Source organism: Daldinia loculata (assembly GCF_022478755.1).
Source record: "Daldinia loculata strain CBS 113971 unplaced genomic scaffold F4817scaffold_9, whole genome shotgun sequence".
Taxonomy (NCBI): Eukaryota; Fungi; Ascomycota; class Sordariomycetes; order Xylariales; family Hypoxylaceae; genus Daldinia; species Daldinia loculata.
This window is the reverse complement of record NW_026054863.1, coordinates 504,217-635,872: the sequence shown is the minus strand read 5'-3', so window position 1 is coordinate 635,872 and position 131,656 is coordinate 504,217. Positions and strand designations below refer to the sequence as shown.

General features: G+C 47.5%; 33 protein-coding genes and 3 non-coding genes across 36 annotated transcripts in view; 19 read left to right on the top strand and 17 right to left on the bottom strand.

Moving 5' to 3' along the window:
* F4817DRAFT_329550 (PIN domain-like protein) overlaps positions 1–3,614 on the bottom strand; it is a 4,153-nt gene extending 539 nt beyond the window's left edge. Inside the window, exon 1 of the mRNA XM_049302286.1 lies at positions 1–3,614. This exon is cut by the window's left edge and continues 539 nt beyond it. Coding sequence (XP_049161775.1) covers positions 1–3,369 — 3,369 coding nt within the window. The 5' untranslated portion in view covers positions 3,370–3,614.
* Positions 3,615–3,755: 141 nt separating this feature from the next.
* Positions 3,756–4,802, top strand: F4817DRAFT_329547 (uncharacterized protein). The gene is made up of 2 exons (XM_049302285.1): positions 3,756–3,987; positions 4,061–4,802. The coding sequence occupies exons 1-2, from the start codon at positions 3,865–3,867 to the stop codon at positions 4,304–4,306; spliced, it is 369 nt and encodes a 122-aa protein (XP_049161774.1). The 5' UTR covers positions 3,756–3,864; the 3' UTR covers positions 4,307–4,802.
* A 935-nt stretch (positions 4,803–5,737) lies between these two features.
* F4817DRAFT_329546 (aldehyde dehydrogenase) lies at positions 5,738–7,676 on the top strand. The gene is made up of 2 exons (XM_049302284.1): positions 5,738–6,450; positions 6,500–7,676. The coding sequence occupies exons 1-2, from the start codon at positions 6,008–6,010 to the stop codon at positions 7,479–7,481; spliced, it is 1,425 nt and encodes a 474-aa protein (XP_049161773.1). The 5' UTR covers positions 5,738–6,007; the 3' UTR covers positions 7,482–7,676.
* A 223-nt stretch (positions 7,677–7,899) lies between these two features.
* On the top strand, positions 7,900–8,538 carry F4817DRAFT_313345 (uncharacterized protein; the record flags this gene model as incomplete). Its single annotated transcript, XM_049300233.1, has 2 exons — positions 7,900–8,050; positions 8,123–8,538. 2 exons carry the CDS (start codon positions 7,900–7,902, stop codon positions 8,536–8,538), a joined length of 567 nt encoding a protein of 188 aa, XP_049161772.1.
* Positions 8,539–8,694: 156 nt separating this feature from the next.
* F4817DRAFT_302961 (NAD(P)-binding protein) lies at positions 8,695–10,250 on the bottom strand. Its single transcript, XM_049299814.1, has 3 exons — positions 9,698–10,250; positions 9,241–9,631; positions 8,695–9,149 (listed from the first exon to the last, which is right to left on the bottom strand). Exons 1-3 carry the CDS (start codon positions 10,020–10,022, stop codon positions 8,852–8,854), a joined length of 1,014 nt encoding a protein of 337 aa, XP_049161771.1. The 5' UTR covers positions 10,023–10,250; the 3' UTR covers positions 8,695–8,851.
* Positions 10,251–14,727: 4,477 nt separating this feature from the next.
* F4817DRAFT_329535 (glycosyltransferase family 90 protein) lies at positions 14,728–18,091 on the top strand. The gene is made up of 5 exons (XM_049302283.1): positions 14,728–14,904; positions 14,974–15,029; positions 15,096–15,200; positions 15,254–15,405; positions 15,462–18,091. Exons 1-5 carry the CDS (start codon positions 14,867–14,869, stop codon positions 17,946–17,948), a joined length of 2,838 nt encoding a protein of 945 aa, XP_049161770.1. The 5' UTR covers positions 14,728–14,866; the 3' UTR covers positions 17,949–18,091.
* Positions 18,092–18,360: 269 nt separating this feature from the next.
* F4817DRAFT_302928 (uncharacterized protein) lies at positions 18,361–20,347 on the top strand. Its single transcript, XM_049299813.1, has 2 exons — positions 18,361–18,747; positions 18,811–20,347. Exons 1-2 carry the CDS (start codon positions 18,487–18,489, stop codon positions 19,969–19,971), a joined length of 1,422 nt encoding a protein of 473 aa, XP_049161769.1. The 5' UTR covers positions 18,361–18,486; the 3' UTR covers positions 19,972–20,347.
* A 472-nt stretch (positions 20,348–20,819) lies between these two features.
* F4817DRAFT_t44 lies at positions 20,820–20,901 on the bottom strand. Its single transcript has one exon. It is a non-coding gene; the product is annotated as a tRNA-Ser (tRNA).
* Positions 20,902–21,016: 115 nt separating this feature from the next.
* On the bottom strand, positions 21,017–24,329 carry F4817DRAFT_329531 (peptidase S8/S53 domain-containing protein). Its single transcript, XM_049302282.1, has 2 exons — positions 22,081–24,329; positions 21,017–22,029 (listed from the first exon to the last, which is right to left on the bottom strand). The coding sequence occupies exons 1-2, from the start codon at positions 23,802–23,804 to the stop codon at positions 21,252–21,254; spliced, it is 2,502 nt and encodes an 833-aa protein (XP_049161768.1). The 5' UTR covers positions 23,805–24,329; the 3' UTR covers positions 21,017–21,251.
* Positions 24,330–26,124: 1,795 nt separating this feature from the next.
* Positions 26,125–31,349, top strand: F4817DRAFT_313340 (uncharacterized protein; the record flags this gene model as incomplete). Its single annotated transcript, XM_049300232.1, has 2 exons — positions 26,125–29,666; positions 29,717–31,349. 2 exons carry the CDS (start codon positions 26,125–26,127, stop codon positions 31,347–31,349), a joined length of 5,175 nt encoding a protein of 1,724 aa, XP_049161767.1.
* A 1,538-nt stretch (positions 31,350–32,887) lies between these two features.
* On the bottom strand, positions 32,888–32,976 carry F4817DRAFT_t43. Its single transcript has one exon. It is a non-coding gene; the product is annotated as a tRNA-Tyr (tRNA).
* Positions 32,977–34,466: 1,490 nt separating this feature from the next.
* F4817DRAFT_302891 (uncharacterized protein) lies at positions 34,467–35,388 on the bottom strand. The gene is made up of 3 exons (XM_049299812.1): positions 35,208–35,388; positions 34,703–35,156; positions 34,467–34,638 (listed from the first exon to the last, which is right to left on the bottom strand). Exons 2-3 carry the CDS (start codon positions 34,850–34,852, stop codon positions 34,591–34,593), a joined length of 198 nt encoding a protein of 65 aa, XP_049161766.1. The 5' UTR covers positions 34,853–35,156; positions 35,208–35,388; the 3' UTR covers positions 34,467–34,590.
* Positions 35,389–35,639: 251 nt separating this feature from the next.
* F4817DRAFT_329522 (uncharacterized protein) lies at positions 35,640–39,250 on the top strand. The gene is made up of 3 exons (XM_049302281.1): positions 35,640–36,554; positions 36,681–38,371; positions 38,453–39,250. The coding sequence occupies exons 1-3, from the start codon at positions 36,352–36,354 to the stop codon at positions 38,743–38,745; spliced, it is 2,187 nt and encodes a 728-aa protein (XP_049161765.1). The 5' UTR covers positions 35,640–36,351; the 3' UTR covers positions 38,746–39,250.
* Positions 39,251–50,549: 11,299 nt separating this feature from the next.
* F4817DRAFT_369443 (uncharacterized protein) lies at positions 50,550–52,696 on the top strand (the record flags this gene model as incomplete). The annotated part of the gene is made up of 3 exons (XM_049307349.1): positions 50,550–50,627; positions 50,695–51,621; positions 51,701–52,696. The coding sequence occupies 3 exons, from the start codon at positions 50,550–50,552 to the stop codon at positions 52,229–52,231; spliced, it is 1,536 nt and encodes a 511-aa protein (XP_049161764.1). The 3' UTR covers positions 52,232–52,696.
* Positions 52,697–58,921: 6,225 nt separating this feature from the next.
* Positions 58,922–62,195, top strand: F4817DRAFT_357081 (glycoside hydrolase family 47 protein; the record flags this gene model as incomplete). The annotated part of the gene is made up of 2 exons (XM_049305875.1): positions 58,922–59,140; positions 59,217–62,195. 2 exons carry the CDS (start codon positions 58,922–58,924, stop codon positions 62,193–62,195), a joined length of 3,198 nt encoding a protein of 1,065 aa, XP_049161763.1.
* Positions 62,196–62,846: 651 nt separating this feature from the next.
* Positions 62,847–62,918, bottom strand: F4817DRAFT_t42. The gene has a single exon. It is a non-coding gene; the product is annotated as a tRNA-Ala (tRNA).
* Positions 62,919–65,011: 2,093 nt separating this feature from the next.
* Positions 65,012–65,297, bottom strand: F4817DRAFT_313334 (uncharacterized protein; the record flags this gene model as incomplete). The annotated part of the gene is made up of 2 exons (XM_049300231.1): positions 65,012–65,155; positions 65,211–65,297. 2 exons carry the CDS (start codon positions 65,295–65,297, stop codon positions 65,012–65,014), a joined length of 231 nt encoding a protein of 76 aa, XP_049161762.1.
* A 2,980-nt stretch (positions 65,298–68,277) lies between these two features.
* F4817DRAFT_369431 (uncharacterized protein) lies at positions 68,278–69,811 on the top strand (the record flags this gene model as incomplete). The annotated part of the gene is made up of 3 exons (XM_049307348.1): positions 68,278–68,885; positions 68,942–69,058; positions 69,128–69,811. The coding sequence occupies exons 1-3, from the start codon at positions 68,649–68,651 to the stop codon at positions 69,809–69,811; spliced, it is 1,038 nt and encodes a 345-aa protein (XP_049161761.1). The 5' UTR covers positions 68,278–68,648.
* Positions 69,812–72,437: 2,626 nt separating this feature from the next.
* On the top strand, positions 72,438–74,427 carry F4817DRAFT_302618 (permease for cytosine/purines, uracil, thiamine, allantoin-domain-containing protein). Its single transcript, XM_049299809.1, has 3 exons — positions 72,438–72,868; positions 72,918–73,134; positions 73,214–74,427. Exons 1-3 carry the CDS (start codon positions 72,617–72,619, stop codon positions 74,314–74,316), a joined length of 1,572 nt encoding a protein of 523 aa, XP_049161760.1. The 5' UTR covers positions 72,438–72,616; the 3' UTR covers positions 74,317–74,427.
* Positions 74,428–75,761: 1,334 nt separating this feature from the next.
* F4817DRAFT_302592 (Peroxin 13, N-terminal region-domain-containing protein) lies at positions 75,762–77,350 on the bottom strand. Its single transcript, XM_049299808.1, has 3 exons — positions 77,133–77,350; positions 76,600–77,061; positions 75,762–76,544 (listed from the first exon to the last, which is right to left on the bottom strand). Exons 1-3 carry the CDS (start codon positions 77,179–77,181, stop codon positions 75,838–75,840), a joined length of 1,218 nt encoding a protein of 405 aa, XP_049161759.1. The 5' UTR covers positions 77,182–77,350; the 3' UTR covers positions 75,762–75,837.
* Positions 77,351–77,568: 218 nt separating this feature from the next.
* Positions 77,569–78,579, bottom strand: F4817DRAFT_302494 (aquaporin-like protein). Its single transcript, XM_049299806.1, has one exon. The coding sequence runs from the start codon at positions 78,512–78,514 to the stop codon at positions 77,954–77,956; it is 561 nt and encodes a 186-aa protein (XP_049161758.1). The 5' UTR covers positions 78,515–78,579; the 3' UTR covers positions 77,569–77,953.
* Positions 78,580–81,050: 2,471 nt separating this feature from the next.
* F4817DRAFT_329489 (putative TOS1-like glycosyl hydrolase-domain-containing protein) lies at positions 81,051–83,692 on the bottom strand. Its single transcript, XM_049302280.1, has 4 exons — positions 83,037–83,692; positions 82,505–82,980; positions 82,283–82,452; positions 81,051–82,226 (listed from the first exon to the last, which is right to left on the bottom strand). Exons 1-4 carry the CDS (start codon positions 83,271–83,273, stop codon positions 81,757–81,759), a joined length of 1,353 nt encoding a protein of 450 aa, XP_049161757.1. The 5' UTR covers positions 83,274–83,692; the 3' UTR covers positions 81,051–81,756.
* Positions 83,693–88,099: 4,407 nt separating this feature from the next.
* On the top strand, positions 88,100–90,176 carry F4817DRAFT_329486 (uncharacterized protein). Its single transcript, XM_049302279.1, has 3 exons — positions 88,100–88,365; positions 88,455–89,660; positions 89,773–90,176. The coding sequence occupies exons 1-2, from the start codon at positions 88,342–88,344 to the stop codon at positions 89,484–89,486; spliced, it is 1,056 nt and encodes a 351-aa protein (XP_049161756.1). The 5' UTR covers positions 88,100–88,341; the 3' UTR covers positions 89,487–89,660; positions 89,773–90,176.
* Positions 90,177–90,262: 86 nt separating this feature from the next.
* F4817DRAFT_302461 (MFS general substrate transporter) lies at positions 90,263–92,558 on the top strand. The gene is made up of 6 exons (XM_049299805.1): positions 90,263–91,353; positions 91,411–91,509; positions 91,580–91,667; positions 91,726–91,811; positions 91,923–91,958; positions 92,020–92,558. The coding sequence occupies exons 1-6, from the start codon at positions 90,667–90,669 to the stop codon at positions 92,542–92,544; spliced, it is 1,521 nt and encodes a 506-aa protein (XP_049161755.1). The 5' UTR covers positions 90,263–90,666; the 3' UTR covers positions 92,545–92,558.
* A 314-nt stretch (positions 92,559–92,872) lies between these two features.
* F4817DRAFT_313327 (uncharacterized protein) lies at positions 92,873–93,457 on the bottom strand (the record flags this gene model as incomplete). The annotated part of the gene is made up of 1 exon (XM_049300230.1): positions 92,873–93,457. One exon carries the CDS (start codon positions 93,455–93,457, stop codon positions 92,873–92,875), a length of 585 nt encoding a protein of 194 aa, XP_049161754.1.
* Positions 93,458–93,700: 243 nt separating this feature from the next.
* Positions 93,701–95,241, bottom strand: F4817DRAFT_302460 (uncharacterized protein). The gene is made up of 3 exons (XM_049299804.1): positions 95,006–95,241; positions 94,709–94,887; positions 93,701–94,653 (listed from the first exon to the last, which is right to left on the bottom strand). The coding sequence occupies exons 1-3, from the start codon at positions 95,146–95,148 to the stop codon at positions 93,995–93,997; spliced, it is 981 nt and encodes a 326-aa protein (XP_049161753.1). The 5' UTR covers positions 95,149–95,241; the 3' UTR covers positions 93,701–93,994.
* A 1,563-nt stretch (positions 95,242–96,804) lies between these two features.
* Positions 96,805–98,488, top strand: F4817DRAFT_302427 (uncharacterized protein). The gene has a single exon (XM_049299801.1). The coding sequence runs from the start codon at positions 96,920–96,922 to the stop codon at positions 98,258–98,260; it is 1,341 nt and encodes a 446-aa protein (XP_049161752.1). The 5' UTR covers positions 96,805–96,919; the 3' UTR covers positions 98,261–98,488.
* On the top strand, positions 98,489–99,407 carry F4817DRAFT_302428 (uncharacterized protein). Its single transcript, XM_049299802.1, has 3 exons — positions 98,489–98,551; positions 98,602–99,154; positions 99,240–99,407. The coding sequence occupies exons 2-3, from the start codon at positions 98,767–98,769 to the stop codon at positions 99,272–99,274; spliced, it is 423 nt and encodes a 140-aa protein (XP_049161751.1). The 5' UTR covers positions 98,489–98,551; positions 98,602–98,766; the 3' UTR covers positions 99,275–99,407.
* A 182-nt stretch (positions 99,408–99,589) lies between these two features.
* F4817DRAFT_302434 (ARM repeat-containing protein) lies at positions 99,590–103,373 on the bottom strand. The gene is made up of 2 exons (XM_049299803.1): positions 103,033–103,373; positions 99,590–102,972 (listed from the first exon to the last, which is right to left on the bottom strand). The coding sequence occupies exons 1-2, from the start codon at positions 103,198–103,200 to the stop codon at positions 99,994–99,996; spliced, it is 3,147 nt and encodes a 1,048-aa protein (XP_049161750.1). The 5' UTR covers positions 103,201–103,373; the 3' UTR covers positions 99,590–99,993.
* A 759-nt stretch (positions 103,374–104,132) lies between these two features.
* Positions 104,133–106,126, bottom strand: F4817DRAFT_313322 (uncharacterized protein; the record flags this gene model as incomplete). The annotated part of the gene is made up of 3 exons (XM_049300229.1): positions 104,133–104,721; positions 104,783–105,066; positions 105,185–106,126. The coding sequence occupies 3 exons, from the start codon at positions 106,124–106,126 to the stop codon at positions 104,133–104,135; spliced, it is 1,815 nt and encodes a 604-aa protein (XP_049161749.1).
* Positions 106,127–108,068: 1,942 nt separating this feature from the next.
* On the top strand, positions 108,069–109,819 carry F4817DRAFT_302332 (Pex12 amino terminal region-domain-containing protein). The gene has a single exon (XM_049299800.1). It carries the CDS (start codon positions 108,293–108,295, stop codon positions 109,718–109,720), a length of 1,428 nt encoding a protein of 475 aa, XP_049161748.1. The 5' UTR covers positions 108,069–108,292; the 3' UTR covers positions 109,721–109,819.
* A 3,240-nt stretch (positions 109,820–113,059) lies between these two features.
* Positions 113,060–115,631, top strand: F4817DRAFT_302032 (uncharacterized protein). Its single transcript, XM_049299799.1, has 3 exons — positions 113,060–113,801; positions 113,955–114,853; positions 114,915–115,631. The coding sequence occupies exons 1-3, from the start codon at positions 113,376–113,378 to the stop codon at positions 115,477–115,479; spliced, it is 1,890 nt and encodes a 629-aa protein (XP_049161747.1). The 5' UTR covers positions 113,060–113,375; the 3' UTR covers positions 115,480–115,631.
* Positions 115,632–120,902: 5,271 nt separating this feature from the next.
* On the top strand, positions 120,903–122,151 carry F4817DRAFT_313319 (adenine phosphoribosyltransferase; the record flags this gene model as incomplete). Its single annotated transcript, XM_049300228.1, has 2 exons — positions 120,903–121,482; positions 121,997–122,151. 2 exons carry the CDS (start codon positions 120,903–120,905, stop codon positions 122,149–122,151), a joined length of 735 nt encoding a protein of 244 aa, XP_049161746.1.
* A 2,592-nt stretch (positions 122,152–124,743) lies between these two features.
* On the top strand, positions 124,744–126,167 carry F4817DRAFT_301927 (uncharacterized protein). Its single transcript, XM_049299797.1, has one exon. It carries the CDS (start codon positions 125,040–125,042, stop codon positions 125,844–125,846), a length of 807 nt encoding a protein of 268 aa, XP_049161745.1. The 5' UTR covers positions 124,744–125,039; the 3' UTR covers positions 125,847–126,167.
* A 141-nt stretch (positions 126,168–126,308) lies between these two features.
* F4817DRAFT_329458 (uncharacterized protein) lies at positions 126,309–127,539 on the bottom strand. Its single transcript, XM_049302278.1, has one exon. The coding sequence runs from the start codon at positions 127,451–127,453 to the stop codon at positions 126,338–126,340; it is 1,116 nt and encodes a 371-aa protein (XP_049161744.1). The 5' UTR covers positions 127,454–127,539; the 3' UTR covers positions 126,309–126,337.
* Positions 127,540–128,769: 1,230 nt separating this feature from the next.
* Positions 128,770–131,437, bottom strand: F4817DRAFT_329455 (Pleckstrin homology domain-containing protein). Its single transcript, XM_049302277.1, has 4 exons — positions 130,908–131,437; positions 130,654–130,852; positions 130,039–130,598; positions 128,770–129,988 (listed from the first exon to the last, which is right to left on the bottom strand). The coding sequence occupies exons 1-4, from the start codon at positions 131,162–131,164 to the stop codon at positions 129,448–129,450; spliced, it is 1,557 nt and encodes a 518-aa protein (XP_049161743.1). The 5' UTR covers positions 131,165–131,437; the 3' UTR covers positions 128,770–129,447.
* Between the last annotated feature and the right edge of the window lie 219 nt (positions 131,438–131,656).

Genomic DNA, 131,656 nt, shown 5'->3' with positions numbered 1-131,656 from the left:
TGGGACGAGGACTTCGTCTGTTCGTTCCTCGCTCCATCCGATTGTGCTCATTAGAAATTGTCGTAGGCCCGCTACGTCAGGTACGCCCCATTGGAACTGGTCTGGGGTGCTGTCAACCTCGGGGTGTAAGTAAGCGTCGTAGACGGCTAGATTAGGGAAGCCGGGAGGTAGGAACAGCTTCGTTGCCTGAGATTTGCGGAATTTCCTTCGGAAAATTGATGATTGATCTGCTTCCTTTGGGCGGTTGTTGATCTGGACGTCCTGCCACCACTCTCGGAACTTCGTGAGCCCGTCTTTACCAGGAAACTCGGAAAGTATCTCGACGGCGGTCACAGGTCCAACCCCTGGAAGACCCTCAGTATAATCAGAGCCGAGTAATTGGGCTAAGGATATTAGTTGTTCGCGGGAGAGCGATAGTTCCTTCTCAAGATCGGATCCAAGATAGCATTCGACGAACTTGTTGCTATTGAACATGTTCTTATACACTCGCGTACCGCCAAATAAAAAGGTATCCGAATCGTCCGTCACTATACCATCGACCAGGCCAAGATTAACCAGCTCGGCACATTGAGCTTCTGCTTCCATTGGCGCGGTGATGTAAGGAATACCAAAAAATCGCAATAAAGCTTGACATTCGGTAATCATGATCTGAGTAACTTCGTCCGCATCTCTTCGGTCCTTCTTCTGTTGTGTTCGTAGCGCTTTGAGTTCTCGCTCATAGGCTTCTTGGTTCTCCTTCTCGGACTTGTGATTTAGCTGACTAGCAAAACGTGCATGTTCTTCGGCTTCTTCAGCCATCTGGGCAAGTAGCTCCTCTTCCTCAGGATCGCTAAATTCGTTGTCATCAAACTCGGCATCGCCAAAAATCTCGTCGTTAGTAGCCTCGGCTACAGGTTCCGATCTATCAGGTGAGTCAAAAGCTTCCGGCGCAGGCGCATCAACATCCTCGAAAGCAGGCTCGGGAGATGCTGGCTCAGGAGCAACATCATTGCTAATTGGTTCTTCTGGCGGCTGTAAAATCTCAACTTCTCCAAAATCCAGTTCCGGTGAAGTTGATTTGGAGGCCGACTTAGGACTAGATACTGTATCGTCAATTGCCTCGACTTGGGAAGCAGCTTGCTCTTGTACGATATCTGCGCGGCGCGTGTCCTCAAATTGGTCTTCCTCGTCGGCAACTGGAAGATTGACTCTTGTAAAAGTAGCAGGAGATAGCCGTGGTGTGCCTCGATTCTCTTCCACGTGTACAGGGCTCTTCTGATGCGGTAACGGGGGTGCCCCAATGACTTGAATATCACTTTCGTCGTCCGATGACTCGATCTCGATAATTGCATCCTTGCGCCACCGTCTTTCTTCTTCGAGTGCAGCTTCTCGATCCTGCTCATTAATTTCATGCTCGATGGCTCGTCGCGCCTTTAGAGATTCGCGGATATCCGATTCGTCTTGCATCATCCATGGTGGCAGAGGACGCGCTGCTTCACTTTCTTGTACCTTGTCATCAGCATCAGCATCAGAATCATCACCGCCATCCCGTATGAAGCCACCTGCGAGCTCATCAGACGCAAGTTCTTCTTCAGCCTCCTTCTCGGTTACTTTTGCGAGCGCCTTTTCTTTATTTGCAAAAATACTAGACTTCCAGTCCAGTTTCTCGAACGGCAAAGGCCCATCAAATGGATTCTTTACATTTCGAACTACTGGCGCAGGTTGGGGTTTAAAGACTGGTGCCTTCTTTTTCCTTTTTGATAGAGCAGCTCGTAGATCGACTTCACTATCACTACTCCCGTTGCTATCCCGTCGTACTGGCATAGGCTTAGATATCGCTGCATTCGCTCTATTGTTCACAATGTGCGCGATCATATTCCCGCTTGTGGAGGCGATCGGCTTTGGCCCTTCTGTAGCTTTTTGGGTCCACTCGGGAGCAGGAACATCTTCAAATTCTTCTTCCTCTTCTTCCCCCTCTCCCGATGAGGTCACTCTATGCTGGTTCTTCAGAGACAAGGCGATAGCTCGGCTAAGGTCCTCTTCCTCATCGTTAATAAGGATATCCTCCCCATTTCGAGACTCAAAGAGATCATTGACGCTATCTCCAGCGTCCCCTCCAACGAATAGAGACTCATCCTCGTCATCAGCGGGAATGTCTCCCTGTCCATTTTGTAATCTAGTTTCGTATATTTGTCGTCTTCGCACCTCGGCATCATAAGCAGCTCTAGCTTCGGGCTCAACTCTTGGTAAACGATTTATACCTTCGATAGGTACATCTTCGAAATCGTCGTCGTCCTCCCAATCGTCATCATCTTCCTTAGCCTGGTACTGAAAATCTAGGGCATCAACGTCGATAGGTTTGTGTATCTCGCCACGATCTTTCTCTTTGCTAACAACACCAAGAGCCCATCCACCCTCGGCCCCTTCGTTCTTGACCAGGATATATTCGCGATCTTTCTCGCCTGCTATACGCGCATTTTTTGCTAGGGTAAGATCAGTACCGGTCATTCCGGCTTCCTGCATAAGTCGTTGCGTTAAATGATTTCTCTCCCGCACCCTCTCGATCTGAAATCGGGAAAATGCCATTCTATCAGGGAACATGCCATCCAATTGCTCTTTGCTTAAACCCATCCTCAATCGACTTCGTATTCTGGCTGCGTTAAGGATATTATATCTATCAACGGGTGGTAGACTCTTGAAGAACTCGCCTTCGAAGTCGATCTTGCTGAAGTCGTAGACGTTGATATCCTCGCCACTGTTGAATTGCCTTGCATACTCCTCCAACTCCTCTATACTCATAATGCGAGGATCTTCCGGTCGACCCATACCCTCAATACCTCCGTCTAATTCTGGTAGGTGATAGGCATCTTGCTTGTAGAACTTCCTACTCTTCTGCCGTTCGGCTTGGCTCATTCCCAGCTCATCCACATAAACTAGCTGCTCTGCATCGGGAAGCTCTTCAGCAGGCTCATCTACGTCCGGTCTTCCCTCCGCTTCACGCTCTACTCTCCTCCGGCGCTTCTCGTCCTCTTCCTCTGCTATTCGGTGCATCTGCACGGCTAACAGCTTACCAGCCGTACGGACCGCATCCTCCCTTCGGCCCTCCCGTCTCCGTTTTCGGTTTGTGATAGTCTGGCGCTTCAGGGCGGGAGCACCACCATCAAACACGAAGACAGGTTGAATGCCGAACCATAGTAGTTTGCATATGCGGCGGAAGAAGCCTACAACATGCGAGTTGCGCAGAGCATTTCCTTCTTTATCGCGAACGGCCTTGAGGAACTGATATATCCAGATAGATGCATCGACAGCGAGACGTTTACGATTTAGGGTGGCGAGATTCGTTGGACGGGCACAGGGCTGCACCACGGTCCAGAGCCCGTTCACACCCATGTTGGCGTGGGACTCACACGATCAGTGAAGGTAATTTATTTGATGCTATAGAATTAAAGTGAAGCCCTCTTATACAATGGAATTGTGACCGCATGGTTAGCGGTATCCATCTAAGCGGTGTAGATCGAGTTCAAATGGATAAGATAAAAGAGGTTGCTGTTGCCTGAAGTTATCATTAGAAGATAGAAATGATGGATGACGATGACTCGACGCCGCACCGTGACAATAGGTACCTGGTAATCGCGTCTAGAGCTCGACTTACAGGGGACCCCTGTTAGGTTTAAAGTGGTGGCAGCTACAAGTTGCAAGGGTCAAAGGTGCAGCTCCCTATCGATAAGCCCTATAGTAGGTATCTTGCCCCTCTCCGCAACTCTTCTCTTTAGCACAAAGACACGCTTTCGTCGCGTATAATGAGAAGCCGAATAACATTTAATGCAATACCGCCTTAGAATATCCTAGGACTACATGTTTTAGGGATATATATACCATAAGAGCATGGAAAACGATATGGAACCGGCAGAAGCCGAAACATTCCTCAAGTCGCTGCTCAACAAGAACTTGCGCATCTACACAACAGACGGGCGCATCTTCATAGGGAATTTTAAATGCACAGACACGGTTCGTCACCTTCCTTACACAATACATAACCGCACCTCGACCATGCCATGCTAAGACATATATATCTCCCTAGCATAGCAACATAGTCCTATCGCTCACCTACGAATACCGCGAGCCGTCGCAGCAAAAACTAGCCGAAGCCAAAGCCTCAAGCTCCGCACCCGGCGCGGATAAGGTAGCGCTGGACATGACGTCGCGGTACCTAGGCCTCGTCGTCGTCCCCGGGGAGCACATCGTCAAGATGGAGGTTGAGGAGTTTTCGAGCCAGGCTAAGAGCCGGTCGATATTCGAGCGGAGGGATATATACGGTACTCGGTGATACAGGGTTGCGGACGACGGAAAAAAGATCTTATGGAGACTTGTTTGTCCAATCATCGCGCGGTCCGTAGAGGACCGCTAGATTCGAAGTCAGCCTGGAGGTCAGATGCACCGGGGCCAATCAGTTAGGCTTCCGACATTGGTTCGGGGCGGCGTTCCACAGAGATACCCGAGGGTATGGTTTGTTATAGATTAGCATTCGGGGCGCATCCGAGCGTTTGGATTATAACGTAGGCGCGAGGCGACGCTCGGTCGCTATATAGGTACGAATAAGAAGGACAGGGAGAGTTGCGACGGTCTAATTTGCCAGCGAAGCATAAGGCATGACTTCACATAGACGACACCCCTAGACAGAAGGAAGATTAGAGGTCTAGTACTTTTTGATACTACCAACGATTATTAACTAATTGAGTATGTCTCTACTCGATATTGCTCAACAAGATTTTCCAGCGATGTCGCTATACGAGTAGTTCACCTCTTGTAGTGAAATCTTCAAGCTATTTTCTGCCTATTCTTGGTCAATCTCGTAATTCAAGAAGCTGGCATTATATATTTGAGTTGGTATAACATTATCACCGAGTCTTATGGTTAGAGGCCCATCTACCATAAACGGTTGTTTTCAATGTAACTCTAGGGGCATCAATTCGTTGGCTGAGCTATTCTGAAGTTGAGCACGAAATGAAACTAATTGAGAGGTGCTCCTGAATAAGGGCTGCGCTATGAGCTAAAGCATACTAATAGGTAGACATTAACTAGGTACTGATCAATTTTATGACTTATTGCGTCTGTGAATGATGATTATGTGGCGGATTTTATTGAGGTATTTGACCATATAGTAGAAACATAGCACTTGAATAAGATGCACGTCATCAAAGCCTTATATTATAGAAATAGTAGTTAACAGCTACTAGTGTTCTTATTATAGTTTATAAAATGTTGTTTCGCTAATGACGTGGAATTCGTTAAGAGATGCCTCAATCACAATGGCAACAGAACACAACTAATGAAAACACGACAATCTAGTCCACACTATCATCCCAATTCTACAAGTTTTCAACTACGACGGCAATAGAAGCCGGCTTCTGTTATAATTGCGTAAGGCCCAGAAATACTACAAATCTACTAGTACAAGCCTACGGACTTAAATAGTGTGTGACCTGGGTGCGTAAGCTATGATTCAAAATTGGTGCTGTACCTATAAAGAGTCCAGAATATTCCTGGTTACCTAGGTAGGTACCGAAAAAGTGTATGTGATCTATTATCATCTCCCGGCTGGAGATACTAACCTGGTGTAACAAATTACGAAGGACTTACACTATGTAGGAACGATATATGCGACCAAGGTGGGGTTAGCTGGAAGCGAATTCAAGTATCAGGTAGCCAAGTATTACTAGGGTGTCGGGGAAATGAGGGGCATGAATTTCGGTATTAGAGGTGAGTTTCGTATATTAAGACCGATCTTCAAGAGTCTAAGTTGTCGGAGATGATGCACTGCCGTTACGTATACAACGTCTCAGCCATCTCGTGCTCCACAGGTCTCCCCGGTTTCGAGTAATCTCATATTCGATGCGCTCCTAGAGCCACTTATCTCATCACTAGTGTCATAGTATAGCCGAAAGGGCATTGCTGGTGATTTAGAGTTAATAAATCGACCCAACGCCGCCTACATCTCCAGTTGGATATCCACCAAGTCTCCGCAAATATGTCAACGTACACGGTACCGTTCGTTATTGATGGCGAGGAACGCCTCGTCGAGAAGACCTTCGACGTGACATCACCTAGCACCGGCAAGGTCTTGCATAAATGTAGTATAGCAACAGAGGCAGAAGCTATCACAGCTGTCGAGGCCGCCGCAGCTGCTGGTCATCAATGGCGAAATACGCCCGTAGCCGAGCGCCGAGATATTTTCCTCAGAGCGGCTGAGATCATGAGCAATAGAAAAGAGGAACTAGCCACGTATATGATCGACGAAGTTGGGGCGGCAAGCAGCTGGGCCGACTTCAATATCAACCTCACCATTGATATGTTCAAGGATGTGGCGGGACGGGTGGCTGCTGTGGAAGGCACCATTCCTCCGTGTGCGCCGGGTATCACAGCTCTGGTCGTGAAGGAACCGTACGGTGTTGTGTTAGCAATGGCGCCTTGGTAAATATCCCTCAGTCAACTAGGAGAACCTAGGCTCACCATTGCAAAGGAACGCACCGTATATCTTGGGCACCCGCTCGGTGCTCTTCCCGATTGCGGCTGGTTGTACAGTTGTTTTCAAGGGATCTGAGTTGGCGCCACGTATTCATCACGCTATCCTGTCCATTCTCAACGAGGCCGGCCTACCTAAAGGAGTAGTGAACTACATAGTAACCGATCTGGCCCACGCGCCATCCGTTACGGAGTCTCTGATTGCAAACCCACATGTCAAAAAGATCAACTTCACCGGAAGCACGGCGGTGGGGAAGATCATCGCAAAGATTGCGGGTCAGCACCTAAAACCTCTCGTTCTAGAACTTGGCGGCAAGGCACCAGCTATCGTATGGGAAGATGCCAACTTAGACATTGCTGCAGAGCAATGCACTCTAGGCGCATTCTTCTTCTCCGGGCAAGTCTGTATGAGCACGGAGAGAATAATCGTGCATAAGAAGATCAGCGGAGCATTCAAAGAGAAGTTGGTTGCAACCATAGAGAACATCTTCCCATCGAAAAGTGATGCCTTGGTCTTGATCAACGCTCGAAGTGTTGATAAGAATAAGAATCTCTTAAAAGATGCGATTAGTAAGGGTGCCGTTCTCCTCAACGGAGATGTGGACGCCGCAGAGAGCTCAAAGACTAGATTGAGACCAATAGTCGCCAGCAAGGTGACACCAGGCATGGACTTGTACAAGCAAGAATCATTTGGCCCAACGGTAAGTCTTATTGAAGTTGAGACCGAAGAAGAGGCGCTGCAAATAGCCAACGATACTGAGTATGGCCTCACATCCGCCGTCTTCACCGAGGATCTCAAGGTTGGCCTGCGGTTTGCACGAGGCATAGAGACCGGGGCAGTTCATATCAATAATATGACCATTCACGACGAGACGGCATTGCCGCATGGAGGAAGTAAGGAGAGCGGATACGGGCGATTCAACGCCCTGACTGGGGTGGAAGAATGGGTTAGAACGAAGACAATCACCTGGAGAAACTAGCAACTTTACAAGTGTATAGAGAACGTAACTATCGCAAATTTATAAGAACGAAGTACTAGATAAGAAACAGAAAATAATATTCCGGCGTTCGAATCTTCGAAGGTCGTTAGCGATAGTTCTCTAAAGACCTAAAATAAATGATGTAAGGGAGAAATCATGCTATATTGAGTTCAACGTCTAACAAGACCAATATCGTATCATGTACCTAGGTACATGTCAAATATAGATTATTGGCCTAAGCGATGTCCCTTAAGCTACATGTACCCAGGTACCTCCGGGTGTAACCAACAGAAGCTCCGACAGCGGGGACGTAATCGCAATCGCAACGTCATCTCGAAATTTTACCAAACCCTCAAGGTTGTCACAGTGTCGTCCCCGTCCAAACACCAAATTACACAGGGGGATACAAATAGCTACAATGGGAGCAAAGGCATCAAAACCCGCCCAATCGGTGACGCGTAAATTCCCCACGAGAGCACCCGGCAGTGCCGCTCCTCCACCACACGCTCGCCCGCGGCCGGCAGCGCAACGGACCCCCGAGCCGCGAGCGTCGTTTACGAAAGATGACGGTGAGCACTTACACGATACCATCTCAACACTTTTCTCCCGCACTTCTAAGCTAACATGCCTCCCGCGCTCAGCAATCAAAGCAGATAGCATAGACCCGGACCCGAACCCATTTACAAACGCAGCCTTCTCGCAACGGTTAAAGCAGATGGGCGTCGCAACGCCCAACCCGACGCTCTCGAACTCGTCCACAGCGTCGCCCTACCCCGGCGCGCCGGACCAAGGACCGCGGAGCCATATATTCCCCTCGCCGGCGCAGAACCCGACGCTAAGCGCGCTGGAAGCACGGCAACGGTTCGAGGAGCGCGCGACGCTTGAGTTTGAGGACGTTCGCCAGGGACGGGAGTTTTTAGACGTGGGGACGTTGAAGCAGGCGCTGGTGCTACAAGCGCGAGGAACACCGGCTGCTGATATTGAAAGGAGGTTGCGGCTTAAGAGCGGTGTTGTGGATAGGTTGGGGCCTAGGGGGGTTACTTTGCCTTTGACTTAAATACAACTAACTAGAAAAAAATGGAAAAGGATCAAAAGGATTGTATAGCAACTTTACTCTTTACTAGAGCACACGGGTGGATTATTGTTTGGTGTATATTATGCATTCGAGGTATGTAAAAGCGCCGTCTATCGCATCGCCTTGTACATTCGATAATACACCCCATGCCAAGTCGTTATCATCAAGCTCTTCTAGCACAGGGACCGTCGTCCCTAGCAGACAGCCATCCCACCTTGCCAATCTAGGTAGCTACAGAGGCTATATATATACCTATATATATATCCCACCAGCCAGTCTACCCCGTACCCATGCTCTACCAAGCAGCATGTCCACCATCAATACGCAGATCCGCACCAGTCATGAAGCGGCTAGCGTCGCTGAGCAGGAAGACGGCCGCGCCGCGGTAGTCCTCGGGCTTGCTGAGCTTGTTCAGCATGTTCTGCTTGGGCCACTCGATGGCGCGGTCGGGGAACTTCTCGAACAGCTTCTGCACCATCTCCGTCACGATGTAGCCCGGCGAGATGGTGTTCACGCGGATGTTCTTGACGCCCCATTCCATCGCTAGGTTGCGGCCTAGCTGGATGACGGCGGCTTTGGAGGCGTTGTATACCCTGGGAGGTGGGTTAGCTCGCTGGTGATTAGGTACTTATATCTAGATGTCTGGGGAGGGGAGGAGAAAGGGGGGGGGGATGTGGGACTTACGGGCAGATCAAGCCGCGGTTTGCCACGGTGCCGCTCATGCTGGCAATTAGCACGATGCTTCCGGGTGTGTCGTTCTGGTACATGTGTTTCGCCACGGCCTGCGCTGTCATGAGTGCACCTGTGACGTTGACTCCTAACATGCGGTTCGAGTCCTCAGCAGTATAATCTAAGGCCGGAGTCTCCTGCTGGATGCCAGCAGCCGCGATCAACCCGTCGATGTGTCCCTCCTTGGCGACGATATCTTCGGTGATCTTGTGAAGTTTGTCGGGTGCCTCTAGAACGTCGACTTGGTGGTAGCTCAGCGAGGTGCCTAATTCCTCCTTAGCTCGGCGTGCTACTTTTTCAAAAGACGAGCCAGCGCCAGGTTGGGGCTGTCTGTCGAAGACGTGTACTATTTATTGTCCATCATAGTCAGTATTTTGTCTCTCTCTCGAGGATATCGTCTCATTCCTCGTACCTCTCGCTCCTGCTTCTAGGAGAGCTTCTGTCTGTACGAGGCCTAATCCTTGTGCTCCGCCGGAGACGACGATGACCTTGTCTTTTAAGCTGAATTCGGGTAATATCCCTGGGGGGCTGCTCTGAGTTAGGCCGACCTTGGTAGCATTGGCCGTAGTGTTGTGAAAAGACCGCCGTGTCGGCTCCTGGCGAGTAGGTAATCTGCAGGCTGCTATTCCTGCTGCTCTGGCTGTGATGCTGCATGACGGTGCCACACGCGGCGTGGCGCGGGCGAGTCTTCCCACTGAAGGGGCAGTTCGAGATATTCTCGGTGCAAGGTTCGACATTGTGAGTTAGTCTAGTTTATGGAGGATTCTTAGTATAGAGGGCCCGAGACGCCTGTGTATATATATGCTCTGAGTGACCCAGTCCAAATAAGACCTCTGTCCTAATTATGCGGGCCAACGTGTGCCTTGTTTGAGAAAGATAACGATCTGTTGGGCTAGGAGGCGTGGGGTGGGCAATGACACGGGTGTCCGGAAACACGAATAAGGAGGGTCCGGTCCACGATAGCACAATAGTATAGTATAGGCGATGTGTCGGTTCCATGTTGACGGAGGGCAAGCTCCCAACGGACGTCATATATAGGCGAAGCTTTAGTCCCCTGTCCCGGAGGCTATCGTGAGCCGAGAGTGTCAGTTCCGCCAAGGTGTTCACAATACCCAAGTCTAGACCCCCCCCTTTCTCTTTTCTTCTAAGAACAAAGCCGCAGACATAGCTCCTAGAACTAACGGTGAGGCAAATTAGAGAATAACAGGTGATGAGGGGTCTCCGCTCCCCCCTAGGATAGAGAGAGGGGCCGAGAGCTTGGGGCCGAGAGCTTGGGGCCTTGGGACCTTAGACGAGGGTTCGACAGTTCTAGAGCTAAGTATAGTCTTCTCCACAGACGCAGTAACATATTGTACCATCGTAGAATCGGCCTTAACCAGGCTGGCTGGGGTGAGGGGGCCGGTGAAGGTTCGGAAATCCGATATGTAACCAAAGACCGACAGGCATCTTACTATGTACGTACGAATATGGGTTCTCGGTGACAATGCAAGCCTGGTTAACACTGGTTAACAGACACATGATGGTATCGTACCCCACGTGTCTCGCTGGTGAACAAAAATCTTTGCTGATGAATCACCGGATGGACCTCCTGGAAGCTATGGTTTAAATGCTTCGGATTACCTATTCAGGCAATCCTACGACCAGGAGCCAACGGGTCAACAAGGTGGAGCTTAATACGATCCGCTAGCGATGTCAGCTAGGTATTCTACATAGTATAAGCTATCATCACGCAAGGTTAACCGTACCTCGCAAAAAACTTAAACGATCACGCTTGAGACTAAGGGGACTAGCAGGTGGGAAGGTTAGGCTGGAGCTCGTTCCGTTCTGCTGCTAAACCGGTCGAATCAGTAAGATGGTCAGGGGTATGTATAACATTTTGTCGATATAAACAGACGCCACATGATCGCATCTACATATTCGCCTACATATTCGGCTCGCTTTCCATGCATCGCTGCCTCATTATGAATACAGCTTAACCTAGTACGTACATGTGTATGCATACAACCTATAAGAGGTATGTGATGTGTATGTTAGTATACAAGCTGCAAGTCTCCCCGCATTTCCATGCTTTTTAATATTTCTTTTTCCCCGCGAACCCTGCAGATGGGAGGATTCTTGGGTTCGTCATGGGGTTGGTTGGTTCCGCCCGTCGTCCAATAGTGTAACTCACAGAGAGTATTCCCAGCTATCAGGGTTAGTTCTGGCGCAGGTTCCGCAGCATTAGCGTTCTTCTAAGACTATACGACCGTCGACGGCACTATTTACAAAGTCTTATCTCTTGTAAGATCTGTATATACAGATTACACAGATGTCCTCTAGTCTTTGTTGTGCTATTCTTCTCTTCCGCGATTGGGTAAGTCCGAGTCTGACAAGGCCCGTCTATCTACTCAAAGGCTTATATAGCACAACCCTGGCTCCCCGTTGTTGACTTGTCAACTTGAACAATGTGATAAGATTACCGGCCCGCTGCCGTCGAGGGAATGCGACAGATCAATCCGGCATTTAGCGTAGCCATTGGAACATGTCAATATACTCACCAATCGTCTCGCCCTCCCAGTGAAGCCCCCTTGCTCCGATGCATGTCCGGCTTGGGAGAAAAGACCCCTACTGCAGGATATTATCGATGAACGACCCAGGATTTCTTTAATCGGGAAGCCGCTCATACTAGCAGGTTTTGAATCACGCGTCCCCCCTCCAGATGCAGATATCTTGCCACCGAGGATAGATAAAATAGGCGATCTAGCGACAGTAACATTAAGGGTCTTGTCTCTGCTTAGACTGTCTATCCCTCAGCCCTATGTGTCTACCTATGAGGTAACCTATTATAAATAACAGCGGCTAGTGCGGGTGAGGGAATAATTGATGTTAGCTACAAATAGCCAAGTGGTGATGCTTCTTTTTCGCCGGTCAAAAGACAGTACTACCGCTCCTGTGTGCCCAAACCGCGCAATAAACGGCTATGGTTCATTATTATCCGGTGTACAGAAGCAGCCGCGAAGAAGAAATAAGTGAGAAAGAGTTGCTGTTGACGAGCGAATTGCCGAGTTGAAAGCACATCGAGACGATTCAAACCCTTAGGTACCCACTGCCGTCTCGGACCTCCCTCGCAAAGAGTAACTCTCGCGAAGTTGCCCGGTTCTCTCTATTCTCTTAAGGAATCGATGTTTAGCGTTAAAACGATTTGATGCCTAATATGAGGAAATCAAGATATCTAATCCCAAAGTTGAGAGATACCTAGTCTGCGCCCTCGCCGAGTCGGCCCATCTCGGATATGTTGAAGACGAGTCTCTGGAAATAACAATTTACTGCAACACGTCTATTAGGGATTAAACCGAAACCGTCCTCAAAGGTGATACCGAATTGCTTGCCTCTCCGGAAACATTGCGAGTGTAACCTTCACGTATCTGCCTCCCATTTCTACCATTTCCAACTCGTCACCTCGACATCACCTCGACATCATACTGCAGGAAGAAACACAACGGAACATAGATAACATTTTCTTGCTTATATACCAGGGTGAATAAATCAGATTATTCAGACACGATCGGTTTGTAAGTATAGGTGGCTTAATGATAACTGACAGGAATACTTCGGAGTCACTTGAGGAAATCAGTAACATCGCATTCGCTTAAGATTTCGATCATAATGTTGGACTAAAACCCATAACTACAATATGTAACACGTAAAGCCACTGACCTCAACCTGTATGCGAAGGCGTTCATTCGGATTGTGAGAGGTTACCAAATCAAACGCCGCCTCAACCCGCGATTTGACGTTATCAGGGTCCTACCAGCTGAATGCCCGAAACCCAATAGCCGTCACCATGGATGCCATCGTCCAATGAAAAGCTATCCTAGAAGCCGCAAGTGACGGGGATATCAGCATGACAGCTAAGCTCTAGGTAAATCAACTTCGCTGCTCCCGCCAAAACCTGTTGTCGATGACGTATACGGCGAGATATATAGTCACATCTAGATAAGGTGTGTCGTAACGTTGCCTAGCCACGATCAAGGCGTGCTGTTCTAGAGCGCGAAATTCTGCATGTTAGAAATGAGATAAGTATATTACCCTTACGACTCATGCATACCATAGCAAAGCAGATATTGCAATACGGCAACCCTTTAGGTAATTGTAGATGCAGAAACACGTTTAGGATAGTATTTTGCCACCTGCAATGTGGCTAACAAGGTCACAAAAAGGGAGGAGACACATACCTTAGGTAGTATTCATCTGACACGTGAGGACATTTCTTAAATCCTGTATTAGAGACGACTATATCGTAGTTTCCATTACCATGCGTGATTCTATACTAGGGATTTCGAGACTATTCCGATATCTTCCGGCCAATAACTTCTTTACACATGGCCTGTATAGCCAAGTTAACTTCCATACGCGGCAATCATAGATGAGGAATTAAAACTGGTTGGATGTAGATTTGGGGGAACGTGGTTGAGGCTAAATTGGCGAATCCTGTTTCTTCTGGGCTACTTCGTTGACTGCAACACCAACAGCTAGTGATATTAAAGAAGAAGAGGAAATGCAATCAACTTACTTAACTTTATTTCGCGCTGGCTCATATGTCGGTGTATAGCATATTATCTATAGACCATGTACGTCATAGCATAAGTTATATTCGGCCCATTTTTTCTTTCTTAATAAGAACCTACAAGTGAAGATACTCACCGTTCTCCTATCTATTTGAATATAGAACACACATGTATAAAAAATTCCAACATCAAGTCTGTTTTGAGGCGCATAGCCCATCCTGTCGCCGTAAATATGGTGCATGTTATATCACGATGCTAGTGTACAACTCTTGTCTTCATTTTCATGCGTATATCGAGCTCGATAGTACGGGCGAATCTTGAGTTTACTTGACAATATTAGGTATCATGTTTCCTAGTAGCGCGAGAAGGCAACGTGAAGGCGCCGCCAGGAGCAACATACAAAGCGCTCAGGATACTCGAGGAAACAAAATTATCTTTCTACTATTATACTTGACAGTATAAGAATACTTCTGATGTATTCTTGACTGAAGCTGGTTTTCTATACAACTACCTGAAACTTGGTTGAGTTAGTTAATACTTGGAAGACATTTCTCTTCGATCAGTAAGTCGTAGTAGGTTACTGTTTAACTTACAATGAATTTCTTGAACTACTCTTACTAACCCGCTTAATGTACCAGATGGTCGTATATAATGTCTTCCTTGCGTCTTGTACAATGCTCTTATGTTTATACCTATAATCTTCCTTTATTGCATAAAGTCTACTATATGTTTAATATGAGCACTTAAGAGAATAATAGTCCGTTACGCCAAATCCGTACTGTGAAACCCCACATAATTTAGCCCAGCTGACACAGTTCGTAATACGTTCTTCGCACATATATCAGCTGCGCCACAGCCAGGGGGAAATAGGGATCTCCATTTCCTTTTTCAGCGGGTTTTGGTTTTTAGCAGGGCTCCGTTTGTAGTTATACCATTCATATCGAACTCGTCAATTCATTCCTTACTACATAGAAACATTACATGCCGTATCTCCATTGAATGGCTTTGTTACGACTGGCTTTTATGCAGTCCTAATGGCACGTGATGGGGGTTCGAGGCTGACGTCCGTCTGGTAAGTTGGGATGAGCATTTGAACCTTGGGTTGTTATGAGAGGTAGTGGCTAACTTGGCGTGTATGTAGCTTTCTCGGTTCATATATCTGGTTATCATGTTCATTACAGAGACATTCGTTAATAGGTACGCTCATATATATATATATACTCTTACATAACTATTGGATACTCAAAGACTCACACCGTATAGATCAACCACGACTGTCCTCATTTTTACTCTTATTCATCTCAGGCACGGTAGCTTTCATAGCTAGCCTGTTTTCAAAATGGCTTCCCGGCGCAGATGGGAGATTTGGTAAGTTTACATTATCATTCCGTAAAGAAACAGCTTCTGACATTGCGTGATAGATTCGGAGGCGGTTCTGAAGGGAATGCAGTCGTCCCTGCCACACCGCCCTCGTCGTTTTTATGTTCCTTGTATAATACTTCTCATTGTCTTCCGTTTGGAGATCGCACATCAAGTCCTCACTTACTTCCAATGTGCTTCTGAAGGCGTAGAGGTAAAATGCATCTCCCCACAACCACCAAAGTAACACATATGTCTAACGTGCCTTAGGCTTTTCTCCCTGTACTCCTAGCTGTCTATGAGTTCTTTTCACACCGTGCGCCTACGATTATGTCTGATGAGCCTGAAGATATGTGGGGCAATCCGTTAGACGACTTTAAGAATTGGCTCATAAGTTCTCCTATCAATGTCCTCGCCAGTACTATCGTGTTTAGTTATGGAGTTTTTATGACAGGCGATTTCACTTTAAGGTCTACGTACTTTTGCACGACCTATGGGAAGGGGGGCACCCTCGTCCCATTCTTGCAGTGGGTGGGCGTTCTCACCGATGCGGTCATTATAGTTATGTCATGGAGGGTGCTTTCATGGGCGCGGACTACGAAGGGTCGTCTACGAACGCTTGGCGGGATCCTGCTCATGGCATCCGCTGGTGTCTTGCTTCTATGTCTAGAGACGCGGATATCTCAGCATCGCGAGATCATTAACCACCACCCTTTTAGGGGGATCGGCTCCCTCTACTTTTTCGATGTTTTTAGCACAGGACTGCTTGTCTCCACACTCATCATATCAATGACACTTTGGGCTTGTGATTCAACTGTATTAGAACCTACGGCCGTCGCGACTTTCACTTCTGGTATACTAGCCAGCGTTCAGAGTGTCTCGTTGATCGGGACATACCAGCAGACCTCAGCTAGCCAACCGCTGATAGTGCTGTCTATTATCTCCGTTGGTTTTGTTGTCTTCACATACGCAAACAGCATGAGATGGATTGTCGTCTTCAAGCGAGTAGTACTCCTGTGTCTGCTTGTCTGTATTATATTCACATCAACGATTTATGCTATATTCAAAAACGGGCAACTGGATCGCCACCCTGTTGACGAGCTTGTTTATAGGAGAAGAGTAGAAGCAGATCGCTGGCTCCGACATGCAACCGTCAGTACTACGCTGAAGCTCGCCGTTACAGAATACAAAGATCGTCATCAGGGGCGCGACCCGCCACCAAACTTCGACAAGTGGTTTGAGTACGCACGGCAACGAAAATCGGTTATCATCGACAAATTTGATCAGATCGAGAAAGATCTCCAACCCTTTTGGGGCATGAAGCCACAACAGATCCAGGAGGGCTTAGAAAAATTGTACGGGTTACCGGATATTGCGATTATTAAAATTGCCGATGGCCAAGTATCCTACAACCTGCACCCACTGTCGCCTCAGAGGGCGGTAGTAGAATATGCGGCATCGATGATTTCAACATTTGTTGAACACCTCCCTCCCATGTCTATTGCTATCAATCTAAACGAGCGACCAAGGATCCTGGCTCCTTGGGATGATGTCCATAGATTAACTATGGCGGGAAGTAGGGGGCGGTTTCAGCTTCTTCCTCATCGCACACGTAAACGTCAGGGAGAGGAGCCAAATTTGGCAAGGGATATTCCTATCGATACGGCTAAGGCTGTTCTCGAGCCGGATACCCAAACATACGTATCTCCAACGAAGTTTCGACAACTGGAAGCCTTGGCCTGCCCGCCTGGTTCCGCTACACGTGGAGGAGTACACTGGGACGTGAGAGATTTCTGTCCTTCGTGTGTGAAACCTCACTCCCAGGGCCAATTCTTGGAAGACTGGGAGATGTTTCTCGACCCGTGTCATCAGCCGGACATATTCAACCTCCACGACTTTCACACGACGCCTCATCTCTATGACTTGCAGCAAGACCTTTTACCAGTCTTTAGCAGATCAAAGACGGATAGTTTCAACGATATTCTCTTCCCGCTTATAAACCCCAACTTACGTGGGCCAGACGATGTAGCGTTTGAAAAGAAGAAGGATATTGTCTTCTGGCAAGGGGACGCCAGCGATTCGCGAATCATAACGCATTCTTCGCTTTTCGGCGGACACCGGCATCGATTAGTTCATCTTGCAAATAACGCTAGTGCCAATGATGCGATATCTGTACTTCTCGGCGACAAAGTTGATGGGAAGGACAAATTCAAGTACGAAAAGACGTTACTGGAAGAGGCAAATGGTCCTCTACCTTTTCAGTTCTCTTTTACAGATGACGGGTCCTGTACGGATGCAAAACATTGCCAGCTTCTGCGAACTGAATTTGGCTTCAAGGAGCCGGCCAAGGCATTTGATAACCGATATATCATGGTACTTGATAGCGCGGACGGGCCATCTGATCTACTTCCGATTCTTCGGTCTAATAGCGTGCCAGTGCTGTCAACTATCTTCCGCGAGTGGTACACAGAGCGGCTAATGCCGTGGGTACACTTCGTGCCGGTTGACCTACGCTACCACGGTCTGCATAGCACGTTGGCATATTTCATCGGTCTCAAGAATCGAGGGCCGATCAATGGGAAATCGCGGCTTACCCAGGGCCGGTTGGAAGACGCGCGCTGGATCGCGGAGGAGGGGCGTAAGTGGACTGATAAGGCTATTAGGAGGGAGGATATGGAGGTGTATATGTTCCGGTTGCTACTGGAGTGGGGACGAATTATTAACGAGGACAGGGACAATATGGGTTTTGCATTGTAAGAATAACGGAGGCGCTAGGGGGAATTTTTGGCATTACAACGAGTATATATATAGAATAATATAATGTCATTAAAAGTATTATTGATGGTAATTATAGATGTTATCGATTAGGTAGAAAAGTAACCAGGTTCCATGTTCTATAAGCTAATAACTCATGATTTGCATAAAGCTTAACTTGAAATATTGCATGGTGTGACGTAGTCATGTCAGCCCTCGAGGTACTTAGGCTAGGTACCCGATACATACCTCCTAGGCAGCTCTCCGACTTGCTCCCCACCTGAATCATCTAGATTCTAACCTAAACCAATCCCCAATCTCCAATCCCACATCATCAACTTCAGCACCTCTACGGAATACTACATCGACGATAGCGGCGTTAACCCTCTCGGAGTAATAACGCATTTTATCATAGCTCATTGCGATAATATTTTGAAATTAGGAACCATTAATGCATCGTTTATACCAATAGGATCTCTACTATTCAATCTGTGCGCTAGGCTGTGCTGTGGTGAAGACCGGACTGAGACCCCCACTGACCATGGCGGTTATCGACGAAGACACATTCTCCAATATTCCGTGGAACAGCAGTAACAATGAGAGCGGAATGGTTGGTTCCAGCTCATCTACACCTACTATAGAAGCAGAACCCCCTAGCGCCCAAGCCCAACATCATGGTGCCGACTTGGAGCGCCTGGATCCCGGCCTGTCCGGCGACATTCTTGAGTGTATCGTATCTGAGCCTCGTAAGGAGCAAGACGGTACTAAAGATGCATTCGTATCATATTTAATTACCACTCATGTAAGACTACGTTCGAGCTGCTATACTGTGGTATCATGTCTGTATACTAAATCGCCGACATAGTCGACATTCCCCTCCTTTCAAAAATCAACCTTCACCTCCCGTCGTCGCTTTACCGATTTCGTTTTCCTCTACAAGACCCTGTCTAAGGACTACCCAGCATGCGCGGTACCACCGCTGCCAGATAAGCAACGCATGGAGTACGTGCGAGGCGATCGTTTCGGCTCAGACTTCACCAACCGACGAGGCTTCTCCCTACAACGTTTCCTCGCGCGCATCACCCTGCACCCCATCCTCCGCCGAGCGCCTATCTTCCACACCTTCCTCGAGTCCCCCGACTGGAATGCGACTATGAAGTCCCGTGCCTCTAGGACTAGCACGGCTTCCGACCAGGGGAGCGGCGGCGTCTTTGACAACTTTGCCGACACCTTCATCAACGCCTTTACCAAGGTTCACAAGCACGATAAGCGGTTCGTCGAAGTTCGCGAGAAGAGCGATAAGCTGGACGAAGATTTAGGGCACGTGGAAAAGGTCGTGGCGCGGGTCGCCCGACGGGAAGTAGACCTGGAGACGGACCTGCGGGACCTCACAGAGCAATTTCAAAAACTGATCACCTTAGAACCGGGCGTGGAGGGCGCGGTACACGGATTTGCAGCTAGTGTGGAGGACACAGCGACAGGGCTGAAAAAGCTGCGCGAGCACACGGACCAGGACTATCTAGGCAGTCTGCGAGATATGCAAGCGTACAGCCTCGCGCTGAAGAACCTGCTCAAGGCGCGCGAGCAGAAGCAACTCGACCACGAGCAACTCACCGAGTACCTGAACAAATCAACGGCGGACCGCGACTCGCTGGCTTCGGGGTACGGGTATGGGAGCGCAGGTGCGTTAGGCGGCGCCGGGGGCTTCATCCGGTCCAAGATCGAGGACGTGCGGGGCGTAGACCACGAGGCCAGCCGGCGCGAACGCCTGCGCAAGCTTGAGATGCGTATCGACGAGCTGACGACGGAAGCCGAGCGCGCGAAGAAGACAAGCCAAGCTTTTGACGAGGAGGTTGTGAAAGAGGTTGTTGATTTTGAACGCATCAAGCGCATCGAGCTGAAGCGCCAGCTAGGTGGCCTGGCGGACGCGCATGTCGAGTTTTATGGTAGCGTGGTGGACGTCTGGGAGCAGTATGTGCGGGATATGGAGAAGGAGGGACTGAGCTCGTCGGCGTATACGGGGTGATTTTGGGACGGGGCGAGAGCGGACGGGCGGTATAAGGGAAACGGAGGGGAGAGGGAAAGCGCGTAAGGAAAGAGTTAAGGAAGAAAGGCATAGTGTAAGGGGAGGGGGATATGGGCGTTGGGTCGAATCGAAAGTAGCGTTTTTACATATATGCATGCATACTTGCCTTTCCTCAAGGTTAGGTCAGGTCAGGTCAGGACAAGGCAGTCACTGAAAGCCGGAAAGACAAATATGTGCCGTAGGCTTTAACTTACTTACCCCTTTGAAAGGGCTTAAGGGTCGGACTAGAAGACTGTCGAAAGGCGGCGCGTGTGGCATGTGTTAGGTACTCAGGTACGTATGTAACTTTGAAGTGGAAGTGGTTAAGGAACATTCATATCAGGGACGACTAGTCGGGGCAAGTTACGGCGTTTCCGGGAATTCGAGTTCGTTTCTTCTAGAAAGGGATGAGAAGCAAAGAAAGGGGTTTTGCTTCTACTTCTGCTGCTGAGCATTTATCTATCTACCCATTCATCTACATACCTACCTAATTGCAACGATGCCTTTCTTTCTTTTTTTGCTTGCTATGGAATTTTTAAGATGTCGAGACACCTACATTATGATAGGTTAAATAGTTGTGGATTATTCGTTGGAGTAAGTCGGCAGGCTATTGGTGTAATATATATATCCGTACTAACTAATAAGAAATAAGCTTTTAAGTTTACATTTTGAAAAATTCTGCTAGTCGAATTATACTTTTTACAATATCGACTTTAGTATGTATGTGTAACTCTTATATCAACCATAGCCTGAACATGAAGAGAACAAAAATACAAAATTGTCCAAAAATGCAAAAAAGAAAATTGTTGCGACGTGGGCCTGATTCGAACAGACGCTCCCGAAGGAACAAGATTTCTAGTCTTGCGCATTAGACCACTCTGCCACCACGCCTTGGATGATTTGACGAGCGAGTGGATAGCCTTATAAGCTTGTCCCTTTACGATCCACCTTAGGTACATATGAATGCGAATCCTTAACAGGTGAGGAGTCACTTGGATACCTATGATGTAAAAAAACATTTAGATAAGGTATGTAGGTAGGTATGTATATATGTATATTCAATTCGCAATCCCCAAACGCCTTACGAACCATGCCATATGCCAATATTGGTAAGTATGTATATACAGGGACAGCAGCGGTAGTAGTAGCACCATGCTACCTATGACGATTCTAGTTTCGAAGAGACATCTCTTGCTTCGAGAAGACGGTTTTTACAAAAGCTCTTTGTCCCGCTTGAGACTCTACCTCCCCTCGCCTAATAGTCTAGAGCTTTGCTTCCCCCTGTTAGCCCCTCTCCCTTCTTCCTCATCGTCGCTTTCGTCATGACTGGTTATGTCGAAACGACCCCTTTCCATTTCATTGTCATCTTCGTCCTCGCTGCCACCCGCAAAGGCATCATACAGCTCACCAGCGCGGCGCTTCTGGTTACCCTTCTCGCCGGATGCGCGTAAGTTATCACCGCCGTCATCAGCGTTGAGAGGCTCGAACTCGTAGTCGTCCCGGGGGTTGTTGAGGCGCTGCTTGCGGCGCATAAACCAGAACCACGCGCCGAGTCCGCAGCAGAAGGCGACGATGAGACCGATAGAGCCGTAGATCCAAGCTTGAGTGCTAGAGGAGACGCCGAATGTAGGAAGGAATGAGGGCAACCAAGAACTTTCAGCAGTAGTCGTCTCCGCGGCTGCAGACTCGGTACCTGTCTCGGTAGCAATACTGTCGCCCGTAGTCTTACTAGGCTTGGTGGGGCGTTCAGGATGGTCTGTTGGAACAGCAGTCGATCCTGCTGTGTTGGTTGCATCTGGATTTGGAGGGAGGTTGGTTGTGGCGGCGGGCGGAGTAGCGGTACTTGTTACATCGTGGTCTGCGTCATCGTCGTCGTTTGGCATGGGCAATAGCGTAGCCTTAGAGGCGTCGATACTCTCGCCCCATAGTTTAAGATGCCAGTCGATAAATTTGCCAGAGTCGTCATTCACAACGCTATCGCGAATAATGAGTGTCCATTTCCCAATTCCAGATTCGCCCCTAAAATATCATTAGCTGTGAAAACACTAGATTAGAACTTGGTAAGCTTACCAGTGAACCACACTCATGAAAGTCCAGTCGTTATAGCCTTCCTTGCTAACATCATGTTTACGTGTAGCAGAGATGTGGCTGACCACGTTGTCCGGACTGATGAGATCGACACTCAAGTCACCTCGGCGGCTGTGCTCGACATTCATCGTCACGGTAACATGCTCGAGACGCTCCAGATTTGCTTCTTTCAGCATGTCCTTTGTGACTTCGAAGGTAACTGCCAATCCCTTGTCTCCTTGGGGGATATCCTTATTGACATGCAGCCACGGGGAATAAAACCAGGCCTGGGGCTTAACGTTTTTCCAAGACTTTGCCGTCTCTACAAGAGCGTAGCTGTCAACCTTGCCGTAACCGAAGGTATGACTGAAATTCTTGCCGATAGTAGTGAGTTGCCAATCTCCAGTGTCGAGGTCTACAGGCACCGCGCTCTGCATGGCAATATATTGCATATCTCTCCAGGATAAGTCAGGTCGTACTTCCAGAGCCAAAGCAAAGATCCCAGCAGCCAGGGGCGCAGCAGCAGAGGTACCTCCATGTCCGTTATAGCATTGATTCTCTCCAACGTCGGTCGTATGTATAGCATCACCGCTGCCACTGCTGTAAGTAACAACGAGTTGAGCCGAGCATTTCTCCGAGTAGTAAGGATGCAACCCCTGTCTGTCGATGGCACCAACAGTGATACTGTAAATGCTGTTCGTATACCCGTCAAAGTTGCAGTTATCTTCGTTCTGAGCACCGTTGCCGCTAGCGAAAACATATATAGATCCCTTCTCAGCGCGTCCCTTCTGCACACCGTTCAACATAGCCCTCTTGATAAGAATACCAGGAGCGTCCATCGACTGTCCATCATCTGGCGGACCCCAGGAGCAAGAGTAAATATCATTATGTTGGAAATCGTAGTTCATTGCGAGGGCTTCGTCCGCATCCGTGATTAGTTTACTCAGAATACGAATACCGGCAATCTTGGAATCGTATGCGACACCGACGCCGCAGACGTCATTCTTTGCAGCACTAACCTCGCCGGCACATCGGGTACCATGTCTATCGTCGGAAAGGGTTGGACGAGGTTCCGGTCTCTGGTCATTGAAGTCGTAACTACCAGCGGCGTAGTAATTCGGCTTTAGATCATTGCTGTACATATCCAGCCCGTCATCCACAATAGCTACAGTCGCATTCTTGCCTGTAACGCCCGACAGCCAGACACCAGTGACATTCACGTCATGTCCAATTTGAACGGGGTTAAAAAGATGCCATTGCTCGTTGAATATCGGGTCGGAAATCCCAAGTTTCTCCATCACGGATTTTTGCTTTTCCACTGCTTTCGCATCTGGCTTGTCTTCTCTTTTCCCAGGATATAGATCAGCTGGCGGGGGTGGGATGACTCGCTTCTGCATGGGAGCCCGTAACTTCTGCTTGTGGGAGGATTTTACTCCATCTAGGACATCCGCATTGCCTAGCGACCGCTTGCGCCGACGCTCTTGCACAGCGCGCCTCACAATATCTTCGCTGGCTTTAGGGGTAGAGAATATGTGATGACCTGGGAGTTCGCCTAGCGGGCCCTCATGTCTGAGGCCTAGCCGAGACGCGATTAGGTTAGGCTGAGCACCGCGTTCAAGGTGGAGGACGTAGTAGTCGTTGGAGTCGAAATTTCGGGGTTGCAGGACCGCGGTGCCTAATCCAGCCAGGCCACCGGCAACCAAGCTAACCAGAGGAGCGAGCTTCATGGTGTGGGATCGAGTAGACGTCGGTCGAAGCACCCCGCAGAGCTCAGAACGAGTCGGTAGTTATCGATATAGCAAACTTCAAGGAACGGAGAGGTAGATGAGATCGAGTAAAGTAGGTAATTCGATATCGAGTTAGGGGATAAATAGGTAGTGAGGTGGTCTTAAAGGTATTTCGAATGTATGTAGTCACTGCTAAACGACCGGGGAAAAAGAAATAGACGCAACAAAACACCTTCGCTCAAGGCAATGCACGAAACCCCTTTATGAACAGTAAAGGAATTAACTAATCAGATGAAGAAGAGGCAGTCTCCCTATCAATTGACGCAGATGAAAATCTACTAAATAAATATTACAATACTACCGGCTTGTTTGCCTCATCAACCGGTAAGAGTATTGTAAAGAATGAATGTAGATAGATGGGAGAAAAGAAGGTTTCACTGTAGTTGTTAACGCGAATGCGCACGCAAGTTACAAGTTGGAGGGCTGTGGCGGCGTAATCGAATCGTTATGTCCAAGGTTCTTTTGCGCTAAACAGGCCTAAGGTAATAGGCAACTCACAGCGGAAAGCCAGGTGTTCCTAAACGCTTCCGAGCAGCCGAGCCACGCGCCACTCCCTTTCGGGGACTAGATTAGCAAGATTAGCAAGATTGTGGAGATCGTCTCAAGTTATAATTGGCTCTCTTAGGCTATCAAGACCCTTAAAATAGGACCTTAGTTTATTGTAGTAAGCGGTTCGCCCGCCTCAAAGTATGTAATAACTGAAGCTGCATAAGTCCCTGTTCAATGCAAGGTACCTAACACCATGTACCTACCTCTATATCTTACATTTGTATAACTTTTCTAGCCCGAGTTAAAAAGGCTGATGACAAAATCATTATGCAAAGTGCAATATTCATGTTCCTAGAGGCTCATTTAAAATATATTTAGGAGGTATATACTTTATTTTATTTATTTATAGATTTCGTCGTGATGGCCTTGCAAAGTCCGCGCTCTTTACCTTGAATAGAGTGTTTTCCCCTTCAGATATGACATCACCGTCAACCGAATATCTACAGTGTGCGGCCATCGACATCTAATGAAAGAAGGGAGAGCTCTGTACGGACCCGATATGTGATCCGGTTGGAGCCACGGCTCGTGCCGACGTTGGGGGCAACCTACTCCAATGAATTTCCCAAAACAGACGATACTTCAACTCGAAGCCTGTCATGCCTCCCGAAAGCAAGAGATAACTAGTCTCATTCCTCTAACAAGCAAACAAGCCAACAAGCCAGTATCCGCATAAGTCGTTCATGTATGTCTAAATGCTCAGGTTGCTGAGATATAAGATATACAGATTGATGTAAGTAAGTACCTATTGATAGATCGTCCTCGTCGCAATTAGTCTCTTTTAGTTTTCGATCAAACAAACAAGATGGAGCTATCTCATCTACAATAAAGCATGCTCACGGCCAGCCACCGTTGTTTCGGCTTTCCGTCTTATCACTTCGGGTTGGTGCGCAACATAATTTTGCGACAAACAGATTTAGCTCCCGAGGATCAACTCCGATTCCTTGGCAACGGCAACAAAAAAAGGGAAGTTCTTGTTCCCATATCGTCCGACTAACAGGTCGAATCCACTTCATATATGTATCTAACCTACAAGCCGCATACGATACTAAAAACTCCGCCGGTTGACCGCTTCTTTTCCCGGGAAATCAGATCCATCATATTCATCATCGGGGAATATGCGACGCCTACTTTTTTCCCCTCCGTAGGTAACTTTTATTACTGGTGAGATACGAGGTCAGATCTGTATCTTACCGGGTTACATGGTTTGATTCTCCCCTGTTCCGCACCAGTCGTAATCAAGGATTCAAACGAGAAAAATCGGGAGGCTTGTAAGGCTTGGAGATCCGAAGAGGAAAAAAAAAAAGATCCCTGTGATGCTTCTTTTTTTTCCCTTGCGCCAGCCTGAGAAGGTTGGAATAGTTTTACCAGCCAACTTATTAATTTTCTCAGCGCCCTTCAATATAGATCAATACACTAACCGTTAAACACTAACTAAACACTTCTATAATCCCTATGGTTCGCCATTGCGTCTCCATAAAGTTACATATGTCCTGAATACTTGAACCTGTTATTCCCCATCTCCCCCATCTCCCCCTGCATTAATTACTGGCTTCAACCACCCGAACCGCATGTGTCTGCATGGCATTGGTCTATCATGGGCACCCGCAGATGAGAGCTACTGTGTTAGTCTCGAGACCCTCTCCCCCCCAATTCAAGTTCAGCCTGTCTTTGAAGCCCAATCACCGCCAGGCCTGATACATAGCTACCCATAATGTCGGCGCCTTATTGGGGCCAATTGCCCCCGTCAAAAGCTCGCCGCATGTCTGTCGACTATGACCAGACTGATCGTCGACAGTCTTTGGATCAGTCCGCCGCTCCGCCTCAGTCTCAGACTTACTCCCACTCCCGATCGCAGTCGCAGTCGCAGTCGCAGTCACGGTCGAACCGGGTATCCGTACAAACCAACCACACCGACGCTTATACAGAGTCTACACTTAGTCCTCTACAATCACCTGCTACTTCCAACTTCCCAGGTAACGGGCTAGCTCCCCGTCCACCCTCTCTGCCTTACGGGCAAAACCAATATCCCGTAGAGTCGCAGGGAAAACGGGCGAGACGTACTAGCCGGGCGCAAGAAGACATCTCTTACGACGAGACTCCCGCGTCACCTTCCCCTCCCCCAGCCGCTCCCGACGTCCCTAGAGCTCCGCCGGTCAGCTACAGGGACCCTTACAGAAACAGTAGCCCGGCCTTTACTCCGACGTACACCTACAACCCGGACGGTTCGCCCGGGCCGCCGCTCTCGGCTTACCGATTTGGTTCTCCCGGTTACGGTTCCCCTCAAGCACGAATAGCGGCCATGGAGTCCGAGTCTTTCTACAAAGATGCTACCCCAGAGGTTGACAGGCTAAATCGAGCACCTGTACTAGATCGAAGTCTACAAACTTTTGACGAAAGCGGGAGTGCTGGCAAACAGGCATTTCGGGGCCTAGAGGGAACCAGATCTATAGGGAAGCCAACAAACGGCGATACAGCAGAGAAGGAGACTGTGGATCCCTCTGCACCAAAGAGACAAGGAACACTGAATGCGCCAGTAAAGCGCCCAACGTGGGCAGACGACCGGTCACCGTTGCAAAGGCTCGAGCTGACCCTCGATAGCATCACCAAGGAAGAGAAACGAGCCCGTGTAGAAGCTGCTGAGCATCGCGCAAGAGAACGAGCAGCGCAGAGAGAAAGTGTTTCGATTCAAGAGAGGCTTCAGCTTCTACCAGAACGTCAAATTAACCAGCAGCCTCGGTCTATAGATCGGCGTCAATCCGACGCCCGGCCAGAAGAACAGCGTACAGTTATTGCTGATCCAGTAGCGGTACAACCATCGGCGACCGCATCCTACGGGCCTTTGAGTCGTAGCCCCCTAGAAGAAGCCAGGCAGCTACCCGACCAGTTTTCACGCTCACAAATTCCAGTTGTCAGAAATCGCAATGTCACAACAGCTGAGAGGGCTGATATACCCCAAGGTAACTTAAGTTTTCGTGAGAGAGCTGCTAAGAACGACACCAATATACCCAGAGATGTAGAGAGTAATTCACCAACGTCACCCATTACTCCAGTGAGTGGAGGCTTTTCTCTCACTCGTAGTGGAAGCAACAAGCTTAAGAAAAACCCGCCGGGTGACCCCTGGTATAGCGCGCGTAAGGAGGCCGAGGAAGGATCAACGGCTCCGTACAGACGCTATTCGCAAAAAGAGCGGCCAAGTGAAGTGCCTAGAGATGTGGGCGTCCCGCTAGGAACTGTCAAGCCTAGAAATGAGATGGGTACGAGAATGCCTATTTCGCCAGAGTATAATGAAAGGCCACCAGCAAGAGGTAAGCAGCTAAAACAAGAAGAATATAAAGAACCTCCAGTTCAACAGAAAGGACCTGCAGCCGCGGTTGCGCTTGGCCGATCTGAGTCCGTAAGGAATAATCCAAACACACTACCGTCACAGCACCCTTATCAAACCCCGGTACGTAATATAGAGGACCCGCCGGCACCCGTTAGGAATGTTGTGAAATCTGTTACGTTTCCGGATCGAAAACATGAGGCACAAATGTTCGAAGAAGACGACTATGATTCAGATATGAACGATCATAAACTCGGTATCCACGATTACATGTATCGGAGTAAGCTCAAGCCTGGTCGAGGGATATATCAGCCACCGAAGTACTTAGAGGAATGGAAGAAGGCTACAGTTGGAACTCTAGCGGGTCCTCTGTTAGACCTAAGTGAAGAGCCTAACCCTATTGCTGAAAAGGCTACGCCATGGTGGGAGAGTCCCCCTAGCAGTAAGCGTAGAGGTAGTACGACGACGCGACCACCACCCGAAGCCCCCGAGGACCTGTACGATGATACCAAAGGTCCGACGAGGTTTAAACCAGCATTATATCTCAAATGCGGACCGCTGCTACGTTACTGTGGCCTTCGTTACGAAAAGCCACTGGCACAAGCAAACCGCAACGACGAGGTTTCTAACCTAGAGATATGGAGAGGCAGCGTCATGATTGTCACACAAGACTCGGAGTCTTCATATGATATTCCTCCGATTCTGCGGCTTTTTGTCCAGCCTATTGAACTCCTCCCACCTCCTCCCGTAGAGCTACGTGGGGAACAGACTCTTCCACCAGAGTATGTAGACCCAATCGCCGGCATACCGAAGCTCGGTAGACGGGGAGAAACACTATACGTACGGCCGGTGGAACACTTAGAAGAAGCTAAGGATGTTTCGAGATTGGAGCCTGATGATGGTCTATTCGAACTCACAAGGACTGCCCCTGACTTCAGCAACGGGCCTGACCCTCCGGGTTCTTTTACTAGTCGTAAAAGACGGACGCAGGTTGACGGAGAGAAGCTGGGGAAGTACAAGGACGTTCGTGGGTTCCGGCTGCATGCGGAACGAGGCCACACGTTCTGGAGATTCAACATTGAGGTCGAACTCCGAGACTATCAACAGAGAATAGCCTACCGCATCAACCATGGTCCTGCCATGGGCTTCTGGGTACCCCCTCGGGGCGAGTCGATGAATATTATGTTCTACAGTTGCAATGGGTTTAGCCTGAGCGTGAACCCAGATGACTTCAGCGGACCAGATCCTATGTGGCGTGATGTGCTCAACAACCATCAAACCCGACCGTTCCACGTCATGCTTGGGGGTGGAGATCAGCTTTATAATGATGCTATCATGCGAGAGAGCCCTCACTTCCATAACTGGCTGGATATCAAGAATCCTCTGCACAAAAACAACGCGCCGTTGATACCAGAGTTGCAGGATGAGATGGAAACGTTCTACCTAAACAGATACATGATGTGGTTCTCGCAAGGCTTATTCGGCCTTGCAAACTGCCAAATCCCCATGGTCAACATGTACGATGATCACGATATTATAGATGGTTTTGGTTCCTATCCCCATCACTTTATGAAGTCCCCAGTATTCAGCGGCTTGGGCAATGTTGCATTTAAATACTATATGCTCTTCCAGCACCAGAGTCTACCAGATGAAACCGAACAGACTGAACCGAGCTGGATTCTAGGTGTCAAGCCAGGACCTTATATCCGCGAGTTGAGCCGCAGTACGTTCATGTTCCTGGGATCCAAGATTGCGCTGCTCGCGGTTGATTGTCGGACTGAGCGTACAAGAGACGATGTCTTACGAGAAAATACGTGGAAGAAGCTTATGGACCGTTGTTATGATGAGATTGTCAGGGGTAAGACGCAGCATCTGCTCGTTCTCCTGGGGGTTCCAATTGCCTATCCTCGGTTAGTGTGGCTAGAGAACATGTAAGTTTCAATCCTGAGCAAATCTAATACGAGAGTGCTGACATCCTTAGCTTGACTTCACGATTGATGGATCCCATCAAAGCCCTTGGAAAAGCGGGTATGCTGGGCAATTTCCTCAACCGCTTCGACGGAGGCGTTGAAGTTCTTGATGATCTTGATGACCACTGGACAGCAAAGAACCACAAGGATGAGCGAAGAGTCGTCATCGAAGACCTTCAGGATCTTGCTGCGGACAAGTCTATTCGCGTGACGATTCTAAGCGGCGATGTGCACTTAGCTGCCATCGGCCAGTTCTACTCGAACCCTAAACAGGAGCTTGCTAAGCACAACGACTTCCGCTATATGCCTAACATCGTCTCATCTGCCATTGCCAACACGCCGCCTCCTGACATCATGGCCGACATACTTAATAAGCGAAACAAGGTTCATCATTTCGACAAGGAGACCGATGAGGACATGATTCCTATATTTACCAACGGAGTAGACGGCAAACCCCGTAACAACAAGCGTCTCCTCCCCCACCGAAACTGGTGCTCTATCCGCGAGTACGTGCCTGGGCAGACACCACCGCCAACTCCGCCTCCAGAGGACTACGAAATGACCCCCGAGGGCACTCCGCCAGGTAGCCGGGGCGGTCTCTTCCGCAGATTCTCATCGAAAAGAAAAGGATCCGTCCTCCGCAAGGACGGAGCCCGTGACCCCGCGGACCGTTCGCGTCCTCCTGTCTCCAGCAGCGGCTTCCTACGCTCGCTCTCCCGCCGTGCCTCAACGAGCGGCGGGTCGCGCTCAGGCGGCCTCCTACGCACCCTCTCGCTCGGCCGCGTCGACAACTCCCGCCCGCGCGGCAACAACAGCGGCAGCATCTTCGGCCGCCGGAGGAACAGCTTTGACAGACCCGATGACGGCGGCATCAATGGCGGCTGGGGCCCCGACAGCGAGGAGGACGAGGAGGCCATGTACGAAGCGTCGCGGGCCCGGCGCACACGTGCTACGACTATGACTGCCGCACCGACTCGACCGGCTGCGTATGCCCCTACTGCGCTAGATTACTACGGGGGAGGGGGCGCGAACCCGAATATGGGCCGTATGCGCGGCGGAGGTGTAGAGCGCAATGATGAGTACGAGGTCGGTGATGATTCGTATTTCACAGCCAAGTCGCCGCGCCGCGCATTCACGCAGCCGACTAGGGGCGAGCACGGAGGCACAGGCGGGTTTAGTAACAACTACAGTACTTACGACGATAACCCCAGCTCGGAGTGGGACGCGCCGCCGCCGCGGCCATTCCGCCGTACGCCGACGGGGCTTACCGCGAAGCAACTGCAGGCAGCAGGGGGCGCGGCGAAATTCGAAGTCGACCTGCAAGGTGGACTGGACGTATGTCTCAACGTGGAGGTTAACGCGCGCGACCCGGCGGGCATCACGGTGCCGTATCGATTACTGGTTCCGAGACTGTGGTACGAGTACGAGGGCGAGGACGCGGATGTCGGTGCGGATACGGAGAGTCAGACTGAGCTTGATCAAGATCAGGGGTATGAGCATGAGCAGGGACAGCCGCGTAACTTGTACGATGATGTGGTTGGCGATGAGGAGGAAGAGGGGGAGGAGAGACCGCAGAAGGGGGTGTTGAAGCGCTTGTTTAGCGGACGGGGAAGTCAGAATAGGGCAAGGAGGGGGTCGTCTTAGGGGATGCAGGGAAGCTGTAATATGCTTGTCGAATACTTGCTCCGAGGGCTATTCTCATGTTTTCTTTAACTCTTTTTTTTCCCGCATCATAATACCTGGTCGGATGGATGAGGAAAAGTTTCTATTCACACTTGGTCGGCAACAGATACTTTCACACAGGAAAGCTTTTTGCATTTATTTTATATTCATTCTACCGTCTGGATACCTACCTACCTAGGTACCTAAGGTACGCACGCACGCAAACATATTGGGATTGGTTAGGTATGGAAAGGGGAAGGAAGGAAGGAAGAAAGCTAGTTCATTGTTATCGCGAGCAGGCAAGTTAGCCTTGCTGGACCGGGGCTCGACTTGATTTTGCCCGAGGGACGGGTTTTATGAGTTATGACGTTTGGAGAGATGGCAGGGTTACGAATTACGCACGTGTTTGGGCTGGGGGCTTGCAAATTGAAGCTGATTATGGATGGCTGGCTGGCTAGGTTTGCTTGACTTATGTAGGTACGTTAGGTTAGGTACTGTACTTGGATGCGTTGGTGGGAATACAAATTTGCCGTCTGGTCATGAATTATTGAAGGGGCTTTATGTCTAGCATTTACGCCTTGTTTTGGTGTGTCGTGTTGTTTCTGTTCCTTTTTTCAGAGAGTGGCACCATCCGGACCCCTTATCGACTAATTTAGATGAGTATAAGAACCTATATCTTGGAAGTATGACTTATTCTTGTTTCAACTACTATCATAATACTTGTCCCTTCTTCCCGAGTATAACGGCAGGTCTACAACAACTAAATAGACTGGCGATAGGAGAACAGTGGAATCGTAGTCCCTAAGCAAAGTACCCAATATAATACGAAGGTGTTAAGAAGCCTAATCCACCTCATCGTCAATTGACCAACCGCGCCGAGAAAAATCCCTACCCAATATTACATCCTACCCGTTATAAGATAGCTAAGTCTGATTAAGTCCTCTGATATTTTCTATATATATTACTACCATGTTAAAACAGTATTGTCGTTCAAATATCTAAGCCAGTCAGTTCGACGGGAAAGTTCCCCCCCCAAGCGCATCTTTCTCTGTTTGACTATACCTAATGTATACCGTACATCTCAAGCCGCACTGTTTCTGAGGGGCCAATTCATAATAAGAGATCAGACCCAACCAACCTTTTTTATCTCTAGGTATGTGAGACGGCCGGTCTACAAGCAAATCGTTCGGGTTAAGACCTAAAGTCCAGTCTTACTAGTCCTACCGTAAGGATATATAAGTTATACTTAGAAACCTGGTCCTTCACATACGACCATAGGATCTGGAAAACTCGGGATCCCGTCCGCTCTCCCATCGATAAACCGGATACCGCCGGACCAGTAGTTGGGTCGGTGACGACCAGCGAATCCCCGGTGTTGTATGTTTCTTTTTTTATGTTTTTCTACGAATCTTTTTGTTGATAGGTTTTGCTGATATCCTGGGGATGAATCTGTTATGTATAAAAACAAAAAAACAAAAAGAGGGGGTGATGATGGGAACCAAGCAACATCAAAAATATGATCCCTCGGACCGGAATCGAACCGGTGACTTTTCGGTATACAATCTTCACAATTACAGCCGAACGCCATAACCAACTAGACTACCAAGGGTGGTATTAAGAGCTTTGCCCTTTAGTATAGCTTATGTGTTGTGTTGATTTCTAGCTCTAGGTAAAGTTCTGAGGTTGAACTGTATTATCTCGAGGACGTGGGTCGAGATAGGGTATTCGAGTTGATGCCAAGGTGTGATAGTGGATCGGAATACCGAGCCATTGGGATGCGTGGGACAACTTGACGAGGTACAATGATAAACAATATCGGTGAAGGGTAGAGGAGGAATACGTATATACCCCGAGGGTGCACGCCGAGTAATAGTTTGATGGTACCGTGTTATCTCTCGTACGTAGTCTAAAAAGCCAAAGCACATCGACCCGGTATACACTTCTTCAATCTCGATATAAACTAGGTGGTTGAACACGTTAACCCTTGCATATTCGTCTCATTGGAGAGGGACGTTTCATGGGTAATACCATCTTCGATCCCACTTGAGTAGAATTCTCGAAAGAGCGGTCGAAGCTACAATATGCGGAATGTAACATGAGCTGGTCGAACATTCGACACGTTTGATGTCAAAACTTAATATAGAGCTTCTAGCATAGTAGGAGCATCCTATTTTGGCGACGCGCATGTCCCGTGTGTGCTCGTCAGCCTTATCACAACTACTTGTAGCTATCAAAGCTACCTTCGCATACCTGCATCCGGGTCCATAAGGTCGCTTATTCCGATAACATCTAGGGCCACATTCGCTGCGGGGGCCCGATCGATAACCATTATTTGGTATTGTCGGTCCGTCCATAAAGCTCTCAGTACGTGTGAGTGCTACATTAAGAAAGTCGGGATCTTCGTTACACTGCGGACCGGAGCACAGCTCATAGGGCCGGGGGCGAAATCCGGGAGCGAGAGGCGGAAGCACATGCTTGATCTTCAATTTCCACTCACATTTTCTGTTGAATAACTGGTGTGTTTCACGAGCAAAGACGCCAGTGTGGAAACCCTAATATAACGACGAACCAGTTTGGAGGACCTCCCTAACTCAAATATTAGGTGCCAGCAACCCGTTTCGTCTGATTCACCTCGCATGCATGTAGGAAATACGTGTAGGGTCCAGAGAGCGGAGAGAACGGCAAAAGGTTGCTAATCCAGACTTATCTGATTACATAGTAAGGATCATTTAAAGATGACTTGACTCGCGAGGTGGCCCCCATGTAGCTCTCGAGATTGGAGACCCACGTCAGGCGGGAAACGGCTAGGTAGCAGCAGCTATGTACAAAAAGCATGGCTGAAGGCTGCATAGCACTAGTATGGCAGCAATGTGGCGATTTGAGTAGCCCGGTAGGTCTACTCCGAGTATGCATCATCGAAACCAAAGATAATGATATGTGACTTGGGCTCGGCATGCTGCGATATGTATCACGCATACAAAACCTAGTCTAGCCGGAAGCAGTGGAGGGTCTCGGCATATGAGAGATCAGCCCTCGTCTCAACATACCCGTCCATTCCGTTCCTGGGAACTGAAAGGGTATGACTGCACCCTCATGCACTTAGCAAGATCCCGAATAAATCATAATTGCCTAGGCTATACCACTAGGGTTTGAGGACGATATTCTCCACATGTTTTTTAAGTCATGCCGCTGTTGCGTCTACGACGTTCAAGGACCGTGGGATCTAAAAACGGTTGAGCTGTAGCCGCGGACGAGATCTCAACAGGACCGTCTGAAAAGATTGTCAAAACGAGGCTCGGATTGAGCTTAATTGATCATGAACACGTACGGCTCACTTGTCTCTCAGATGGCCTTCTCACCATAACTTCGTTGATCGATGCCGGGGCAACTGTATACGATTTGGTCGAGGGCGGCTTCAACGGCGGTCGAAGTTTGCCCTTGACAAGTTCTCGGTGCACGTGTCCGCGCTGGTGCTCGGTCGACATTTTGACCTTTTCTACTCGGACACTCGAACACACAAAACATACACGTTCTTTACTTTGTACGTCGTCCCGGGTTTAATGCGGCGGTAGTTCCAAGTGGTAGGCTTAGAATTATATGATTTTTAATATATAGGATACACGTAAGAAGTGATTTGTATGGCGTTGAATGCAATGGTAGAATGGTAGAATGGTAGGATGATAATAGGTGGAACCGAAGAGCGGCCGCTTATACTTCGGTAAATGTGCACGGACCGAGCATTCTCTTAGTGTACCTAGTTGCCCGGTAGCGTAGCGTCTTCTGGTAGCGCTAGTGGCTTGCCTATTTTAGATAAGAACTAAATGGGACATTTTGGCCTACCGCAACTCTTTTGGGTCGAGCCGAAGCTGTTTGTAGCTATCTCGATTGTGCGACAATGCGAATCAGTTGATCAATTGAATTATTCTTAGCATTTAGAACATATCACAGAAGAAAAGAGAGAGAAAAATCTTTACTTGGAGTCAATTGGAAAACTGTAAAGACCTAGCGAAGCGAATATAATACTGAAATGATGTTTCCTCGACTGCCAGGGATTCTCATTTGAAGAAAACAAATTGGGGTAAGAGCACCTGATCACTTAGACCGGGATTACCTTCCTAGACAAGTATTCCGTTGGCCAAGATGGGTAAAGTGTGACCTTGTTACCCCTCATTTTTACTCGTCGATGGAAGGCGGCCAAGGGAAGTCCTATGCAAGTTGTATGCAGTTGACGGCTTGAGATGATGGAGCTTCGCACAATGAACAACTCATTCCCTTCATTACAGGACCCATGATTTGCTGTTTAGGTACCTCCTCACTTTAGGTAATGTAGGTACCTGACCCTACGTGCATTCCGATACTTATGACCTTTCGAGATTGATTGAGACCAATTAGTCCAATCTCTTTGGTCAATTGAAACTATCAGCGTCTAATGAGGTTTCGAGCTTATGGGTAGTGGATGTGGATGATTCTTAAAACTGCTTTGACAAACGCCAAACTATATTCTTGATTTTTCTTTACCTAACTGCTTTGCCCTACCTGCCTGCTTCACCTTACCCTTACTTGTTAAGTTGTTCTTTCTTTATTAGTAACTATCCAGTATCCAGTATCCAGTATCCAGTATCCAGTATCCAGTATTCAGTATCCACTTTCCAGCGTATTGCCCGCCACCCCGCGTTAGCGGCAAAAAAAAAACCAACAACTTTTTTTTTTTTTTCCGTTGTCAAGTCAGGGAGCCGCAAGTCGCCTCTCCCACCCAAAATTTCTACTCATATCCTCTTATCGCTATTAGCCCAGACCCCTCCTCCAATTACTCAATTCCGTGATCGGTCTCGGAACCTCGACGTAAAGCAAAGTTGAGCAAAACTCAGCCTCGGCCGGTGCAGCGGCACGGAGCCATACGGAGCAAAGAAATTACCTCAAATTTACAGCTGGTCACATTCGTCCACGTTCAATTGGATTGATATAATTAGTCAATTGAGAGTGCATGGATGGCCACACAGTTGTCGGCGCCGTTTCGGCGCCGTCGACGAGCCCTACCAGCCCTGTGAGCGTTCATCGCCATGGCTCCATGAAGCGAAAGCGCAGCGAAGGGGGTCTTGGAATAGAAAGCAGTCCCGGCAGCGTTATCGGCGACGAAGATCAGTCTCTCGCCGAGCCCGAAAAGAAGAGGCAACCCGGAGTGAAGCGGTATGTCCACGATCCATTCGCGTATTATATAATATCTTAACCCCAACATGTATCAATGCTTATACATATATGCACATACATATACATACCTTACATGATGACACATAGCTAACAGTATTTGGATAGTGCGTGCAATGAATGTAGGCAGCAGAAACTTAGGTGCGATGTTATCCAAGAACCATTTCAGAGTTGTTCGAGGTGTAATCGTTTAAAACTCGAGTGCAAGATCGAGTCTAATTTCAAACGAATCGGCAAGAGGTCGAAACATGCCGAGATGGAAAAGGAGATCGACCGGTTACGTCGCAAGATAGCCCAGGCCAAAGCCCAAGGCTTTGTAATTGACGATGACGAAGACCTGCAATCTCAATTGCAATCCCCCGTCGCAAATAGTGCGTATTCGCATACCCGAAATCCTTCGCTCATGGGATCCGATGAGGCTGTTACGTCCCTTCTGACTCTCAAGCGAGGAGGGTCGTATAGCTTAGCCGCAACCCATTATGCCTATGAGCTTGAGACAGTGCGGCTGACCGAGCAGGATGTCCACGGCTTGTTCCAGGAATTTTTCAGCTATTACCACCCGTTCCTCCCATTTTTAAACGAGCATCAGTCTCCTGATTTATATTATCAGCAACATGCCTTACTCTTCTGGACCATCATCGCCATTGCCTCGCGGCGTTACCATGCTAAGCCCAGCATCTTGCACGAACTGTCAAGCGGCCCTCTGAATAGACTGCTCTGGGGTACCGTAGGCGACGTACCGAATAGCTATTTCGTCGTTAAGGCCCTTTGCCTATTATGTACTTGGCCTCTACCGACAAGCACAACGACGGCAGACCCAACCCATATTTTATGTGGTGTGATGATGAAAGCTGCCACAGGTATTGGCCTACACCGACCTAACCATACCCAAGACTTCTCCCGCGTATCAGTAGAGCTTAACAAGGACCAGCTTCATGACCGAGTAACGACCTGGGCCGTATGCAACATTGTCGCTCAGTCTATTGGAACCGGCTATGGCCAGCCGGCTACTTCTCTCTACGACTGGACATTGGCAATCCGCCCTGGTGAGGATGGTCCCTTCACGCTTTCCCCTGAACTTGAGGCTAGGTTGAGAATAGAGAGGTTTTGTGACAAGGTCTCAAAGGAAATGTACAGCAATGCAAGCGATCCCAGGGGCGTGGCCGGCGACGAACACAGAGCCATGCTGATGCGGGTGTACCGCCGGGACTTCCAAGAATTACAGACATCAATCCTTTCACAGCGTCTATCGCCGATTGTGGAGATACACTTAACCGCTGCCAATGTCCATCTTCGCCTCGCTGGATTCTTTGATTCCAGCAGTACTCCCGGTTATATGGACGATCTCATGGGCCTATGGCGAGCCATTACAAGCTTCCTAGATCTCCTGTTCCAAGACACAAACCAGCATATATTACTATATGCCACTAATTACATCCAACAGATGCTCGTTGCTGCCGGGTTCGCGCTATTAAAGCTGATGAGATCGTTCTTTGCTAAAACGATAGACTTCGAAAGGGGAAGAACTCTATTTCATAAGACCATCAATGCTATTCGCAGGACGAGCGTGCTAGACAATGACCTGCAATGGCGGCTAGCGGAGCTCATGGTTCAGATGTGGAATGGCGCACGAATTGACAATAAGAACAACACGTCATTTCACGACGACGATAGTTCTGTTCTTATAGACGATACCTTGCAATTGAAGGTCCGTTGTAGACATAGCATGAGTCTCGTATTTGACTCTATTTGGCGCTGGAGGGAAGAGTATCAAGCTCAGGGCCGTGGGACACTTGATGGTAAGGTCATTTCCTAATTTCTTTCCTCTCGATTAGTATACCTCGCTCGCGTGGCTTGGGGGATTTACTAATATCGAGTAGCTCTTAAACATCCAACTAATCCAGACTCAGGTAACGAGTCTTCCGCGTCTTCCACACATATGGACAGCACATTATTGCCGCATAATAATCTGGCGAATCTGACGACGATGGCGACGAATAATGGTGGCATAACACCAACGGCAAGTCACGGCCTAAGCGCTGGTGCTAATAGTATGATTGGGTTAGGGTATGGAAGTGACGCGAACTACGACTTCTTCGACCCCCAGCATTGGATGCTAGACGGCTTGCTAGATTTTAACTACACCTTCGCTCAGCCTCTAGAAGGAATGTAGGATAACCTTGGGGAGGTTTATAACACACTTGAGCAGAACCCTTAGACGCTAATAACACTAGCGAAGATACGTTCCCGGGATTCAACAGCACCGACCAGATGCTACAGGTCACTTTATGTATGAATTTAAGAGCACGGGGAATGAGGGCGTGGTTGAATAATGCGTCCGGGATGTGACTCGCATAAGGGGCAGGCGCGAGAGAAAATTGTTCTTTTCATCTGCCACCCGGTGTGGGTTTTAATTACGTTCAATGCTAGAGTGCTACCTCTAGCAGAAATTGATTACGATTAAGGAGAGATGACTATAGAGGGGCGGTATATAACCCCTCTTCATTGTGCACAATATTGCGAAAGGGGGGGAACTGTATACCAGGAGCGTCGGGGTTTCAGCGTGGATTGTTTTGTGTGATATAGTTCTATATATCATGGTCACTGGTCTGTGCATTGATCACGTAGTCAGCATTATTCGGAGCAAAAATTACGAAATTGAAATTGTCACAACTTCATCTAGATGGTATTTCCTTGATATGGGTGAATTTGTGGGAGCTTTGTATGCTATAACTTAGACCCTTTGAGGGATTCGAGCTCATGCATCGTAAGCAAGCCGGTGTTGGTAGTTGTTAATTCTAGGTGCGTGAAAGAGGATTGTGTGATCCCCCCTATATGGTCTGTTAAGATCTACGGCGAGGCTATAGCTGAAAAATAGAGACATCCAACAACACAGTCCCGAGGTCGTTTACGAAGGATGATATCATCTAATTACAAACTAGTAAGATTCGTTATCGAGGGACACCTGCGTTCCGAGCATTCATCGACGAGGAGCCGGGGATTAGAATCGGGGGCGGACGATGATGTCTAATGTTCGGGTGATTACCAAATAGGCTGTCTTATCGCCGAAGCAGGAAGATCAGCTACGTACGCCAGAAATAGTACCTAGCATCCAATCATTCAGCTCGGCAACTGACTGACAACTCCAAGATATCATCGTTCCTCGTCCCCCCCTTTCCCGGGCTCAGCTGAACTTACCGCACCTTCGTTTCGGCGCCGGCATGGCGACGCGACGTAACGGCGAGCACATGGCCTTTGCCCGAAGCGGAATATTTTTAAAGGGTGTCATTGATCCTTGGGTAGATGGACACATACACTACACGCATACACGTTTCAGAGATGCGTGTGGGTGGCCTGGACTATTTGCCCACACACTCACACTCTCACACACACACCACTGCCTCTCATGGGCATTGATATTACTTACGTACGAGGTTGGTCGCGTGGTAGCCGGATCCTGCAAAGCCGTGGCGCCGAACGCATTCCTCTGGAGTGACTACCTAGTCCGCAACAACAACATGGAACTTTTCGAATCTTTTTATGGCCTCCCCTGAGGGGATCGACAGGGGGGAAGGGATTTCTCGTACATAGGTAGGGAGCTATGCGCGCAAGTACCGGGTCTAGGATGGGATGGGATGATCTCGTCGCCAGTTGGCATGTATGTATGTATTAAGCGCGGATGGTACGCACGATGCTTGTAAGTCGGCTACCAACAACACCAGCACCGCATCCAGTCATCGTGCTTCCCGTCTCCAGGTTTCCTAGGACTTCTGACGAGCATGCTTGCAGTAGGTAGGTAGCGAAAGCTAAGCTAAGCTAAGCTAAGCTAAGGCTGGTCTAATTTGATTTCCACGCGCTATGCAATGCGACGTTTCGCCATCTAACATTATGCCCGATGGGACGTGGGAGGTGGTAGTTTGTGGAAGGATTAGAGAAGCTAGAGAGGAGATTTACAGCTTGGGTGGTAGGTATCTCGTTGAGATCATCCCAACGGCGTCTCTCTTCGGTTTACGTTTAGGCCCCCCAAAAACGTGGCCTGGACCCCTGAGTGATATGCTAACTTGGCGGCTAATAGCAATTCCCGCTGGAAAGGTTTACATACCTACCGCCTACCTCCCGCGAGCCGTAGTACACGTTAGGAGGCTAGGAGTGGAGAGGACCTGACGATCTAGCGTACCTAGCTAAGGTTTGTCGTTTGCTTGGGGGTTACCTTTTAATTTTAGGAGATCTGGATGCTTGTACCTGCGTTTACACTACCTGAGCTTCCTGGTCTAGTTTCTCGTAAGGCTGTTGCATACGGCAGAACAGCGGCGCGGTGTTCCTAGTGTAGGTAATAGTGGTTGAAAGGAACTTTGTGTCCTCTAGGTCTTGGCGGCGAGTTCATTATATATATATGCTAGAAAGGGAGGAGGCTCTCCCTTGGAGGAGCTTGAATTTGCTCTTGGCACGTCGCCATTCGCAAGAGCGGTATTCAGATACCTAGGTACTCTCAGGTTTTGAAGAAGTACACTTGTAGTTCGATAAGGTATGTAGACGGGCTCTAGCTAAGACGCGACGGAGATTAGAAGGTGTATGGTCCTTTATTAAGGATGGCAAATACATATTTGGGCGGCGGGACATGGCATGGGTGTATTAAAAGCATGATCCGTGCCTGTGAGAAATTGTCGGGGCAACCTTGGCGACCTCGTGGCAATCCTTGCTAGGTAATGCAACGGTTACAAGATGCCTGTTCCCGCCTAGTTAAGCGAAATGGGATGCTTCTTCTCATCGTTCCTTTCGATACAAATCGCCGTTTCGCTCGAGGGAACGAAAGCTTATGCCATATGTAGGTACTATAGCATAACTACCTAACTGTGAAAGTATATGTTGTACATGTTCGTCGCGGTTAAGGATGAGGCTAAGGCTAAGAGTGCACATGTTCTGTACAAGTAGTCGCACGACAGCGGTTCGCGATCTCATCTGTTTCAAGAAGCGCCCATCGTAAGGGCTGACTGGGGAAAGCGATTGGCTGAGTCAGATTAATTGCCTTTCCCAGCAAGAGACCATATGTTTAATACGTTTATTCGCGGTTGTAGTTCTCCCTTGCGTCAACTCCTTCTGCATAGTTGTAGTAAAGTCGCGTGTAGACACTCAGCGCGGCTCCTTTGATTGGAGTCCTTAATCATTCGCATAGCCTAATGATGGATGGGGTCGGAGATTTTGATTTTTGATCATTGGAGTTTCTACCAAGTATTGCCACGTTTGGTAAACAGGGCTATTAGATTCTTAATGAACAACTACGAGGGTGTAGATATAATATGAAGGGATACCACATGGTCTTATACTGTAAGTATTACACATGTATCGTAGTTATTGTAGTTAGATGGTTATCTAAGTCCACATAAGTTATGTCGACATGAGTACCCGATCTAAACGAGTACACGTGGTGAGCATTCCGAGGACGCGGACACTTTGCTGGAGCTAATTAGAACCCTTTAGGTTCTATACCAGTCTCCGCGGACGTAAGCGATGTTTAAGACTTCCCAAAGTGTATTGTACTACCGATGTAAGTGGATATCGGTGAAGATATATATAAGAAAAGTCGCGGTGAGCTTTACGCGCACAGAGCAAGTCCGCAGTAGCCAGTGGCACGATAAATGAAGATCGGGCAAATCTATCCGTACCGGAAATCTACTTGGCATTGCTTACATAACTGAGAATCAGAGGTAAGAGTTTGCGAAGGCCCCATGCTTGGCTCTTTGCGTCGTCGGCTCGACCCCTAGTTCTGTCATTTATGCACTAAGTCGTATCGAAACAGTTTCGGGGATACCGTCGACTCTCGAGCATACCGGATCATATTCGCGTCGGGCACGGTGGTTATCGGTAAAGGCTATACGTAAATATGAGAAGAGAAGAAGAATATGGCCCCCGAGATTACTGCTTCGGTGACGTATTGGACAGTTGTCGAGATCATGTTCAAGTTCATGTTTATGTGAGACTTATACTGTACTACAGAAGCTTTTCGTGTTCAGGATGGATGCGATTATTACTAGAACATACGAATAGATTAACTAACCAATATCTTATATTATGTAGGTATATACCCCCTTAGCTAGAGAACCATACATACTTTGCGCAACGACCCCGTGTAACTAAACCCTTTTAAGTCGATCGTGAACGGAGAACGGCCGGCATTTAAATCGCATGATGCACGTACTACCTGCCCTAGCTATGGAGCAGGCCGTCGTTGATCAGCTACGGGATAGGTACACATAATAGAAATTGCGGTCGGAACTGATGACTACCTACCTACTGAAAACATAAGCGTTGTTCTCTTAGCATAGGGGGGGCCACTGCGATGTTGCGGCGGTGCTATGTATGAGGTCGGTAGACAAGGCTGAATTTGCATCTTGCTCCGTATCTCATTCTTCATTCGGGCTCGGACAGGCATGTATCTACGTATACCGAACGTGAAGCGGATGGCATGGGTATCCCATTCATATTATATGATTGGCCATTCTCCGCCGGACACTTGCAGACAGAGATGCAAAATCCTAATCAAACTTCAACTTAAAGAGGGAAGACGCGTTGGTGGCTAATGTTGCATCATTGTACCTTTTCCGCCAGAATACATACGTATTCTACATAGCCTATCCGCCCATCCGCCCATCTAACTTGTAGTCGTACCTAAGTCGAAACCTCGAGAGTACGCGCAAGTTTCCATCTTGCTACGGGCCCGAGCGACTGGAGATGGGATTCTTGTTTCTGGCTCTCCTTAGCTTATTCCCTTCCGTAGATGTTTCCCGATACACCCTTTCGCTTCTGTTAACTATTTCTGTGTATCGTCTTGTCTCTTAGTGGTGTGTATGAACAGGAATTTGGGGGCCTATGATGAAATCCATCCATAATCAAATTGGGCAGCACCAAGGCTCTAAGCCCTAACGAACAGCACCAACAGCCAGATCCTCCTCACTTGATTTGGGTCTGATGCTATACTATGTATACTTATACATCCATGCCGCCTTACAACAGGTCATAGGGCTGGCCAATGGATCGGCATGGTGCCGGGTGTCAGCAGTACCGAACGGTTGGTGACCAATCCGAATGACGCACATCGTGAATATCGAGAGATTCTGACTAGCGGTATTCGGGAAGTCGTAAGCCGTGCTGACGTTGCGTAAATGTACATATAGCTGCTGGTCTATATTGCAGCTTCTGGTGGTTTAGTTTCTAACCCCAACTTTCTAGTATGTCACCTTAGCATCACCAGACATCTAAGAGCCTCCTTTGTTATGCCAATAATATGATTCGTCTGAACTCGGAATGAAATAACCCCCCCTAATAGCTCCCTGGATGCCTTGAGGACCATACTTTATCTGCGAAATAGGTACCGGATGAGTAATTTTTCTATTACGCTCATACGTGCACGGGGAGGGTCGTGGAAGACTACTGAAGCTTTAACCTTGTCTGTGGCTGCGGGACCGGGGCGTACCCCATTAAATCCCGCGGGAAATACCCTCATCGTTTTGCCACTTGGAGCTCATAATTCCCCCTCCCTTTCTTAGAGAGGACCCTTGTCAAGGCAATGGCTTAGATTAGGCAGGGGTCTCATCCATGGGGTGAGTAGCGGCCAGTAGCTTATGATGCTTTCTTCCTTTGGTCTAAGTTTGGGCTAAACGGGCTTCCTTCAGTCTCTAGAACATTGTACGAATAGGATTTAGAAGGTCGAGATTTAGCCTCAGTTTACGCCGTTTCTATGATGTATGTTAGGAATTACATGCGTATCTCCTATGAATTCGGGAGTTTGGGGTTATCCCACAGTCGGGACCTGCCAAAAGCGTCCTATGTAGTTGAGGCGGATCTCCCATTGAAGAGATTACCCGCCAAACTGCTCTATGTCTGTTTGATTAAAGCTCTCCGGGGGGTTGATTGCTAGTTTAAAATTGATACAAGGATGCCGACTTGAAATTCATGGCGCTGGTAACCCCTGAGCTTGAATTGGCGTGTTCCCGGATGGAGGGCCGACTGTAAGGGGGTCACTTTGCTAAGGAACTATTCTTTCATACATACGCCTCAAGTTAATGCTATTACAGCAAGGGGAAACTCATACGCCGCTTCTATGCCTACCTAAAGCAGTGTGAATATTGCGGAATGTTGATCCTCTTCGGTGATAGAGACTGAAAGAGGTAGAGTAAACAATTCAAACATTGGCGATACCCACTAGCTAAAGGCCACGGGTTGCCTGGGATTGCCGCAGAATACGGGGCTAGGACTAAGTTAGGAGATCTGATCAAAAGCCGCTGTACTCCAGACATATCCCCAGTTCGTATCATCGAGCAGTACGAATCATATTGTACTAAAGCTCAATGGTCATATCGGACTTAGGATGAAGCAAGACAGCATTAACCCGGATATGTAGTTGTGTGAGCATAGCGCTTATGCGTGTTCCTTCTCAACTCCTTCGATTTTATAGGATAGATTAGGGGGATCTATGCTATACTTGAGCTCAACAATTACTAACTAAGTAAGTCCGTATACCCGAAGAGAGTTTTAAGTCGAAAAGCCTAGTTAACCTAGGTATAAGTTAAGATTTATGCGAAGTGTTATTAGACTAAGTACATGAGGGAATATCTCTTTACCGGTACGTGAATAGAGCCTCTCTTGAATACATTCCCGAGAATTGATCATTATTTAGGTAACTAACCAATCATAATTGCTACCCTTAACGCCGTCTGGGTTATAATGGGTTGCTTGTGTGGTCGGGGCGCTTTTGCCTGGATATAGGGGCACGGGATAGTCACCCGCCCCTGGCCCTAAAGCTCCTTTGAGGGGATTGAAATCGGGATCTGACCCTAGTTAAGATGCCTAGGTTCTAGTCGTCTAGGTTACCACTTATTGGATAGAGCCGCGGTTATTTAGACTTGTTGGTTCGAACAAGCCATGCCAAGATCGCTTACCGTGTGACTACTAACACATTTTGAGGCTCAGATGGTGAATACGGTATAATGACTTTTGCTAAACGCGCGGATGAAGTCGTCCGGCCCATGGTTAGTCGCAAGGTGAATAAGTATGTTGTGTAAAATGGACTCAGTCGGTGATCACTTTCGTATAAACTCGTCGCCTAAACACTGATCCCCCTTGATAGGGCTGATCCAGTGGGGGAAGAAACACGGGGATTGGAAACCAACAGACATTTTCTATATTCGGACCGGACCGCAGGTTGTTAGTTGTTGTTGGTTATTGTTAGTTACCATACATACGAACTCGCACATATACATTCTGCTCAGCCCTATCGTTTAGAAAACCAGGGACATAGAGCCTTCGTGATCGCTACAATATATGCCGAGTCACCTGAACCTCCGATTAAAGTGCTGACGTTCTACTACGCGCACACCCTTATCGCTGCCTGTAAACGATGGGATGACGGGCCGATTGACATTCGAAGCTCAGCTAATTATTCGATAGGAAACGGCGCTTGGCATCAATTCTAGTCAGTTTATGTTACATGATCTTACTTACATGTGTATATAACTAGCCCTTATATATCTCAAGTCAGCGTCACGTAGCCTTCGGATATGGCAGAGGAGGGCAGAGCATTGGCATAATGCTGCGATGGTACCGAGGCTGCCTCGACTTCGTATGGGAGAGAGGTGTGTGGCCAGATCTGATTGGTTACCGACAGGCTGGAACGACTAATATTTGGTGCAAGGTTAGTATGAGATTAGCCACTAAGAACCCGCGGTGAGCTTGGTCAATGTGCAGTGCCACCTTGTTTTAGGCGCTAAGCGCTTGTGCTTGCAACGTGATCCACTCTTAACCCCACCTAGCCTACCTAACTTGGTATCCACATCACTATTTGTTCGCACTGTAGCTAATAAAGTTCCCTGAACATGTAGGTACTTGTGCAGCCTTGCGGGCTGTAAGTCGGGTACATCGCTATAGCCCCAAGCAAAAAAGGCAGGCATGTATGTGGTATGCATGTAGTATGTAAGGTATTCCCCATTTGATGATTTATCAACGTGAGGTGCACTTTGAGGTGCATGGCAAATGGACCCTATGGGACCCTTCATCCGTCCCCTCCGGCTTGCCGTCATTTGATCCATGTCCCGTCGGCATGTCACAATCTCTTTGCACTTATTGCACCATCAAGCTACCCGCTTTCTCTTTTGGGCTCGTGCTCGACACTTCGTACGTCGGCGCCGAGTCAGCAATGGAGCGCATACGGCGCAAATAACCCATAGGGATTGCAGCTTTATTATCCATTGTGCGCGTCCCATACAGTCGGTACCGACAACGCATCGTCTTCGTCCTACCACCGGGTTGCATAATATTGTATAAGCTATCGGCTTTTAGGGGACGGCCGGAGGGACGAGATTCTTTCCCACATTTTTCTTTGCCTACCGTCGTGTCTCCGCCGGTAGCCAAGGTTGCCGAGTGCTATGCGGGACGACTATCACTCCCGACTAAGCATGTACTTACGTACCCTGGAATGTACTAGCGAGAGGGTCTCAGCCTACCAATTGGGGGCCTAGTCTTGAAAATCTCATTGAAATTTTTATCAGCCGAGACCCGATTAAAAAAAAAAAAGTACCTACCTACTCGAATATGAAGGACCCCTCCGTATCAACGATGTCACCGCACACCGCGCCGTCGTCTTGAGTATACGTATACAAATTACATACAACCTGTTCCTAGTCGTTTACTATGTACATGTCGTATGTACACGTGCAACGGCTTGTTAGCGTACCCATGAATAGCGCTAATAACCTTATATTGTTGGATCAGGATTGAATAGTTTATCTAGCGGATCTGTATAACGGCATCTTAGGGACGATTTCCCCTGCTTGTGGGCCTGTGGGACAGTAAACGGCTCCAAAGTAGTACACGTAGGTTAGGTAGATATAGTTATGCGAAGTATATGTATGTATGGCCCTGGACCGCATCTTGAGCAATTCGTTCGACGATATCTACGACGACGCGTACGTAGTAAGATACCGACAGAGCATTTTACGGGAATTTACAGGCATTCGGTCAGGGCTACATACATTTGTAACATTCGACTTTTATGCATTGGAGAGGTACCTCTCTTTTTACAAGATGCCGCGATTGGCCGACTTATTATTCTTATTACATACCTATACTTCGTACTACCTACCTCCTTGAACTACCTTGGGTATTCAAAGGAGGTGGAAAGGGCCCACTATAACTATCAAATACATACACGCACACTTACATACACTAGTACAAGTGCAGGTACGATACTCTGTTTTCAGCTAGGCGGTGTGGGGCAACGGGGGGAGGACACTGCGCCCCCATTTTTTGCATCAACTCAGCCCATATTCAACATGCCCCAGTTCAATCACCCCCCTTCTCAAAGTTTTATTCCATTATCATTATCTGAACTTCTCATGGATATGGGACCTACCCGCAAGTCCACATCCCACATTCTAACTCACCCGATTCGAACATCGAATCGTTTCACGCTCTACCCTTGTCTCCTCCCCGTTCTCCAAGTGCCAGAAAGAGACCCCAAATTCCGTAAGGGATCACTAATCTGTGCATAGGAATTCCAAATTTCAACTTGCTTGCTCACCGTCTCGGCTTGAGATTTGCCCGTTGACAGACAGGTTGATCGCTCTTCGGCCGAGGTAGGTAATTCCTATTTCCTTTACGGATGATCTATCCCGAGACCCTCGATTTTACATAGTAAGTCGAGCCCTCGCGGACTAGAAGAACTCTGAGGCGATGAGCCGCGGCCAAACGCCGACCCGCGATATCCACCGCGGTCGAGGAATGGGCCGCGCCGTGGCCGGGCAGATTTACTATCTGCCTAGCGACGATGTAACGGACGATCGAAGCATCTCGCTTTCTAACGAATTGCAAACTGGATGAATCCTCGGCGTTGGCAAGAGGCTACCTCTTAAACTAGGGCGGACCCTTTTTTTCCCTTCTGCGGGAAATGGTTAGAGCCATCAAAAGGGGTTGCCGGCGTGATTCATCATGGGTGAATTGCGGCTCTTCGCTGTAATTCATACATTGACCTATCTGATGCTTTACATCGCTTTCTTTCCTGCCTGGAGATTCTGAGTGAGGCGTAGTAAGAACGTCTCGAATCGAAAACCTATACCTTGTCTTTTCTTTCAATTCGTTCATCTACGAAGTACGTTTCTCGACTTCCCCACAAACTATAGCACGGGCGAAAGGAAATGACAAAGCAAACCGGCGAAAGTAGCCAATCTACGAGTGTGGATCAGGTATCTTAACATATGGGATATGACTTCATTTTCTTCTTGTTATAGAGAACACGGTCTCTATTCGGATCTTAGTAGACTGACTGATCGGCGTAGAGATGCAATCCTACTCTTACAAGAGTCGCGGCGGGCGCTCATTAATAGTTTAGGTACTTTTACCTAGATCTTTTCCACTTAGATTGCTCTCTCTCTTCTGCAAAGACTCATGTGGCTAGTGTATTCATTGACCAAGCACATGGCTCTACATATTCGCCTCCACGCCTTGTCAGTAGAAAAGACAAAGGTAATTACAAGACTCTGCAAATTCTACAAGTTAGAGGCTCCTTGTGTCTACTTTGTTGCGCGTATAGTCGCTTTTTACGTCGTCATCTCTTGTTGTTAGCTGAAGGGATAGGCCAAGCTTTCGTCATCTCCAAAAAGCTCTGGTCAGCCCTCCTCTTACAATCGACTGCAATCGTCTCCCAATTTAGGGACGTTCTCTTCCACATGTTTTCAACGCCATGTCCTTGGGTCTATTAACCCTGGTCCACACCCGCCCAGACCAGATGTAACTTTAGGTACTTGATAAGTTTTAATGTACCTCGTACCTGATTTGCTTCAAGTACACATCTAGTACCTTGACGGATATTGAACTCTTGGCTATATATCAGCACAGTACTCGACACGGTCCCCTCAAGTTCTCAGTCTGTGGCACATACACCACCTCTCCTCACCCTCGCTTAATATTCAATTCCAAGTCGAGATTGACGGGGAGTATTCATGAAAACGTTTGCCCTACGTAGGAGATTCCCACGCCTGCCTTACAGCCCCGTATTTCCTTTGATATACCAAAGTTCCATTCAAAGCTGCCACATCTATCACCCCGCTACTATCCCAGCTACGGTCCTAAGCAAGCCCTTACAAGCTTGATGTCTCTATTTCCACAGCTATGGTATGGTCAATGTAACCCCCTACTTGAACGTACTTGAAGCGCTTGATAGACTTGCTTCAGTGACTTGAGTGATGAGATCCTTGAATCTGTTAGCACGGCTAGGGTGTCTTCCAATCTGCCCACCAGGGAAGAAAGTAGGTGATGGCCATACGTACACTCGTTGCGGCGGCTATTCATGCGTCTTCCCACCTCGTCTCCACACGCGTCAGTACTGGGGCCACTCCCAGTAATGGTTAGATCCAAGCCCCAGCAACTTGCCCTGGTCACTTTACCCTTGTCGACTTTTCGAGGATGTACCTCGAGGAGAGATGTGGATAATTCCAGAGTACCATGTAGTATATTCATGTCCCTGTACATTACTTATTGCGCATGGTGGAGCTATTCCTACAACCTGGGACTCGAGCGTGTACCTAAGTTTTCAGGAACACCTTCGACGACGTACATATGTTCTCCGGTTCCCACCTCAATTTTGACCACCCGTAGAGGGCAAGGCTCCGAGTTTGTCTATAATACCCCTTCGTCTCCTTGTTTTGCCTCGCGCTTGGCCGGGACCTCAAAAGGCAGATTTTCTATTTCTTAGTTTAAGTAACCTCACCTTCGTGGAGCACTCGACGATCCTTGTATACAAATAACTAGGGACCCTCCATCCCTAATAACTGGTCCCGGTTCTCACAACAAATTCTACGCCTTTTCTTCTACCGTCGCCAACCGCCACTTACTTTCTAATAACCAATTATTAGTCTTGAGATGGAAGCTAGCATATACGTTCACTCCAGGTCAGACCACATGCGCCATAGTCTATCTCGAGACTCGAACATGCCTGAAGACCGGCGATCTGCTGTGTCTCCAGCTAGTTCTGGATATGCTCACGATATCCCCACTACTTACGCTTCGGTAAGTTGCAAATTTGAACTTGAATTCCCTACGATATTAAGAATATGATGGTTTACTAACTAATTAGGTTGCGCCGTTTAATTACTCTGTGCCATATGATACTTCTCTTCCTACCCCGGTATCTGTTGCTGGATCTCCTTCGATGAATGAACGAACTGCGAAGATCATGCATCCGTACAACCAACACCGGGCAAACTCACAACAGCCCACCCCTCCAACCACCTCAAGGCCGTGGCCGAACTACCAGATAAATGCTCCTGCCGGGCTTATGGAAATGCAGGGCCTAGATTCATCCCAATCTTCCAGCGACCATGGGCAAATGGTCTCGGAGCCTCAATTCCAATGGGGTCAGTATACGGTTTCCAGCAACGAAGCTCCTGAGGAAATGCCAGCACACATGACACATCCGTCCCTGTTCTCGGTAGCACCCACGGACTTAGTTAGGCCCCCGATTACTATGCATCCTTCGAATATGCCTCTTCCGGCGCCATCGCAAGTTCCCGTCCTGCAAAACTCTCCGGACCCACGAGACCTAGGCCCTTCAGTTGGACCAATGGACGGTATGCATCATCACTACCCTCATATGGTGCACCAGCCACAAGTCATCATGGACTTTACAACATCTTACAGGAGAAAGCCTAAGTCGAGAACCGGACGGTTAGGTAGGCCCCCGAAGAGGCCGCGAGCTCAGAACAGAGGACTTTCAAAACGCGACGGTGAGGATCTCATGGACCCTCAGCTGTCGTCGCCAAATGGGGACGCTTCCTCAACAACCAAGGCGCTCGGCAGAAGTATTACTTTAAGACCCGATGCTCCCGAGAAGGACCGATTCATTCTGGAGCTTAGGTGTCAAATGGATAATGATAAAGGGAAGGGCATATGGGAGGAAATAACAAAGAAATACGAGGAACGCTTCGGGAAAAGGCGGCAAGAATCACTACAAATGAACCTTACCCGAGCAGTATTAAAATATGCGGAATGGCCTGCAGAAGAGGTGAGTACACGATAAGAGCATGAGTTATACCGAGCCTTAAATGGCGTGTCTGGTATGAGATAGCTAACCGGGTATATAGGACGAAGCCTTAAAACGCGCTGTCGAAGAGCTTGACCGACGTCGGTATTCGGACTTAGCCAAGCTGATGAAAGAAAAGTATGGGGGATGCCAAGCCTGGGAGTGGAAAGAGGGTCACATCCTAAAACGCTTAGTCGACCTGGGTATTGAGGAATTCGATCCCGAGGACGTCACAAAGAAACCTCGCCGCAAATCCAAAAAAGCCACGAGTAAACGGTCAAGCACCAAATCCTGGGCTTCCCCGAGCTCATCACTTCCATACGAGGAAGACAACCGCACGATATCTACAATATCCTCCGAGCAGGAGAACTATATCTTAGAACATTACTGTAAGCCGGACCCCGAATCTTCAGATCCAGACGTTATGAATGGCGTCCTGGAACACCCGAACACACTGCCCCCTAAGGGAAGCGCCGATGGAGATCCCGGCGAGAGTCGGAGTGAACGAGTGGCCAAACAGGCATGCGAGCAGATACTCTCGAGGAGGGATGATCATGTATACGGTGCCGTCCCAATGGTCGACAGCCATTGATGATATTTATCGGGCGGCACCTCTGTCTGCTCTGTCCATTTTTCCAACCAAAATATTTTTACTTTTTCATGTCTACTCAGAACAGCTCAACAGTTGCTTACACGTTCCTAGACGATGCTTCAAAGCCATAATATAACGAGTGTTTGGAATCGGTGTGTGGGGTTCATCAGCGTCACTATGGTAGGGTAATATGGCGTTTGATCACGCCGGGGATTTTGGGCAGGGCCTTTTGTTTTTTGACTCATGTGCGTCGTCGGGGGGTCTAACGAGGCCTATGCGGACAATTTGGCCGAGGCGTTGGGGTGTATTTTTGCTTTGATTAAGGTACATATCACGAGCTTCACGGCCTTCCTTTCATTAAGGCTATGTTCATAGTTGCTTTATACCAATCAAATTCGGTATTTCTACCGCAGTCAAGTCTACATACGTCTACGAGCTACAGCCGTGAATAGATGGTGGATAGCTTTCGTATTGATAGAAGCTGATATGAGTGTTGTTGAAGTCTGGTGGATAGGGTGTACAAGGTCTGAAGAAATAGTGTCTAATGAGAGACAGGGGGGTAATGCGTGGTGTTTAGACTATCTAGGTAGGTAACTAGCAATTATATCATTACTACCTTAATTTGCCCATCTGAATGTGTCTGACCACCACCGTTCCGCAGCCTAAATTTATATTTATTCACTTACTATAGGCAACTTGCTGCGCCGTCTGATCTGCTCTCTCTCTCTCTCTCTCTCTCTACCTAGCCACCTATGTAGCGGAACCGCCATTGCATACATTAGTAAGTTAGGTACATGTATAAGAGCCGGGGCGAGATTGGAAATCTGGTGTTGGTGCAAGGGAAGCGGGCATCGACACGAACCGCGGGGAAGAGAGGCTGGAGAAAACAGCCAGAACCCTACAGAGGCGCACTGCGCCCGTTTCTAATTTTATCAGGGTCCTTTCTTTCTTTCTTTCTTCCATGTATGTCGCGCGCTTCGTCTTCTACCGCTCTTCCGCACCGGGGTCCAATCTTGGTTGGTGTTGAGACAGCAGCGCTACCTTAGGGGTAGTGTTAGTCTCCGCCGCGACCATACCACGAGGTCCGAAAACCCGCAGGCCCCCTTTCCTTTCCTACCCTACCCATGCTGTAGATGTCTTACCGCCTCCTCCTCGAGTGGGAACCAAGACACGTGGGAATTCTGCCCGCTTAGATCCTGCTCCTCCACCTTGCTTACGTTCTAGATCCGGGAGCAAATATGCCGGTGCTGGAGATCTGGCTCGGGGTGAGACGGCGCCGATGCGAATACGTACGTAGTAGAGTTAAGAGGTACAGTTTGGTCCTACGGCATTATTAAATGGTAATGGTTCGACTATGTAGAGATGACCTATATATTATATGTACCTATGTAATTGACGAAGTTACGAGTAAGGTAGGTATCCATTTTGGATGCGAGTGCGAGTTTCCTGTAACTTGACCGACGGGCGTGTTCACGATGGACGATAGGGCTATTTCTCCTAGTCGCCACTATCTCCTAAGCCGCGTGGGAGTATCGACGCGATCGATAATTGGCTTCTAACCGATCAGTACGGGATCTTTCGAAGATGTAGCATTATAGTCCACTCCTAATGTAGCAGGTGGTTAAAACGTCTAAATTAGCATTGCTACTATCATGACGCGGAAATATCTCGCAGTTTAGATTACATAACAGACGCGGCTCGGCTTTGTTTGTAACGGAGATAGAAATAGCGCCGAGATGCGATGATTAAACAACCTTGCCTTGGATTTGTTTGAGCCTACGGGGAGATTATATGATTATGACTACGTAGTATAGCATAACCTCGGAACCTTGGCGAGGCTGTACCCAGGGTATCCCGTAATAGACATTCCCAATATCGTAGGAATGAGAGAAGATGAGATGCGGAGGCATGATGATGTATCGATGTGTAAGAGATAAGAGTGGGAGGGTTTCTCTGTTAGTGTCACCGCCCCTTTTCTACATATGAGCCGCGTTCTTGGTAAATTGGAGCAATTCTCTCCGGCCCCGATGGCAGCAGCGCAAACGAAATGATAGTCTACGTATGTAACGTATGTATTGGAATGTATTGTACTATACCTGCTTATCCTGGTCAGATACCCTGTTACCCTTACAATGTACATATCAATCTCATCGCATAATATAGTGTATATACTCTCCAAGATCCACATTCTTCTGACTTTTAGCGTTTGGCTATTGTTGACATCTTCTCGAATTAAGATGAATTAATACAACTTATTGCTATGTACATACCCCCCAGTATCCGTACGACATTGGGGGATAGAGAAGTAAGAGTAGCAATCCAGAGAGAACCTTGCTGTGGTTCGTAGGGCGATGGACATTACATACATACATACTATACCTCATATCGAGGCGGTCGACAGCAACGTTGAGCTTGTTCAAGACAGGCTGTAACATGACTATCGTACTATGCAGAACTCAGTCTAGCGGCGAGCGGCATCTGACAGAATGAGAGCATGATCCCAAGGGTGATCTGAGAGCTTACAGGCATAACACGTGTAGTATTTACCCACCCATTAAGCTTAGGAAGTTGTCCGCGTAGGGCAGAACTATGTATACCTCTCTACAACGCTGTCTCCCGCTACTGTTGCATCTCGCACATTTTGTCTAGTTCGTAGGCGGAACTCTTCGTCAGCGTCGCTTTTAGAAGATATGAGCTGAAAATCCTGCTCCAAACCGGACGACCGAAAAGTGGCCAACTGCCGATGGATAATTTTTCTTTTCAGTATGTATTGGCTGCACGTTAACCCGACAGCTTGGATCCGAGGTCTTAGAGCTTACGCTGGCTGACATGAGACTGCACGATGGCGGTCAAGAGGGGGGAAAAGCGGCATTGTCATACCATACGACGTACATATAATACATACATGCATACATACACACATACAGACATAGGCACTTACATATCAATAACCTAGCAATTATCGGCAGCCACGATATACGCAAGGATTTGGTAATCTAACCCGCGCCCTGAACAAGCTAGGATTCTTTATACATACGCCATCCCATGTACATGGGAAGATCGTGTATGTACATAATGCAAAACCGGTACTCGACCCGCATGAACTGGATCGAATTGCCTTTGTACATAAGCCAATGGCTAGCTCTGGGTTACGAGGCACGGACGCCAAGTATGATAGGGCCATTCAAAAGTTCCTAAGAAGAAACGGGGCCGGGGTAAGGGGGGGGCTACAAGCTGCGCTATGCAACGGTAAGTGGTATGAGGTACACGTGTCAACCCTGACCGATCCGCAAAATGTTTCAAGGAATGGGCTTGTAGTGTATCTGTTCAGCGCGGCATACTGAACCTAGCTTAGGTATGTTATTAGCTATGTAGGTAAGCCTTAAGGTAGGCATGTACAAGGGATTCTACAGGAGCACAACAGAGATAGATAGGTATAGTAGTTTGGGCGGGTTTCGACGGGCGGGAAATACCCTCTTATGATGGCATACTATTAAGTTAAATGTCACCCTGAAATAGTATACAGTTTTATTTCACCGATTTACATTTCCTACGTGGTATGTCGCCTTAACTGCATACCGCATGTCGATCTGGAGGATATTCAGATAGTACATAGGTATGTGAATACATACGTGGTAACGGGATGCTTGTGCTTGGAATGAAAGACTTGTTTACTTAATCCAGTAACGCTCTATGTACTCCGGCTTATCCGCGACAACTGCTCCTGTAAATAACAAGGGTATCTCTCTCTTATTATGGAATCAATAAATGTAAAAAGAAAAGGAGCCGACGGGGTGCCGCGCGAGTACATGCCTTCCATTACATATGTAGAATGCTATGGGGTAGGTAGATATGTAATTACTATGTGTATCCCGAGGGTAGATAGAACACACGGCCCGTTAGTTCAACCTTGGCACCGGTCCGAAATGAACACAAATACTAGCCCGCTTCATCTCGTCGCCCTAAACCTAAGATATCTAAAGGGCCCCGGTCCTGACCCCTGTAGCTAGAGGGTATTCCATTCCGTTCCTAGGTCACGGGGCTAGCGCCATGACCATCGTACGTATGAGGCACGTTGCCGGAGAGGCTATAGCCAAATGTAGTAAATTCCGGGGCGTCGGCGGTAGCGAAGTTGAAAAAGTCCCATTACAGATTACTATCGTCTAAATTAGCTTGGGGTTAACGATAGGGGCCTTTGGTGATAGATGCATTGAAACAACGTGGTGCCTGTTTTTGGCCTATGCGATGTCGATGCTGTAATAAGAATAGTTCTAGTGACATCAGCAGCGAATCTCCGATGATGTCCGAGTTACCTCAGGGGTTTACCTGCGATGAGACCCGAGCCCTCGGAGTTATACTATACCTCGCGTTGATCCAGACCTATGAAATATCGTTGATGCTTGGAATGAATTATACTAAGTAGACTAAAAATACCAGCTTTGATAACTCTATGAATATGAAGTCTTTGCCTACGTAGTTGATATAGATGCCTGCTAGGCAATGCTCGTTATCATCATGCTAAGGGGTAAACATCGACATGACAGCCTTGCCAATGCTTAGGAATCCTGCTCCCTACGTCTACATAATCAATTTAGGAATAGATCGTACGTTGATATAGCCTATTATTATTCAACTGTACCTGGTTGACCTAGGTATGTATATCCTCAAGTGCCAGTAAACTACAGTACATTTCTCATTTAGAACTTGAGTGGTTGATCCTTTTGTACCTATTCCCAACGTGGCATATATTAGGTCTTCTCGGGGTATTGGTTTGTTACTATAAATGGGGTATATAGGTACCTACAGTAGTTTACTGACACTTGGGGACAGTCTCATATTAGCATACTGTATGACGCCAAAAGCTTGTTCGTTGATGGGGCTCTTGGCCGGCTAGCCAGCTGTGCCTCTCTTAGCTAACCAAGTTGATAGTATGAACCTATGAAAAGTTCACCAAAAAGTCTCCGGCGGAGGAATAGGGCTGTTGAATGTATCCGAGAAAGAAGAGCATCTTGCCATAGGGATATAGACAACCCGCTCAGGGCTTCACGCAGTCCCAGACACGGTTTTGTGCTTCTGGCAGCTGGTAAAGTCAACCTGCTCACTTCCCGAGTGATTGTAGGACTGGACTCGCTAATGTTACTGGACCGTTATATATGACAGGGGAAGCTTAGAAGTCCTACACCAGCGAAACATTCTAGGACTTCGCATTAAGGGGCAATGTTGTCGCTTGTCTCGTGGTCGTTCCTCCGACTATGTTGAGGAACGACGACGTTACGCAAAGGCAACGTAGCTTGAGGTATCGAATCGGATGAAACGCAGGTGCCAAGAGGAGCGCCAGTGATTAAAAGAGTAGGCCATTAGCAAGGCTTCGACGTCTGGTAAAGGAGGCGGATCGTCGCCTCCCACGCTGTGTTGGGGAGTTCCAGTGGCGGTACCGCTTAAGAACCATCCCTTGCGTCGTTTTAAGCGCAGGAGGCAACCGCAGCAGCCGGAAAGCTGCCAATCAGTTACGAAGGAAAGCTGGTACGTAAGGGAAACATACAGGCATCCTCGCCGGTCACCCTGCATTCTGCTTCAGAGACGCGCATCCGCAGTCTTCGCTTAAAGTACTCAGACTTCCCTGTACATTGCGGATCCGCACTTCGTCTAGAGCTAATATTAGCTACATGGATAAGCCCCCAGTTACTCGTGTGCCATCTAGCCTTACCTCAACTACTGCGGCAGCCATGAAGGGAGCAGGTGGACAATCGGAGGTGTAGAAATGGAGCCTCCCGAGGCCGTGGTTCTAAGACACCACTACAACAAAAGCCTCAACCTCGTGATGGGTCTTCTGGGAGTAATATGACGTACTCATGTCGACCGCGTGATACAAAGTTCTGAAATACTACGCGGCGTATGGTAAGAAGCATGAGTCTACGCCGCTACATAGGCTACACACTGTGCAGCTTGTAGTTGTATTGTACAATCAGCGACGTGGAGGGAGAAGGTAACATTAATGCCTGTTTACTTTCTTCGTGCTCCAACAGCACGCCGCTTTTCTCGGGCGCGAATAGATCTAGAAGCGTAGAAGCGAAGAGGGGGCATAAATTATAATGGTGTTGGCGCCTCGAGATATTACACTTACAATGAGATTATCGATAAGCTGTCAGCCCTACAGGAGTACATTTGTACTATCGATTACCTAAAAGAAGTGCTTACCTAAGGAACGTAGCTGCTAGTATTCCGTACTATGTATAAGAAATTACATAAGGTGCTTGCATGCCGACGTTGGCACGTGTCCTTAGCCCGGTCCTAGTCAAGTGGAATCCCGATAATGCTGAAGAAGTACCAGAAGCGCTATCGTTTAGCCTAATTTCCAATGACTTGATTCTGTTAGTGTAACTTGTAACTCAGGGTTATCGTGAATTTCAAATCATTAATGACAGCATAGAGATGGGATCAGATCATCATATCCCCAACATTCGACCTTTGCGTTGTTTAATTTGTTTAATTTGTTTAATTTGGCTTCAAGTTTGAAGCAATAGTCCCAACCTTAAACACTTTAATATCTTGTATCTCTTTTCTCTGCTGGTCTCCGACAAACGGTGGGAAAGTCTTGCGAGTTAGTCCCTCGCTCTGGCGGTCTGGTCTTTCTTTCAAGGTACACATGCCTTCTTCTGCACTCTCCTGCCGGTGATGCCCTTGCTAGGCATGGGCAGTTGGATGTTGGCCATCTCGCACAGCTCAACGAATCATGGTCTCCCTCGCCCACACTCCAGGTTAATCCTGCTATTCGTGTTGTTGCTTTCATGGCTGGGTTTGGTAGAGTCGATGCGCCCCGGTCGCATCGCCGAGTTGAGGCGCGACACGGTCGATATGTTCTATCACGGATTCGATAATTATATGAACATTGCGTTTCCCGAAGACGAGGTATGGACATTTTAATACCGAGTATAAATCCATGGCGCAAACTTGTGCATTAGCTTATAATTCTTATAATTTATAGTTACGGCCCGTGTCTTGTACTCCCTTAACTCGAGATCCCCTCAATCCTAGGAACATCGCGCTTAATGATGTCCTCGGCAACTACTCCCTGACCCTGATCGACAGCCTTTCCTCCCTCGCAATCCTTGCCTCTGCGCCGCCCGAAGATGGAGATACAGGTCCTAAAGCCCTACGCGATTTTCAAGATGGCGTTGCTGCGTTAGTTGCGCAGTACGGTGATGGGCGGCCCGGTCCGTCCGGCCAGGGCGCCCGCGCTCGTGGTTTTGATGTCGATAGCAAGGTCCAAGTCTTCGAGACTGTGATAAGGGGTGTTGGTGGACTGCTTAGTGCCCACCTCTTTGCTGTTGGTGACTTGCCTATTTCTGGGTATGAGCCACGGAGACCAACCGATGATGATGACGACCTGGAGAAACATCCTATCCCCTGGCCTAACGGGTTCAAATATGACGGACAGCTGGTACGACTTTCCCTCGACCTCGCTCAGCGCTTGCTTCCGGCTTTCTATACTCAGACCGGGTTACCCTATCCACGTGTTAATCTCCGCCATGGGATACCGTTCTATGTGAATTCGCCGCTGCATAACAACGCTAATGTGGACCCTAAACCACCTGAAGACTCACCAGAAATCACCGAAACCTGTAGTGCTGGGGCAGGCAGTTTGGTGCTTGAGTTTACCGTGTTGAGCCGCCTCACTGGAGACCCAAGGTTCGAGCAAGCAGCTAAGAGGGCGTTCTGGGCCGTCTGGTCAAGAAGAAGCAATATTGGGCTGATTGGAGCTGGTGTAGATGCCGAAGAAGGACATTGGATTGGGGGTTTCTCTGGGATTGGTGCGGGCATTGATAGCTTCTTCGAATATGCTCTCAAGACACATATCCTGCTGTCAGGCCATGAGCTCCCTAATCGGACAATACCGCAGGTTCCTGATGGGGACTGGCTCGACCCTAATCAAATCTACAACCCCCTTTCAGATGAGGATAACTCCCCTGATTCTTTCTTATCAGCGTGGCACCATGCACATGCTGCTATTAAACGGCATCTTTATTCAGGGTTGCATCATCCGCACTACGTAAATGCGCACATGTCGACTGGCTCGCCACAAGCATATTGGATAGATAGTCTAGGTGCATATTACTCCGGCCTATTAGCGCTCGCCGGGGAGCTCGACGAAGCCATCGAGACGCATCTCGTATACTCAGCTCTATGGACTCGATATTCTGCCCTTCCGGAGCGATGGTCCGTCCGTGATGGCAATGTCGAGGGCGGTCTCGGATGGTGGCCCGGCCGACCAGAATTCATCGAATCCACCTACCACCTATATCGTGCTACTCAAGACCCCTGGTACCTTTACGTGGGCGAAATGGTCTTAAAAGATATCAACAGGCGATGTTGGACGAAATGTGGGTGGTCTGGCTTGCAGGATGTGCGCACTGGGGAGAAGAGCGATCGAATGGAGAGTTTCTTTCTTGGGGAAACTGCCAAGTACCTATATCTACTCTTTGACCCAGATCATCCCCTAAACAAGCTTGATGCTTCGTATGTGTTTACTACAGAGGGGCATCCCTTGATTATCCCCCGAAAGAGGAAAACCAATCGCCAAGTCCACAAGTCATCAGAAAGGGCTATTCAGAGCTACTACGATGCCCATTTTACCAATACGTGTCCTCGCCCGCCCGTTCTCCCCCCATTATCCGGCTCTGCTACTGCCGCGAGGCCAGACCTTTACAATGCTGCGACCCTAATTCGACTTCATCAAGTGCCTAACATTCACGGTGGGTCGAAAGACCCAGTCGCCAAATTGGGCGGTTCTGAAGCACAGACAAGGCTTTCAGAGAAGCCAATAGAAAACTACACCTACTTCCCTTGGACATTGCCGAGTTACATGCTTCCAACCGACGGAATCTGCGCCGTGTCAAAGCAATCTCAGACGACAGTAATCGAATTCGCTTCCAATGGCCAACAAACTATGGGCAGCGCTTTCAATATCATGTTCGGCGGGCATAACCTCGTCCGCATGGGGAGCGATGGTATTGCGATCAATAGTCTCACTGGACTAAAGATAGCTTTGCTCGTAGAAGATCCCCCAGAGACGTCTGAGCGAGCCTGGAGGATCTACAGCATTGGAAACTTAGCATTGGGACGAGATGAAAAGGTTCTAATTTCTCGCGATGTCCTTGAACATATGTCGGATCCTCTATTCCACCGTGTTCGCGACTCCGTCCTCGTTGACGTTATTTTGCAGCTTGAACCTCCACAACCTCCAGGAATTCATAATGCAACATCTGCAGATGGGGAAGCCACCCTCGAGACTGAACCTGCTATCGAGCTCGATGGTGAGACTACCGTCGACAGTCCCAATTTGTTCAGCTCTTTTCTGCAACAGATTACGTCTGCTCTGCGGGAACCCGTCGCTACTTTCAGGCCTGAACCAGTACAGAAGCCAGATTACAAGTATGTCGAGCTACCCGGGATTACACCAGTAGGGGTGGGTGCTGCTCCCCTACCCGACATTCGCGAAGCTCCCAACCCGAATACGATTCCGTACATCGAGTCCCTATCCTGGCAACGCATCTTCTTCGCCGACCAGGCCTGCGGTGGTAAGCTCCCCGACGAAGCGCCGAGAGCACACCAAGTAATTGTGATGCGACGGGGCGGATGCTCGTTCTCGGAAAAGCTGGCCAACATACCGTCGTTTGCGCCGAACCGCAGCGCGCTCCAGCTCGTGGTCATCGTGTCGGACGATAAAGATGCGCTGGACGAAAACAAGGACGACCCGTGGGGCTTCAACTTCATCCGACCGCTGCTCGACGAGCCGCAGCGCACGCCCTCGGGATTCCCCCGACACCATCCCATCGCCATGCTGATGACGGGAGGTGGGCAGGAGGCGTACGAGTTGTTACAAAAGACTAGGAGTTTAGGTCTGCGGAGGAGATACCACGTTGAGAGCCAGGGGCTCAAGATTAGCAATATCGTTGTGGTTTGAGTAGCAAATAGAAAGTGAAGAGGGTAGATAGATGGGCACGAAGTTACGATGATTGGACAGGAAAAAGCATGGTGTTGTTTGAGAGGGTGGTATATAAAATGAAACTAGGTAGTGTAAATATTCGAATGGACATAGAGCATAGCGATGAGAATTTACAGGGCGATGTTAAAATTTGATTGTTCTAGTTGTATATTGCATACTACTGCTCCGAGCTAGTTTTAGGCTGAGTTGGGTAAAGACGGGCACTCCTAAGTCGAAGTCTTGAGCTATCATAGCTGCCAGGTGGTGACATTATATTCATCACGCAAGTCCGGGAACTAAAATAACAAAGGCTCGACGCATGTAAAATGAAAGATGACATGTCCGCTAGCTCGAAGTATTTTAATTCCAAGCCAGCTTAAGAAGCCAGTTGGGCAATAGCTACATCAGGTAGTCTAAGCAAGATAGTATAGTCGACTTTTATCCTCATGTCGGAGCCATCAGATACGAACTGTAAAAAATGAGGTTCAAGAACTTGAAGCTGTAGAGGCCAATATTTTATTAATATTATTAAAACGTACTAGAGATAAAGGCACAGTAATCCATACAATAAAAAATAAAGAGAGACTTACCCAAAAAGATGCGGTACAAGAGGAATCTAACCTCCTATGATGGACTCGCGGGGAATCGAACCCCGGACCACTCCCATGCTAAGGGAGTATTATACCACTAAACCACAAGCCCCCACGATGTTTTTGATCAGATGCTCTGATCCGATTCGTGAAAATTAATTTGTTGAGAGAAGTTATATTGGTTGTGGTGGTTGGGTTAGTTTAGGTAGGTGCACATGCCCTAATTATGTACCAAGTGGAGCCCACGCTTAGCGGCTGTCCAAAGCTAGGAAGTACCTACCCATGTACCTAAGCTGCTAAGATAAGCCTTCTTTAAGCTAGCAGACTGGTCTAGCTTTAAAAAGATGCTTATACGAAGTAGGTATTAATACTAACTAGACCCTGATGAGCTGCAGCATTCTTACCTACGTTGGTTGTCCCATTGCGGAGTTTTAGACACAGAAGTACACATTCTTACCACCTTGTTGGCATTTCTATCCTACTCCAAAAGATGTCATGAGTACCTACACTTGATCAACCCCGCTGATACGTGTATTTATCGTATGTTAAAGGTGTAGTTATCAAGCGAACTTGTCGAAGTACGAGATAGTTAGTTATGATGTAAGAACAGGATTTACTCGGCTTGATTCCGAGATACTGACTCTTGCGAAGTCATGTGCTGCAGGGAGAGTCTAACGTGTGAAAATACGAAGAGGGTATTATTAATAAATAGTGTGGTAGCACACACATTCGCTTATTCGCAATGAGTTACGACAGAAGAGATGATGTACGAATGTTTACATATAATTCCCTCAGACCAGTAAGACCCAGCGAATTACCAAGGTCTTATCAGTCTACATAGCAAGCTAACCTACCTGAAACAAGAGCCTCTATCAGACAGAAATCAGCTCCGCGCTCGCTAGAATTTACCAATTAGACACCTTCGAGCTGCAGCTAGCAGCATCTGATAAGGCTTAACGAGAATTCCCAGCCTTCGCGACGCTATACGGGTTAGCTAGCGTCGCCGAGCACTAGTGTAAATCATGTCAGCTGGGACGACGATACGAGTCATAAATGTGTTCATCCCGCACGAGATACTGCTCTGCGCGCCCAAAGCGTCCGAGCTAAGATGAGCTAGCATTCGTAAGTGTTGAAGGAATAGGATAGGCACCGCCTCTCGAAATATAAGGTATGGGGAACGAAAGATTTAGATGCCTGCTAGTTACGCCTTAGCCGCGTCTAATTTGACGCTTTTACGCCGAGTGCTTGGGACTATGCTTCGATATGGTATAGTAACTTGCATCTCAATTTATCAACTGCAACTTTTACTGACGGTTTAAGAAAAGATTACCATGGCAAATGAGAATTTGGCCGTAGCTACACGTGGTGCCGATAAAGTGTATGAACTCTACAGGAGCTTCCATATAGCTGCTGGCGTATTGGAGCTTTCAGTCCGGGACCATGGGCCGATTTGAATGTTGACGATGCAAGATACGTCAAAAATAGCTGCGATTAGGAAGACGTGATATACGTTGTAAGTTGCACTATCAGAGTGTAGCCGCATCTGTTGTCAGTGCAGATACGAGAAGATAAGCACAAACGGCCCGCGCTATTCGCTTGGCCTCGGCCGATTCCCGCGGGATGCATCCACCATGTTGCTCGGACAATAATCATCCTATCACTCACTCTCACTGTCTCACATACTTCATGCTCTAGTTATTGAGCTTAGTTAGGTAGGTAGTCTTCGTGATGAATCAATACCTATTTAGACGGCATGTGATGTTGAACAATAGTAATATCAATTCAGAGGAATTCAGCCTCATAGTCGTATTATAAACTGTAAACTATCAAGATGCCACTCGATATCAGCCTTTTCTAACTGTTGGGGGGTATTCTCGAAGATAGTATGTAACGTCGTCTCTTCGCGTCGAGGACCCGTATCGTATGTAACGCCAATGATAAACTCCACCATATGCAATGCAGACGCTTCCATCTCACCCTATCGGCCAAAGGCGTGTGTTGATTGGAAGCCGATAAATTCCAATCTCACAAAGAAACATTTTTGGGCGCCGAGAGCCCCACACCGAACGCCAGTTAACCATGGTAATGACCATGATAATGCTAGGACCACTAGAAAAAAAAAAAACGTCGATATCATGCTGGGATTTTGATGCCGACGAGTGTTTGCTTGTGTTTGCTTTAGGAAAAACATCAATTCTCGTTTCGTCACCGCCTTTCGTTGTAGCGGATTGCCGAGCTGTCTTTCTCCTGTGCACGTCCCATCGCGATAACGACTGTGTTCTTACAGACTCCGTAACTACAACATTCTTCTGCCGGCATCGCTCCGCTAAGGATCGCATCTCGTTTTGACTAGATAACTGTTAGTAGTGGTATAATATTGGTGTACTCCTTTACACAAACTCACGTCTGGACACATGATGGGCGAGCCGTGAACTAGAGCCCCTAATAACGAGAAAGCCGTTATAACAGGTAATAATATGTTGAAGTGCATCTTTGATGATTTCGCTACGCCGTAACCCAGAGATATCCAACAGTTGCAGAAAGAGACTGAAAGTTGGCGGGTTGACTCTATTTGATAATTTAAGCTCGAAGGATCAATGTAACTTAGGTAGATGGAAGAATCCTCCTTGGCGATCTTTTAAGATGAGACGTAGCAAGTGAGCGTTAAGTAACATGGATTATAAGAGAGAAGGATCAGACAGGACGATAGATTCACAATAAATAGATGAGAGGCAGTACTCCGTAATATAATAAATAAGAAAACAATGGATGGATACCCGCTAAACTTAGACTGGAGACTGGAACCAAGAACTCGGGGATATGCAGCAGCTCTTTCGCCCTATGCACGCCACAGTAACGGCTTACATGTGTGAGCTGAAAGGTCGATGGATTACTATACGTACTGCTCTCAGATGTGACGCGGCTGAAGATGCTGAGTGATCCAGAGCCTGTGGCTGTGATTCCATTACCGGGGGGACATGACGAAAGGTGACTTAAACCCTCCCGGAAAACTAACAGTTTGCGGACGGACCTGTCAGACACGCAAACGGGGCTGCTGACAAGGAATCGTCATCTACGTGCCAACGACTCCGAGTGGAAGACACGAAAATCGAGTGGCTGAAATTGATAATTTTTTTCGTTGAGGCTCCCCGGGCTTTGGCCATCTTGCCAAGACTATTAGACAGTTTTGACAGACTCGTACCGGTAACCTAGTTCGATAAATGCGAACTATGTACTAATAAAATCGCTAGGGGAGATACGAGAGTTGAGCAGGCGAGGGTTAGGTAATAGCCTTTTACCTCGTTTCTACGGGAAGAGGGAAGGTCGTAAAATTAACAGCGGTGCTTATGGAATGGAAGAACGTTTCGAGAAAGAAAAAATAGCAACATACGAACGGGGTTAAACCGCATTCGGATGGTGAGACTCCACCCAGGAGCGGGATGGGAGGGAATGGCCGAAGCTAAGAGTTACCATAAAGGGACTTGCAAGGTTTGATAAATAGTTTACCAATAATTGAATATTTTAAATGGTTATTCAATAGTTATATGTAATTAAATGTTAATATTATTATACGTTGGTAAATATATATATTTAATTAGTTTTAGTCGTTTAAACCGTGTTAACGTTTAAAATATTTTTAATGTTTACATTTTTTAACGTTAAAGACTTTTTTAACGTTTAAGCTTAATACGTACCTTACATATTAAAAAAAAAGAAAAGGTATATTAATTGAAATTACCAGGCAAATATGTATTATAATGTCTTGTAATTTATTTGAATAAATCGTAAGCCGTAAGTCGTAAGCCGTAAGCCGTAATACCGTGATTTAATTGTAAAAGTAAATAGTAATTAATAAAAAACATAATTTTATTCCAAATAATAATCCGTATGCGAAATAGTAAAAACAGTAATATGCGATATAAGAATAATTTCTTTTTTGTATATAATATATTTTATATACCTTATATATTAATAGTTTATTTATAATTTATATTTTTTAAACGTATAAAAGTTTTTAACGTTTATACTTTTTAACGTTTAAAATATTTTTAACGTTTATATTTTTTAACGTTAATATATAATAACGTTTAAATAATTTTAAATATTTAAATTAATTTAATTATTTATATTTATTAATTTTTATTTAAATATTTATATTTATATAAATATTAAAAGTTATTAATTATTATTTAAATATTAATTAAAGGTTTATTAAATTTTATAAATTTTAATATGGTATTAAAACTATTATATTAAAATTTATTAAATTTAATAAACTTTTAATTAATATTTAATTAATAATTAATGATTTTTAACGTTTATAAAAATGCGGATATTTAAATAAAAGTTAATAAATATAAGCAATTAAATTAATTTAAATATTTAAAATTATTTAAATATTATAATATATTAATATTAAAAAATATAAACGTTAAAAATATTTTAAACGTTAAAAAATATAAACGTTAAAAATTTTTATACGTTTAAAAGATATAAATTATGAATAAACTATTGATATATAAGGTATATGACATAAAAATATATATATATTTTTATATCTTATATTTTACATCTTATATTAAAAGGTAATATTGCTATTATATACTTGCATTTAAAATAAAATTATGGTTTTTATTATTGTTTACTTTTACAATTAAATCATGGTATTACGGTTTATTTAAATAAACTACAAGGCATTACAGTATTAACCAAGTAATTTCAATTAATATGTCTTTCTTTCCTTTTTAATCTGTAAGGTACGTACCTGTCTTTAATGTTAAAAAGTTTTTAACGTTAAAAAATTTTAACGTTAAAAAATGTAAATATTGAAAATATTTTAAATGTTAATACGGTTTAAACGATTAAAACTGATTAAATATATATATTTATTAACATATGGTAATATCAGCGTTTAGTTATATATAACTATTAAATAACCATTAATTATATTCAACTATTGGTAAACTGTTTATTAAACCCTGCAAGTCCTTTTATGGTACCTAATGTTCGCTCCGAAAAAGCTTGGGCCCGACCACCCAGGCTATTGGAATTTAGATACGATAAATACAGTCTATGTATTCCGTAGTGTGTATTATGTAATCGAAGATACGACGTGAATATCCACTATCGCATGTAACATTGCTTCTAAAGTCAACTAAATCGAACTTTCCATCTCCATGCTTACTACTTGACTTATAGAAATCTCAATTAACAGCATCGCAAACTCTAGTAGTAGTAAGTTGCAAATGAGACGGTAACGGCGAATAGTTATATAACCACCTAGAATCAGCTGTCTAGAATTATCCTTCCTCACCGAGAATTCCACCGAATACTACATGTGTAGAAGCGGTTGATAAACTTCACCCTCCCTCTCCGTGTCGACTTACTAAAATACTTCTATTTATATACCTCTGAGCGAATAACGCACGGGTATACTACCGAAAGAGATATTTTGGGAGGAGATATGAGAGTGCGTGAAAAGTCATCGTTGTTTACTGGACTGGCTCCTACATGGCTTTAGGAGAGCTGAGCCAAAGTCTTTCTTATACTCGACGTAAGAAGGTAGGGACGATAGTGATAGTAAGGTAAGACACGGTAAGTACTCGCTTAGAATTTTAGGTTAAGTCTGGAGAAGGCGCTGTGTTGCTCTCTAGATACCCAGGTAGGTTCCCAGTGCCTTTACTCTACTGCTTCCTAAGCTACCAGGATCAACTCATCAATATCATCTCAAGCTTATCAAGTTCTTTCGCTTGCTCCGCTCTCAAAAAGCCCGGGGTATCATTCTCATATTAGTGTACTAATGGTTTGATCGAATAGTTAAACAACAACAGACTGAGACACGATGGAAGACGAGCATGATACTGAATATTTCTACCGTAGCAAGCCTCGGCGCTTATTTAATCTTCCCCTTGACATGTTACCGCCTGAGCCGATCCTTCCGTCTACCTGGTTCGAGCTCCCGCCGGGCTGGCGCCATTGGAAACCAGCTATTGTTCAATGTCCGGCAGTGCCCATACCATCTCGTTGGACTGCCTCTAACAATTATGGCCGCGAGAGTGATCAACTCATGATTTGTGATGTGAGTTTCGTACCATCATTCGCTTCTTGTTAGCTACCTAGTTAACCCCGTTTTAGCTGGCAAGTATCGAACGGACATTTCCATATCCATTTAGGAGGTATACTACGGAGCAAATCGTGAAAATACCCGATCATATCCTCTCCACGATTATCACCAACTGGCACCGTTCTCCGGTCTTGTGCTTTCAGAAAACAACGCGAAACTGTATATCACGCATCTCCCCTGACCTGGTAGCCAAGTAGGGCCCAGGTGTCTCTCAGGCCGAGGCGGACATGATGTGGTTTATCCAGGGGATAAATGGACTGAGAGACCACGTCCCCAAGGTCCACAAGGTCTTCCGCGACCTTCGCACGAAGCATATCTTCATCATCATGGACTACATTGAGGGCTCTAACCTATACAAGATCTGGCCTCATCTCTCAACTCGCAGGCAGCATAGCATATCCATACGAATCGCTTCATTAATCAAGCTAATGCAAAAAAATACCTCCCCACATTCCGGTCCGCTAGGACTGGGCCGCCCCCAGGTGTTTATGCACCCACAACTCACCCCATCAGTTGTTTTTGGCAGGTGGCGATACGAGGCTTATCTCGGACTCTTAGTTGACATGGTCAATGCCCTACGAGGACCATTGGTCATCCCACTTAGTAGGGTAGCGGTAAATGAACTCGTCCTGGGCAACATGCAACTGGATCCAGGCAGCTTTATCCGCGACAAGAAGGGCGAGCTCTGGATAGTGGGCTGGGGCAAGAGTGGCTTTTACGCGCCCGAGGCCGAGATGGCGCTTTGCGTCTACCTCATGCCTAGGCAATTCCACTTGATCCTATCCATACTCGGCAGAGACTGGCGGGATAGACGTGGCACGATAATTGCGTTGGCGGCGGTGGCCAGATACCTCGATAAAGGCACGTTATACTGGGCGTAGTCTTCCACTAGGTTGGTAAGGAGGAAGCAGAGGCATAATCGCGAGTATATTGCAAACGGAAGCATATTAAAAGTAGCAATCGCTACCAAAAACGTCTCAATAACACTAACTTAACGTTAATCACCCAATATCCTCGGATTTCGACGTGGACCTAAGCAGTTGAATTAGACGACGTCCTGTTTGCCGCCCGGGCCAGGGATGCTCCTTGTCCGGGGGGCGGATAGCGGCTTTAGCAGAATATGTAATATGTTCAGACGTAGCGGTCTGGCAGTAGAGCGCGGCATATATACCTAATATAGCGCGGCGGTTCGGAAAGATCCAGGCCTGCTGTCACACGGGAGAGCGGGGAGGAGGGTGGAGGGTGGTACGTCCCGCGAGGATGGGCTGCGTGTTTCCGCCGTCTTGCAACGTGGACGAAACACGAGCTTTCCGGATTCCGAGATGGTACGGACTAGGTAATGCGGATATGCCTTAGCAATGGCTTCTGGCATATGTCGACGTATTGAATAAGTCTGTGCTCGTTGGTGCTTAGTGTTTATGGCTTTTCACATATTTTATACTATGGATGGTATAGAGCTGAGCAGGGATTAACCATGATATTTTAGGCTATAGCTAATGCTGCCGCCTCACCTCCTTCGTTCAACATGCTGCCGTGGTCGGCCGGGTCTATGTATTTATTCCTACATACGACTTGACTTTGGTTTTTTCGTCTCACGTGTATTTGTTTGGCGTGCAGGATGCGGTAATCTACTTCAGACGGTGGGAATAATCTCACGTTTGTTTCAAGGCATCTGTACGTCAACGATAGCAACAATAGCCAATGGTATGAAGGATCTCTTGTGGCTTTTACTACCCATTTATAGGATTCGAGTCAATCTGTGGGGGGGAGGTTTTTCAGCTGAGCCCAATACCGGATGCCAAGGATGGGGTTGCGAATAAGCTTTTGGTCCGTGGATCTTCGGGCTGCAGATCTAATATTAAACTAGGTACGTAAATAATACTGTGCTGGTGTTATGTAATGCTAAATTATCCGAGGCTTTGAAGGCGGCTGATTCCGCTTTAGTATTCTCTCCTCGGAGTTGAGCGAGGGGCTTCTTTTGTAAAGTTACTGGCCTGCCTATTCGAGTTATATCTTTCAGGCATGTAGGTCGCCGACGAAGCTGGGTTTAGGCTAGCCTAGGTATGTAGAGATAACGGGTTGGTTGGTTGATTTATTGATTGATTGATAACGAGAAGCCTCGGGATGTGTATGTACTGTGGATTGCGACTTATCGTCCAATCATGTCATGGCATGGCGGTCTGCGGTGTGGGCGGTCAGGATGTCTCATTGGGTTTGAGCTGGGACTTGTTGATCCTTGATCCTGGTAGCTTTAGCTTTCTTCAGCTGCAATTGCCTTTGCTTTTATTCGGCCCTGATCCTGATTTGGATGGGTAGAATGTTGATGCTCGATTAGATAGATAGATAGATAAATGTAGCTCTTGGAGAATTGTAATGAGGAAGAAGGGTACGTTATTAATATGTGAAGCTGGCTTTAGATGGGAGACTATTGCCAAGATTTCGAGATGGGCTTTCATGACGCGCATGTAATAGTTATCGTTGGAGCTCTAGTACTATGTATTTCATGGCATACGAGTAGTTGCTTTGTCTCTTCAAACCGGCTCTCTCTTAGACTAATACTATCGAATTGCTAGAGTTTACCGTGTGAACCGTCGTCTTACCCTGAACCTCTTTAGCTCTTACTTCTGAACCCATCATTGTCTTCCCCACGATCTAGGTGACATTTCCTCACTCGGAAGGAGAGAGAAGTTATAGTTCAATACTGATTTAATAGATCTTTTTCGTTGCTCTTATAGGTTTTTGTTAGTGTTCGCTGCGATAATATTCCAAATGTCTACACTACATCTGCCTGTTGTCTTGTATACTCACAATGAAGCTACATACATATCTACATACATACCTAGGTAAAGAATTCGATTTTGTTTACCACATCCTATGACTACCTCTTAACCTGATAGTGAATGTCCACCCTCTTATCGCCGTAACCCACGTCCCGCGCCATGTGTCAGGGTTTGCAGATCTCGTCGTCCCTGTCGACACCTGCCTCTTATCTCGATAGGCAACCAATAACACCCTCAGGTGTCCATAGCTGCCGATTTCATTCATTTACTATTTTTTCTTTTACCTTGCGTCGTCCTTTTTTTTATTTTTAGGTACACAAATTCCTGACGTACCTTAAGGTACACACACACACACACACATACATACAGCTCAGCTGCATGCCCAGTCTACTCATCCTGCAAAGCTAGCCTTACCCTGTGTCACCGGTGGCATATTCTAGCTTCTCGCAAAGACGCCGCCCTAATCCGTCCGGAACTATTTTATCATTCTCCTCGTTTGGCTGATCGGCGTGTTCCGATCTTTTCCATATTCTTTGGTTCAACTTAACTTAAACCCTTTCGTCTGTCTTCTGGGTACCTGTCGCCGGCTACAATGCAGAGTTGTCCTAGAGAAGGACGGGAATTAACTGATGACAGTGCTGCAGAGCATTGAAAGCTACAGCTACAGCTACAGCTACAACTACAACTACCTACATAGGTACTTAAACCGACAACCTGCAGCAAACTCTAAGTCTAAGTGGGCAGATTAATTAATCTTTATTTCCGCGCCTCGCTACTGACGCGGCGGGATTGAACCTACTACTGCAGCTATTAGCTGACTTACACCCGGGTGGCCAATCATCGTTCCTCCGCTTACCAGTAGTATTTCGTCTCTCCCAGCTCCCCCCCCCTTTTCGGACGCGCAAAATGTCGCTGAACAGAAATATGAGGGCCGACGACGTCGAATCCGAGCAGAAGGCTAAGGGTCCTGATATCGACTATGGCTTCGGTTACGTTAGCGACGGTAATGCCGTTCACGGCCGGGAACTCACCGCGGGCGAGTCCGTGTATGCTAAGCTCCAGCGCTTCGCGGGTAAATTTGGCGTGGAGCAGAGAGGCATTGAGCGTGTTCCTAGTGATGAGAGGACGGATTCGAGTATGACCCAGGTCGGCACACTGGTATGCTATCTACAGACCCCATTGGCTTTTTCTTACTGACATGGTATAGTGGTTCTCGGCCAACATGGTCGTCTCATCGTTTGCGATTGGCGCTCTTGCGCGTCCCGTGTTTAATCTAGGGTTTGTGGACAGCGCCTTGACCATCATATTCATCAACCTCCTGGGTATCATGCCGGTCTGCTTCTTCTCGACCTTTGGGCCCCGATTTGGTTTGCGACAGATGGTGCTGTCTCGGTTCTACTTTGGCTTTTACGGTGTCAAGTTAAGTAAGTTTACAGAGAAAATAAATACCCCTGAAACTTATATCAGAAACCTCCTTTTTTTTCTAACTATGCCACTCTACAGTTGCCATATTCAATATCCTGGCGTGTATCGGTTGGTCTGCAGTCAATGTCATAGTCGGCGCACAGTTCTTCCACGCAGTTAACGGAGACGTACCTGGCTGGGCTGGCATCCTGGTTATCTCCTTTGCAACACTAGCCATCTGCACATTCGGCTACAAAATCGTCCACGCCTACGAGAAGTGGTCCTGGATCCCGGTATTCGTCATGTTCATGATCGTATTAGGTACCTTTGCCCACTCGGGCGAATTCAACAGCTTACTTCCGCTCGAGACTGGACCCAGTGAAGCAGGTGGCATACTATCTTTTGCGGCGTCGGTATATGGTTTTGCTACGGGGTGGACATCCTACGCTGCCGATTATACAGTATACCAACCAGTGAACCGTTCCCGGAGATCTATTTTCCTATGGACCTTCGCCGGCTTGTTCGTTGCTCTGTGTTTCACCGAGCTTCTCGGTGCTGCTGTAGCCACGGCTATGGCTACGAACGAAACCTATGTGGAAGCCTATGAGGACGCACATATCGGCGGCCTACTAGCTCAAGTCCTCGTACCACGTCTCGGCCGCTTCGGCGAGTTCTGCGTCGTGATGCTAGGCCTCTCCATCATTGGGAACAACTGCCCGAACGCATACTCGGTCTCATTGTCGCTACAAGTATTATCAGAGAAGACGCAGCGTGTACCGCGCTTCATCTGGACTTTACTCGGCACGGCCGTATACATCGCCATTGCAATCCCGGGGTACGACCACTTCGAAGATACGCTCGAGAGTTTCATGCTTATCATTGGTTACTGGTTGGCCATTTACGAGGGCGTCTCCCTGACGGAGCACTTCGTTTTCCGGCGCGGCTCTTTCACCCGGTATAACCCTGAGGACTACGCCAACCCCTCCCGCTTGCCCCCCGGCTTCGCCGCTATCACGGCATTTTGTGTAGGTATTGGCGGTGCCGTGCTAGGCATGGCGCAGCAGTGGTTCACGGGTCCCATAGGCAAGTTGTGTGGTGCTGCACCGTTCGGCGGCGACGCAGGCTTCGAGCTGGCATTTGGGTTTGCGGCAGTAAGCTATCTTGGCCTTAGGGCGATCGAGAAGGCGTACTTTGGCAGGTAGAGGGGAACATAGGTACATATTAGATAGGTAGACATTGGTACACCAGACTTTAGGGTTGCGGCTTGAGTAGTTATTTACCAATGGGGTTTTGTGTGTGCTATTTTGCCACACATACCTATCTAGATGGAGAGGTGTAAAGAGTGTATAGTACGATGTAAGATGGTGGTGGGTGTAACGAGATAAGATCAGTTGGGATGCCGTTAGCATATATTTGTTCGATACTACGTTGGAATGACGAGAAGTGATGAAGACTTTGTAGACTTTCGGACGTGCTCTTGTTGATGTACTTGATCGGCTTGTTTTCTGTATAAGGGACTATTGATGATCTTGGGATGATTTATTGTGATACATAGGATGATACATATGATGAGTTGTTGATGTCTCTGGGTAGTAGTATATGGCTACCTAGGTACTAATCTATTTAATTACTGAAAATAAAATCTAGCAAGTAGAAATTTTGGTTGTCTAATCTGTTTGTAGCATGTACTATACTTCTCAAAGTATCAAAGTTGAATACTGTTTGACAATGTAACGTTCCAAGAGATTTGCTTCACCCTAGATCTTCTATAACTTATCCTTAAAAGGTAAACTATTACTATAAACATGGCAATCAAATAGTCAATCATAAGGATCTTGATGTCCAGCGCACTTATATCGGACGGATAGTAAATTTATTTGGTAATCGCCCTTGGCGCAATTATGTTATTAAGCCAGAGAATCATTATAATTCTGATTCCTTTACGACCCTACGCAACAAAAGCAATTGGTATGTGTCCCCTATACTCCGGAGCAGTCCTGAACGCCAGTGGACATGCTCAGCGCGGGAACATTGCCAATGGGAGAATGACCCAGACCGTGGCTGCCTACATAACTCCGAACTCGCGTTTTCAATTATTCCCCTTAAACATAATCTTGGCTTGTAAGAAAATCAGGGCATCATTGTTGTAAACCCCCCGACGGCCCATCCTCACATCCTAGCATATCCTATCATGCCATCGTTGCCTAAACCTCAATGCCACGTCCGAAATATGCCGCTCGCTAGCTTAGATTTTATAGGTGAGAATCCTGCTTAGAAGGTTTCATGCTCCGCGACAACAACTCCTGCGACGCCAGCCATATTGCTTCCAGTTTAGATCCCTGCTCTATATGGTTTTCGAACGCCCATCTCGGGCCACCAGTACCATATTTTTTGACGGGTACGGGCGGGGGTCTAGGGGGACCAGGGGGGACCGCATGTGGTATCCCTGATGGAGCGGTGGAGGCCATATGGGAAATAGGAACTGGAGGCTGGAAACGCGGATGTATATTCTGCCGTGCCTTGGACGGGTCTCGGTCGGAATGTGCTGAATCAGGATTGTCCTTTCTATGAATTTTGCGCTGTTTTTTATCTGGGCTCGCGTCTACAGTCACCTTAGCCCCTTTCTGCCGCCACTGAAAATCCTGTTTGGAGGTGGGGAGCTCATCATGCTCCCCAAGTTGCTTCAGTAAATAAGAGATCTGTTCATCCACATTTGTATCTCCCTAGGAATAAAACTGTGACTTTTGAAAGCTCTCGGCAGAGATATCTCCTGCTTTACTAGTGACGACTGGTGGCTTGGGGGCTGCCTTCTCAAATGGCGCAGGTTCGCTCGGAGCTGCTTTGATGGCAGCGATGGGTTGACCAGGTCTCTTAGCCACTTCTAAGAATGTTGCAGGCAGATACCCGAGGCGTCCGTCCCGAGCTCGGCAGCGCCACCACTCGCTAGGATTGCCTAAAGGATCACTCTTGCTTAGGACTGCAATAAAATCGCCTTTCTTAACAGCGAGATCGACTCCCTGGGTAGCATTGCCGGCTTCAGGGGTAAAGTCGTAGAGGACACGGCAGAATTCAAGGTTGTTGGGATCCAGAGGCGCGTTCTGACCCGGGAACTCAAGCCGCTTACGCTCCTCTTGTTGAGCAAGCGATCGGATTATCTTGTTCATAACATAAGGCAAACCAAACGCGGCAAGGAGGAAGAAAATAAGGGGCTTCCGACTAGCTTTAGGTTGACCTCCAGGACCGGGTGGCACTTGACGCCCCTCAAAGCGGGCGAAAGCTGCCGGTGTGAGTGCCATAGCGTCAACAGGAGGTGGACGGCCAGTCAACTTCGCAAAAAGCGTGCGAAACCATCGCATGATGGTAAAAATACCGAGGGCCGATCCAAGGGTGTTGCGCAAGAGAGCAAACTGCTCAGCTACAGATATCATAGCTGTCACTTGGTTAGCGACTGGTTTATAACATATATCTCATAAAACTTGACTTACCAAAGAAGCTTGAATGGGTTGCCATATATGTGCTTTCAAGCATTTGTGCAAAGCCACCAAAGGCGCCAACAATCCCCTCTAGCAGCTGAAAGGTGGCCTGGGTGCTATCAGTAACACGGTTGGCCAGACTGCTGGGATTGTTCGGGTCGTTTGGCATCATGCCGGGCATTCCCCCGTACATCCCACCACCGTACATGCTGGGCATGCCACCATAGCCACCCATACTGCCATACATTCCACCACCGTAACCCCCATATCTATTATAGGGTGACGAGTACGGGCTATACGCAGCATTATACGGCGCCCGACTATAGGCCGATGCGTTTTGGTTCACGGTCGAGTTCAAGGAGTCAGGTCGGGGTGGAATGGCCGGCATGCCCGGAACAGGAGGTGCAGTAGTTGTTGACGATGGTGTATTGATAGCATTCTGTGTCGGTGTCGCTGCTGAAGCAACAGGATTGGCTAGAGGAAGTAAGTAACAGAAACAGTAAACAGGTAATGACATGTGAAGTTGAAATAACATTAAAACTTACCAGATGCTGTCGCGCCTGCGCGCTCCCAAGGCTTAGGCGGCGAAGCCATTGTAATTGAAGCTCCTTCAATTTATCACGATATTCCGAGATGCTATAGGAGACTACGTTGCGAACCGGCCGTTGCGACAAAGAGGGTTGAGAGTTGGAAGTTGACGGTTAAAGAATGAAAGATGAAAAGGTTAAAGGAAGGACCTCGGTATTTTGTCATGGAATACCCTGACAACCACCAACCACACACCAGCCGCACCTTCCTTCGGCTATGGTCAAAGCGGTAGCCGGTCCTTCGCACGTGATATCTTATTACTAAGTCCATATCTCTTTAGCATCTTCACCCAATCAGCCAATCAGGTTAGATTACAGACGTAACGCTTGGACCACATGTTTTAAAGTTGCACAACTTTTAGTAGTTGTTTGTTTGCCTTTTCATAGACTTCATGTCATTATCAACTATTACAAGTTCTATAAATTCCTACACTATCAAAAAAGTATAACTATATCGTCACTCCCTTCTTGCAAAGTCAAAAAGCTTTCGAGTTTGCTTCTTGACGCCACCCTCTATTCGGTAGTTGATCGGACTCTCAGTTCCGACAAAGATGAAGCCATCATATAAAGCACACTCGATGAAGGATCCAATCAGAGTAGCAAGCCATGGGCCGTAAAACCACCATCCTGTTTGAAAAACTTCCGGGCCTCGATAGCCTGCTGCCCAGGCTACGACTCTTGGGCCAAAGTCCGAAGCTGGATTTAGTGCTGATCCTATTGTGTACCCGAGAGTAAATTTCAGGGTAGTGACTAAGAGCCCAAGTACCTAAGTTTCCCGGTTAGCACCGTTGGTTAAAGACTATTTGTAAGAGAAAACGTGAGAGGATGTGATAGAATATTAGTTCATCATCACCCCGCCCTACTAACGGGGAACTACTTACCAAGGCGTGCATTCCCGCACCGGGAGGGTTGTTCTGATCGTCTCCCAGAGCGAAAACAGCAATCATCATAATTGCACTACCGACCATCTGATGAAAGAAAGCCGTACCAAGCGATACCCATTCCTGGGGACTCGAGAAGAAGGTTTTGGCTGTATTCGACATAGTAGGGTCGACGTATCTAATCGTATCTCTATAGATACCATAAGCCAAAGCCCCGGCAGCAATGCCGGCAACAAATTGCACAACCACGTAGACGAGGCATGACCGCCATGGGAAGCCGCGGAATAGAGATAAACTGATCGAAATAGCTGGGTTCATATGAGCACCGGATACACCACCGCCAAGGTAGATGCCAAACATCCAAGCAAAGCCCCACGCCCAGCATGAAGTCTCATAGGTGCCATATTTTACATCTTGGGTAGCAGAGAGGTTTACAGACAGGGTTGCCCCCAATCCCATAAATCCAGCTATTCCTGTCTGCGGGCCTAGTTAATTCGGGCAGCTTGAAAAGAGTGCTGAAAAAACATACCGCAAGAAACTCAGCCAATGGCTCAGGATGCTTAGCTCGTATACGGGCCCACCAGTTACGAAACTCATCTGGGTCCCTATCCCCTTCTTCCACGTCGTCATGTTCCCGCCGACCTAGCGGTTCACTGTCGATTCCATAATTGCGAAGGTCCTCTTTGTTACTTCTGTTAGCATCGTGCGTATCATTCGTGCGCTCTCTGTGAGTGGAATTTTCTTCTCCTGGCTGAGATTCGAAGACGGGTTGTCCGGCATCATTATATCTGTCACCATGAGTGACACCCGCAGCTGTCCTTCTAAACCCCGTGATCTCGCTCTCTGTCGTGCTTTCCTGCCTCTCAACATTTGGCCCGCCTGCACTATCAAAGTCGACCTCACCGAGTTCTGCTAGGTCTTCAGGAGATTTAGACACAGGCCTAGTAGGGACGTCAACTGGTTCCTTGGCCCAGCGGACTTTACGTGGCAAAGGCGCTCCGAGACTGAAAATTGGCTTCCTATTCTAAAAGAAGGCAATGGCGATTAAACTCTCGATTTTTGCAAATATTTACGAAATATGGAAGCCTTGGGTTGGCTATACTCCTAAACAGAGCATTTACTCCGCTGGTAACCGAGCGACCCAACGGAAGGATACCACTCACAGCTAAGCAAACCTTACCTTGAATTCGTGTGGGTACCGGTTCCTGTCTTTTCCTATTCTACAATAGTTGAGCAGGTAAGACACTTCTATCTTTACTCGCTATTCAAGCATCAGGGACACTAGTTCAGAGATGCGACCCGTAGAAAAACTCGGTAGCTTCAATGCTACAGGGCGATCTTCGATATCTATCAAACTCACCCAATAACACCTCGCCCGGATGAGATGCTCAGACTTGGCGTCCAATATTGCCTCTACTCGATATTCTACATTAAGAAAAAGTACGGAGATAATTTGCTATACTGTTACTGTGATGACATGGTGCCTAAATAGGGCTAACAACGACGAAAATAAAAACTCTTCTCATACGGCAGTTCACTCTGTATTCGAGTGACGTCGTTAGGATCTACCGGAGCCTACCCGCTTAACTGACAGCAGTTAAGCGCATATATCGCCGCTCCACCATTGGAGCCGCAATCGATCTACCAATTGCATTGGACAGCCTAGCATTGCCAACTGCTCTTTGCCCTACTACGCGCCATGATGACACGCTTCCCCAGTGCCGACACTCGGCTCGCCGTGGGGTTGTTTGGGGTTTCTAGCCCATTCGCTCGTTCCTAAGCTCCCGTGGTGTAGGCCAATACTGGTCGCTCTGATTATCACAAAGTCGTGGTCAGCTCTGCTAGTTTTTATCAAGCTACCTATTCCGTCAAGTTGTTTGCGCAAGACATTTGGTTTTACAGGTTGCCAAATACGAGAGGGACTTAAAATACCTGCCGGTCTTGTCTCGTCTTAATAGTCTATCTACCTCATGGATTGTGATGTTGAATACTGTGTAGATTAACTACTTTTAGGTCCGCCTCTAACATCGGAGTATAACTAAGTCACCCCTCGGAGATGCCGGGGCGAACGACCTAGCCCTACGAATGCCGCCCCTTAGTGTATATTTCTCCGGAGATGATCGATATTAATGAAGCGAATGGTCTTGCGCTAGCTATGACGTTCAATTTCATTTGGTAAGTCGAAGAAGTGTCTCTTTATTTTTATCCCAGGTAGGTAAGCCATCGAGTTTCAACACTTATATTGGCGTTCTGACATTTGTTGCCCCGAATGAATTTATAGGGGTGAATTTAGCCGCCGCTGTGAGGAGAGATACCTTGTCTTCGAGGTTAACTCAAAATTGTGTTACTTTAACCCCCATATTTATTTGGATGGGTTCTTAGAAGCCTATGGCCCCTTACTGAGGTTCATTGGCAAGGCTTCGGGGGTTTGGGGCATTTACACTATAAGGGTCGTTTACCACCCGACAATCCTTCGATCAGAATTATAGGTAGTATAGATTGCGCAACCTCCTTATTGCACCTAGTTGAATAACCATCATCTCTCATCTTAGAATAGAGCGACTAAGTAAACCGTCACTACACAGAAGTATATCTAATAACTAAGAACTTCACAATCTCCGAAATACCTAGGAATATAAACTTCCAACAGCTGATGAATCCCTGCAAACCTGGCACCCAAGTACCCATCTAGTCCCAAGAAAAGGAAAAAGAGGAAAGCAGTTTCACGACGCTGCATCGTATATCCTACCCCGAACTCACCTGCAGCACGCTCTATTATTACCCACGGAGCAATCCTGCGCAACGGCACGTGGCGGGGTCATCTCCAGAACTCCAGAACTTTGGTTTTCCATCCTCCTTCCCCCTCCTCTATGTACTTTACCCCTAACAGTGTCGCACGTAGATTGCTCGTGCGAAAATAGACGCCGTCGAACACACGATTCTAAAGCAGCGTGGAAAGGTGAAGGGGAAAGGGGGTAAATACCTATTATGCAAAATTATGATTTACAAAAGATTACCTGAATAAGTCCCCGTTTGTACAGATGGTTAGGTCTAATAGGCTATTAACTGTATGTTGTATATACATTAAAGGAACCTCTTAAGTACCTACCTAACCTAGACTATTACATATATCCTAATACAACACAAGATAAAGGTACAAGGTATACCATTAAAGTACCTATCGTCCAGGATGAAAATTACGGGTCTGTAATCGGGAAGTTGGTAAATTAAGCGAAATATCACGGAACACCAGATCTGTCTCGGGTTGTTCCCGAGACCACGCGGAGCCTCACGGTATCACGACAGGCCCGCGCAATCTTCTCAGCAGCAAACCTTCTTCCAACGCCAAAGCAATCTAGCCGACCCACCTCTAACATGTAGACAGTAGAGCTCCCCAAAATATCACATTTGGCCCACTTCACAACAACAGCAGCAACTTCACGCTTCAAGCAAACACTCCGGGACGAGGCGACACCCACTGAGGCTGTAGAATCATCAGATCAAAATATGCAAAAAGGGGAATATCGGGCGCAGAAAAACACATTGCACAACTGCTCCTATATCCATCGTAGAAACCACATAAAAAAGCAAGTCCAGAAGCAGACGTCAACCGTCGTCCCCAGACCATCACCCCTCCTTCCTTTCCTCCTTTCCTCCCCCCGTCACCCTCGTCTCTCGTGACTAAACCCCCCCGGAAACTTTTACGAGCCGAAGGTCATCAAGCTGAAGAGGTTGATATCGGGCTCGTCGTTGATCATATCCTCGACCTGGTCGGAGGTTAGGCTGGTACCGGTCATGTCGAAGTCGTCGTCGAGGACCTTGATAGAGGCGGTGGACGAGGCAGCCTGGAAGACGACGGCAACCTTAATGGTCTTATTGGTCGGGCGGTCGAAGTAGTGGGAGTCACCAGTGCCGGCGGCGAAGTGGAAAGTCGACTTGGCCTTGGTGTCACCGGAGCGGAGGACCTCGATGATATCGGCCTCACCACAACCACCCTGTTGGGGGCTCGAGTTGTCGCCAGACCAGCAGCTGCACTTGCTGTACTGGCCCGTTCGTGGAATGGCACCGTTCAGCAGCCAGTATGCGGGCATGTCCATGTTCCAGCCAGTCTGGCCGCTCAGGGGCATAGAGAACTCGGTAAGGAAGACCTTGTTAGCACCACTGAATCCCTCTGCACAGTTGTTAGCATCTAACCCGATAATACTCTATTTCAAGGGGCAACCGTACTGTAAGCAACAGAGCCAGGGCGAACGGCACCACAGCTGTCATCGCACTTTTCGTCAGAAGCGATAATGATTTCTTTGGTGTCATCAATACGGCAGTCCTTAAGGACGGTGGGGGAGGGAGCAGCCTTGGTGCCATCCTCGTTAGCGTAGGCCAAGCTAGCACCCCAGACACTACAAGCAAGTTAGTCGCCGAAACTTTCACTCGTGATTATTTCGCACTCACGTGTCCCAAGTACCAGAAATAGCCGGGTCACCAAAGTTACCGAGGAAAACAAGACCATCGGCTGTCTGGTCCTGAGAGTTGTAGTAGGCGGTACGTTGGAAGTCGCCAGCAGGAACGTCGACGGGGGCAGAACTAGACGCCGACGGAGCTGGCGCTTCGGAGCTGCTGTCGGATGCAGAGGCAACAGGGTAAGCAGCAGGGGTCTCCGTAGCTGCGGAAGCCGAAGCAGGGGCAGTGGTCTCGGCGCCACCACCGAAATAATTGTTCACCCACGACACTACCTGGCCATCGATCGTGGCGACGACCATATCTTCACGCTTATCGGCCTTGGCGTGTTCGTGGTGCTTCTTGTGAAGATGCTGGTGGCCATGGCGCTTGGAGTGAGGTCTCTGGACTTCTCGCTTGGACGCACTCGAAGAAGGGGTGAATACAGCGACAGTCTTCAGTTCGAGGGGACCTCGGAAGTGCAAAGTCAACTGCGCTTGCGTTAGAAGTGGGGGAATTTACCCACGAAAGAGGAATTGGTACTCACATCCTCGTCGAACGGGGCGATGGGACCAGAATAGTCCTTGTCCTGGAACGTGCATAGTCCACTGTTGTCCATCTGGGCGACGGCGCGGTACTTGCCAGCGATGTCGAGGCCACTGTACTTGACTTGCTTAACCGCATTAGGGCAGAAGAAGTTTCCGAACTCTTCAAAGGCATCGGTACAGAAGCCCGCGTTGACCGCCGAGGCCGTGGCCACGACGAGCGCGGTCGAGTACTTCATCGTGAGCGATCGAAAGGGAGTCCTTGATAATGATGTTTGCTCTTCCCGAATGTGAGACTATCCAAGGATATATGTTCTTTTGTGTAGAGATATTTCGCGTCTCTCGACCCGTTAATATTACTTTTATGTATATGTTGGGCTGCACCTTTCTCTCGAAAACTGGGCCGGAAGTACAACAGGCTTGAAGAGAACGTGGACAAGCAAACACCTAGAGAGGTAAGTTAAGAAGCGCTAAGTAGAACCTCCTCGGCTGACCTGAATTGAAATGTTTGTTTGTTAAGGAGCGACTTGGTGATAAATCACCGTTACAATGAATGACTCAGCGAATTGCTTCCGGGCAAAGAAAGGCAACGACAATGATTATTGAAGGTCAACAAGAGAGGAAGAAGGGAAGCAAAGTAGGTAACAAGTAGGAAAGGGGGTGGGTAAATGAGATTAAAGACTTCAGTCAGGAACTTGGGGCGACGTGGAGGGAGTGGGAATAGAATGTCGATTTCAAAGATAGACGCCACAAAAGGACAAGGATGTCACTGGCCAAGGATTTTGGTCGGCTCGTGCTGGCTGGTCTACATAGGAGCCAGGGGAGCATAGATGAAGATGATTGGATAAGTGACTGGGTCTAGAGTGTTGTACCTTGCAGTCTGCATGATTAAGTGACTTGCCCAACATAACGAATTTGACGTGGGATTGCATGTATCCCATCTATTTTCCCATCTATTCCCAGAAGGGGCCAAGATCAGGGGGATCTGCGGCTAAGCCAGGAACCATCAATAGGAACACACCACATGCCACATTGGGCGTGCACATTGGGCGTGCTGGGGCTTGGTCTGGTTTATTTCCTGTCAAGGCCTATTCTTTCCTGCGACCCCTTCATTCCATGGGTGATTTCCATGGGATAGGGGATGGTGATGGACCATGATGGACTACGAGAGGCCTGATCGTCGCAAAAGGCCACAACCATGCTGCCATGCTACCTTGGGTAACTTGGCAAATACCCACTCGCAGGCAATAATCGTGGTCGTAGCTATTGCGCCATGATAGGACGGTCCTTTATTAACCCCAGTTTCTGCTCATTTCGTCAGTACCAAGCTTTTTAGCGCATGCGTTTCGATCGGCCAGATCAGGACATCGACTCGCTGATACACTAACGTTGATAGATTGGTTGAACGACAGGAAGCAGAGGATCCAAGCGAGCAAATTTGTATTGGTCATTTGAATACACAAAGGAGAAGTTAATTAAGGCCCAGATAGGATCGTATGTTAAGATAGTATCTTCTTCCGTCTTGGCATGCGACGAGTTTGTGCGACAGGTTTGCTTCATGGATAAAAGAAAGAGGATATTAGGAAGCTAGAATAAGAGGTACCTAAAATAAGGGGCCCGGAAAGATTTGGGGGAACTGAAAATTTCCGAATTTACTACCTACCTAAACTTTATTAGTCAAGCCCCAAGCCCGTTTAGTTTGACAGACCTGCAGAGTTGCATGGTACCTACCCTAATGTTATCGTAGGCCACTACTATGTACCTAATTACATAAGGTATACTACCCATGTACCTAAAGGCTAGAGGCTAGAGGCTAGAGGCTAGAGGTCGGTAATCTTGCAGTTCTCAATTACTCCCAATCGAGTTTTTAATATGCGCTTCTAAATCGCCGAGTGCTACTAAAAAGCTACGGCCAAGGCTTTATTACATAGTAGCTCCTTGGGTTTAATGAGATCAATAACCCGACTTTCATATATTTTACGATGTCGAAGTCAACTTAGAACCCCTGAGTACCTGTACTCCGGTATGTCGGTGGGAGGAGAAATCCCGATTATTATTTCTCTGGTTGATCGCATATTGGTTCACTAGCAGATTCCAGTAATGCAGCTACCGACACGTCATCTTATGTACTGATGAATTGCAGCTGGTGTGGGCCGTCGGGTCTATCACGACCATACAGCGACGGCGTCACCGCCACTATGTGCGCAAATTCTGCATGAGAGCCCAAGATCGCTAGTCCTTGCTTCGCTTCGCATGTCCGGCATCGAAAGGCTTACGTATAGGAGTAGGCTTACGTATACTATATAGGAGTTACATGATTGCGGTAGGTAATGCGGAAATTTCTGGAGAACTGAATTATTAAATAGGTACCTTTCATTCCCCCCCAAGTGACGCACGTGGCTGATTTTTGAGTCCGTCCTATTTCCTCAAGCGCCGGGGCGCCGTCATCGCACTCCAATAACATCGCCTCAGAACAAAATAATATAAATTTCGTTGCACCGCCGCTATGATCTTACGGTGTAATGTAAATGCTCACTTGCTGTTCTGATAGGGTTTGCTGCATTCTATTGCCGATATGATCCGGATACTTGCGCCTTTGTTACCTCGCTGCAGGTACCCGGACTTTAAGACATTAGCCGCTTAACGGGATATTTATTTCCGATTTTCACAAAGAATGAATAGTATTCACGGCCAAATTTGACTTATACTTTTTCATAGTGACTATCCTTAAAGATGCTGATCTAAGTTCATCATTAGATTGTAATAGAATTCGAGATAAACAAACATATACTTTAACCCCTTTCTAAGCTTCGCCTAGATCGTATTTACTGAAATCAACAGTCACCATAGCCCAGCGTCTTGCGCTATACTGTTCATGGTATCTATACATGCATTATGGACTCGAGGAAACATGAGATTTCGATATTTAACATGTTGTCTAAATCTATGGTTTTATATAGATTAAGCTCACATGTCAAATTCCATTATGATTACCCCGCGACCTGGCTCGAGTTGCTACGTACATTGCCACTGGACTACTCCCCTTTGTCAAATCTATATAGAATGTCTCTAGCAAACACCATCTAGGTAGCCATTGACTTAGTTAATAGTTACTTTCGCTTAAACTTGACAAGTAGCTAATTGAAACCCCACACAACCCCTTAAAGTCTACCTCCAATAGGGAGGCGCCAGTGTAAGCCCTCCATATCCTATTCGATCGTGTAATCGCGTTGGGAACTGTACGTCAAGACAACATACCTTGGTCCACTGCAACTAACTCATATGGTTATTGATGCTTCTCCGCAAACACTTCTCCGCAAAGCACCAACGCGTACCATAGGCGTAAATATCATTTTAGTATTCGGCCAGGACTAACCTCGTAATTAGGGAGTTGGCGATGATGGATCCTAAGTTTGAAAATTGTCACACGTTATTCAATAGGTCAAGCCTACGATGGGGCCAAGCCCTGATCATATATTCGAAGTTACAACCAGAATCCTACCATTCAAATCCGAGGCCTTGTCCTGATTGGCTAGTTTCTACGTGGTAATAAGCTATTCAACTTTGGAATCTTGGGCATTCTCGTCTCCAAACTATTGATAGGCTCCTAACCGACGGATTCGCGCGAGTGTGTAAGTCCACGTATCCTGCCAATGTAAGCATTGGGGAAGATCGTACATCGACGTCATATTATATATGTGCTTATTTTATGAGGTGAGACAAGGCGCTGATACGTCAGTGATGTGATCTACGTCAAGACCAGCGAGCCGTAGAGAGGAGTTACTTGTATGTTAACTAGTGATCTCAACCTAGTTAGGCGTGTAGTTCTTGGCGAGGAAACGTAGCTGTTTTCCTACTTTCTACTCACGTCACGACAAGTAATAATAGAGAAAACCCGTTACGTCCGCGAGACGATTAGTGATCTAAAGACGAGTTAGTCGACTTGTATCATAGGATTAAGCTAAAGAAATGGCTAGTATGCTTTGACTCCTACAATCCCTCGTAAGTTAAACACCTGGTAGGGCAATTTGTCGAATAGGTATATCTTATATATACCTGCAGACAAAACGCGCATGAATTGCGCTCTGATCGAGTCTTTTATCGCAATCGTAACTAAATATCTATCTTAGTCATCCTTACTCTTCTCCAGAGAGCTGAACAAATATGCGGTGGGGTAGGGTTACATTAGAATATAAAGCTAAAGCTTCGGCGCTCGCGACTTGGCCACTTGAAAGTTGAGATTCTCGCGAGGCTTTTTTCACCGCCCTTCGTAAGGATCGTTTGGTCATTATTCGAGGTTGCTAAAAGTGAATAGCTTCAATCGAATGTTCGAGCCGTTTATCTCAGGAGGCCGCCTGCTGCTGGACGGGGTCCACGATTCACGCTACGATGCCTGCTTAGATGTCAGAGAAGCTGAGATAGAAAAGTATAGGTAACTATACCTAACCTAGTTATCTTATTATTCGACTTCTCTTTTATGGAATAGGGTACTGTGATTGATTATGACTAGAAGCAATATGGATTAGCCTTGTAATGATTCTCACCACACCCTGGACTGGTGACCTCACGATACTCATGAGCAAAAATGTGCTATGGCCCTGGGATGTTCTACTGTTTAAATAAATCGAATTATCGAATTACATAAGACTAGAACCTACGATGGCCGTCTCTTTAGCATCTGCAGAATTTAGTCAGTCCATACATAGGTAAACAGTCTTCAGAGCTCTTGGCAACTTTATTTTTGCTGTAATATGTACATACGTACATATTAAACCCCCTGTTACGGATATGGGGTTCGACATGGGGTTGTGGGTTTGTTATTGGGTGGCTATGATTATTTTTATACGAACCAGCCCTATGAGAGCACAGCTCACAAGTATGGGGTGGAAATAGATCAACCAACGTGCTCTCGGTCCAAAGACATGGCCACCATCATGCAGCTATGATACCGAATGCTACCTTATCAGCAGCATCTTCGAGCACAAGTCCCATTCCAGATGCTTCATTGGTGGACGTGGAAATAATGACTAACCAGCCTCCCAGCCAGCAATGAACTTTTGTGTAGCAGCCATATGTACATAGCAATTAGACCCCTCCGATCGAGTGATCGTCAGTTTGTGCTGACGCCTAGAATTCACAGTAACATGAAACTTTAAAAAGAAATCCCACCGCGTTATATATTAACGTTGGTGTCGGCTCTCCATTAAGTAGGTAGTGGCTAGATCCATCTCACTCCATTTCTCCGCTCTTCGCCTTCGCCGGCATGCGACAATTCGCACTTTACTTTGATCGCGACATCTTTCCGTAATGGCCCAACAGGCGCCGGAAGTGGTAGGTAATCCCCACCATTTGTAGTAGATCCAGAACCATGGCATCGGAACATATATATAAATATAAATTACTTACAACTGCCGTAACAGCTTACGGGCCCTTCCCAGGTCCCTGACACCCTTGCCGGAATCATCATTCCGATATTCTTCGCAAGTCTCGTGGTCATCGGCCGCCTTTATTCGAGATTTCTACTGAAGAACCATTGGTGGGACGATGCGGCTATATTCTTCGCATGGTTGTTCGCCATTGCGCTGGTCGCAATCGTCGGCGTCGAAACCGAATATGGCCTCGGCCACAAGTTCAGTAATATCCCTCTCCGGTTGCGACCGGTTGGCATCCGACTATCATACGCGACGATAAGCTGTTACCAAGTTTCGTTAGTCCTAACGAAGATCAGCATTCTGTTATTCTACCTGCGAATCTTAAAGATACCGTATCAACGAGTTCTCGTATTTATCACCATGGGCTGCGTCGTGGTTTACGGCATCGTCTTCTTCCTTCTCACTTTCTTCCTGTGCAACCCCGTACAGAACAGATATGAATTTGATATTAGGGTGGGACATTGTCTGGCTTACTACCCGATCATGACGGCGTCGGCTGCCTTGCATACAACAACTGATGTATGGATGATTGGAATGGTGCTCCCCCATATACTTAAAATGACGCTGCCGATACGACAAAAAGTCGCTCTTGCATTCGTCTTGACTCTGGGTATATTTGTGGCTTGCGCCTCTCTGACACGGATGGCTGTTGCATGGGAATTCCTCAACCCAAAATACGCTCAGTGGGACTCGTTTTCATTTGCGATCTGGACCACGTTGGAGTCGAGCTTAGGTCTGGTCTGCGCCTCGGTACCAATGCTAAAGCCCTTGGTCAGGCAGCTGATGGGTCTCAAGCCCTCCTCAAAGCCCGATGTTTTGAAGAACGTTCCTCGAACCAGGGGTCCAGAGAGACAAGAAAACCGAATAAACGAATACGCCTCGGATGCAACGACGTTATGGACAAGGGGCGGGGGAGATGCCGATATTGAAGGAATCGACCTCAGGCCAATAAAGACTAATCAAGCATATAGAGCCCCGACAGCAGGAGCGATTTCAGAAGAAAGACTTGTCACTGTGTGATGTCTTATGAGGTTGGGGTTGGAAAGGACACCACGGCCATACGAAACGAAAATATAATGGGCGATGAATTTACGACATGTGCTATTCCATACTGGTAGCTTAAGAATTATGACTTCGTCTTCTGAGATGTCCCCGGATATACCTAGACAGATTTATGACGTTACGCCTGCATATGTACGTGTCCCTAGAAGTAATACCTGCATCTTGTGTAGCACACAAAGCCCAGTTTGAGTCTTCATTGGTGATATATATAACGATCATGATGAGCTACTTGCTGACCTTGCAGATTCATAACTTTCCAATTTTACAGCTTCTTCGTAAGATTTGATGCTGTATCGACGGCGTTAGATCCTAGAACACGCCTATAATATACTCGGCTCGATATCGATACGTCAGTAATACAGACCAAGACCCGAGTCCTCATGTCCTACCCGACATACGGAGATACTCAACTACTGGTACTGTGTAGTGTACCTACTATCAATTTCATTTAGAATGAACGAACAACTAGGTCAAGCTGTAGCAAGAGGAGAGAGCAGGATACTTTTCTTCCTAGTACCAGTAACTATATAACGTGCGATGGCTAAAGGGTCTATATGCGAAACATAACAAAAGCATGGGCTAAAAGTATATCATCAAGACTTGTAGAATATCATACTCTACAAGCTAAGCCAATAAAAATTATCAAGATATTGTAATCATGCATCTTAATAAAGCCCATTAATAATGCTCTGAATTTACGTTGATAGGTATGTTCCCCCACGCAAACCTCCGTACGATTACTTGCAATCCAAATTACGCCATCGGAGACATCAATCATGACATCGACCTGGGCACGAACTAGAACGCATTTTGCGTGTCAACCGAAACTTGACCAATCATACTTGTTATTCAATAGGAACCTCGCCCTCTTATATCACGACAGCCGACCCCGTCATGGCGAAGTTAAGCTGCTCAATCGTTATCAAGTCGGGGTTTACGTATTATGGTGGTCTATGTAACTACGCCTTTTTTCGCTATCAAGGGTCGGACGTAATTACTATCATGGATTTAGTTGATTGTGAATGATTTTTATAAATTGTTCATCTTCTTTCTCGTTAAAGTCGTGGTTGGAATATACGGTTAATTGGTAGGTACCTACCTAATAGCGGAGGAGTAATCATCTCACTCAGCAGCCACGATGTCTGAGCGCCCCTCACCTAAGGAGATCTTGGTGAACGAGTCTACCCTTGACGTCGCGGGATCTTCGCGACAGGAATCGGAATTAGAACCGGTGGAAAAAGTTAAGGCGCCATGGTGGTCGTTCATCTGGGACTACGAGCCCGGCCGGTCTCAGGAGGAGCGCGTGTTCATCCAGAAGCTCGACATCTTTTTGGTCACCATGCTCTCGTTTGGGTACTTCATCAAGAACTTGGATCAGACTAACATCTCGAATGCGTTCGTCAGCGGGATGAAGGAGGACTTGGGTATGAACGGCAACGAGATCAACCTTGTTGACACTGCGTGGACGGTGGGCTACGTTGTCGGACAGATCCCGTCGCAAATCGTCCTAACGAAAGTTCGACCCTCTGTCTGGGTTCCGTCGTGCGAGCTTGTATGGACGCTCTTGACATTCTGCCTCGCGGCGGCTAAGACGCCGAACCACGTCATCGCCATCCGTTTCCTCGTCGGGCTGGCTGAGTCAATTTTCTATCCAGCCGCTCACACGATCCTTGGGTCGTGGTACAAGCCCTCGGAGCTGGGGAAGCGAGCTTGCATCTTCCACGCATCATCAGCCGCTGCCGCCATGTTTTCGGGCTACCTCCAAGCAGGTGTGTACCGAGGATTAAATGGAGTTAACGGGCTTGCTGGCTGGAAATGGCTCTTTGTACGTCTGAGATCGCTCTCGAAGTTTTCTAGTTGCTTGGCTGACGCTCTTGTTCAGATTATGGACGGGGTTATTAGTCTCCCAATCTGCATCGCGGGATTCTTCATACTACCGGACCTCCCTGAGAACACAAGGGCTTTCTACTTGAGTGAGGATGTGAGTCTTTGCACATAACTGTCATTATGTATTAAGTATTTTACGAGCCGGCTAACGAAGGAAAACTTAGGATCGTGCTATGGCTAGGGAGCGTATGAACAAAGTTGGGCGTGCACCTCGCACGAAATTAGGACTCTCCACCTTCAAACGTATATTTGGTCAGTCTAGCACTCCTTACCCAATCTGAATTAAGATATATACTAATAGCTGACATAGGTCGATGGCACGTCTATCTTCTCACAATATTATATGTTATATTCATTAATATCGGACCGTCGTCAAGTATCAACGTTCTAGCTATCGTAAGGCATCCTTCCCCTTTTAACTCTTCTTGGGGTTATTATTCCTAAGGAGTACCAAATGTACTTAGTCCCCTTCAATAATCGATGACTAACATTTATTCTTATCTATAGTGGTTGAAATCAAGAGGAGAATCCGTTGAAAGAATTGTGAGTAAACATAATTATCCTTACCTACCACTCAGATTTATTAACGACGAATTACCACCAGAACATCATCCCCACGGCCATGTCAGCTATCCAACTTGTTCTCACCGTCACACTCGCCATTGTCTCCGACGCTATTCGTCAACGGGCCAGCATAATGTCCATCAGCACATTCATCGGCGGCTTTGCAGCTCTAGTCCTAGCCATTTGGAACGTCCCCGACGGCCTAAAATGGTTTGCGTTCCTCATTCAGCGCGCCTCGGTCCCATACGGACCTCTCAGCATGAGCTGGACGAACGAGATATGCGGCGCGGACGCCGAAGAGCGGGCTATTGTCATTGGAATTATGAATTCTATGGGCTACGCTTTTAATGCCTGGGTGCCCTTACTAACGTACCCCCAAGTAGACTCTCCGAGGTTTAGGAAGGGTTTCATTTCCTCGACGGTCTTGTTCGGCGCGCAGGGCATCATAACGGCAATAGTGGCGTTTATGTATAGGCGAGATCAAAAGAAGAACAACCGTAGAGACGATGCTCCTGGTATTGGGGATGAAGGGGGTGTTATTGTGAGCTCTCTGGATCGCCCCTGACTTTAAGTCTTAGCATTTAAAATTCAAGACTTTGAACATTGGCTATGTAGTATCGGACTTCGAGTAACTCTCGATGTAAATATAATATTATTCGAATAGCCATTTATTGTGTGTCACCATAGAACGTATGATATATAAACAAGTGTAAAGAAAGTTACAACTAGTCGATTGCTCGTTTAAGAGTGGGATTAATTAGTACCTACCTATGTATTGCTAATAGATCTAATCTATGGGCAACAATCTAAAAGCCCTATACGAGCAATCTAAGTCAGCTTAGCTACCTAGTAAATTAAATTATACTCCAAGCTGTTTGATCTCGGGATACTATCTACCATCGTCGCCCTGACGGATCAAGTCCCCGTAGCATTCCGAAGGCTCTTTGCTCTTCTTCTTCACTTAGAAACAACACGGTAGGATTCCCTAGAAGGACCCATCCTGGTTCCCTCGGCAATTCCATGCCTGTTCTTGGCTCCGATGGCTGTGTTGGCGGCGTATCGTTTCTGCGAAGACTCTCCCTAATGGCGACTATCTCCAGGTGTTGCTCTTCCGGCTCACAGGTGCCGAAGATGTGGAGTACCTCGGGTTGCATCCTGCTGCGGAAGACATCCGCACGGCATGTTGGACACTTGGGATTTTCTACATTGATGTCTTTCATCAGCCACTGGGAAATACATTCGTAGCCGAAGGCATGACCACATCTGGGCAGAACTGCAAAAGGTTCGTGAGTGGTTCGTGACTTTTTATCAAAGTCATAGTTTACGAGGCTTAGATGTGCGACCTGGCAAATATAACACTTGATGTTAAATCTAGTATTCTTATTAGTAAGATACCCGTCTTCGTTGAAGTGCGTAAGAACCTCATGGAAGTATTGGGTGTCTACTGTTACAGGGGTTTGTCCGGGAGTCTGCTCCATATTGCTTTCTTGGTTAACGGGGGATTTGTCTGATGTAAATAGGCAATTATGGGGATAATAATACAATACTGCAAGGCTGTGATGTTGTGATATTTTGATGTGCAGGACGCCTCTCTTATACAGAGGTCTTTGACAGTTCATTGTTTGCGAATACAACATCTACTCGTGAATGCTAATTTTGAATACTAACATATTATATACAAAGACATGGTTTGGAGACAATTAAAGCTTGGAGCGTATGTCCTGGAACAACTCATCGAATATATACTTTCTACTAAAACTGTGTCGTCTAATTAATATTCCTGCCTTAATTTACTCCTATCCATTACCAATGACCCACCCCCCTTTAACCCATCTCATATCGTTATATATAGATTAGATCTTTTAAGTATCTTCATCGAATAACATATATTCGTATGGAATCGTCATGAGCTTAATCCGATAAATTAACTCCAGTTGAATTTGGGATGTCTATCTCGACTTAATGCATACCTACTCACCCAGGTAGAAGTATTGAGGACGACCCTCATAGTTACGTTACAGAGGTAACGGGCTATCTGGGGGTCGTGGGCTTCTTGTCTCAGATGAGAGCTCGGTACCAACAATATCTGTCCCCGGGAGTTCTGTGTAAGTGCCCGAGTGCAGTTCACTCCTCTTGGGAGGCTCTGTTTCAGTGGCGCTACCATAGCCATACATGGCCATATGAGGGGCTGTACCGGCATATGATGAAGGAGGGTGCTGCCACTGATATTGCTGTTGCTGTTGCTGCTGCTGCTGCTGTTGTTGTTGTTGTGTGCTTGTTGCCGCTGCGGTAGCTGCTTCGGCCTCCTTCACTTTCTGACTTAACAGTCTATTCCGCCAAATCATAAACCCTAGCCCCATAAGAGCAGAAGCAATGACGGCACCTTCAATCGCTAGTCCTGCTACCGCACCGGAAGGAATCTTTGATGGGTTCTCCGTCGAGGAATTGGTGTTTGATGAGCCCGAAATGCTAGGTGAGCTCGAAACGGTCGAGGAGACTATGGCGAGGGGTATTGCTCCTTGACCAAACTGGAGCTGTGCAACAACAGTGCCGATAGACTGCGTTAGTTTAAAGGCATTGTCACAACACTGTTGCGTTGTTAAGGCGTTTGTGTCTCCTTCACAGCACCAAAAGGTATCGTTGCAAGTTTTTAGATGGGCGTTATCAAGCTTGACTTTCACTCCCTATTAGCTAAGATATCAACCAAGAGGAAAATGTGGGTGACTAACGTCCGAGGCAGTATTGAGGACAGCTCGGGTCTTTGAACGTTGGATCCGTGCATGCTGTCGACCAGAGCAAGTGGCTCTGCTGGTGAGCGATGGTGTTCAGACACAGGCCGGTTGATAGACACGCATCTCCGTTCTCTACGCTGCAGCATGCGCTATGGGATCCTTCTACTCCGGTAGCACTGGGTCATATACTATTAGTATACGGTATGGAAATGATTGAGTCAAGTTTCAGCCCCTTTCTTATGGACTAGTTTTACCCGACACGTTGAAAGACAGCAAAGAACCAAGTCTACCTACTTAGGATTGCACAGTCCGTTCGATGGTCCCGCTTTCGTGCCGTCGAGATGGTAACAGGTCACGGCCAGTACCTGTAAAACCAAATAGCTTTCAAGAAGGAAGAGCAAGACGCTCCTAATTAGTAGCACCTTTAGCATTGTCATATATTATATACCCGAATACGTAAGAGCGAGCGAAAGGGTATTTATCTTTCAGTAGACCTCGGGGGCACGACTGGTTGAGAAAATCGAAATAAGCAGAACGGAGTAGGGGCGAAACTAAGCAACGGCCCCAGGATGGGCTATTATATTTATTGGACATACGAGGGTGACTACATCCTAGATCCGGGGTTTGTCATGGGGGCTATTAGGGTCACTGGTGTAAGGCTGATTAGGTTCGCCCCTTCGTACCCTTACTAGTAACCCATATTGCATCGTGTAATAGCTGATCAAATATGCCCCTGTTTGACGATGCAGTGTCCCTCATTTCTAGGAAGCTTAATTATCTAGTTTTGGATAAGCGGCATTGCATGTTTCTTAGGACTGTCTATTTATTTGTGCGAGATTTGGTGTAAGATCGCGCCTTGCTACCTAAAAGGGGAATCTCCTAAACGTCGATCTGACATTGCCTGAGATCCACATCGCAACATCTCACTAGACGTCCGAACGCGTCATTCGTTCTAGGGAATATCGATTTATTATTGTCATATGTCTCTTGAAGTCCTCCAAAGTTGAAACTGTCCAGTGATTGGTGGAATGGCGAGGCGCTTTGGACACTCGACATCTGTCATCCCTCTACCTACTACCCTTGGGAGCGTCTGGCATGTCTTGGCTTACGACATTTAGGAAATATTATTTTCTCTATAAGGCTGAGCTAAAAGGCTTTGGAATAGGCTCTTGGGGTGTCAAGGAGATACCGGATTTGTTTCACTGTGACGTTCCCTCTTGGTGAGGGCTTGCTATTTACTATATATTTTATCTAATGCACAATCAACTTCCACTTCTCGTCATAGTACGTCCGAGATAAGGTCACATTAAAGTCCTTACTATCGGCGATTTTAGGTTAAAATGTGACATAGCGTGTGTATAGCATCTAGCCCTGGCTATCAATTAGAGATGGCTATTTGGGTGGCACCTTGGCATAATCCCTAATTATCACCATATAATTCGTAAGCACCTTTTCATAATACGCAGTAATGCGCATTTCTATGAGAGAGCTGGCGTTTGTCTTGTCTAGGACTCTTTGACTAGTGATCGAAGTCAGAGCCTTAAGAATCCTTCATACTTTGGTACTGAGTATATACACTTAGACCGTAACTATATCGATAGTCGCGTGCCCCTTCGCGAGACTTTCAAAACTACTAATACATCATCCTAACTTAAAATTTTACTTTGGCCGTGCTAAACGTTATGTGAATGGGTATGTTCAGACTATCACAGCGGCGGTTAGATCATGGTTCATCTCCCCCTAGACTAAGTGAACAGAACGCCAAATTTAAATCCACCAAAGGAACTATGCCTAGGTATTAATAACGAGTCTAAATCCTGGCAAAATGCCCGCAGCTAGGTATTTGATTTGCGTTATTAGAGTTTCGTCAATATCCAACAACTCTATGGCTATGTGAATTCGCGTGTTAGGACAGTTCCTCAAAATATAAGTACTCATTAGGTTCCCATTTTCTTCTATTTCCCAAAGTCCCAACATAGGTACGTATATAAAAAGCGTGGGAAGATCACTTTAGTGAATTTACCCTCATAAATTCTTTCTCCGTTTCCTTTGCCTCCCTTACACAACATTTTCTACGTGGTCAAATCATCCCGCCATCGAGTAACCTAACGATGTTGAATCGAACAGGTATAAGAACATGATCGCCGACTCCGGACTTGAAGGATATACGATAATTTTACCATCTAATTAAGGGAATATATTAAAGCCATGACAAGATTAGAGCGTATTCATCGCCACTTGGCGAGAACTAAGGATATGCGAGAACACAAAGAGCTCACCTGGCGGGAAGATAGGATGATCCCTATCCTAGACACGAGAAATATTCACAACCGCAGACAGCTAGATGACTTGTTAAAACGTTATGTACCTACCATGAAAGCGGTTAAGAGGCTGTCTGCCAATACCGCTTTCGTCGCCCTGGATATCAAACCTAAGTTTGGGATCGGGGCGCTCTTTGACGTTGACCTGGCACTTTTACCGAAACTCGAGGGGCATACCTGTGGCAAGCACAAGGAAGCGCTATCTCTCGCCGATTTTATAACGGAACGCCAGGTTAAGGTCGCGTCGTTGAGGATCAACATGATAGGCCGAGAGGAGGTGGTCAAACCCAGGGCGACGACCACAATAGTCCATGCTATGAGGCAGCTTTGCGAAGCAGTCCCAGGTCAAAATATCGCGCTTATCGGCTTCTCTCTTCCAAAAGATATCGAGCGTATAGGCTTGAACTTTGCGCATATCAACAACATGTTCCCCTATTGGATAGACCTTTCAAGGATGATCGGAGCGGTTTCTCCAGCCTTAGCACACCATCAAATTAACATGAGAACCATCCTTGGTACCTTTGGTTACGACTCCATCGGTACAATATGGTTTGTAGGAACTCGCATAGTAGTCAACGAAGCGGTTAAAGCATTGGCCGTGCTAGAAGGGTTGCAATGCCGAGAGGGCGTAAACAAGCTCATACTGGGAGAGCGGAAGTTTCCAGGTATAGAGGTTGAAGCCCAGGTCGAGGCCTTCAGATTCATGCCGTACAAAGCGTTGATTCATAACCAGGGTTCACATCTGCCTCCTAGCATCGATTCTGCCCAGAAGTTGGCTCTCGCAACAGAAGACTATCGACCCATTGGAGTTGCCGCCGATATATGCGATATACGGTTTGAAGGTATTAAACCGTGCTGTCCCGGTATCGGCGCGACGGGAATGACACGAGGATGCGTCTGTTTTAAGGACGAGAAAGCACTGGAGGAATTTATAAACGACGTTGATGGTAGCGTCATAGACGGAGTAACAATCAAGGTTGAAAACATACCCTATCAAACGTTCTGGAAGTATTTAAAGGAAGCTATCAAGGCGAAGGGCACTTATATATATGATCGGCTAGAGACGACTGCAATGATGGCCAAAGAGAATATACCGCGATGGTATGGTGCGTTGTCTTCGCCAGCCGATGGCAAGTTCCCATGGTGTCCTAATCCGGAAGATGCGCCTCCTGGCTACTATGATACCGATGATGATATCATTACTTATCCCAGTCGATTACGGGGTTAAATAGATGGGGTTTTAGAAGTAATGAGGGTGTGTTTTCATGATTTAGGCGAGCTAGCGGCTTCACTCATAAACCGCATCGTCATAGCGCGGAGTTTTAACGAATAAACCCTAGTATGCGACCTAGGTACTTGATGTTAATGATAATACTAAGGGCACCTCTTCTAAAATATATCCCCCTTACAAGAGAGAAAATTCGTAAGTATTCAAGATAGCCACGAGAATCAATTATACAAGCTATCACGAAGTTGTAGTTGCAAACGAGGCGTTCCTGAAGTAAACCGCTAGGTCTAGGTAGGCAACCCGCCTTAATGCAGCTAAAAGCGGGAGCTAAGACCTGCAAGGTCGCTCCTTATCTAATCCATAAATCTCGTGCGACGTACCGGAGCTCCCGGGATAATTACCTAGGTACCTAGGTACTAGTATATACCCGCCGCACCTTCACCTCCGACCTCAACCTAACAGGTACCTACCTCCATACAACCCACCACACACCTCGGTCCTCGGCCATGCCCTCCAACGAACGCACCTCCCTCCTCAACCCCAGCATCACAACCACCACAACCACCACGACCCGCCGCCACCCCCGCAACAGCATGTACTGGACTCTAGCCTGCATCTACGGCGCATCCGCCGTCGGCCTCGGCGCTTTCGGCGCCCACGGACTAAAGAAGCTAATCTCGGACCCGACCAAAGTCGCCAACTGGGCCACCGCCGCGCACTACCAGCTCGTGCACTCGGTCGCCCTGCTCGTCGCCGCCCAGGTCCAGAACCCCATCTCCGGCGTCCTGTTTACCACCGGCATGACTTTCTTCAGCGGGAGCTTGTACCTGCTCGTGCTGGACCCGGCGCGCTTCCGGTTCCTGGGTCCCGTGACGCCGCTTGGTGGGCTGTGTTGTGCGTTTCCTTTTTTTCCCCTCTATTTATGATAACGGTTGATTTATGTAGAAGTATATACTAACTCCTATTTGCATGCGAATAGTGATTGGCGGCTGGGTTGCGCTTGCGCTGAAATGAAGAGAGAGCTAGGCACTTAATATAACCCATCTCAGCTTATGATGTTGTAGTCTTATACGAGAGGGGGTCGCAGGAAGAAGAATAGTTACGGATAGCCGGGCTGCCTGTATAAGCGTGATCTCGTTGCAGACATAACTACCACCCCTAAGTAACATCGCCACTCCGCATAAGCGAGAATCTACCTTTTGTTGCACCTCTCTCGTACCCAAGGGCCAACTGTGAAGTTACATATCTACTACTGGCTAATCTTCAACTCATAGACTTAATGGTGTTCGGAAAACTTACGCGGCGCTTTCCTTACCTTGAGGTATTCCTCTTAAACTATTCGGGTACTTGCGGACGGTCCCAACAATCTTCTCCATTAGTAAAACGTATTCACACATCAACGTGGGAACCCATGTTTATCACTATAACGAGCTATCCTTAGTACCTAGGTTAGGTAACTAAACAAGAATCATAGCAAACCAACCCTTGGTATCCGAACACCTCGAAGTTCGTGGTATCTTTTGGTCGTAGTCATATAATAAGCAAAGCCAGACCCCGCTCTCGTCCCCTTGTTTTCCTTAAAGGATGTTGGTATGCTTGTTATAGCATAGACCAACGCGCCAGTCTCTTATATATTCTCCTGCTCCTTATACCTGCCACATTCCCAGACGCATCTTCAATAGGTCCTGCTGCGACTCCATTTCGTCTTGCATCTCTTTTAGGTTTGATACGCACTACGCCTCACCACTAGATACTGCAGCTATTGCTTGGAACCCAGCTAGGACTTCTTTGTCGACGTTAACGGCCCAATTATCCCGGAAAGCTTGCTCTCCGCCAGTTCTCTGTACCAGGTCGTTAAGTTTATCTTTCACAAAGGGAAGAGACTGGACTGTCTTCACTGGGTCGGTCGTAAACAAAGCCCTCTCTCTCACGTCCTTCGCCGTGTCCCATTCAGTGGGTTCCAGCTTGTCAGTGATGACGAGCATATCATTGCCGATAGTAGGTGACTCAGCACTTATGATCTGGACCATGACGCTTGTCCACATTGAAAAATAATCCTGGAGTTTGAGCAGAATAAGGTCCTGCATCGGTTGGTGAAGTTCAAGAAGCCGTGTTAGAGCTAGAAGGTTAAGTTTGTGCCGATTGTTATCAGCTATGCTATCGAATGAACCAAACCACTCGGCGCTGAGCCAATTCCAAACTTGATCTAAGGGGCCAAGTGAGGCAAGCATCTCCACGAACATGGCTGGATCGATGACGGCAATTCGAGATAAGATCACGAAGTACTCTACTAGGATTTGAGAGCCCACACGACTTTGCTTCTTTTTGGGCCCAGATGTTTGGTGGGCTTCAAAGGAGTCATGTATACCTTCGAAGATTGTAGGTAGGAAGCCTACCCCCATCATGTCCTGAACAATTACTTGTAGTCCGGACGTGCCACCTAACTCATGAGATAATCGTATTAACGATTCGGCGTATCGTATGGTGATGCTCACTAGCTCACGGCTCTTCGCACTAAGCGAACTAGAGAGAGCAGCGAGAGCAGGTCGTCTATATCGATCCTCAAGAATGACCTCTGGTGCGAGTAGAACGTAACAGCCGAGAATGCTTGTGTATGTAAAAGCATGGTCATTCTGCTTCGAGAGTTCATTGATGGCAGTTTCAGCCAGACTGGTAAGCCCCGATGATAAGGGAGGCTGGCTTTGGTATAAGATATTGGACCACAGGTCTAGCGCTTCTTCGATGAGGTACAAATATAACTCTGTACCTTCTCTTGTAGCCTCGGATATCAGTGGTAAAATCATAGGTTGATATCTCTGAGATTCTGTTTTCATGGACATCACCACTGCTTGTATGATGGCCAAAACTGATTGCTTCATCATGAAACCCAGGTCACCCGCAGACTCCCAGATGCTGGGTATTGCATTCATTACCATGTCGCCGAAACTAGACACATGTGTTTCCATGCGCTGTATAAGACTCCGCGTTGATTCAAGTATCGCCAACTTGGTCTCGTCAACCTCTGCTTCCTCTAATAGCCTGATGAGCCGCATAAGCACATCAGAAGCATATGGAGAGAACAGATGTCCTTCAAATCCTAATTCATCAAAGATAGTCTTAAATTGTCTCGCAGTCGTAATACGAACAACAATGTCGTTGCATGCATCTTCGGGGTTGAGGAAATGTCGGAATATTTCGTAAACAAGTGGGCGGGCTTCTCCTGATAATTTGACGGGCACCCATTGACTTAAAAGGATGGCAATCCTTCGTCTGATGACTCGGGCTAATGGGCCCGTCTGCTGAGCATCGGCTGCTATCGTCGTCTTTAGCATATTTTCGAAGTCAAACTCTTTGCTAACCAAAGGAGCAGCTAGTCCCATAGCAGTATACACTGCTTCTTTAGTAACGATATCCGCTTGCGGGTTTTGAACCGTACCGAAGTATGATATGAGGGGCTGTAGGAGTAGACGCTTATAGTGTGTGAGGAGATCCAAGAACAACTTCTCCGCGCAAGGCCTCACCTCCCATTCGTAGGCATTACCTTCGGCCTCTTCTTGCTGCTCCCATTCCTGCGGGTCTTCATCCCATGCATCTAGATCCGCCTTGCGAAATATGAAAAAGTGAGTGATTAAGACGTTTGCTATTTGAGTGACAGTTTCATCTTTGAGCAATTCGGCGCCTAGAAATTTGACTGCGTCTTGTTGTTCATCTATGATATCCTTTGAACGATAACGGATTGTCTGCTGGGGAAAGTGGACTATCCTTACACACTGTCTTACTAGAAGCAGACCCTTCAATGCTAGCCTCTCCAAAAGGGGCCCTTCGACTTTAGCCTTGGGCTGTCCTGATCCTGAGGTCTCTTGTCGTATTCCATCCGACTTATTGAACACTTCTGCAAATTTAGCGGTGAGGTCCCAATATGCACGGACAAGATCTAGAGAGTTTGGAAGAGAGGCAAAGCTTGCAGGATGGGCTGTAGCCATCTCATTATGGAGCTTTGTGAATTGCATAAGGTGTTTCCCTAAGAGATCGGCATATCGGGCTATCTTTCGCGAATCACTGTTGATGAAGCTGAGAAATTGTGCAAACTGCACTTGAGAAAAGCTCCAGACTTGTTGGACGCTTTTGTCCTTGTGCGGGTACTCATAACCGACTATCAAGAGGCGGCGGAGACTCTTGATAGCATCAAGGCTATTTTCCATCGCGAGTAAAGCCTCATCTCCGTCTTCATTGTCACGACCGTTGGTTAAAAAAGCTATCCACTGACTAGTCCTATCATGATATATTTCACCAAGGATATATACGAGTTCTGGTGTGATGGACTGAAGCATGGTCTGAGACTTACGCAGACGCGCTGTTCCGAGTTCCTTCACTATTCGCAGAAGTATCATCAAAGCCCCCGAGAGCTCAACCTGGTCGCCATCCTTAGTCGCTCTAAGGAGCTGGGTAAGGTCGTTTAAGGGAGTAGGCCAGGCTGTAGGAAAGTCGGTGCGGACCACTTTCGCAATGACGAGAGCATTGTGTAGAGCAAGCTGTCTATCCCCTTCACTAGTAGTTCCCTGGAAAAGCCTCTCTCGTATTACTTGTTTCGCAGCTGCCGGGATGGCGTTCTGGACACTCTGAAGCCGCCAAAATCGATCGACGCCGTTCTTAAGTTGAATAATTGCCAGAAACCTGACATTTTGGGGCGCACTCTTGTCGAGGAAAATAGACTATTGGAACGAGTGTCGTTAGTGTCAAATAGTCGTGTGCGAAGTGGAAATGATATATACCTGTAAAGTTGGGTAGTATTCTGGGTTAGATTCCCAGGCAGTGAGCTGCTGGCCAGCAGCCTGACGGCGGCTGTTATCATGGGATGATGATGCAGTTTGGAGAGTACGGAGGAGCTCGTGGAAGTTTAGGGGCGTGGCCGCACCCGGAGCCTCTATAGCAAAATTCATTTTGATGGTGTTACGATCTGCGCATGTCGTGTGGTGTATAGAGAGAGCATAGACAGCATTTGTCTTTACGATGGTTATGTGTGTTAGTAGATTGTATGGGATGAAAGTTGAAGTGGGATGAATTGTTAGTTGTTGGTGGGGTAATTTTTTTAGACAGGGACAAGGAGAGAAAGTTCGACGTAGGTACCCACTCCATAAAAGAGCTATAGCTATTGTGGGTACGAGGCAGGTACGCTACGTATTAGGATTCACCGCCGGTGATCGCGTAGTGCAGAAGGCGCAGTGCATACATGTATACGTGACATGTGTTTAAGCATCAACTTACGAACCTTAGATTATGTAGGTAACCTTAACCTTGGAAAGTTCGTATACTAATTACATGTACCTAGAGGTACATTGTAGAGATAGGTACCTAATGTACTAACCTGTATACACTTTAGTGCAATACTTCCAATGAATTAACAAACGAAGCTATCAGTCATTGCTAATTAGATTTCTTGAACGTCATATCTTAGGTACATATGTCTTTCAAGTAGTAAAGTAACAACTTATAAGTAGACTAGTTATACTAAAATAGGGGCAAATAGTTTGCTGAAGGTACAACACGACCAACGCCGGCCGGTGTGTCATTATAATTTGTCGTTATTTTTGGGGATATGGGAAATTTCGTAAAGCCCTACACCTATTGCTCTGATCCTATAGTCTTTCCTGATCCCCACAGGATGCGTATATATTTAAGCCTTAACCCAACATATCCGTTTGGGTCGGGTTGAGCCTCTCTCTCTCCCGGTCGTAACCCCTGAACCGTCATTTTTTCCATCACCAAATTTCCAAGTTCCGGTGCCATGCCATCCAGTTAGAGATAGGCAGGAGAAAAGAAAAAAAACCACGTATCGTCATCTCACCCCTGGTATAAGAGTAGGTATTATCATTTAGGCCTGATATATATCCGTAAGGCTGGGCCAGTTTTCATTTAAAGCCCAACCCTCAACCGGGTAAGGCTGATGATATGGCTCAAATCCAAAGTTAGTAGCTAGAGGTGCCTCACTCAAGAGGGCGCTCGATACCGCAGCCCATGCTTCTGATTCTGTGATCCCCGGCCGCCAGCTCTGACTTATTCTCGGAGTTAGGTATTCTTTCGCGACTGTCTTAACGTCATCTGCGATCTTTCTGGAAAGGGGCCACGTCTCCCCATGTGTTGTGAGTATTTGTACCAGCATGTTAATTCGTTCTCGAAATACGGGGGAGTCCAATCCGAGGAATACACATGCATCGAGGTAGGCTAAAGCCACCCGTAGTGTCCCTATCGCGAATACTGAGCGTAGACACTTCGTAGGGAAAGAATGTCGAAATAAATCGCAATAATGATTAGCGGCTTGGATATCAATCGGGTGAGGATTCCAGCCGAAGCCTTTCACTATTTGCCCCTTACGATCGGGACCCTTGGCAGGACCCAGTGGAAAATAATCTCGTATGTTGAGACCAGTTCTAGGGGAGGCTTGTCTGAGCCAAAGTCGGTTACTGAATTACTTAGACGTCAACAGATGGTCTATGGCAATCCACAATACTAACTAATACTTACACATGTGCTATGGCAACGCCGTGGTAGAGTATTACATCAACTACACCATCTGGATCGACCAAATTCAGTTTCCACTTCGGAACACGCCGTAACCAATCGCATATTCGAGAGTCTGCACGATGGAATATCTCTGGCTTTTTGTCTTCTGGCGCTTCGTTATGTGGGAGGACTAAATCTGTCTGAATCTTACAGATATCAATGAGATAAGCCATTGAAGAAAAGTCGGATTGGCCCAAGCTGACTCGTGACTCATATTGCGATTGGGAGATCGGTTGAGGTATAATCTGGGGAACACGTTAGACACGAATGACGATATGTCTTTGACCTATGGGCTATGTTGAGGGTGAAGCACCAGCTCCCGGCAGTCGGCAGGCTTGGCGACAAGGAAAGGGAAGCACTCACCCCTGATTCGTATTCCCATTCTTCGCATGGCAAATCCACATCGGACTCCACATCTGTAATGGAGAGCGTAGAGCCGACATCGCATAGAGCCCGTTCGGAATCCTGGAAGGTCAAACACCACCATGTTCTTCGATAGCTCTCGGCAAGCACCGAATCGGATGCTGCGTCGGAAAATGTCTTATGGTTCATACCAATATCGACGGCTATCGTGACTGCCCTGTTAGCCCAACCGGCATGGTGTTCGAATTTCATCATCCCGTAAGCAGCAATGCTCAGGATGAGCAGCCCCTGCACTGACTGCACCGTAAAAGGTAGCGACCCACATGCTGCGGAACAAGCGGCTTCTAATAAGTCGTCAGAGGAGACTTGATTTGTGTAAAGCGATCCGCAGAAATTTATGACCAAGAGCAAGAAGTGATAGGCGTCCGGGTCCGATTCGACGTGATTAAAGAAAAATCGTTTAGGGGGGAGACAAGGGTAGCTTGGGTGAAAATGGCTGTAGAATAAGTCGAGTAATAACTCCTTTTCGTTTTGAGGCGAGGTGGACGCCTGCGATTCCGAACTGACGGACCAACCGCTTGGTAAGTCACGAGGAGATCGAACCGACGGCAGGCCTGAAGAAAAGTTTGATGTTGAGAAGAAGTTCCCTGCTGAAGTCGCTGGTGGCTTATCCGATATAAGACTTCTCTTTTTAGGGTCCCGGATGCCTCGTCTCGACTTTGCATAAAAGCACGGCTTGTCTTCTTGTTGGCAGCGATTACAAGCTGGCAGCGTGGCATCGCATTTGACGTGCTTGCTTCGGCATTGAACGCAGGCAAGCGATACGCGTATATTTGCCTTGGACCGATTGGCGGCCTTGGTCTCCGAGCCGTCGGGCGACGAAACCGTGGACCCTTGCCGACTGAGGCTTCCGGCCCTCTCCTCATCCCGACTCATCACCATGAGAGCGTCGGGTGGGGTTACTTAAGCAGAAAATTAGTGAAATTGTGTAAGGATCGCCGCTGAACTTGCCGGTATAAGGTAAATGGATGATCGATCGTGCCCGACGAGAGGATTATGTTTTAAGAAATGCACTAGAATGCACCATAAGCACGGTCGATGAACGGTAGGGTCGATGAGCGGACTTCTCATATATGAGCCGAAACTTGAAAGCAAGCCTCACATTTAGTTCTGACAAAACGATCATCAATGGCCGGGTTCGACGGGCGTTAAATGGGTCCAAATAGCACGTAGCAGCGGGTGATGTATGTACCAGGGTACGGGCGCGTGGTGAGGACCCCGAAGACAACCTGGCCCACGGCACCCCTTGGCCTTTGGGTTGCTGTCATCTGCAAGTTACTGTCAGCCCTGTACCCTAATCCCTAATCCTAATGTACGGAGCGCGGGATGGAAGGGGGAAATAATATTGAAATGCCCGATAGAGTGGTAGTGTTGCACAACGGGGTCATTACCTCCCTGTTGGTCTTCTTCTTCCCCCCTGTCTTTCCTAGGTAAGGTACGGTACTTATGCGATCGTGGCTTTGCTCCGTCCACTCCACGTCCATTCACGTCCTGGGTAAGATGTCTAGCGCGAATTGGGGGCGGTCTGCGCTTTCAAAGTAACAATGCAGCATAGCCATCATCGTCTTCTTTGGTCTGGTCTTCTTTAGTATGCAAGGCATATGTAAGTTTAATTGACTTTGAATCAGAATATCACCAACATAAAATCCTATCCACTGAAAATTACTGAAAATTACTGGAACCATAGACTACCATGGGAAATCAACAAACCCAAACTCTTGCCCTTCTCGGTATGGTGTATTCCTTATTTTGGCCAATAGGATATAACCAGGGTTTTCGTGATAGACCCGGGTAATAGTGGCTACTACATATCTTGAACTGCCCTGACAGCGTGGCTTGCTCGAGGGGTCCGGGCTCTTGAAATACTGGGTCTTCAAACCCCGCGATACAGATGTAGGAACATATGTACCAACCTACCTCATACATGCATCGTAGGAATCAAAGTAACGTCAACTTACATAGTAGACTACCTAGATTAGATCAGGAGGCTCCGCCGTTAAATGAGCCTCCACCGACCGGTAGAGCTTGCCATGTTTACTAATGTACTTCGTAAGGCTACGTTATCTCGCAGACTTCAGCCTCTACAGTTTGGAAGTGGAGTTGTCGAATTATGTCCGCATTCGAATTCACGAGACATAATGTCTAACTCCGGCTTCATACCTAGGAGATAGTTGGTTACTCTATAAGCATTCTGAAGGAATCCCGCTGCTAAGTCTGTGCCGTGAACATACCTTCAGCTTCAGCTTGTCCGGCGAGCTGTTCCTACCTATAGTTCTATTGCATGACGATTACTACATCCTTTTAAATGTTATAAATTGCGAGGCCTTCAAGCTATCAATTAGGATGCCATGATTAAGCGTTCATTTACAAGCCACCAATAAGAAGAGCAAATAAGGGCAATACTTCGCAGGGCATTTACATAGTACATATCTAACTAGTTAACTTAATATATTTAGTAAGTCTTATTCTAAGATCTTACCTATGTTATAATAGATGTTTTTGAATTTAATCATCAGTTATCTTGAATACCGACTTGCTTACATAGCTGGAACCAATAAAATATACGGAAAGGGGTTCCGGTCAACTACCTAAGTAAATATTGATAGGATATATGTAGATACCCGCAGACATCACGCACCTGGTAAACAAATGGAATAGGAGAACAAAGACAAGTTATGTACTGCGCATTATGCATTATATGCCGTTATGTAAGCCGGCATATGCCAGTCGGTAGGACCGAGGGTCAAATGCAAGCCAAGCTTAATCAAACCCAATTCGCGCTATTCCTAACCTCGGCGTACCCCGAAAGTTTACGCTAAAGCAACCCACAACGTCACCACCGCTACCGTAACTGGCCAGCTTCCCCAGAATCGTTCAATCTTCCCGCCATTTTCTAAGCCTCATTAAACGTTACAGATAGTAACAAAGCCACGAAGATCACGACAACAACAACACATACATGCGTTCGAAGTCATGCCATGAATGACGACATCACCATCAATAGAGAATCTTGAATTGTGAGTATCGTACTACCATGTGGCTGCTCAGATGAGCTCTACCAATTTCGCCCAAGCCCAGCAGCGGTTGGCTGCGCGTCGACAGGCTCGCGAACGAGAAGCCCAAGCTCGACTCGACGCTACCCGCCAAGCATCGCGAGCCTGGACTGAAGTGACGCGTTTGCCATATCCATTGAATCGACTTGGAACTTCATCGCTATCAGTATGGGAAGTAATCTCGTCACGCGAAGGCACGAGACCTGCCTTTCGAGTCGGCCAAGTCGACGCTGAATTATTAGACGAAGACCTCGTAACCCAACTACGCGATCAGGTTGGCGAAGCGCTCAAATACTTCGGAGGTACCCTAAAGGACGACTGGTCAGCCGAGATTCTGCTTATTCTTCGTACAATACTTTTCAAACTTACGGTCTGGGATCATGATGCGACCTATGGTGCGGCTCTTCAAAATCTCAAATATACCGACGCGAGACGCGATGGGCTGGTATTAACCCCTCCCAGTAAATGGCAGAAGAGCCTCTATGGTCTTATTACTGTAGGAGGGAAATATGGTTGGACAAAATGGGAGAATTGGTTACTGGACCGAGACAATGGATATGATCAACCCTCGCCGATGGTACGGAGGCTTGGCAAACTCACGTCACGGATCACTACTCTCCATTCGGTAGCTGCCTTCGCCTCGTTCCTCGCCTTCCTCTTGCATGGGAGGTACCGAACAATACTAGACAGGGTACTGAGGATGCGTCTAGCTCCGCCCACCAGTCAAGTTAGTCGTGAAGTTTCTTTCGAGTACCTCAACCGGCAGCTGGTATGGCACGCATTCACCGAGTTCTTACTCTTCGTCCTGCCCTTAGTAGGGATTAATAGATGGCGTAGGTGGCTTGGTCGCACATGGAGGAAGACCAAAGAAATCATCAATATCAGCAAGGAGGGTGATGTCAACGAGAAGCGAGGCGATTTTGCGTTTCTACCCGAACGGACATGTGCCATTTGCTACCAGGATCAAAATTCGGCTGTCTCGGAGACCGAAGTTTTGGCTGCAGCCGCCTCAAGTGGAGTTGTAGGCTCGGCGCAGACGGATATCACGAACCCATATGAGACGATCCCATGCGGCTGCATATATTGCTTTGTATGCATTACAACTAGGTTGGAGCGTGAGGAGGGTGAAGGCTGGGCTTGTCTACGGTGCGGCGATCTAGTAAAAGAATGCAAACCATGGAACGGTGATGTTCTAGAAGAACAACCGAAATCATCAGCACCAGCCACGAAGCGCGTGGGGTTTATCGATGACGAGAAACCCGCCCCCGGCCCCCTAGATGATAACGATGACACCGTTCATGAATTTCAACAACCAACACGAGAGGAACAGCTCGAGTCAGCGGGGTCAGATTCTCCTGAAGATAATGACTCGGAAATATACGAGGAAGAAGAGGCCGGGGTGGAGGAAGGGTTCGACGACTAATCGTCGATTTCTGTGACACATGGAACTTCTGTACGACATAGTTCTACCACACTAGAAGAGCCTACGGTCCAAGCAGCAAGTCGTTAACCGCCTCCAAGCGCTTAACGATGAGCGCTAGTTGAGACACGAAACCCGTATCCTTTCGTCTGGACCTTCGTCTTCGGCGTATGAATGGTTGTCTATCATCATCACGTATCTTAGGAGTCGGAGGTGAGATAGCCTATTGAGTAGCTGTACGCCCAGGGGTCCGGCTCAGTAGGGCTGCAGAACAAGTGGAGAAAAGCGGGAGGCGTATGCGATTCCAAATCGATTGAAGATCTCACGTCCCGTATCGGCGGGCTCAGCATACGCCGCATCTGTCGCACAACAGCACAATCTCATCAACATTTGTCTGTGGAGCCCCATTCAGCCCTATGCTCCCACCTACAGGTCTAGGGCGTACCGACGCCTTGGCGATTTATGTTATTTTTGTTCTCGGGAGATACTATACCCCCTAATCCACCTTAATATTCGGCAGGTTTAGGCGCGAGGTTGCTTACGTATGTGACGTCCTACTGTTATGCCTCCTTTCGTCTGAGGCAAGCCTATTTAGACGACATCAGGGTTGTAATGAACTCTTACTATAGCTACCTACCTATATATAATTTTTCTACCAATCATTGTTCATATCATCTTCCGCTTTCGTTGCCGACCTGCGTGAAGAATATTCATTTTGTCTGATTGGTGATAGGTATGATATCGTATCTTAAGTACGGATTTTATAGGTTCGGTATGCAAGGTAGATTATAGCGTCTTAAATTCCGCCTAAGCATCGGTCGTAATTCCGCTCATCTAGGCGGAAGCTTATCCTTCGTGATCACTCCGCAGATGACAGGGCGTAAGCACCATGATTTTCTTGGGTTCGTCACCCCACGGGTAAGCAAGATTGGGAGATCGGGTCAATAATAGCCCACAGTTAGAAAAGTACCTAAGACAGCAGTGATAAGTCTTTGGGTGCCATTCCTTCGGGTCAGGCTCGGGATAGCGTTGTCAAAACCACCGCTGTTTGCTATGGAATCAAATTTGAGATATGACCCGGGAGACATGTATTGTCAATCTCAAGCTTATGTGGCTCTTCTGCTGACCTACATTATGACTGGACCAATGAATATTCATATAATTACTGTCACACGTATGATCTTGACTACATCTGTAACCTTTTAACTTAGTAGAGACGCTCTTCTCATTGGCGTTCCTGTTAGTTTCGATCATGTTGTGCTAGGTTACATGTTTTCCACTATAATAAGGCTTGTGTAACATAGTAACTATTCACATAGCTTATCTAGGACTTGCAAAGACTTGGTCATGATCGCTTTGCCGTAGGTAGACGCGGTCATTAACCAGGCTAACCAATTACAACTACTTCTTCTAAACAATAAACCCACGTCGATATAAGGCTTCGTCGACCGATGACCAACGTAATGTCGTAGGAGATAGTTTGTACAACCAACGTCGTGAAGAACAGTAGTGGCGTAGTGCCGATCTGGCCTTGGGTCTAAGTTATATTCAGCAGTTGATGACTCGGGGGTCATACTATAGAAGGTATACGACGATTTCCTTACCCTAATTAATGGGTCTCACAAGGTCCACTAGCTCGAGATAAAAAGCCCTATTGGGCTGATACTCTTGTCATTGAGTCTGTAAGATTCTATCACACTCTGTTTGACGTACATACAAGAAAGCCCCCAACTACCAAACAGAGTTACTAACTATAGCTTATAGTTATAGCTTATACCAATGGCGTTTTCGAGTTAAGCCGCAGATATAGAATAATCGCCCCCCAAGAGCACACCGAGAGACGTTGATATGGATTTCCTACAGACTTCTTACTTTTTCTTCACCGAAGCCTCCAATGACTTTCATACACTCTCTTGATTTGCTTCGTGAGCATAATATTATGCATGGTGACATTTACAGCCGTAGTGTCACATCACACACTTTGTGCCTATTCCACCACAATGTATATATACTGATATCTTGACTTTATCGTTATATGTGGTCGAGACCATAGCCACCGATTAGGTAAGTCAACATAGGTAAGGTAGCAACGACGTAATCTCCGTCCGTACATAAAAGCTACCTTGCGCTATCAAAATTTGGAGTACCCAGATCTGTCATATCACATCAACCCAAAGTAAGACCGGAACATAACATCCCTCATCCTAGATGGAGAAACAGAAACAAGTAAGAAGCCATCGTCAAAACTCACATGTATGTAAGACAAAAAATACTACCTATTTAAGCCTACACGTAGTTTCAATGACAATTCCGTCAAGGTACGTATAGATCTAGCGGCTGCTACATAGTACATTATGAGGAAGGCAGAAAAGCGAGGTGCAGGCCGGATTTGCAAAAGCGGAAAACAAAAAAAAGTTAAAAGTTAAAAAAAGGAATTAAGAATATCAATCTCCAAAACGGGCCCCACAGGAGCTTTGTTGCAGGGACAGGGATCCATTATTTTTTATGTATTATTATTGATCGCATGCAATGTAAAATGTATGTATGTACCTATGTAGCCTCATCGTCACGCGCTCCCTCCTTGCAGCAAGCAACAAATCCACATGCACGAAGTTGCACTCCTCTCTCTCTTCCACCTCTTCCACTTCTTCCTATTGTCGTCTCGTTTTCCCTAATGTTCCGGAACCTGTTTTACATACCTAACATATCTTAGGTACGGTACGTAACCTAGTATGTACATAGTATGATATGGTATGGTATGGTATGTATTGATGTATGTCAGTAAGGTCCGTTACATAACGTCCTGCGCCGTCCATCCATCTAGGCATTAGGCCCCCCCCTCCGCCAGGTACACCCTTGCCTCTCTCTCCCTTCCGCCGCTCGCTTCTACACGTGCTGGGGGTGCTGCAACATATACATACCTACACATACGGGTTCCCTGTGGCCGTAGGGAGAAGTGCAGCCTGCGGTAGCGGTAGTAAAAGCAGGGCACATAGGTAGGTAACCAACCACGCAGCGGACGCATAATCCGGCCTGCAGCGTGCCGAGATCACGAGTCCCGAGAGACGACCACCTCACCTCTATACCATACAGTACATAGTGTAATAGCGAGCTCTCCCGCCTCGAGACTTCACACTCGCCTTGGCTCACATAATCGGAATCTGACACTCATCAAAGCGAACAAAAGAGCGGCCCGCCTCGACACCGACATCTCCGGGCTTCTGCCTTATCAACGATCTTTGTACCAGCTCACCACAGCCCACCCGCTCTTCCACCTCTCGCCCAGACATAATCCTCAACCCGCCATGTGCGCCGCCTCCCCTCGAGCTCCAACTCCAATCCTGATTCCAAAGCCACCGCCGCTAGCATAATCCACACCGCAAGTAAGAGCGAGGGAGCGAGCGAGTGAAACTAAAAAAAAAGAAAAAAAAGCCACAAGGATAAAGGGGGGGCCAGGTGGTGGTAAGAGATAGCGAGAGAGGGTTAGGCTCGAAGCAGGGAGGGGTACGACGTAAAGTAAGACGGGGAGAAACAAAGGACGAAAGGGGAATGCACGGCCCGGAACACCACACTCCTAAGCCCAAGCAAGGCTAGCCCATAGTCCAGTCCGACACAACAAACCCCGACCAGACCAGACCGAACCAAACACACCAACCCAATGCCCGAATTCTTCCCCTTCATCCCGGGCACCGAGACCGGCCGCGCCGCACGGCAACACGCAAGCGACTCCTCCCCACTCCTCGGCCGCTTCCGCGCCGTGCCCCGGCAGCCGCAACAGCAACATATCGGGCTCCTGTCTTCCGGCGGCCGCGGCAGCGTGCACGTCGGGTACGGCGCGTTAGTAGTCGGGCCCGAGGACGACGATGACGATGACGAGGCCAGTGATGATGATGACGATAGTAATAATAATAATGATAATCGACGATGTGGGTACACGGCGAGGAGGAAGATGCGCCGGTTTGCGCGGGTCTCCCGCCGGAGTGTCAGGGACTTATGGGTAGCGCCGCGGCAGACGGCCGTCAAGCGCGTGGTTGAGAGTTGGTGGAGTCGCTGGGGGGTTTTGGTATTCTTACCTGCTGCTTTGGTGAGTTTGCGATTTGTGCTGTTCGCTCTATTTTACTGCTCTTCTACTTCACGACGGGGTCTTTTGAAAGAGACATGAACACTAGCAAGGGAGTTCAGGAATAAGCACTACGATTATATGGGCTAACGAGCGTCTGTTATGCGATCCTTCTAGGCGGTAGCATGGTGCGCGATTCCATTCCCGCAGTATTCCTTCGCGCCCGACTCGCACGGCCACACGAGGCCTCATGGCCATCCCGATACCGCACTGGATCCTTCTTCCAAGCACCGAGTGCCTGGTCACGGCAAGGCGCGCGTACAGGTCAACTTTTGGTTCTTCCTCTTCGTCTACTACGGGTTCTACAACCTGACGGCCCTGATCTGGATTACCAAAGTATTCAACCTTTACTCCCTCAATTGGTGGCCGTCCGCTCTCGGCTTCCCTGTGACCATATCACTAATAGCCATCCTCTCGATTGCGGCTCCCATCCCCGTATACCTAATTCGGGAGGCGCGCTTCTTGACGGTTCACAACACGGCCTGGATTAGCTGGACCTTCGTCATCATGGCGATGCCCGTGGCTATCGCCTTCTGCATCCTCATGACGCACGAACGCCATCTAGGGCTGAGGCACTCGCTGAGCGAAACCCAGCGCATATTTACGAGTTCGTGGTGGACTGGGAAGTCGGACACGCTGTCGGTTACCCGAGACTACAACCGGCGCCGGGGGATCAGGGGTAGCGCATTCGATCCGGACGGCGCGCTGCAGATTACGGACCGGCCACGACATGCTATGCCGGCGTTTATGCAAAGACGTAGCTGGTTACCCGCCAGCTTCGTTCGGTTTGTGTGGTTTTGTCTGGCGCTTTTCGTCGGTCTATTAGCCTACCTGATAGGAGAGGCGTATGCCGAGATCTATCTACGGACGTTACCACACAACAGTTTCGAAACGATCGTCTACGTTTACAGCTGGGTCGTGACGGTCCATTTGCTAGATGCGCTTACAGGCTGGATTCTCGGTGCTAGCGAAGGGGAGCGCGTGGGAAGCTATCCCCTGAGCTGGATCTTTAAGCTGTAAGGATTTGTTAAGATGCGCCAGCTTAATCTTGAAGACTCTGCTAACGGATCCAAACAGATACTTCATGTTGACCTACCAAACTTACGTTCGCGCCTTATACGCGCGCCTCCGCTCGCCGTCGCAATTCATCTGGCTTCAAGCACTCTCGTCCGGGTTTCTCATCATCCTTACTCCTCTCACCATGACGCAAACGTATCATCGCATACTATCGATGCTAGGTCTGACCACCCAGTCATATGGCTCCTATCAGAAGATCTGCACTAGAAACGTCTTCATCCGCTTCCTAGCCGAAAACGTGAGCATGCTCACATTCTTGGGGAGCATCTTGGTATTGCACTTCGGAGCCAACAAGGATGTGTATCCGTACTTTGCATTCGATGACCCCGATGAGCTGTACGATTTCGAGCTGACTTTCTACGCGTCCATGATTACTTGGGCTTGCGAGCTGACAGCGGGAATCGTGCTCAGAGGTTTGATTCGATGGATCTTTGGGGTTAACGCTAACGTCGAGGGGAAAATGGACCTAGCAGTGTGGCCGGAGCTGCTACCTACGAGCGTAGCTGTCATGCTGCACGTATTACAGAGCATGTTATTTTCAATCATTCGGTTACAATTTCGGTGACGGGATGGTGGAGGAGGAGTCTTTGGCTAGTTGATGTGGAGAGAGTGGATTGGTGGCCCCAGACGCTTTTTGCAGCTCGGTTAAGCGTGGCCAGCAAATACTGCGCTTCGACGACCAAAGTAAGCGGATCGAACCTTATCGCGGAGAAGGGCACTAAGGGGGGAACTGATGGTGGTCGGTCGACAGGGTTCTTAGTCGCCAGGTCGCGGACAATGTTCCGGGCTGTAGGTGGTCTTGTTTGCTTTCAGTCCTTCTTTATTCCGTTAACATGCAAAGGTGCCCAAGGCGGAGTAGATGATACCCTTTTAGAATCAATATTGCAGAATAGATATCCCCTGGTTGCTAATCAAACCCCTTTATGACCTTACTGTGGCTTGCGCGGAGATGGTGTGTAGCTGTGACGTGGAGCGAAATGACGATGCATAAGTTTCTAATTGTTTTGCACTCTTACAATTGTAGATGGAAGAGCTAAGGGATAGATGCGCACATCCGCGAGGCAGGAAGAACAGCTTGCTAAAGGCTTGTCCACGCCTAGTGTCCATTTGCAGAGACTTTATCTCTGCATCCGGGTGGAGTCACTGATTGGTGGAGAGGTATATAATGCACGAAATACTGCATACCCGGTGTGCCAGTTCTGAAGACGCCGAAAACATCGCGAGGCATTGCGGAGTACTACGCAGCCGGACGAGCGCGAAGATGTTTGGCGACGTTTTAGCTACGTAGTACCATATACTCTAGTATATTGGAGAAGTCGGCAAATACGAACGGGTGTGTAGGTGTGTGTGATATCTGCTTCATGGCCACATCCGAAAAAGCTTCCGGTCGTCTAAACCTATCCGGTTTTCTACCCCAATGTCGGGTCGGCCATTGTACGCACGGCTCCAGCAGGCGGAAATGAGACCATCCATATTAACTAACGTAAGTCTGAATCGGCCGATTGCATCATGTCGTACGCCCATCCGATACAGCGGGGTGGCGTTTGTCAATTATCAAGACCTGCCAGCAGCAAGATCGATTTTCCGGGACGGGAGATGCGACCGCTGCATGTCAAGCAGAGCATAAAGCTATGTACCGGAAGGGTGCACCCAAACTTTATGCTTGGGTAAAAGCCTAGAACACCCCAGGGCTGATGAGTGGACGTGATATGTCGTTTGAGGTGATCGACATATTTGCAGATCCACCAAGAGCGACGTCGCCATTCGACGAGGCTGTAGTCGTCAACACTCAGTTCTCAACTTACCTACCCTGGTAGCCCCTGGTAGCCCCTGGTAGTTTCGGGATGTTCGAACTTCTAAGCTCTTTTCCATTCCCCAGTTTCTGATCTAGCCAAGGTCGGCTTATGGATCTACTACTGTAGACACATCTACCTACCCGGGAGATTGGCGGTGAGCACATGCAACCACTAACATCGCGGTTCAGCTCCCCCGGCATATAGCTCATATACGAATAGAACAACAAGAAAATCGCGGTCAAGATAACTCAACATGCGGGGGGACTAGACATGTGCTGAAACGCTAGGAAGATAGAGAATTCCATGCATACTATGTAGAGGGCGTTGAAGTGAAACCAATGCAAGTCCCATACCCTCGCATATTAATTTGTATACAAGGGTTAAATAAACCCCACGCGGATACTGAAGGTCCAACTAGAACCTCGGAGGGTGGGCTATGGTATCACAGAACGGCACACCGGCCGTGTTGTTTTCAACATGCCGGGTTTCCACAAGGGGTTAGACTATGCTATCGAGATGAGTCAAAAGCAAACGCTCCGATTATAAATGAGCTGAATAGTTTTGCGGCTTAAGAAGCTTTGTAAACCACTGAAGAAATGCGGCTTACCGGCTTACCGGCTTTCCTCAGCATGGGTAGGACAGTCAGATTGAAAACAAAGACTGGTGTGTGTGGTAGCTGACAAAATCAAGGGACTTACCCTTATCAGAATGCCATCTCAGGAACACGAGCCGGTGCTTATTAGTCCTTAAACTAGATGGCGGCCTAATCCAGGAGTGAGTATGGCCGGCTTACGCAAAAGCAACGAGATAAACCTGGCAGCTCAATTTAGTCTAGGTATCGAGGTAGGAACTTCAATGTTGATTCGGCGAAACCGGCGGGTTAATATGTGCGAGGCTGTATCGACCCAAATCCTTATGCGTTTTAAGAATAGGACCCAGCCAGGAAACATAATGCCCACTTGCTGGGCGTCCAATCATCCGGATATCCTCCCCGGCCATGGGACTAGATTGATCGCTAGAGTTGACAGAACGGTCGTAGGCATCTAGCTGTACATCGGTAGCTCGAGTTCAAACATGTGAGTGAACAGTGGTGTGGTTACAACATTAAATACCTGTTGGTCACAACATCTAGATCCCCTGTCTCGGTTGCTGAGTATGCAAGAGATGTGGTTGCAGGAGCCGGAGTAGTTGTAACACCTCGATCGAAGGAGACCAGGAGCCAGTCTAATTCGACTAAAAGAGGATGGAGGGCGATTGAGGCGTAACGCGGCCTTTGAGCCCCATGTTTCCACGAGCGGGATACGAGTCTTGTTGGTTGATGTGGAAGTGTACATACCTCGTATGGTATTGGTTTAATTAATTAGTTCTAATGATACTCAAAGAAAACGATGGGTTACCGAGACAGAATCTAACTGGATCCCGGGCCGCTGTGCGTATGTATGGTACCTAGGTGGAATGTATGGTTGTAGGGATGTGATATACATAGTAAGTGGATGCAGTTGACGAGACGATTTCCGACAGCGTCAATAGCACCTTGTTAGTCAATGATCACCTCGATCACCTCATCAATGCTCCACACAACGCAGCGGGAAGTGGCGATTAGGGGATTTTTAATGCGATGGTTCTTCTTTTAGATTGCTGTCTGCTGTCCCGAGCAGGTAGCCAAGAACCCAAGACAAACGGGACCGGGCTAGGATTGTGCGAGCCACTATGAAGTAGTAGTAGTATAGCTTAGGAGCGGATGTAAGTCGGTAACTAGAGGATCTAAGGGACAGGTTATGGAAAATGTCGGGTATACGGGGAAACAAGAGATGAGTCAGGGATTCCGGGAAGCTTGCTGATAAAGAGAAGAAGAAAAAAGGTGAAATGGGTATGTAGAAAGTCTTTTGAGAAGTAAAGTGTGGGGTCGAACAAAAACGACCAAATCGCGATTTCCTAAAACTTTAGAGGTTCTTAATGAGTTAGGTACCTAGTCGAGGCGGGGCAGGGCAATTGCTTAATTCTTTTTAATCCCTGATCTTATTTCTTCCATGTTGAATAATAATATACTACATACACGAATATACTACAAATATACTACATGAATATAGGGACGATATACATACCGTACCTGTACAATGCTACCTACCTACATGCGCCTACATATCACATTAGAGAGATGAAAAGTGAGAGTTACGATAGATGTGATATCGCCAGGTTGACTTGCAACTTATAATTTGCGACATACGACATGCGACTACTGGTAAGTACCTAATCTACGTGTAATTAATCGTTATTACTCGTAAAGAGCTTTTCTATCATATATATATATATATATCCCCTCCTTTTTTGACATACTATCTACATAGCCTCTCTCAAGCTCTCGAGCAAGATACTGTGCCATTCGGACCCTCCATCTCGAGACCACAATTAGTCCTACGACTATCGAATATCCCCCTGCGGTAAGCCTATTCAAAGACCGAAATAATAGTTTAGGAAGGTGGCAAACCTTTTTATATACCGTTCGACCGATAATTGAGGTCTCCTAACTAGTATCCCGTAACACTTTCCCCCTGATCATCCTATTCCTTCGGATGAATTTGTAGGGTGACAATGCTTCTAGAAGGAATCTTCCCCTTTCGATACCCATCTCTCATAGGTAACAACTACGTACCTTAGGTATGTAGCTGCGCAGGTAAACTACCTGCGCAGCAGAAAGATATCCGGTCTGCCAGTGTGTTCGTCCCGCTGCGGATTCCTTGATTTCCTACCAGAGACATTACGTTGCCTTACACCGCATATACATGCATAGCTGCTCACGCCTCTGCGGGCACGTCTAGGAGCTCCATGTATATAGGTAGCCATGTATATAGCATGCGTGGGCTTACATATAATATTAAGCCCTTACCAACTCTCCGACAGCTGGCATTTTTCTATGGCTCTATGGTCAAAGATTATGTAAACGCTGGTGCTAATAAGTTACGGCGTTGGCCGGAACAAGCCATCAGCAAAGAGGCAATCCCTGATAACGCATCCAAGTCTGCATACGTTCTAGTCCTCCTAGTCCTCCGTTCGGTATGGTAGCATTAGGAGGCAGTGGGGTTTCGAATGGTGAGCACCGAGAAAAACTATAGAAAACCCCTGCACCGCCCACCTGCTACACCCACGAGAGGGGCAGAGAGGTTCATCATTCGTCCTGGATATTATGTACCTGAAGTACAGTATCAGAATATGTACCTAAGGTATGTACCTATATGGTTTGAATTGAATCTACTGGAGTAGACTGGTAGACTGTTTTGTTTTGTTTTTTTTTACCTCACCGATATCTGGTTTATGTATTGAGGTAGATAGCAACTTGGAACTAGCTGCATGTATCCTGTTCTTTATCCTACCCTTCCAGCTATAGCTTACCCATTTCGGTAAGTGGGTTATGCTTTAAGCTACCTTGTTAGGTACTATAAACCTGCCTTAGGGTCCAGCTAGGTTGTCGGTGGGGACTTACATGTTTCTGTACTCACTCAGGTACCGAGGGAAGTAACGCTATCCCTATCAGACGTAAGTAGAACCTGGTACTCTGGTACGAAGAACTAGGCACCGCAACTAACCTAGAAGGTTTACCCCTCCAAAGAAAAAAAATGTTTCGAAGAGGGAAAAAAAAAATATGATTCACCTCAGCTTCATCCATCCCACTCTGTCAACCACTCTGTCAACCACTCCACTTCCCTCTTAGAAACTCGTTGTCTTAGTTTTCGAGCCACACGTCTTTCGTTGCCATTTTCTTCTCCTTATTCTTACTCGTCCACCCCTGTACTTGTACACACGTATTGTACATCTCACAAACTCTCAGACCTTCTAACCAAGGACAGAAGTTATTACTGTTGTTGTTGTTGTTGTTGTTATTATTATCTACCACCCGGGTTGCGGCAAGCAGGCTACCTTACACCTCTATTTCCATCCCCATCCCCCCCTGCGCATTCCTCCGCGGCCACTTCTGAGGCGGCCTTGTCTCTTTGCCTGTTTGTCTGACTTGGCTTTGCCTTGTCTGCCTATCCCATTCGTCTTTCGACTCCCCTCCTGGCCCTTCTACTGTGCCACACCCCCAAAAAATTTTCACGCATTATCTTCTCTCCCCCCAAGGTACACATATCGCCTACCTTGCCCTTCACTCCTCGCCGTCTTCTCTTCTCCTCCTTCTTTCCTCCTCCTCCTCAGCATGAGCGGTCTAGCCACTTCCAACATACCCGTTGATCCCGTGGCAGCCAACCCAGATCAGCCAAGCATCACTCCAACTGCTGCACCCGATGCCTCGCGACGAGAGCCCGCCTCCTCCGCCGCCGGTACCACCGAACTCGCCGGTAAATCGGTAAACGCCCTGCTCGCGCACGAGCGGGAGAAGCTGGAGACTGCTAAGAAACTGGTGATCGACGCCTTGAGATTCGTACCTGACTTCCCCATCCCCGGTATAAACTTCATCGATATCCTCCCGATATTCCAGAACCCTGCGGCATTTGAGTCTCTCCTCGAGGTACTTGCCCTCCTAATACGAGAACGATACGGCGACCAGATACCAGATGTCATAGTGGGTCTAGAAGCACGCGGTTTCCTCTTTGGGCCTTCACTTGCATTGAGGCTCAACCGCCCATTCGTCCCGGTCCGGAAGAAGGGCAAGATGCCAGGCGCATGCAGAACAGTTGAGTACAAAAAAGAATATGGATCAGACGAATTTCAGGTGCAAATCGATGCTATCAAGCCCGGACAAAATTGCTTGATCGTGGACGATATCATTGCTACTGGTAAGTTGAGTGCTTTGCGTCTACCTGTCACTCGTGCTTTCTGCTAGGTTGCTTGGGCCTCTCGGTGCCATATTATAAGTTGGCCCTCACTAGCCTTGATTTCGTCTACCCTAACCTATCCGTCCCTGTTTCAAATATACTCCCGCACTTCTACCTATTACCTATCAATGGGCACACGGACAATTTTGGAGTTCCTCCCAGTCGTCCTGCTGCATCACTTAATGTCTAGTATGAGTACAAGCTAGGGAAATAATGGCGGCGATCGACAACACTGCTATGCCCCAAGTTTTGCTCATAACTAGCCATGACAAAGGCAGATGTCCGACATGAGGCTAGAAGTCGGCTCCAATTATACCGGTAATAAGTATCTCCACTAGGTGGTATAAAAGCACTGGCCAGGGAGAAACCTGCCGTTTCAACGACAAAGAAGCATCGTCCAGTTTTGCGTTCTAGCGTGACTTTCTTGTTTACTCCGCCGCTTCGGCCTGTCCTCTCAACTGACTGGGTAACTCAGGAGGAACTGCTGCTGCTGCAGGCCAACTCGTGGAACTCTCGGATGCTAAAGTCATGGGTTACCTCTTCATGATTGAAATTACGAACCTCAAGGGCAAGGCGCTGTTGGGTGACAAGCCCATGATCACTCTCGTCGAACACGATGAAGAGGAATAGATTCCGCGTATCACCTACTCTGGCATTCCCTGTTTCCGCGTCACAAAAAAAAAGGTTTCATTCCCAAAATACACGAAAGAGGACGACAATAATTCACACAAATTCTACCATTTTAAATCTAATGTTAGATGCCTCTCGGACTTTATTGGATAGCTGAGCTGGATAGAACGCGCTGTTGGGTTGCTACAGTACTTCAGCGCAACCGTTAATCACAAAGTGGGGAGGCCTCCGCGAAAGCTGGTTTGAGGTTGCATGGCCATGGCGTTAATGGAATACGAATAACACAGGGTGGCACTGAATTTCTGTTTTAACATGATTTGCTCATAGAGAGTCATAATTCCGTAATCCATCCTAATCTCAATAGTCTGCCTGCTTGCTTCTAACTGCCGCGAGTATCATTCTGCGTATCACACTATCTCGATGTCAGCACGTCAGCTGAAATTACCTATCACAAAGGTGCTCACCAATATCATCACGGTATCAAAGTTCATCACTATTCAGATCTCGTGTTCCAAGGTTGCTGTGTTACAAATGATAGGTGAGTTCGCTCGTGAAGGTCATCGTTATACAAGTATCGAAAATGGCAATGCCACCCCCTATACGTGCGAGCTTGAAGTAGAACTTGTACTTGGATACAAGTAACTTGTCCAAGAGTCCAATAGTCCAATAGTCCAATAGTCCAATAGTCCAATAGTCCAATAGTCCAATAGTCCAATAGTCCAATAGTCCAATAGTCCAATAGTTAATCTTCACGTGCTTCAGAGCTTTCCAGATACACGAGCGCGAATCAAAAGAGCCGTGTCCAATTACTACCGTTACCTTCTAGTCTTTTACATCCTAGATCTTGTCCTACCTTGACTGCATCCTTGCAACCACATACTTCGAGGTGAATGGCTTCATTTTACCTATACGATAATATTACTTTCACTAACGCATCACTTGTACGTCCGCGTAGTGCTCAGGCACCTTTTGGGTAGTTCTTCATTTATATGGCATCGCGGATATCCATTGAGATACTTGCCGTTATCAGCGATGACGACAGGGTCGCGGATTAGTTTACTTCTCTAGCCACCGCGGGGTGTCAGTCCACCATTAAAACTTGTGATTATAGGTGTTACTATCTCCTATTTCGACTGTTACTGCATACGGATATGAAGCGGAATAAAAGATAATATCACTAATATATTTTAGCTGTTGACGTTCCTAGGTAGGTTAGGTATTTATAGAAATACGGTAAACCAACTTAAGGGTCTCTTATGACATCAATCGTGGTAGCTAGAAGATCTCTTAGGTATACTATGCACTTACATCTGCCGCCCTTTCTTATTGGTCTTTAGGGGAAAGGTTACAAAAGAGACGACTACGAGAAACATCTTCCAAAAGCATACTACACAGTAGGCTCCCACAGTAGTCACTTGGAATCTACATGTTACAGGAAGTCCGTCTCGAGGGGAAGTCCAATTTAATCTAAGGAAATATCATATGCGCGTCTTAGCTAAATTCGCGCATCTTATAAACCTAAGTGAATTTGACATAAAGCACATTCTAGATCTAATATACATAGCAAGGTATAAAACGGACCGCGGATAACAATCACCAATACGATATCTAAGAAGGATCAAGACGAAGACTTGGTTGCAGCATATACTCGTTTTGCTACTAACTATCTCATCTACTCTCGTGAGGCGTGGAGCGACACGAGACCTAGAAGTCATCAACCCCACGCACTTCTAAGTTGCGTACGTAGCGAAAGATGCAAAGGTACGCCCGATCGATAGAATACAGCAACTTCGTATATGAATGGGCTTAAAGAATGTGTTTTCCAGAAGGTGTCTACTAGCTTGAGATTCCCAACCCTCCTTAGAAATAAGCTGGGAGCGCGCTTGTGATCTTTTTAATTCGTGACATTGCAATTCATAGTAGGACGATGTGCATCTGAATGTATGCAAGTTGAAGCTTTTTTCATCATGCCCACTACAAGTCCAGTAAGACAACTAACTACCTAATTCCCAACCGACATGTCCGTTAGAAGGATTGCTACCCAGCGAGCCGTAGCTAATCGTACGAGGACCAAGGCCATGTCAGTCGGCCCAATGCTACATAGATAGGTATGTACCTAGTCCTAACAACAGTCCTCTTCGCTCTGGAAAAATGCCTCTTCATGAGGGGCTTGATGGAACCACTGGGCCTCGAATTTGATGCATGTCTCGCGGATCTTGTCGAAGTAAGGGAATCGTTATATATATATATATATAAGTATAAGCAGCGACAGCAAGAAGAATGGTTGGAAGTCATCGCAAGCTCATCTTCGCTTATGCAGGTCCTACTTACCCCAGATTGACGCGCCGTGCTGCAGGAGTCGATGATCTAGAACAGAGGGCGATCCTTGCCTTCCTTCATCAATTCCGCCTCTCTCGTCACGATTGGGATCTGTCGCAGTCCAATGCGCATGATCCCGCGAAGTGCAAAAAACTCTCATGCCACCTCACGTACGTGGAATAGATGCCATCGGGATAATGTATGTGCCATTATCCCGGGTCGTGGGCCGATTGTGCTGGTGATTTACCACGGATTCTCGGGTTTTGAGACTCGGGTTTTGAGGCTCGGGTCCGGGTGGCGAACCGAGATTAACAGGAGCTTAAAAGCCGCTGTGGATTTCGACGATGATGCCTAGTCGTGCCAAGCAGACGTCAAGTGCTACGTAGTAACAAGTCCTTGACCTTTTCTCTTGCTCTTATTACCTCTTCGCCTGTCCATCGCATTCCTACAGCCGCGTCTTGCGCCTCCCTCCCATCACGCACCAAGCCATCCACGGAAGTAGAAAGAAAGAAAGAAAAAAAAAACCTCCCCCAAAGCAGAGCAGAGCAGAGCACACGCGCAACGCAACCATGTCCTCGATCACCACCGCGATCCCCACGGGCCTAATCACCGACTGGTGTCTAAGCGTCGCAGAGCGCTTCGACGGCTCGCGGTACGAATGCGCGGCAGACAAGCCCGGGTGGAAAGCATCCAACTACCAGACCTTCTGCTGCGACGGCGACATCCTCAACACGGCCAAGGACATCTGGCACGACATCGGCCCCGGCAAGAACAACTCGATGGACATGGCCGACATGGTCTGCTGCGGGCTAGGCGGCGCGCAGCAGGGCGGCATACACCCGCTGCCGACGGCGTACACGACGTGTTCGGCGGGCGCCCCGACGCCCCTGGCCAGCGTCGCGGGCACCAATACGGATAACGCGGCGCCGTTCCTCGTCACGTACACCAGCGCTAGTTTTGGCCAGGGCACGACTGGCGATTACGTCCCCACCGAGCGGCCGACTTGTTTCTGGGCGTACACGGTGGGTGTCGGGACCACGCAGGTCACGCTGCCGGCGCCGGATATTACGACTCTGCCGCCGGATACGACGGACGCGTTTGGGTTCACTATTGTCGCGCCGAGTACGACTGCGACGCGGCCTGGGACGACGGGGGGTGCTTCGGTGCCTGCTGGTGCGACTGGGGCCTCTAGCTCGGAGCTGAGAACTACGGTGTTGACGGGGACGGGGACGGGGACGGGGACGGCGGCGCAGAGTAGTGAGGTTCCGAGTGAGTCGACGTCGACGCCTTCGGGTGCGTCGGGTGTTATGGGTGTGAGGAAGGGGTATATGTATCTTGCTTTGGGTATTGCGACCATGAGCTTGTTTTGGAGCTGATACTAGTGTATCTGTATTGAGAATTTGAAGAGTGGATAAAGGCGGAGGTTTTTATGACTCTATTATGATGTTGATAATAATGTAATGATATGGGAGGGTTAAATCTCGATTTGGCGCCACACTATGTATGTATAGGAGATGTTGTCATAGAACGGAACGGCTCTCCTGAGTTTAGAGCATCCGGTTCTTAGAGAAACATGGTTTTGTCATTGAAGATCACAATAGTACCCCGAGGCTGGCCAAGCTACTGGCTTTTGCCTCTCCTTTAGGTACATTACATATCCACAAGACAAGACTATTGAATAAAAGAATTAAATATTACTATTTATGATCCTCAGTATGTTCATCCCCCTATTTTTATACATGCATCAGAAGTCTGCGCCCTAAATCAGATAAGATCACTTATCCAGTATCACATGCTATTTTTTTTTTTCTCCTTCCCCTAAATTTGCTTCGTTGATTTTTCAGGCTCCTTGTTCCCCCTATTCTTCTCAGACCCGCCTACTTCGCGGCCTCGTAGTGACGTTGTAACCCTGGATATCAAACATAGTGTCATCAAACTCGATAGATATCGAGATGGTGACGGGGATAAGCGCGGGATGACCGCTACCCTCAAGTCTAGCACCACCTTCGCCGTTGGTACTAGAGCTTCCATTGCCCGTGCTCAACTCATCGACCTGATTCCCGGCCTGTTCGGGTACCGCATTAACCCGCAAGACGCTAGCGTCGGTAGCAATGTCAGACGCGTTGGATGTGGGAGTCATGACGGGAGTGCTGAGGCCGGGGTATAAGGTCTCGGAGCTATTAGTAGTGGACGAGCTGGGTATTCTGGGGTGGGCAAAGAGGCCTTCAGTAGATGGATAGGCTCTATTTAACCGGTCGAATACTTCACTAGCGGGCCTATCTCTTTCCGAGGGAAGCATTGTCGTGTCGTTGGATATAGTAGGGCGATTCGGCGGGAAGGGCTGGCTGAACCGATTGCGCCGATGCCAACGTCCGTTGAGATGGTCCGACGGGTAAAATACGCCGGGCGCTTCGGGCGTAGGAGCTCTTTCTGACGAGTATTGTAGCTGGTATGGAATATCATCAGGAGGCATATCCGGCGTACTTGGCCTGGAGGGTTCGCGAACGTCGTTAAACTGGGTTGACCAAGGAGATGGGCGATTCGGGTCAAAGATAGAGGACTCGAACCGAGCGATCTCGTCTGGGTCGGGAATGGCTCTAGGCCTCACAGGCTCGATATCGAGGATATGGCTAGGGAAAGCCATGTGAGGTAGGGTTTCCCGGTAATCCCTAATGGGCCGTCCATTAATAAGACTGGCTAAGATATCTGACTCCTCAGGCCTGGTGGTCCCGAAGGTAGTGTGCCAACCGGAACCGGTGTGATCGTAAGCCCCGCTGAGCCTTCGGGAGCCTACGAAATTTCTTTGGTCAAATTCCTCGAGGCTTGACAACCTCCCAAGATCACTGTCGTATGCCATCGCGGGGATCGAGCGGCGGGAACCAGCTTGTCTGGCGGGAATATCGGAGCTTCTGGGTCGGCCCCGTTCGTTGACCCAGCCTGATGCCGGCTGCTGGTTATTGCTTTGTTGGTGATTGTATTGCATTGTGCTAATAACTGAGTGGTTTGTTGTTGTTTGATTAAGATGCAACTTGTATTGTTATTTTGGCCCTTGGAAACTATGTAGCAAAGATTAGGAGAGAGGAAGAATAGAAGAATACGAAAAGTTTTATATAGAAGTTTTTGGGCCCTTGAGCAAACATGCGGGACACTTATGAGTGCGTGTACTGTGACTATTTACACGTGTAGGCAAGCTTGATTGTTACATGATTTTGTTAAGAAGTGGACATCCATGACATTTCAGCCGCAAGGGAAAGATGACTGGAGTGGTAATGCAAGCGATGCAAAATAAAATAGAACTTGGCCTTTCCAAACATGGACTGCTAGTTGGCTTTGAAGGTAATCGATTTGAAGGTTTTCGTGACGTAGGCTTACAGTCTACATAGCAACGATTGCTACGAGATAACACATACTTCCATCTCAGGACCTGACTCTTCCCCTGACGCATGTTCCGAGCCGCTATTAAACGTATCATAGAATATGACTGCCTATGATTCGAACACTGTGCATCTGAGAAAGGAGTTTGCAAACAGTGCAACTCCTAATGAAGCTTTAACATCGATAGCAACTGATAAGCCCCAAGTTAAAACATGCTATTGAATATAATGAGCTGGTAAATTATATATAGCATTAGTAATATGCGATTTTTCATCAATAATAACCTGGGAACCCTCAGTAGGTCGACTCCAGTTAACATGAGTCACTATTGCTTAGACCTGGCCATTTGGGAATTTAGTATGGGTTTTAATAATAGGTCACACAATTTATAAAAGCATAAGACGGACGAGACATAAATATACACCTTATATACCTCTCACACTAACGTTGAAATTCTAGGTAGGGTTCTGTTTGCTTGAAGGGCTACAGACCATATACATAGTACTAGAAGCATCAGAAGTAGGTAGCCTTTATCAACCCTTAAACAACAAAGCATCGCCATGTTGAACTACATCTAACTACCTAGTTATACCTATAGAGAAAGAAAAGCATCATCATGCGTAGATGTTTGCACCTGTGATTTTCTTCACCTACAGAATATAGTTAAATAATGAACGAAAACTATCTAATAACATACATATAGCAGCTACATCTGCAAGTATGGTTTATTTAGATGATAATTACTATTCGTAAGGAAACTTAAAACTTTTTTCATTATGGTTAGCAGTTGTTGTGAATGAACTTACGGTTAAGAATATCTACATGCCGGAGGCAAAAGTTAAACACTCATATATAAAATTAGGCACGCTACGACTCAAGACTGTTACGACCAAAGGTGTCACGAAGATAATAATAACAACTTGGTATAAGAACAAGTGGTTCATATTGATGCTAATGATTCACTATCGGGAGCTTGAGGAACTAAGACTGCTAACGATCTATAATAACAGGACAAGACTGCAATCACAAAGATACAAGCATAGGACTAGCAACACTGAACACATGAGTATCTATTAGCTATTAAGAGAATGCTTCAGCCGGCAAGTGCATACCCTACGTGGCATAACACAACACGCGACATCTAATCCGTATGAGGACCTCGCGTGCTTCGATATCAAGCAGCCCCGTCACAACATATTCCGCCCACTCCGTCACTGTAAAAGATGAAACATTTGTGTGCTGTTTCGCAGGTATTTTCTGATCCGCATCAACCAAATGACAGGGGGTATACTGGGTATCAGTTGAGTATTAGGAAAAGATGTGTCAAAACAAAAGCAGTTCTCCTCGCAAATTGAGACAAGACATGCAAAAAGCGTCAGTATAAAGATCATGGATGCCATCCTTGCGTCAATGCAGCCAACTCCCTGTTCCGACTAACAGAGAGTATGCCCGCCAATCGCCGACAACAGATGGGGGTATCAGTTAGAAACCAGTCTCGTAGGGTATCTTGAAATGCAGATCCGTTCCCGACCAAACCCAGTGTCGTGGATACACTTTACGAAAACATTAAATATTGACCCGAAGGCCAAAGCGGCGCGCACTCTATGCGGCAGCGGTGACGGGAGCCGGGGCAGCGGCAGCAGGCTTCTCCGCGGACGTCTCCTCAGCAATGGGAGCGACAGCGGATTCAGCCTCAGCCTCCTTGGCGGGCTCGGTCTCCTCGGCTACATCAGCGGGCTTGGTGTCCTCAGCCTTGGACTCCTCAGCAGGCTTCTCAGCCTTGCCCTTACCCTTGACGGTCTGGCGGAGCTTGGAGAAAAAGGGAGGAGACTTGACTTTCTCGCCTTCCTCGTCAGAGGTAGCAGCCTTCTCCTTCTTGCCGAAGCCGAAGGGGAGAGTAGACTTGCGCTTCTCGGTCTTCTCCTTGGTCTCACCGTTGGTGGCAGGAGTGACATCAGTTGTCTCAGTGGGGACAGTAGTGGGAGAAGCAACCTCTGTCGAAAGTGGTTCAGAAGTCTCGACAGCAGGGATCACGGGAGCAGTCTCGGCAACTGAGGCGTCAACAGGAGCATCCTTAGCAGGAGTCGCAGGAGCAGACTCAGGCTCAACCTTCTTCTTTCCGAAAGAGAGACCACCGAAAAGGCTATAAAAAGGTTAGATCATGATATTGATAGGACAGCGGAGAAAACATACCTAGCACGCTTGGTAGGAGTAGGCTTGACAGGCTCCTCCTTCTTGGTCTCTTCGGCAGCAAGGGACTCGACGGCCGGAGTCTCGGTGGCAGCGTCCTCAGGAATGGGCTCAGCAGCCTCAGCGGTCTCGGCAGGCTTGTCCTCGGCGGACTTGTCTTCAGCGGCGGTCTCCTTCTTGCCGAGAAGGTTGCCGAAGATGGAAGCGCGCTTTCGGCTGGCAGATCGGCGCTTGGAGTCCTTACCGTCCTCCTTCTTATCCTCCTCCTTGGGTTCTTCCTTCTTGTCCTCTTCCTTGGGCTCCTCCTTAGCTTCTTCCTTCGCGGGCTCGGCCTCGACAGGCTTCTCCTCCTTGGTAGGCTTCAAGCTCTCAAGAGTCTGCTTGTATGCCTCAGTCTCAGTAATAGTGGCGGCAAGCTCCTTGGCCTCGGCAATCTTGATCTTCAACTGCTCAACCCAGTTGTCACGGTCAGCGGCAGTGGGTGCCTTGAATGCGTGCTTGTGGCCCTTGGCAGTGAAAGAGAACTTGGTAGCGCCCTCAACGGTAGGCTCAGAAGCCTCAGCCTATATACTAGTTAGTGTTATGTACTATTAACCATGTCGCATTAATCGAGCATACCAGTTGGATAGCGCCGGTCGGGGTGCTCTTATCGCTTTCCTTGCCGTAGAAGAAGAGACCCTTTCCGGTCTCGGTAGCCCAGGCAGCGACATGGTGGGCAACGTCGGTGGCCTTCTCATTCTTCAGGTACGTAGCGAGCTTGTCCTTGGGAATGGCATCGGCGCCGAACCAGAAGTGCTGCTTGGAGTAGATGAGGTTCCTGAATTAGGTTAGCTAAGATGTCTTTATCATGTGTAAAATTAATCGCGACATACTTAGGGAAGTTGGCGGGAGCACCCTTGTGCTCCAGGGTACCAGCCTCGATAGGCTTCACTTCCTCCTTCTTGGCCTCCTCAGCAGGAGCGGCGGCCTCAGTTGTCTCGGTAGCCTCAGCGGGTGCCTCAGCAGTGGCAGCCTCGGCGACAGGCGCGGTCTCGACGGGCTTGTCCTCGACAGGCTTCGTCTCCGTTGCGGGCTCAGCGACGACGGGGGTAGTCTCGGCGACTTCAACGGGCTTCTGTTCCTCTGCCATTTTGATTGTTGTCTAAAAGGAAAAACTAATTTGGGTATCAAGAATATGGGTATCACTAGAAAGGGGAAATTAAATAATGGAGAAGCTACTCGTTGGATAGAGTAGTATTAAATGGCACTTCGTTGTCTCGCGGGGGAGTGTTCTTTGGAGGTGCTTGAAATGGAAGTGGAAGAACAACGAAACTTGTATTTGAAGTCGAGTACGACAGGAAGGGTGGGAAGGGAAAAGTTCGAATGGAAGCACAGCTGCTTCTGCCGGGCTTTATTTATTGTCTCGTGATTAATGGGAAAGAGAGTGACATGGAAGGGAGCACAGTCTCTTAGTGACAAAGTACAGTGACTGTTACTGTAGCAGAGACCAGGTAGGCCAAGCGCAAAATCAGGAGTACGATGGAGTACCATTTCGACTCCTGGATGTACCCGGTACAGTATTTTCTCTACAAGTGGTGCACGGTAACCGTCTAACAGGGATTATCAGGTGGGTCTAGGCGGG

Excerpts from the sequence above, each read along its gene's own strand:
- F4817DRAFT_302460 (XM_049299804.1), bottom strand. The coding sequence starts at position 95,148 with ATGACAATGCTAAAGGTGCTACTAATTAGGAGCGTCTTGCTCTTCCTT. Across the intron at positions 94,888-95,005 it reads AACGGACTGTGCAATCCTAA|TGCTACCGGAGTAGAAGGAT; the intron begins GTAGGTAGACTT and ends TATATGACCCAG. Across the intron at positions 94,654-94,708 it reads TCCTCAATACTGCCTCGGAC|TCAAGCTTGATAACGCCCAT; the intron begins GTTAGTCACCCA and ends AGGGAGTGAAAG.
- F4817DRAFT_329547 (XM_049302285.1), top strand. The coding sequence starts at position 3,865 with ATGGAAAACGATATGGAACCGGCAGAAGCCGAAACATTCCTCAAGTCG. Across the intron at positions 3,988-4,060 it reads ATTTTAAATGCACAGACACG|CATAGCAACATAGTCCTATC; the intron begins GTTCGTCACCTT and ends ATATCTCCCTAG.
- F4817DRAFT_302961 (XM_049299814.1), bottom strand. The coding sequence starts at position 10,022 with ATGTCGAACCTTGCACCGAGAATATCTCGAACTGCCCCTTCAGTGGGA. Across the intron at positions 9,632-9,697 it reads CCTAGAAGCAGGAGCGAGAG|TACACGTCTTCGACAGACAG; the intron begins GTACGAGGAATG and ends GACAATAAATAG. Across the intron at positions 9,150-9,240 it reads AACCGCGGCTTGATCTGCCC|GGTATACAACGCCTCCAAAG; the intron begins GTAAGTCCCACA and ends CCCACCTCCCAG.
- F4817DRAFT_329546 (XM_049302284.1), top strand. The coding sequence starts at position 6,008 with ATGTCAACGTACACGGTACCGTTCGTTATTGATGGCGAGGAACGCCTC. Across the intron at positions 6,451-6,499 it reads GTGTTAGCAATGGCGCCTTG|GAACGCACCGTATATCTTGG; the intron begins GTAAATATCCCT and ends ACCATTGCAAAG.
- F4817DRAFT_302434 (XM_049299803.1), bottom strand. The coding sequence starts at position 103,200 with ATGAATTTTGCTATAGAGGCTCCGGGTGCGGCCACGCCCCTAAACTTC. Across the intron at positions 102,973-103,032 it reads AATACTACCCAACTTTACAG|TCTATTTTCCTCGACAAGAG; the intron begins GTATATATCATT and ends TCGTTCCAATAG.
- F4817DRAFT_302032 (XM_049299799.1), top strand. The coding sequence starts at position 113,376 with ATGCCCGAATTCTTCCCCTTCATCCCGGGCACCGAGACCGGCCGCGCC. Across the intron at positions 113,802-113,954 it reads TATTCTTACCTGCTGCTTTG|GCGGTAGCATGGTGCGCGAT; the intron begins GTGAGTTTGCGA and ends CGATCCTTCTAG. Across the intron at positions 114,854-114,914 it reads CTGAGCTGGATCTTTAAGCT|ATACTTCATGTTGACCTACC; the intron begins GTAAGGATTTGT and ends GGATCCAAACAG.
- F4817DRAFT_329489 (XM_049302280.1), bottom strand. The coding sequence starts at position 83,273 with ATGAAGTACTCGACCGCGCTCGTCGTGGCCACGGCCTCGGCGGTCAAC. Across the intron at positions 82,981-83,036 it reads TCGCCCCGTTCGACGAGGAT|TTGACTTTGCACTTCCGAGG; the intron begins GTGAGTACCAAT and ends ACGCAAGCGCAG. Across the intron at positions 82,227-82,282 it reads CCCTGGCTCTGTTGCTTACA|AGGGATTCAGTGGTGCTAAC; the intron begins GTACGGTTGCCC and ends ACAACTGTGCAG.
- F4817DRAFT_329535 (XM_049302283.1), top strand. The coding sequence starts at position 14,867 with ATGGCACGTGATGGGGGTTCGAGGCTGACGTCCGTCTG. Across the intron at positions 15,030-15,095 it reads ACAGAGACATTCGTTAATAG|ATCAACCACGACTGTCCTCA; the intron begins GTACGCTCATAT and ends CACACCGTATAG. Across the intron at positions 15,201-15,253 it reads CGGCGCAGATGGGAGATTTG|ATTCGGAGGCGGTTCTGAAG; the intron begins GTAAGTTTACAT and ends ATTGCGTGATAG.
- F4817DRAFT_329455 (XM_049302277.1), bottom strand. The coding sequence starts at position 131,164 with ATGGCAGAGGAACAGAAGCCCGTTGAAGTCGCCGAGACTACCCCCGTC. Across the intron at positions 130,853-130,907 it reads GCTCCCGCCAACTTCCCTAA|GAACCTCATCTACTCCAAGC; the intron begins GTATGTCGCGAT and ends AACCTAATTCAG. Across the intron at positions 129,989-130,038 it reads ACTCCTACCAAGCGTGCTAG|CCTTTTCGGTGGTCTCTCTT; the intron begins GTATGTTTTCTC and ends ACCTTTTTATAG.
- F4817DRAFT_301927 (XM_049299797.1), top strand. The coding sequence starts at position 125,040 with ATGTCCTCGATCACCACCGCGATCCCCACGGGCCTAATCACCGACTGG.
- F4817DRAFT_302618 (XM_049299809.1), top strand. The coding sequence starts at position 72,617 with ATGTCGCTGAACAGAAATATGAGGGCCGACGACGTCGAATCCGAGCAG. Across the intron at positions 72,869-72,917 it reads TGACCCAGGTCGGCACACTG|TGGTTCTCGGCCAACATGGT; the intron begins GTATGCTATCTA and ends GACATGGTATAG. Across the intron at positions 73,135-73,213 it reads CTTTTACGGTGTCAAGTTAA|TTGCCATATTCAATATCCTG; the intron begins GTAAGTTTACAG and ends GCCACTCTACAG.
- F4817DRAFT_302891 (XM_049299812.1), bottom strand. The coding sequence starts at position 34,852 with ATGTCGACCGAGCACCAGCGCGGACACGTGCACCGAGAACTTGTCAAG. Across the intron at positions 34,639-34,702 it reads GAAGGCCATCTGAGAGACAA|ACGGTCCTGTTGAGATCTCG; the intron begins GTGAGCCGTACG and ends CAATCTTTTCAG.
- F4817DRAFT_329486 (XM_049302279.1), top strand. The coding sequence starts at position 88,342 with ATGGCCCAACAGGCGCCGGAAGTG. Across the intron at positions 88,366-88,454 it reads CCCAACAGGCGCCGGAAGTG|CTTACGGGCCCTTCCCAGGT; the intron begins GTAGGTAATCCC and ends CTGCCGTAACAG.
- F4817DRAFT_302427 (XM_049299801.1), top strand. The coding sequence starts at position 96,920 with ATGACAAGATTAGAGCGTATTCATCGCCACTTGGCGAGAACTAAGGAT.
- F4817DRAFT_329458 (XM_049302278.1), bottom strand. The coding sequence starts at position 127,453 with ATGCAATACAATCACCAACAAAGCAATAACCAGCAGCCGGCATCAGGC.
- F4817DRAFT_302494 (XM_049299806.1), bottom strand. The coding sequence starts at position 78,514 with ATGGGATTGGGGGCAACCCTGTCTGTAAACCTCTCTGCTACCCAAGAT.
- F4817DRAFT_302928 (XM_049299813.1), top strand. The coding sequence starts at position 18,487 with ATGGCGGTTATCGACGAAGACACATTCTCCAATATTCCGTGGAACAGC. Across the intron at positions 18,748-18,810 it reads CATATTTAATTACCACTCAT|TCGACATTCCCCTCCTTTCA; the intron begins GTAAGACTACGT and ends TCGCCGACATAG.
- F4817DRAFT_302332 (XM_049299800.1), top strand. The coding sequence starts at position 108,293 with ATGAGCTCTACCAATTTCGCCCAAGCCCAGCAGCGGTTGGCTGCGCGT.
- F4817DRAFT_302592 (XM_049299808.1), bottom strand. The coding sequence starts at position 77,181 with ATGGCTTCGCCGCCTAAGCCTTGGGAGCGCGCAGGCGCGACAGCATCT. Across the intron at positions 77,062-77,132 it reads CGCAGGCGCGACAGCATCTG|CCAATCCTGTTGCTTCAGCA; the intron begins GTAAGTTTTAAT and ends TACTTCCTCTAG. Across the intron at positions 76,545-76,599 it reads AACCCATTCAAGCTTCTTTG|CTATGATATCTGTAGCTGAG; the intron begins GTAAGTCAAGTT and ends ACCAAGTGACAG.
- F4817DRAFT_302461 (XM_049299805.1), top strand. The coding sequence starts at position 90,667 with ATGTCTGAGCGCCCCTCACCTAAGGAGATCTTGGTGAACGAGTCTACC. Across the intron at positions 91,668-91,725 it reads CACCTTCAAACGTATATTTG|GTCGATGGCACGTCTATCTT; the intron begins GTCAGTCTAGCA and ends TAGCTGACATAG. Across the intron at positions 91,812-91,922 it reads GTATCAACGTTCTAGCTATC|TGGTTGAAATCAAGAGGAGA; the intron begins GTAAGGCATCCT and ends TCTTATCTATAG.
- F4817DRAFT_329531 (XM_049302282.1), bottom strand. The coding sequence starts at position 23,804 with ATGAAGCTCGCTCCTCTGGTTAGCTTGGTTGCCGGTGGCCTGGCTGGA. Across the intron at positions 22,030-22,080 it reads TTCATGAGTGTGGTTCACTG|GGGCGAATCTGGAATTGGGA; the intron begins GTAAGCTTACCA and ends ATGATATTTTAG.
- F4817DRAFT_329522 (XM_049302281.1), top strand. The coding sequence starts at position 36,352 with ATGGATGGCCACACAGTTGTCGGCGCCGTTTCGGCGCCGTCGACGAGC. Across the intron at positions 36,555-36,680 it reads AGGCAACCCGGAGTGAAGCG|TGCGTGCAATGAATGTAGGC; the intron begins GTATGTCCACGA and ends GTATTTGGATAG. Across the intron at positions 38,372-38,452 it reads GGGCCGTGGGACACTTGATG|CTCTTAAACATCCAACTAAT; the intron begins GTAAGGTCATTT and ends AATATCGAGTAG.
- F4817DRAFT_302428 (XM_049299802.1), top strand. The coding sequence starts at position 98,767 with ATGCCCTCCAACGAACGCACCTCCCTCCTCAACCCCAGCATCACAACC. Across the intron at positions 99,155-99,239 it reads GCCGCTTGGTGGGCTGTGTT|TGATTGGCGGCTGGGTTGCG; the intron begins GTGCGTTTCCTT and ends GCATGCGAATAG.